The following is a 122,642-nucleotide window of genomic DNA, read 5'->3' as shown; positions in this document are numbered from 1 at the left end:
TGACCACTGTGCATGGCTCAGGACATCTTAGCTAATTTTTTGCTCTGGCACCAGGATCTGCACTTACTTAGAACAGTGACCCATACATGTTGAGTCCCTTTGTGCTCAACCTACAGAAGGATAATGGAGAGCTCACTGCCACTGCCCCAGGAAAGCCATACAATGGTCATTCTGTCCATGTGAAGGCTGCAAGCTTTGAAGGAAGGAGCTGGCAGAATACAGCCATCCTAGGATCCTATCTTGCTTCTTGTTATGATAAAGAAATAATGCACAACATGACAGGCCTTTGTCTGCTCCCCTTGCCCTGCCCCACATGTTTTTGCCAGGAATCATAAGATGTTTTGCTAAAGCCACCTGTCCTACAAATGTAACTGTTCAAGCAATGTGTTGCAGTCAGGGTTTTGCAAGGGAATAGATTTAATACAGGACACATAATTTATAGGGTTATTTTTTAATAGTTACCCAAAAGTCAAATGCAGAGGAGTGTAAGAGATTAGCTGCACACTAGGGACCCAAAGAATCCAGCAAAGGGCCTGGATCCCACAGCAATGTACCACACAAATCCAGCTGAAGGCCTAGAGTCCCAGGCAATAGCCTCTGAATCCAGCCAATGGCCTAGAGCCTATGGCAATAACTCAAGCTTGTCCATATCGAGGATCTGCACCAGGAAGACCCAAAGGCCAGTGGTGAAAGCCAGAAAACCTATGCCGGTGGGGTGAAGGATTTGCGCCACCAGGCTGAGGGATCTATACTGGAGCCAGGAACTGATGCTCACAGTGAAGATCAGAGCTCCTCTGATGAGAACAGCAGCCATTCCCAGGGACATTGAGAACCCGAGCTCCTCCAATGAGAGAATAGCCAAGTTCACATCAGGAAAACCACCTGCAGCAAGCTTCTCCTGGAAAATCAACAGCCCCAGATTTTCCCCTCCAGTTCTCTTTCCTATACTGTTGGAAACAATCCTCAAGTGGATCTTCCACAGCCAAACCACCCTGATTCATTTCAGCTGGGTGTTACAAGTTGACCATTAGTTAATCCACCACACAAAATAACTGTTCAAGCTTCCTAACTGCAAATGTAATTGTTCAAGCTGCAAGATATTCCTACCCAACGCTACAAGATGTTCTGTTAACTCCACCCTTCTGCTTCTGTAAACATGTTTACCCATCTGTGACCCCAAACTCTCTCTCCATAGATCTCTATACAAGGTTGCTTCCATTTTTACTCAGGGCTCACACTTTGGAGTGTGAATTCCTCTGGACCTGCCAGCCTAATGAAGCATGGTTCCCTCCATATCTCTAGGTGCAGTTTGGCTTCTTCACCTCCAGAGACTTTCCAATAGCTGTAACACTTTTCTGTAATGCTGAGCTGTCACACTTTGCTATAGCAGTTAAAGATGGAAAACAGATTTTAAAATCATGCCTTTTTTATTCTGTCCCAGAAATCTAGGTAATTTGTAGGTAGTCCAGAAAATATTTCATGGTATTTAAGTACTTACCACCATGTGTGTTTCCCATGGGCTTGGGTCCTGAATTTGCCACCCTTATGGAGCACCCGTCTAGGATCAGAGTCCCCCTTCCTAAACCTTCACATCAACCCCATGGATCACTTATATCTTTAGGAACCACCCCCTGCCCCCATCTCAGTACTTTATTGAATCTCTTGCAAAAACCAAATATCATTTGCCTCTTATGTTTCCATAGCTAAATCCATTCCATCCCAACTTGTCCAGTTGCATTCATAATATTGCCCTCGAGCCCAAATGCAGGGAAACATAATGGGGTTAGAAATTGTTTTAAATAAATCTTGGGTGTAGAAAAACTATCTTTACAGATTAGGCATCATTTACATTCACCAAAATAAGTAAAAGAATTTCTATTCCTGTTCTTGCCCAAGTAATCAGTAACAACATCTATAAATATGTCTCTTGACAACAAGTCTTATCAGACCAATTCACTGTAATCTTGAAAATTTTTATTTCACTAGCACTGATAAATTGTTGTCCATCTCACAAACCCATAGCCCTAATTTTTAAATTATGGGAAATTTTTCCTTTCAAAGAAATTTGAGAAAAATTATGTATCCTGGTTTGTGGATTATTTTTTGGTCTTTTCCATCATCCAAATAGCTAATCTGTTATCTCCTATTGTCCATTGTCATTCCTATGGTCACTCTTTTGCACCTTTGCCTATGCATTTTGATTCTTGGAATCCCTGTGTGCAGGGCCCTTCTCCCCACCATAAAAGGGGCGATCAAACACTACAGTGAAAGTTAAATTTAAAAAATTTACTACAGTAAAAAACACACTGCCATTAATGTGTTTCCAGAATGTGCTTCCAGACGCACTTCTGGGAGTCTTCTTTTGTGAGTGATTTTGTGAGGTGTGATAAAAAATACCATGAATGTTGCTGCTGAGTTCCATTCAGTGGAAAAGAAGGCTTGTAAAAATATTTGGAGTGTCCTCATCCATGTTTTTCACCAGATCTGCCACCATAACTTCTGACTCTTCCCCAAAGTCAAAATGACCATGAAAAGGAAATGTTTTGAATCAGTTCAGAACAGCAAAGCAGCCATTATAGCACAATAAAATACACAAAAGAAGACTTCCAGAACTGCTTTAGAAAGTGTCAAGAGTGGTGGGATTAGTGTGTTCTAAGTAAAGAAGAGTATTCTGAGGAGGATTCATGGCAATATATCAATTACATGTCATTTAATTTTTAAAAATTTATACACACACCATATTTTTCTATCAAACCTCAGAGTTCTATACCCATAGTTCACATTCTAGGCACCTTCTTCCCTTTCAAAAAAGTCTCCCAAGGTTAAAAGCTAGGACCTGACTGAATTAGACTTTAGGACTATTTCTTTTCTTTTTAAGTTCAGTTCTTTCACTCCATCATCCTGGATTTGTGGCAGTGGGTGATACATAAAACTGCTAGTCAGCCATTAAGCTTTTGCCACTTTGACCACCATTTGCCAGTTATAGATAAGCTGTTAACCTTAACCGCGTGTCAGTGAGGGAAGGATCTCTGAGGTGGGGTGAGTGATGGAGGATTTTGTACTTCCCTTTTGGTGAGTTGAATGTCTCCTAGCAAGTGTGAGAATCTCAGTGTGTCCAGGAGGACCCGCCCCCATGGAATAGGGGCTAAGAACCTAGGCTTATTGTAGTAAGCAAGGCACCATTTCCAGTGGAGACTGGCTAGTTTTCTTAGGGCTGCAGTAACAGATTAGCACAAACATGATGACTGAAAGGAACAGAAATTAATTTTCTCATGATTCTGGAGGTCTGAAGTCCAAAACTGAGGCATCCACAGGGCCACACTCCCTCCAGAGGCCCTTGTGAAGAATCTTTCTTTACCTCTTCCTGCTCCTGGCAGCCCCAGGTGTCCCCTGGCTGTGACCGCATCACACCTGTCTCCACCTCTGTCTTCACATTGCCATCCACTTCCTCTGTCTCTCAGACACTACTGCCATTGTCATTAGGGCCCAATTGGATAATTCAAGAGTATTCTATCTTGCAATCCTTCATTACATCAAAGACCCTCCTTTTTAAAACAAGGGCACATTTATGGTTCTAGGATGGGGAAATATCTTTTTTTGGGGGGGACCACTCAACCTATTAATGGGCTACAGATAAATGTTGAAGGGCTCAGAGGAAGTGCAGGGTTTTTTTCCTTCATTGGCAGGGAATCATGCACATTTGTAGAACAGTGCACCTTTATGATCATCACTTATATTTTCAGTTTCTATCTCAACAACCTGATGATGTCATGGGTGCAGTTTCCTCCGTCCATAAGAATCCGGTAGTCAGAGTGGTGGGTCCCATCATCACTACCACCAGGAGCCCAGCAGTCAATGCAGGTCATTCTTCCTGCCAGACTTAAGACACAAGTTCACGGTCTTAGCTCTTCACCTGAGAACCAAGTTCCCAAAAAAGGACAAAGGGTGCCAGTTCAGCTTTGCTCTGGTCTTTGCAGTGATATGTCACTCAATAGGCAGAAGTACTGAGAGGTCAAGTCCACAGCCAGCTTGGTTTAGCAATAACTGACCCTGACTGTGCAAGCATTTATATAGTGCACACCTATTATTTTAACCTGCCTGGCATCTTTCCCCATGGGGTGGGGGAGTGGGACCCTGCATTTATTTGGGGGAGCTTTCATATTTTACATAATCCTAGTGAGACGGTCAATCGCATTACCCCCTCCCCTAGGAAGTCACCATCTCAAGAGAGTCAAGAGAGAAACTCAGTCAACAGAGAACCTCAACTCTACTGTGCCAGTGCTGAGATTTGCCATGCTGTTCCAAGGGAGGATCCCAAGGAGACTCTGCCCAGATATTGTGTGCATCACCCCTACCCTGTACCAGTGATCGAACTCAGGACCTTGTGCTTGCCAGGCAGACGTGGCACCGCTGAGCAACATCCCCAGCCCCTAAAGAGTGTTTTCTTTTCTTGACTCAGCCAGTAGTTCTCATATAGATCTTTCCGCCAATGCTTGCTTGCATTCAAAGCCCTCATTGGTACACTCTGCATTTTGTTAACAGTTTTAGACACTTGACTCTAGCATAGGGCAGGCTTTTATCAAGAATTTTTCATTACTGATCGATCTAGGTAGATTATAAAAGGCATTAACTTCAGATTCTTAGATCTAAATTGCTTGAACCTTTGGAATGTTCAAATAGAGACAAAATATATTCCTGAATTCTTTCTAAAGCTGAGAGTTTTCATAAAAATGACAAGAAGAAGAAGTGTACCACAAATGCCTCCAGGTACAGAGATTTTTTATTCAATTGGCCCGAGATATTTTTGTTTTATAAGGGTTTCCCAGATGATTCTGATTCATGACCAAGGTTGAGGACCACCATTTTTCTAGGTCATTGTGGATTTGAGAATTTGAGGTATTCAATTCAACTATTACCTTTTTTTCCCTTCTAATTTGAAGGTTTCTTTTGAATGAAACCCTTGTGTGGGAGCAATACTAATAACCATATTACTATATACTTTTAATTAAAATTAATCTCAGGGAACCTGCTTCTCTCTCATTGATGTAGGCGGAGACAAATTCCTATTGTTCTACCATTCTGTTTTATTTTCCAAAAATCATACCTAAGTGTTGGGAGCAATGCTACATAATTCTAGGGATAAATCATTTGGTTAGCCTAGTTCTCTTGCCTACAGCCCAGCTACAGAATAACTCCAGTTTGGCCTCCGGTCACAACTGAGACTTCAGTGATCCAGTGATGCTGTGATTCTCCAGGACAAGAAACATCCTGGGAGAACAAACATCTGCTCAGTTCCTCATTGTTCTTGGACTGATTAACATCTTGTTTGCCGGAGATGTACTGAACTCTCTGCAAGCCTTCCGTTACACCTTGTTTATCCCAATGTGAACTATTGAACTCTCTGAAAGTCATTTGTTACATTTGTTTCTCCCGATGTACTGAATAAAAGGTGTGGTAAGCTGGGGGCTTTGTCTTTGCCGCCCAGAGCAGCACTGATCAAACCCAAAGCTCAGCTTCTTCTCAGTCTCATTTTTCTACCTTTCCTGTAATTCGCCGTGTGCTGCCGTGGCTCGCAGGAGACCAGGACTAACTGCAGAGGTTCTGGTAACGTCCCCTTCCCCTGTCCCCTACACCTAAGCTTTACCAACTGCCTTGTACCTGTTGAATTAAAACTATGTCTCTTAGGGCCAGGGATTTAGCAGTTCTGGCACCTGCCTTGCAAGCGCAAAGTTCCGAGTTCGATCCCTGGTACCAAAAAACCCCCAACAAACTACGTCTCCTTCATTGTCCTATGCCACCCCCCCTTTTAAAGTAAAGTCTATATATTGATTGAGAAGTATAGTGCAGGCTTCAAGAACTCCACATAGAACCTGAGGAAAAAAAGCAGAAGGTTTGGGAAAATCCTGAAGGAAGTTAGGAGAAATATAGTGGATGTCTTCCTAAATCAAAGCAGTTTAGAGCCAAAGCTGATGGTAAAGAATGTTGCAAAATTCATTAGATATCTGCTAATGAGAAATAATGGTAATTTCCAGGACTGTCTCAGGTAATACAAGGTAATGTGCAACTACTCGGGTCAGAGGCAAGGTCACAAGCATCCATAATTAACTTTCTCAAATGCAAACAGAGACTTGATTATTAATAAAACTAGTAATAAGCTAGGTGTGATGGTGCATGCCTGCGACCCAAGAACTCTGGGGGGCTGAGGCAGGAGGATCACAAGTTTAAGCCCAGCTTGAGCGAAATAGGGAGGTCTTGCCTCAAAAAATGACAGGGAGAGGTGTGCCTCAGTGTAAAGGTCCTACGTTCTATCTCCAGTACTGCAACCAATAATTAATTAATTAATTAGTAAAATAAAAGTAATAATGTATAAGTATTGTTTGGAAAACCAAACAGTCAATAAAGTTAAACCCGAGAGAAGCTCAGCCGGTCCCAGCACCCGGAAGGAAGCTCCCCGCCTCCATCCCAGGCTCCTAGGGCAGTGAAGCTCAGCCAGTCCCAGAACCCGGAAGGAAGCTCCCCTGCTGCCATCCCAAGCTCCTAGGGCAGAGAAGGTGAGCTTTGTGGGTGCCAGAAGCACCTCCCCCCCCCTCCCGCCGTGGAAATGAGAAGACACATAAATAAGCCTCAAAAACAGACTTCCAGATCACCTACAGCAACACCAAAGGAAAACGAGATGGAACAAGCTGATACTCAACCACCTGGACTCTCTGAACTGGCAACAAAAGAGGATCTGGGAAAAATGAAATCAGAAATAATTACTCAGATAACAGCAAAGATTTTGCTCATGGTGCAAGCATGATTAATAAATCTAGAGAGGACACAGATAAAAAAATAGAAGATCTGAGGAACATGATGGAATCCCAACATAGGAAACAAATGGAATCCATAAAACAGATACAAACAGATTTCCAAGAGATTAAAAACTCCATCGAGAGTCTGCGCAGCAGAATGAACCAATGTGAGGACAGAATTTCACATATAGAAGATAAGATTGCAATTAGTGACCAGGAAAAGAAAAATTGCTTTAAAATTGTAAGGGAACATGAGAAATCAATCCAGCAGCTGCTAGACGATGCAAAGAAGAATAACATAAGACTGGTTGGAGTCAATGAAGAAAGAGGAGAGAGTGCTGATGACATAAAAAAACTCTTCACAGAAGTGATGGCAGAAAACTTCCCAAGGAGGGGAAAAGAACTTGACATACAGATAAGTGAGGCATATAGGACTCCAGCTAGCCTTAATCAAAAAAAATCTACACATAGGCATATAATAGTTAGGATTCCAGAAATTCAACAAGAATAAAATTCTACAAGCAGTGAGAGAAAAGAAATCACATACAAAGGAAAGCCCATCAGAATCACAGCAGACTTCTCAATGCAAACCCTCAAGGCAAGAAGAGCTTGGAGTGATGTATTTCAAGCCCTAAAGGAAAACAGCCTCCAACCCAGACTGATGTACCCTGCAAAACTATCTTTCAAAATTGATGGAGAAATAAGATACTTTCATGATAAAGAGCACCTCAGGAACTTCATGAATACCAAACTGGCACTCCAAAAAATTTTAGACAATGCCCTAGGAAAAGACAATGAGGATCACAACCCAGGAACACTTAATCTTCTGGAAGATAAAATATATAATGCTCTTGAAGACACAGGGATAGGCAAGGACTTTCTGAACAGAATCCCAATTGCACAAGGGATAACACCAAGAGTCAACAAATGGGTTCATATCAAATTAAAAAGTTTCTGCATAGTAAAGGAAACAACACAGTGAAGAGACAACCTACAGAATGAGAAAAAAATTTTGCTAGCTATTCCTTGGATATAGGCTAATACATGGACTATATAAAGAGCCCAAGCAGGGCGTGGTGGCACAAGCCTGTAATTCCAGCACTCAGGAGGCTAGGCAGGAGGATTGCCATGACTTCAGGCTACAAAGTGAGCTCAGGCTACAAAGTGTAGCCAGCCTGGGCTACAAACTGAGCTCAAGGATAGCCTGAACTACAGAGCAAGACCCTGTTTCAAAAAAAATAACCAAAAAAATTAGATTCTCCAAAATTAAAGACCCAATCATTTATAAAAATGGGCAACTAAAGTAAATACACATTTCTTGAGAGAAGTACAAATGGCCAATAAATACATGAAAAATGTTCAACATCTTGGCCATTAGAGAAATGAAGAATAGCAACACTGGGATTCTATTTTACTCCAGAAAGAATGATATCAAGAAATCAGATAACAACGAGTGCTAGTGAGGCTGTGGGGAAAAACAAACACTTCTTCATTGTTGGTGGAAATGTAAATTAGTACAACCATATGGAAATCAATATGGAGATTTCTCAAAAAACTAAAACAAGAAATTTCATCCAACCCAGCTATTCTCCTCCTATGTATCTTCCAAAAAGAGTTAGAGTCATCACTTGACAGTGATACATGCATAGCCATGTACATAGCAGCACAATTCATAATAGCTAAATCTTGGAAATGGCCTATATGTCCATCAGTAGATGAATGGATAAAGAAAATGTGGAATTTGTACACATGGGAGTATTAGTCTGCCATAAAGAAGATAAATGAGTCATTTGTAGAAAAATGGATGTACAGGGCTGGGGATTTAGCTCAGTGGTTTCTCCGCCTGCTGCGCAAGCGCAAGGACACGAGTTCGATCCCCAGTACAAAAAAAAAAGAAAAAAAGAAAGAAAGAAAAATGGATGTACCTTGAGACCATGATGATTTTTTTTTGTTTTGATGCCGGGGATCAAACTCAGGTCTTTGTGCTTGCACAGGACGTGGCGAAGCCACTGAGCTAAATCCCTGGCCCCTTAAGACCATGATGTTAAGTGAAAAAAATCAGACACACAACCTCAAATCCCACATAGTTTCTCTTATATGAGAAACAATATAAATAATAGAAAAAAAAGAGATGCAAGAGGGAGGGGGAGTTGGGAAAAATGCAGCCAGGAGGAAAGGGAGAGAAAGAAGATGTAAAAAGAATTAAGATGTGTTATGTACATGTACCAACTCCTCAGGATGAATGTAACCATTATGTACTGCAAACATGTACTAATAAAAAATTTAAAAATAAAATAATTATCCAATATTTTATTTTATCTATCAATAATATCATGTGTATGTGCATCAGATTAAGATATTCAATTTTAGTAAACAAATACAAAATACTGTTATACTGTGTTAGTCATTATTCCATTACTATCAGAAAATACTTTAGATAATCAACTTACAAAGAAAAATGGTTTGTTTCGGTTTGCAGTTTTAAAGGATTCAGTACCAGGCTGGTTGGACCTTTTGGTTTGGGGCCTGTGTTAAGGCAGCACATTTGGGGTATTTTGGTACTGGGGATCGAACTTTGGACCTTGTGCTTGTGCAGCAGGCGGCGAAACCACTGAGCTAAATCCTCAGCCCTAGGAGGCACATTTTGGCAGGAGCACATGGCTGCAAAAACAGCTCACCTAATGGTAGCTGAGAAGCAAGGAGAGACAGAGAGGAACCCCCTTCATGAGCACGCACCTATTCACCCAGGACCAGCCACCAGGGCTCCACCTCTTAAATGTCCCAGCACCTCCCAGAAACACCAAGCTGAGGACTAGGCGTTTAATACGTGGGCCTTGGGAGACACTCCCAGATACAAACTGCAGCAGATACCTAAAAAGATCAACAATAACTCCTTAAAATCTAAACCAACTTTCCTTAAACATAAAACTAATACCTGGTCACTGTTCAGGTTTCTCTAATTGTCTCACAGAAGTCTTTAAATAGTTGATTTGCTTGAATCAGGACTCAAGCAACACCCATATGTTGCTTTTAGTATATATGTTTCATATGGCAATTTAAAATGTCTATAATAGTCTCCCATCCTTTTATTTGCTTGATGAAAAACTGAGTCATTTATTCTATAGAATTTCACACATTCTAGATTTGACTGTATCCCTGAGGAGATGTGTAATGTGCCCTCCTACCCCATCTCCTGTGATTCCTGTAAACTAGTAGTTATATCTGGAATTATATAGTTATAATTGGTAGTTATATGTAGAAGGTTGCTGGAATTCAGATGTAAGTTTTTGGCAAAACTGCTTCATAATTAGCACTGCAAACTTCTTCTTGTATAACTTTAGTTCACTAAAGGTATGATATTAAAAGCTACCATGGGCTGGGGATTTAGCTCAGTGGTTCTGCTGCCTGCCTTGCAAGCATAAGATCCCGAGTTCAATCCCAGTACCAAAAAAAAAAGTTACCAGGAGGAAAAAATAACTACTCACATGAAAAGCCTTTGACTCACAACAAACTACTTATTAACAACAACAGAGGGCAGAAGACAAATCATGTCTCCAAAGGTACAATGGAAACATTTAAAATGTTATATCCAGCTGAACTATCATCCAGAGCGAGGGTGGATTAAAGACATTCCAGATACACTCATCATAGAACATAACACCCATAGTCTCTAATTAAAAGAAAAAGAAAAGTGAGGAAATCAAGAAAAAAAGTGGTGAGTATAGAAATTGATAAAGTGCCGGTGAATTAAACAATTATTTACTGGAAACAGTCAAAATTTTATAGGGAGTCAGACAGGGCTAGGCCCTGGAGGGAGTCAGTGTAAAAGATGAGAATACATTACAACTGTGGCTAGAGGTGCATCTGTTGAAGGCCAGGCCTCAAGGTAAAGACAGAATGACCAGGCCTACATACCTCCCCAAAGGATAAGCAATATACTATAATTGGTATGACCTGGTCCAATAAAGTCAGATATGCATCAGTCACCCAAATGGGTCAGAACCTCCTGACTCATCTCTTCTGAAAAGGACCTTGTTCTTTTCATGTACCCTTGCTATGTGACCTGCTTCCTCATTGGATCAATATTACCTAAGTGGCTATAGTTGTAATCTTATTGGTTGATCATAGTTTTGTTCCACATTTTACCCACCTCATGATTTTGCTCTATAAAACTTGCTCTGTAAAGTGGGATCCATGGCAACCCACTCAGGTCCCCTCTGGCCTCTCAGGAACTCTCTCTCTCAATAAATATTTCCTACTCTGGGTGTGGGTGACACTAACCAATAGCCTGGGTGGAATAAAAAGGGAAACAAAAAGGAAGGCTCTGGACTGCTCTGCCAGGGACTGTTTCTTTTCTTTGATGCTCCTCTGCCATATCACTCTGCCTTGAAACCACTCAACTTTGGAGCAAAACTTCTCCAAACTGTGGGGTAAAATAAACCTTACCTCCTTTAATTTGTGGGTGTCAAGTATTTGTTCCAGCAATGAGAAAATAACTAAGACACATGGTTGGGATGAATTAGAATTTGTTTAAAGTGAGCGATGTATGCCAAAATATTGAGCTTTACATGGTGTAAATTAATTCAAGCTTAGAAACAAAAGTGAAAAGGGAAATTCATTTGATCTTGGGAATTGCAATTTGGGAAATACAGACTCAGAAGTTTCTGAATAAGTTCCCCCATCCCCCCAAATTCAGAATCTATGAGGATTTAAACTTTTAGAAGGAGAAGGAGAAGACAAAGGAAATTCACATGAAAAGGAAAGTGACTAGTGAAGCAAGGTTATGTTGACATCGGGCTGTACTTGACTGATTGCTAGGACCCTCTCTAGTTGCAGAGTTTATTTCTGGCAGTTACAGGCAAGTGAAAAGTTTGCTTGTGGCAGTTCCAACTGCATCATTCATCATCAGAAGTTTGTGGCCTCTGAAGATTTGGCCTAGTTCAAAAGGTCATATTCCCCTCTATGTTTCAAGCATTCATATTTCCAGTCTGCAGCTTAAGATGTGCACAGGGATTGAGCTCAGTGGTTCTGCCGCCTGCCACGCAAGGATCTGAGTTCGATCCCTGGTACAAAAAAAAAAAAAGATGTGCACAGGTTTTGAGCCTTTATTGGTCTCCTGATTCCATTTAGAAATGCTTCTTAAATGTTGCTTTCCATCATACTTTTCTTCTGGATTTCACAGTGGGGCCCGTGCTTCTAGAAAACAGTGGTGGTTAAGAAATCTCCTCATCCTTATGTGCTGCAGGAAATGACTTACTGAGAAAACCACTTTTCTGCATATGGCTTAGATAAAACTCTAAGACTGTTGGACCAACTTGTTGACCTGTGACAAAGCCAGACATAGACCCTCCAAATTCTCATATTTGTCTCTTAAATGATGAGTTGAACCATCTGTCCCCACTCACCAACCTTGACAAAATGCTAGCTAAAGTGGGCCAGGGATTTAGCTCAGTGGTTCCGGCGCCTGCCTTGCAAGTGCAAGGTCCCGAGTTCGATCTCCGGTACCAAAAACAAACAAAACAAACAAACAAAAAAGTGACTTGGACTTCTTATTTATTTACTGGTTTTTCGTTTTTGTTTTCATTTTTTGAGACAGGGTCATACCATGTAATTGATGCTGGCCTCTGACTTGTGGTAAGCTTCTGCCTCAGCCTCCCAACTGCTGGAATTGCAGGCCACTATGCCCATATTTTAGTCAGGCATCTCGCTTTCCCCCTAGCCTCTGAACATTGGTCTGCCCTTGAACTTAAGTGAGAACTGGGACCTTAACCAATGGACCATGTGGAATCTCTCCTTCCCCTTTATATCCCTTCCCAAGAATCTATGGGTTGAAACCTTTTCTGTTCAAGTGCTTGATCACCCCACTGTCCATGCCCAGTTATTTCCAGTTGTGCTGTGCTTCTCCCCATAAAAGAAAACCCTTTAGGCTTCATGTCAAGCCACTGGCAGACATGGAGATGGCAGTTGGTCTTTTTGAATAAATTCTCTCCTTACCTAAGGCCAGATTTGTTTTTTATTTGACAGACACATAGGATTTCATTTATTAATCCTTCTGTTTTTGTATATATTTGAAAATTTCCATAATGAAAAGTTTTAAAGTAATATATGGTGACATTTGAAGAAAGTTTCTGAAAGAACAGAAAAACAATCAAGTCGCTGGCAGACAAGCAGATTCCAACAGAAGGAGAAAAAGAAGCAAACAAAAAGAGTAATAAACATAAAAAAAGAAAAATAATGTGGTACAACTAAGCCCCAGTACACGTCAGTATCCCACCACAAACAGACACTCAGAGAACCCATTACATTGAACTAAAATAAGCCAATGGTAAATCAGACCCCAAGAACCTCACACAAATCTCCTTTATCATGCTCATATTCTTCCAACTCTGATATAATTTGTGTTTGGGATTTTTTTTTTAAGGTACTCTGGATTGAACCTGGACCTTCACAGTGAGTTACATTTTAAATTTCGAGACAAGGTCTTGCTAAGTCACTAACCAAAAGCCAAAAGTTGCTCAGGTTGGGCTTGAACTTGTGATCTTCCCAGAGTGGTGGGATTACAGGCATGTGTCATCACATCTGGCATGTGTTTGGGAATTTTTGAGGGTCTGAACTAAAGAGACTTTGGAGATCTGAGTAAATGTCATTTTAGTTGAGGAAACACATTCAGATAGGTAAAGCCACCTACTCAGAGCTATGTATTAAATGAATATTTGGAGAATTGGAAACCAGATCTTCTCCCAATCCAAAAAACTGTTTTTCCTAATCACCTGTGTCTCCCAATTTATCAGCAATGGGATGTAAGATTAGTCTAGAGATGTTCTCAATCATATGCGGAAGCTAAAAGAGTCAACCTCATAAAATTAGGGTAAAATACCATATCTAGACACTGGGAAAGGTAGAGTGGAGGGAGGTTAAAAGGAGGTCAGGTAACAGGTAGCAAAATACAGTTAGGAGAAGCAAGTCCTAAACATGACAGGATGAATATAGTTTATAAAAAGTAGATATTTTATGAAGAACTAGGAGACAGTCAGGTGTTTCCAGCAAAAGAGGGAAATGCCAAGTACTGTGATTTGATCATTGCTCATTGTATGCATGTATTGAATTTTTACACTGTACTCCATACATATGTATAATTATTATGTCAATTGAAATTATGAGACAGAATTTCATCAGATTTAAAAATGTGCCTCAGAGACAGTAAAAGACCTGTATGGGGGTGGGGCAATTATTTCATACTCTGCTGGTGGACAGCGGGAGGAGCCTTGGGAACAATTTTTCAAGACCTACAGACATGCGTGCATTGAAAAAGGCCTGGAGAGACATAGAGCAAACTATGAAGAGTGATCATCTCCTCCAGAGTGAGCTGAGAAAGAGGCTGTAAAAAGAGATTTTTTAAAATTTCGTAGCGCTTTGTTCATAATTTTCTACTGGGAATATGTTCACACTTGATTTTTTTTTTTTTTTTTTTTTGGTACGGGGGATTGAAAATTCAAGGTTCATCCAGGGGATATGGCTGTGGATCTCTGCAGGTACTTTTCGTGTGAGACTTCTTTGTCCTGCTGGCCTGATGCCTCAGTGTTGCTAGTTTAGATCTGGAATGCCCCTCAGAGGCCCAAGTGTAAAGGCTTGGTCACTAGCTGTGGAGCTATGGAGAGGTGGTGAGGCCTAGTGAAAGGAAATGAGGTACTGGAGTGTGCCCTTGAAGGAGATATATTGGGGCCCAGGCCTTTTCCTGTTTTTTTCTTGGCTTCCTGAACACCCTAAGGTGAGTAGCCTCCTCTGCCAATACTTCCAGCATGGTGTCTTGCCTGCCAATGCCCCAAAACAATGTGGTCAATAGACCATGGACTGAAACCTCCGGAACCAAAAGATAAGATAAACCTTTCCTCTTTTTAATGTTGGTTATCTAAGGTATTTTGTCATAGCAACTGAAAGCTCATGTGGTGTTCCTCTCACAGGAACCTTGTTTATGGTGGTAGGTTGCCTGGTGGCTCTAGTCTGACCTGATCCATTTCCTACCAGGAGAGCCCTTGCTGGAAGGAGGTTAGGTCCAGGGGAATCAGTCAGGTGAGACACAGAGAGGCAGCATAGTGAAGCATGTAAAATATAGAAGCATGTTATTACTCACAGGTCTGTGAGAGAAGAGGGGTGCCTAGTGGGGCTGTTGGGAAGTCCAAAGAAAGTAGAACCGAAGCCTTTATAGGGAGGATCCACATACTGAAGCAGTTTCCCTTGAGGAAGTCTATTTGTGAGTTTAGAGCTAGTGGACAATGAGTGAGTTCCATGGGGTCATTCTGTCATCAAGAGGTGGTCACTGCAGCACAGCTGTCCGGTCCACGTGGGGATGGAAGCCTATGGGATGAGCCAAGGGGGTTGCACATCTGTTCCATAGGGAGGTCACAGACAGTGGCTGTAGAGGACAGCTGTTTGGATGGACCACCCAGACACTCTGGTAGGAGGTGGAGAACTGGGACCTGAACTAAGGGTTAGGAAGCTCTGGTCTGGTCTGAGAAGGTCCAATTTACATTTCCATTGGATGCTGAGGCAACATAAAATTACAGAATTTACCATGTTCTTCCTTACAAAATGGCCCTGTAACAGGGCTCTGAGTCTCATTGGTAGAAGCAGTTAAAGGTAAGAGAGGGAGAAAGGGAGAAAAAAAAGGAGGGAGGGAAGGGGCAAACAGGCAGGCTGCTGCAAACCACAGGGAAGTACTGCCTTCACTTTGCACACAGAAATAAACGAGTTGGCAAGGCATATTTCAGTGATGGGACTGGTTTTCAGGGTGAGAAAGGGTACTTACAGGATAGCCTGACAATCTACTGCCCTACTCAACCCCCAGAGACAGGGTGCTCTTCCTGTGCCTCAGCAAGGGAGCCACTGAGACTATAGAACCAGGACTTCCTTGTGGGGTTAGATGTGGCCAGATGAGCTGAATGCCATGTACACTGCTCCCTGTGTGTCCTGTAGGGAGACTGGAGTCACAGCCACAAGGCAGCCAGGCAGCAGGAGGAAGGCTGGTGTGGGTGAGAGCAAGGACAAACCGGATTCACGTCCATGTCTCACACATGTAGATACCATCAGCATAGTAGGCTGTGTGTAGGCTGAGGGTGGCTCTGTAGGGTAGCAGCTTCAGGAGCCACAGGTCTGTGAGCAGTGATCAGGTGCTGCACTCTGATGCCCTGCCTTGGCCTTCAGAAGGTAAGGTAAGCATATACCTTTTCACTTCTTTCCCAACCAGGGAAAGAAATCCTGGAAAAGTGGCCCCAGCTTCGGTATAGGAACACAGTCCAGTACCACCATACTCACCTGGAGTCTCAGAGTGACTGAGTGCACCTCTCAGTGAAGACAAAATTGCCAGGTTTGTTTCCCTGGAGTTTCTGGGTTTCCCCATAGCAAGGCAGCAAGTGGATAAATTCTGTTGGGTCCATCCAGTCCCCCAGGCAGTAGAGCATGGTGGCTCCACTGTGAACCCAGGAACCAAAGAGCTGAGTTTGAATCCTGATTCAACTTATTCTTTGGATCTCTGTGCCCTTGGGTGAAGGCTTCTAAGCTCCCTGGGCCTGTTTCTCCATCTTTGAAATGGGCATAAAACATCTCATGTTATTACATCTTGTTAAAGTTTCATAAAACTGTCCCAGGCCTGAAACTTCATGGGGTTATTGCAGAGCACCCACCTACCCAGTCTATTTTCCAAGCCTGAATTTTAGTGATTCCATGAGCCACTGCCACTCATAGCCTCTTCTCAACATATTCAATGTTTGCTCATCAGTGAGTGTGGTCCTGTTGCTTAATGAATAAAGACTTTCCACCATATGGCAAATGCAGGTAGCGGAGTGATTTTCTGTTCTGACTGAGCAGGGGGTGAGCACTTGGCCTTAGGCTATTTTCTGGTGTCATTAGTACCTAGCACTTGAGAACCTTGTCTCCACCCCTTGAAAGGACTAATGCTGTGTGAGCCATCAACCCCTTGCACATGTCTGCTCTCAGCCTCCTCTCATTGCTTTGAGCCTTGCACACCTATCAGGTTGCCCTGTGGCCTGCTGGGGGGAGTATACTTTCCCTTTGGTGATGAGCATCAGAATCTTGCCATGGAGTCAAGTTGCTGGCTTTAGCTTCTTAGTAAGTGAAGGTCTAGCGTACATCACCCTGGGGTGAACATCTCGTCCAGAATGACTTTCTTGCTCTTTGCTCAGGGCACCGTTGCTGCTGAACTCAGAAAGAGGACCTCAGCAGAATTTGGTTCAGTCTGGCTCTTTCAGTCATGTTTGTTGTTTTTATTTTGGTACTGGGGATCGAACTCGGGTCCCTGCGCTTGCACAGCAGATGGCGAAACCACTGAGCTAAATCCCTGGCCTCAGTCATGCTTTGTAACGACATGGGAGGCTGGCAAAAATCAGCCTTATTCATGACTGAAGATGTGGAGGCATTCACAAAATGCTAGGAAAACCATTTACTGTTCCTTTTTAATTTTATTTTTTTGGTACCAGAGACGGAACTTGGGACCTTGGACTTGTGAGGCAGCTGTGGTGCCACTGAGCTAAACCCCTGGCCCCCCACTGTTCATTTTTTAAAGCTCACAACTTTCATTGTGTACCAGGAACACCCCTCTTGCAAACAATCTGCTTTTTCTATTTTCTTAACATTCCAGTTATTAGCCAGCCACGATGTCCATCTCCCATGGGCCCTGACCTACACCTCTCAAGCCAGTTCCCTGGGCTGCTGTCCTTTACCTCGGTGTTCCCCCAGGCAGAGGTCTGCAGGGCCAGTCTATCTGAGCCCTTTAGTGTTATGTTCTGAGTGCCTCATGGCAGCCGAGGGACTTGCAAAAGACAGCATTTTAGAGAATCAGCAAATTGAAGACTTAAACTTAAGGCAGACAACTATAACTTAAATAGCAGGTTGAACAGTGTTTTTACGAGATGGTGTTATGTTTTTGTGTACACAGCACACAATGTTTAACACATTTTATACATAAGCATACAACAGTCTTATGCAAAAACTTTAGACTTCTCCAAATGAATAACAAAATAAAATAGAATAAAATAATAAGATAAAGAGGGGCACAGATCCATAGCCCACCTAGAATTCTAACAGAATGGGAAGACATTAAGGGCCAATTTTTCTTAGAGCTACACTGACCACAAAAGCAGGTCATCAAAGCTGATTGTTGACAGAGGCAACAATGGCTGCTTTTATCCCAGACACCTTGGCGACATGGAGCCACAACAGTATGCTTGAGAACACACACACACACACACACACAGGAAGTCTATGCAAGTCAGAAATTCATGGAATTACAAGCTAATTACAATAAATGGAAGAGGGCTATCCCCATACAAGGGGCTCACAATTTGGCCCTGTAAAATGGCAAATAGTGTTACAGTAACATTGTAAACTAACAATTCAAATACGAAAAACACGTCAAACACAACAAATAATTACTGAACTTTTATATAAAGTTATCAGAAAACCCAGGAACTGATTTTATGTCACAAAATGGTCCATAACGCCCAAAAATGTCTTTTGACTGGACAGTAAAATAGTATCTGGTGGAAGCAAAAAACTCTGATAAAGTACAGGCCATCGGGAGTGGTAAAGCTTTAATTTCTCCAATTTTTTTCCAAATCGACTTATCATTAGTGTTCTTGTGGCATAGGAACAGGTGGTAGCTTTCCACAGGAGCACACCTGGGGTCGATCTTGGTGATGTTCCAGGTTAGGGCAATGGCCATGGGTCTTAGCACCCACTTCACTTTCAGCTCAGGCTTCTGGGGAGGGAGCGTGTCTCCAATTTTGTCCACCAGTTCAGGCGGTGGTGGCAATGGTACTGGGAGAGGTGGCAGGTGGTCAAATGAATCCAAATCCTAAAAACACATTTGTATAAAAAAGCTTAGGAAGCTGGTTTGATGGGCTTGATCATTTCAACGTAGTCAACTGCAGTTGTATAATTATATTTCCTATTCTTCCATCCTATTATCAAAATGATAAAAGGATATTTCAAGAATATGTGAAGTTGGATCCAGTTGTTTTAAGCATGAGGTCTTTTTGGCATTAACATTTCTACACTGGAATTTCACGATCTCAGAACAGGACAGCTCTCAAACATTCTGGATAAATATCCCATCTCACTTCCAAATTGTGTTCCCAAACAGTATACTCATTTATGCAAAAAGTGTAAGTGGGCAAGAGCAGCTGTTTCCCTGTACCCTCATCTACAATGGCAATAACTCTTAAAATTCTTGATTTGTTGGGTGAAAAAATGTGCTTGTTTTAATTTCTCTAGCTTCTGGAAAATTGAGGTGAATTATTTAAATTGTGTATATAAACAGATTAACAATAGTACATGTAAAAAAGCATTAAAGGTGACCCAAATGTTTCTTTAAGAGTAAAAGTTACTTCCCTCTCAATTTTGAATGAATGTCCTTACACAGCATTTTGTGTTAGTACCTCGGTTGCATTTTCTGCCACCAGAGTTATTTCTTTTGAGTTTAAAACAGGCTTCAGAGGTGACTCCAGGGTGAATACTGGACTTTCTGTGAACAACATAAGGTTTAAGAAGTAAAATTTAGGACTAGGGGTTTAGCTCAGTGGTTGAGCACTTGACTAGCATGTGTGAGGCCCTGAGTTTGATTCTCAGCACTGCAAAAACAATAAAATGAGAAACAAAGTTTATCTGCAACAATCAGTTTCATAGCCTTTTAGCAAATAGTTTAGATTTTGGTTGGTATATTAAATATGAATTAAAATTACAAAACTGAAATATGGTGATATACACATAAAAAATTTTCCTTTAAGGTAACAAAATTCCTTAAGGGAAACCCCTCAGTCATTATGCAACTGGGAACTAGGCATTATTCACTCAGGGGAGAGGGGTCCCTGCTCAGTGACACACATGGAGAGTCTTTCCTGTTAGACCAACAAAAATGCCTACGAGCACAGGGCCATACCTAATCACATGAATACATGGGACACACAAGGTCTGGGAACTCAAAATAAAAATAAAAATCCCACAGGCTAGGATTAGAGAAATCTCTACATTCACCAGAAGGGGAGGAGGTATAAATTGTGGGCTGGCAAAAGGGAGAGGGGAGTAAGGAGAAAGATTGTGGGAGAACAGGGCCAGGGATTTAGCTCAGTGGTTCCGTTGCCTGCCTCGCAAGCACAAGGTCCTGAGTTTGATCCCCGATACCAAAAAAAAAAAAAAATTGTGGGAGAACAGAAGAGAGGAAGAAGAGGAACAGGTGGGAGGGAGACAGCTGTGAGAATGGTTTAAAAGCAACTGGGCAGAGTGTATATGGGGATGGTTAAGAAAAGGGGACTCACGTTGGAAAGCATGAGGACTGGGTGGCTAGAAGTTCCAGAGGCTGAGTCCAGCCCTGCCGGTGGGTGGGTGGGTGGGGGCTTTTTAGAAGAGCTAATGACTTTAATTCTAAGAGTTTTTCAACACTTTTATATTGTTTAATTAATTAGAACTAGATTTGTAAAATTATGACCTGCAAATTAACATCCTATAAGACGTGATACAACTTCCTTTGAGTTTTAAAGTAAACAGATATAAAAGAACATTTTAGGAAATGTGATCTTCCTATAAATAACATTTTCTATTTCAAGGTAATTACTCAACAGGCTCTTGGAAAATTAAGACAAGACACACTCAATTTTGTGCTAATAAGAGAAAATCAGGACTTTCCCTTAGCCCAGTTGATGTTTTATTATTAGTGATGTCAGTTTTATACTTTCCAGCTCTTTTCTATACAAAAATGTGTAATGATGACTTCAGTGCTTTGTATTCTCAAACTGCAGCAGCCAGCACCCTATTATTTTAAGGTTCCTTATTAAATTGCTGGAGAAAAATTGTGCTTTCAACGTAACCCTATGGTGTTTGACCTTCAGATCCTAAGCTTGCATGTGCATGCACATGTGAACACACAATCCATCCATTGTTAATGTTAAGTTTGCATTTTTGAAAAGACCTATTCAGAGATATAATCTACATACAATAAAATGAACCCATTTTAAGTGGGTAATTCTTTAAGTTTTGACAAATGCATACATTTTTGAAACCATCACGAAAATCAAGACATGGAATATTATCACCCAAAAGTTCTTAAGAATCGCTTCTATCATTCCTTCTCACCTGTGTGTGAAGGTCCATAAGACCACACTGGTTTATTGTCACAAAAGATTATATTTAGGGCCAAGGGTATAGCTCAGTTGCAGACTGCTTGCCTAGCATGTACAAGGCCCTGGTTTGATTCCAACCTCCCAACTCCCAAACACAAAATTAAGTTTCTCTTTTCTAGGATTTCACATAAATTGAATCACATAAGGTACATGATTCTTTTGCCCAGCATAATATTTCTGAGATTTATACATTAGTTGTATATATCAATATTTTGTCCATTTTTTGGTTGAATGGTTAACTGCGGACATGCAATATAGACGGCAATATAGTAATCTATTCATTTGTTGTACACAGGCTGTTTCTGGGCTATTATGACTAGAGCTATGATCACTTGTATAAAGGTCTCTGTGTGGATGTAGGTTGTAATTTCTCTTGTGTAAATACATAAAAGAATGAATTAAGAGTCACATAAAAACAGTGTAATTTTTTGGGGGGATGTTATGGCTTGTGTTTAGATGTCCCCCTAAAGCCTCAAGGTGGGGATTTTTTAGAGGTGATGATCTAGAGTGTGTGATGCTAGAATTGATTCATTGTGCAATGCTAAGCCTGCGAGTACTAGGATTAAGGGTCTGAGTGCTACCTGCTCTAAGTAGTCTGAATAAGATAAAGAGGCAGAAAGACAGTGTTAAATTCCCTTGCTTGCTTGCTTTTGGCGTCTTCTACTGCCATGAACTGTTGCTTCTCTGCCATGTGCCACTCTGTCATGGAGCCAGCTGATTACAGACTGAAACCTCTACAAACTGTGAGCTAAATAAACCTTTTCCCCCTTAACTTGGGATATTGGATATTTTGTCTCAACAAGGAGAGAAAAGTAACTAAGACAAGGAGTATGGGAAGTGAACCCAGGGCCTTTACACTAATCTAGAAACCAGCTCATTTTTAAAAAACTTTTTTGATTCAAGGTGTTATGGCTTGTATCTAGATGCCCCCCACCCCCAAGGCCTCACACACTCATAAGTGGTGCTTTTACATGTGTGTGAATACTGGTTAGGGGTGCATGATGATTAAACTAGTCCACTAACTGGTTTAACATAGTTCTAGGTGTGGATAATGGGAAGCCCCGCCCTGATTGTGGGTTACACCCATCATTAGGCTACTGGCACCCACCAGTAGCCTGAATAGAGTAAAAAGGAAAGGGAAAGCTTGCTGTTGGCTGCTTTTTGCTTGCCCTGCCAGGGACTGTTTCTCCTTTGCCATCCTGCACTGCCTTGCAGCCAGCTGACTATGGACTGAAATCTCTACAAACTGTGAGCTAAAATAAACCTTTCCTCCTTTAACTTGTGGGTGTTGGGTATTCCCAGCAATGAAAAAGTAACTCTAAGACACAATGTCTTGCCCAGGATGGGCTTGAACTGCAATCTTCTTGCCAAGGATTCCAAAAGTGCTGGGATTACAGCACCATGTTTGGCTTAATGTTTTAACAAACTGTGAAACTATTTAACTGGTTTTACCATTTTACATTCTAACTTAAGAGTGTAAGAATCCGAAGTTGCCTCATATCTCTAGAAACACTTCATATTTTCAGTTGCTTTCATTTGGCTTTTTCTACTGGATATGTTACAGTATCTTATTGATTTTGTTATGACAATAATGTTGAGGATAATCTTGTGCTTACCTGCCATCCTCTCATCTACACTGAAATGTCCTCTGCTTGTTCTGGGTTTAATTTGTTCTTCTTTCAAAAAAATGTAAGACTATTCATTTTAGGCCTTCTATTTTTTCTAACATAAACACTTAACACTAATAATTTCCCCTTCTTCACTGTTCAGCTGAGTAAAATTTTAAAATAAAAAATTTTGAAATACGATGCTTTTATTCATGGATTATTAAAAGTGTGGATAGTTTCCAAATACTTAGGGATTTTCCAGCTATCTTCCTGTTATAGATTAGTTTTTTGGGTTCTTTTTGGTCAAAGAACATACAGTATTTTGATTGAGTATAATCTTTTACACATACAAAAACTTGCTTTATGGTCTACTAACCTAATCTCTTATTTCACTTCAAAGATCTGATTTGGGTTGAGTATTCCACAAATGTTAATTAAGGTTATGTACATGAATAGCTCAAACTGTGACAGTCTTACTGACTTTGTGTCTACATTTTTTTTCTCAAGTACTAGGGATTGGACCCAGGACCTTTGTACTGAGCTATATTCCCATCCCTTTTTTATTTTGAGATAGGGTCTTATTTGTTGCAAAGTTGTATTCACAGGGTTTGAACTCATGATCTTCCTGTTTTAGCCTCCTAGGGTGCTGGGATTACAAACCTGTGTCACCAAGCCCAACTCTGTCTACATATTAACTACTGAGAAGGGGTTTGGGTTATCTCCAATTATAACTGATTTACTATTTATCCTTTCAGGACTATCAAGTTTTGCATCAGGGATTTAAAGTGTTACTGCAAAGTGCATACACTGCTTTACTGTTATAAAAAAGCCCTATCCCTGGTAATATTCCTTATTCTCTGCTGTCCAATAATAACACAGCCACTCCTGCTTTCTCAGGACTACAGTTTGCATGCTTTTGCATGGTTAGCTTCTTCCATACTTTTAATTTTAACTTACCTGTATGTTTATATTTAAAATACATCTCCTACAGTTAACAGATAAGCCTTGTTTTGTTTTCTAGTTTAACAATGCTTTTCCAGAGTATACAGACCATTTACCTATATTATCAAAATGGTTGGATTTAATTAGTCTCATCTATTCTTTGTCTTTTTTGTAGCTTCTCTTAGATTGAATATATTTAAAATTTTATTTTATCTCCACTATTGGTTATTATTCATATTTCTACCCTAGGCATTATCATATGTATCTTTAACTTATTATATAGTCTATCTCCTAATGACACTATTCCACTCTCATAAAATGACCGTATACTTCCATTCCTCAGGCCATCTTTTGTACTATTGTTATCACACATTAAGATATATGTATTATAAACTACACAGTATGGTGTTATATCCTTTAGATCTATTATCCATCTCATATCACTTAAGTTTCATTGGACCACTTTATTTCTGATAGTGAAGACCTGCTGGCAATAAATTTTGCTCTTCTAAAAAAAGTATTAATTTTGTTTCTCTTTTTGAAAGATATATTTGTTTGGTTTTATTTTGGTGGTACTGGGGATTGAACTCAGGACCTTGCACTTTCAAAGCAGGCGGCCCTGAAAGATGTATTTGTTAGATACAGAATTCTAGGTTGAGAACCAGGGATTTAGCTCAGTGGTTCTGGTGCCTGCTTCGCAAGCACAAGGACCTGAGTTCGATCCCTGGTAACAAAACAAACAAACAAACAAACAAACAAAAAAAGAATTCTAGGTTGACATCTATTTTCCCACAAGCTCTTAATAAGTTTGGCTTAACATCTCTTGGCTTGCACAGTTCTTTGTTCTTCTACCCATATTGTACAGCATATCTTCATTTTTTTCTATCACTGATTTCAGGAATTTGATTATATGTGTTTGTTATGATTTTCTTGGTGTTTGTCCTGCTTGGAGTTTATTTAACTTCTTAAGTATCTGGGTGTATACTCATTAATTTTTTTTTTTTTTTTTTGGTACCAGGGACTGAACTCAGGTCCTTGCACTTGCAAGGCAGGCATGGTACCACTGAGCTAAATCCCTGGCCTGTATACTCATTAAATTTGAATGAGACCCTAGAATGGAGTTCTAGACCCAGATAATAGTACTATACCTCTTTTTGCTTAAATGGAGAGGGCACTGTTGTTACTCTTTCTCTATAGTTTCATATCATATACACAAAATAACATGTTCATACACTGGTGTTTCTGTTTTAGGATGCCTTCTTCCAGGTACTTCTGTTATGATTAAGGGAAAGAAAATAGTCCTATAGGGAAAAAGGAGATTCATGACAGCCCCAACCAAGATAGATGTCTTTCTAAAAATGAATGTATAAACAAATTGTGATACATTCATGTCATGAGCTATTAGTGAAAAAAAATACCAAAACTACTGATATACAATATATAGCAACAGGCTGGGTGGGGGTGACACATGCCTGTAATCCCAGAATTCTGGGAGACTGAGGCAGGAGAATTGAAAGTTTCAGTCTATCCTGGGTAACTTAGCAACTAAGTGAGACCCTGTCTCAAACTAAAAAAAAATTGAAAAGGGCTGGTTGTGTGGCTCAGTGTGATGGTGCTGGGTTCAATACCTACTACTACCAAAAACAAAGACACATAGAAGATCCTCAAGAGAATGACGCTAAGTAAAAGAAGCCAATCTCAGAAGGATGTATGTTGCATCATCACATTTATATAGCAGTTGTGAAGTAACACCATTTATTATAGTGATGAAGAGCAGATTAGTGGTTGCCTAAGATTAGAGGCTAAGGAGCAGGAGGTAGGTGTAGCTACAGTAGCTATATAGAGGTAGCAGTGACATGAATTGTGGCAGTTACATGAATCTAAATATATGATGAAACTACATTAAACTATAAACACATATACACTAATACAAACTTCCTAAGTGGGACCAGAACATCTGAGTTAGTATCCTTCTCGGTTTCTTTCTTTTTTTTTTTTTGGTACCAGGGATCAAACTCGGGTCCTTGCGCTTGCGCAGCAGGTGGTGAAACCACTGAGCTAAATCTCTGGCTCCTTCCCGGTTTCTTAACAAAGATTTAAAAAACCCTTTACCTGTGTTGCAGTTGGATAGGATTTCTTTTGTCAAATCAATAACAAAATCACTTTTCTTCTTCTCTAGAGCCTAAAAGGTTATTATTAAAAAAAGTATGCCTTTAGCAGTACAAAGTTTTTAAAAAATAAGACACATAATTTTAAACCATTTTAAGAAATTATTTCCTTCCTTCCTTCAAGTGTTCTACTACTGAGCAACACAAACCTACAGCCCTAATTAACATTTAGTTTAATTGAACTCTACTGTAAAAAGATAAGCTTATAAAAAGCTTGACGGTATCTGAGAATATGACCAAGGAAGTCTAAATGAAGTGGTAAAGAAGTATGATTACAAAATATCTTTATCATTAGTTTTCTGCTCATCAATGTGTAAATTGGTTATGCTAACAGCCAGTAATTTGACATACACACACAAACTGGGTCACAAACAGGAGAGGGTCCGCTGCTGATAATAATTACCACTTCCTGCCAACCTAATCAAAAAGTGAATGACAAAAGAAAACAACATGCAACAACATTAAAGTTTTTTTTTTTTGTACCGGGTATCGAACTAGGGACCTTGCACTTGTGAGGCAGGTGGCGGAACCACTGAGCTAAATCCCCGGCCCAACATTAAAGTTTTTAGCAGTAACATTTAAATAAACAATATTCAGAGACAATAATTATTACCTACCTTAACTTCAATTATATCATTAGGTAACTTGCTGGAATTTGTTGATTTAATTGTTCTAATATCTAAAAGAAAATTATTAAAACATGAATATATTTGATAAGTTTAAACTATTAAATATTTATGGACTTTGTAATGTAAAATGCTGAAACACAAGAATGAAGTGCTAATAAAGAGTTAATTATGTAATCATAAAGTAACTGAATAGAATACCTATTTTAAAAATTGATAATCTATTTAAATTAATTTGAGATTAAAAGACTTCTTTTTGTAACTTTACAACTATACTAGTAACTTTTTTGAAAATTTACCTGGAAATTATTTTAATAAAAATAAAAAATTGCAGAAAAATATAGTATTTTTTTACTCCCAGTATCTTTTTTTGGGGGGGGGGGTACTGGGGATTGAACTCGGCTCCTTGTGCTTGTGCAGCAGGCGGTGAAACCACTGAGCTAAATCCCTGGCTCCACTCCCAGTATCTTTAAAACAGACTGCTTGAGATGGCTGAGGTGACTCTTCCTAAGTTAGCAGAAACCCTTAAGTAAATGCTGTCTTTTGTAGCTTTTTGATTCAAAAACTGTGGAAACAATTAAGTACTTGTATACACAGAGGCAAAACTATCAGAAATTATGGGCCACACAAGATAGCTATTTTAAGGGACAAGAAATTTATCACTGGAAATCTAAAGTTAAAATTTTATTTAAAAGTATAAGACATAAATTCTAAAAGGCAATAAAAATATTTTTTAAAAGTCAAAAGAAAAAGAACAAAATTTAGATAAATTTTAAGTCAACACAGACTACAATTTGCCAAAAAAGACAAACAACAAAGCACCACTAACAACCAACAGAAGGCCACAGAAAATGATTCAAAATAATATACATGGAAGTAATTTTCTTAAGATTTACAAAGTCACTAGATAAATATCTGCAAACAGGTACAATAAAAAATTAAAATTAAAATAAAAGAAATAGGGCCAGGGATTTAGCTCAATGGTTCCACAGCCTGCCTCGCAAGCGCAAGGTTGCGAGTTTGATCCCCAGTACCAAAAAAACCCCCCAAAAACCAAAAACCAAATAAAAGGTCACAAATTGATGAAATACATGATCAAAAAGAAATGTGAATTACATGAAGGAACCATTTACTGAGGTATTATTAATCATACAAAAATCAGAAAATTTTTGAGAACAGACAAAATTTTAAAGTTTCTATCTTTCATTTAAAAAAACTTATTTAAGCACTGCAATTTGATAAATAATCTAATCAATTTAAGATACCTGTTGGATTTGATGTAATTGGAGTTGTCAAATTAGAACTTTCCACAGAAATCAATATAACATCATCGTTACTAAAATGATACAAAAAATTAAAAACAAAAATAAATTAATCATGCATAAGCAGGCTGGAACATGAAAGCAGTAGCTAGAATTGCTCTAAGTCAACATTTCATAACATGTTTTAAATGAACAGATGTGTATTGGGAGAGGGAGATGAATACTTAAGAAACCCATTCATTTACATGGTCAAAGTACATGGAAGACAAATGATAACAGACCTATAAAAAACTTAGTAGGGAGCCAGGTGTGGTGGCACATGCTCGTAATCCCAGCAATCAGGAGGCTGAGGGAGGATTGCCTCAAGTTTGAGGCCAGCCTGGAGTACACAGTGAGTTTAAGGATAGCCTGAAATACAGAACGAGACCCTGTCTCAAAACACCAAAAACAGCCAGACATGGTGGTGCACGCCCGTAATCCCAATGCTCGGGAGTCTGAAGTAGGACTGCCATGAGTTCGAGGCCACCCTGGGCTACACAGTGCGTTCAAGGCCAACCTGAATTAATAGTAAGACCCTGCCTCAAAAAACAAACAAAACAAACAAACGCCCAAACCTCAAAACCCAACCAAACTAAAAAACATTAGTAGAGATCAAGTCACAATGATTCCCAATGTATAAGTACTCTATATACATAAATGCACAATACATATAAGTATCACTCCAGAATACATACTTGCCTTCATAAAAATGAAAACAAAACTAAATGAAACTGATTAAGATCCATAGTCACTTTGACTCTTAAAGATACAAGATTATAATAAATAAAGCGATTTAAATAATAACTGCTACTACCTTATTATATATAACTATGGCAGCAATATTACCACACATTTTCTTTGCTGAAGGAAGTATGTATGGTCAATGATGCTCATTTCAGTTATGGAATATTGTGCGAGAGATCATCTTTGCTACCATTTAGATACTGACCCCACTTTTACGAGTTTGACATTTTAAATTAGAATTTTCTTATAAAAACTTTGAGACAATTTGCATTAAGCTCATTAAAATGTTAGAGTGTCCAGCATAATAATACCATTTTCTTGTAGATGTTTTATATTTTTAGCATTTATATTTAGTCTAGGATCCATTTTGAGTTAATTTTTGTATATGTGTAAAAAGCTGAGTTTCAATTTTTCCCCTCTAGTTGACATTTGCTGAAAAAGAAAATACTCAAGTTTTTATTAGTGTATATTAATTTTATAGAATATCAGGTTTCATTATGGTAGTTTTATACTTGTGTGGGTGGCACTGGGGATGGAACATATGGCCTTTGCACTGAGCTACATCCCTAGCCCTGTTTTTAAAATTTTGAGACAGGATCTCTCTAAGTTGCTAAATTACTCAGGTTGGCTCTGATTTGCAACTCTCCTATCTCAGTCTCGCAGAGTGCTGGGAGTATAGGCCCGGACCACTATGCCTGGCTTCATACATTATTATTATTATTATTTTTTGTAGTACGTGTTTGGAGTACATGTTTACATTCCTTGTATGGAGTTGGTACACGTACATAACGCATCTTAATTCCTTTTTTCATCCCCGTTCCCTCCCACCTCTCCCTCTCCTTCCATTTCTTAATCCCCTTCTCATTTGAGAAAGAGTAATCTTCCTACATCCCATTATTTTTTTTCCCCCAGTACTCTACATAATCTGAGAAACCTCTAGTAACAAGCTATAGAAATGATCCCTGAAAAGTATAGGCTTCATACATTCTTACATTGTGATCACTTTGGCACCTTTCCTTTAAACCAATGGACTACATATGTTCTCAAGTCTACCGACTGATTTATATGCTTATCTTCAGACCAGCACCACTGTCATAATTACGACAGCTTTACAGCAGGTCTTGAAATCAGGTGGTGTAAGTCTTCCAGCTCTGCTCCTTTTGTATATCATTGTTATTCATCATCCAGGTTTTGCATCATCAGGTAAATTTTCAATAAATTTGTTACTTTCTTTAAAAAAAGGCTGCCAAGACTTTTTTCATTCAGACTAAATTAAGTATATAAAACAATTTGAAGTGAAGTGACATAGTAACAATAATGAATTTTCTGATTCTTTAATGTGGCATATCCCATTTGTTGAGGGCCTTTTGTAATTTCTTCAGTAATACATAATAGTTTTAAGTTTTAGTAGGCAGTGAATCCATAAACTTTACACTAAGCTACATCCCCAGCCCTTTATTATTATTCTTATTAAGACAGGTCCTTGCTAGGTCACTTAGTTGCCAAGACTGAGCTCTAACTCAATCTTCCTGCCTCCCAGAGCAGCCCTGAGATTACACGGTTGTTCTTCTATGCCTGGCTAATGAATTGATTTTTTAAAATTTAAATTTCCATTGCTTATTATCTGTTCATTGAATACTATAGACAAACAGCATTTTTTATACATATTATAAACAAACACAAAAATACTTTCTATTTACTCACATATCTACTACTTCTGGAGGTCTATAATTACATTTCTACGTAGTACTATTTTCCTACTGCCTGAAAAACTTTCTTTAAATTTCTTGTAGTAAGTCTACTGCTAATGTAGTCTCCCACCTTTAGAGTAAAAATGCATTTTCCCTCTACACTTTTGAAAGATATTTTTGCTGCATGTACAATTCTAAATGGATAATTTTTATCTTTTGATACTTTAGAGATATCTATGATCTCAATATTTTAAACACTATATATGGTGTGATAAAAAATATGGTAAAAAAGGGCCAGGGATTTAGCTCACTGGCACTGCACCTGACTTGCAAGTACAAGGTCCTGAGTTTGACCCCTGGTACAAAAAAAGAAAAAAATTAAAAAATTTATTACAGTAAAAGGCACACTGGCATTTACATCCCTGAAAACACTCCTCTTAACTTCAAACATACTTATCCCCATCATTCTTGCCACTTTATAAGGCAGTTCTACAGGTCCTCTTTCATAAATGTCTTAGTTCACTGTTGTGGCTGCCTAGATATTCTGAATTGATTAAAAATGTTTATCTTGGGCTGGGAATTTAGCTCAGTGGTTCTGCTACCTGCCTCTCAAGTGCAAGGACTGGAGTTTGATCCCCGGTACCAAAAATAAAAAAGTTTATCTTTCATGGTCATTTTGACTTTGGGGAAGAGCCAGAAGTTGCACGATACCAAATCATCATGTTTCACAAGCCTGCTTTTCCTTTGCATGGTACTCAGCAGCATGTACCATAATTTTGCACTCATGAATGATGACTTTCAGCCTACTCTGCTTTTCACTTTACTTTTTATTTCTCCAAGTTTAGCTTGGATTTTTGTATCTTCCATTTCTCTTAACCTTCATTTTCCGCTGTACTGTTGAACGTGAAGAATAATACAGTAACTCTTATGGCATTATTTGCTAAGTCTATCAAATACAATACTTGTAGATCTATTACTTCATTCTTATCCTTGTTAATGCTTCATTTTTTCTTTTCTTCTTTCTTTCTTCTCCTTTTTGGCAGTGTGGGTGACTGAACCCAGGGCCTGTGCACACAAAGCTACAACCCTAGCCTCTTTTTTTCTTGAGATAGGGTCTTGATAAGTTGCCCAAGTTAAGCTCGAAACTGTGCTCTTTCTGCCTCAGCCTCCCAGAGTGCTGGGATTACAAATGGGTTAATTTTTTTGCAACTTTCCATGGCCAATAATTTTTTATTAGATATGAGGTAATGTAAAATTTGTGCTGCTTAGTGATAGATGTTTCATTCCCTCAGAACTGGAATGTCTTCTGAAATGTAATTAAATTATTGGATTACTTTTAATTCATTTGAGGCTTTCTTTTAGCTTTTTTTTTGTGTGTGTGTGTAGGTGCTTTGCAGTCTTTGGTCTTGGACTAATTTAGCTCCACTAAAGCTATACTCATCTATGGACTCTACTTATAGCTCCTTATTATGCAGTCTCTTCATTTTAGCCAGTAGAAAAAGCACTATGGCCGGGGATTTAGCTCAGTGGTTTTGCCACCTACTGCACAAGCACAAGGATCCGAGTTCGATCCCCAGTACAAAAGAAAAAAAAAGCACTATGTTCTCAGTCCTTTTAGTGAGTAGGAAAGCAAATATTTCACTTCCAAGAATTATTTGGGCTTCTTTCCAATGGTTCTTTTCCCTGCCTACTCTAATTTTATTCTTTGCATGGACAGATCCATATCCAGAAAACGATTTAAGAAGTTCCCTTGCAGATCTTCAGAGCTCAGTCTCTGTGCAATGTCTTCTCTTTACTGTTTGGATTCACAAATTCTAGCGAACTCAGACTCTGATCTCTGGTCTGAATTTAGGAAAACCACCAAGCTCTGTTTGGGATTTGCCCCATCCTTGCCTTTTGAGTTTGGAAATACTTATAGTCTGTAAGGTGAACTAATTCCAGGGCTTGGTGCATTTGTTTCCCTTCTCTCAGGAATAAGAATCACCAGCTCACTGTTGAATAAAGTCTTGCCATCATTCTTCTCTTTTTAAGCCTAATTTTCAAATTGTTTATAGTAAAAGATCAATTCCTGTAGTCATTAATACTTCATAGGAAGAATCAGAAATTTTCTGCATAGTATTTATTCTATAAAATCAATTCTTTTCCATATACATTTTAAAATAGAAATTTAATTTTATATCAAATTATTATTTTAAAATATTATCTCAAAACAAGAGATTTAAAAATTTGCCATTTTTTCTAAGGGGGAAAAAAATAAATGCTCAGATCTAAATCTTATTAAGAATATTTACACAAGAGCCAGGGATTTAGCTCAGTGGTTTCATCATCTGCTATGCAAACGCAAGGAGTCAAGTTCGATCCCTGGTACGGGGGGCGGGGGGGCGATATTTGCAGAAGCACAAGGTCCTGAGTTCAATCTCCAGTGCAAAAAAAAAGAATATTTGATTTGGGCGACCCATAGCCCACGGGAAAGAGAGGTCCGTGGAGGCTGGGAACCCTGCTCCATCCAACCCATGTCATGCCCACTGGCCACCAACCAGAAGGTGAGGACCCCCAGCCATTTGCCATGCCCACGGAGGCAACCCCCAGCAACCCCCACCCTCTGGCCACCTGGCTGTATGTCTAACTGGTTCCACACTACAAAGGCACAGGGGACACCAGAACACCATATTTGGTAAGTTGGAGGGATCATCAACTCCCATTGGAACCTGAACTATCTTCATGGGAAGGGTACCTGAAACCTGCAGTAGAACCTTGCAGAGTTCAACCTTGCAGGAGGACAGGGAGCTCAACTTTAGACTTGCAGCCAGAAATCTGCCTGAATCCCACAGGGCTGCAACTGGCTTGCTGAGACTCAATGACTTATATCTGCACACTGCTGCCCACGTTGTCTATTGTGACGGCAGAGACATACCCTGAAGGAGGCCCTTCATTTTCATTTTTATTTTTTGTTATTTTCAAAATTATTATTATTATTAGCTCTTATTTTTAATTTTTTTCCTACTCTTTTCACATTTTTATTTTTCTCTTTTTTTTCCTTTCTGTTCTCTTTCCTTTCTCTCTCTCTCACACTTGCTCTCTTGCTGTCCCACACATCTCCTTTTTTGTTCCAGTTCTGGCCCTAATTCGGATTTCTTCTTTTTCTTTTCTTCTCTTGCCTGTGTCCTCTGGTCTCATCGCTAACGTTCCCCTATCCTTCTACCTATCTATTCCTCCCTCCCCAACTCCTTCTAACTCCCCATCCTGAAGGGTAAAGTTGCTATATTGAAAAGTTTATTCACTATAAACATATGTTGGGTTGGTCCTCAATTTTTATTTAATTCACACAGTTAAAGGTGACATTAATAACTACCACAAATTGTCATTTTCTAAGATGTATTTGATACTATGGTGTTGCTGATTGTATCACTTGGGCTAAGGTGTTGTGACTGATCCAATCAGTTGTCCTTCCTGGTATAATGAAAATGAGATAGCCTCAGATTTACAGACCCAAAACCTAAAGACCAGCTATATCTGGAAGACATCTCTGAGAAGCAATCATTCCATAAGGGTTCTAAGTACAAGCAACAAAGATACTTACAATAAGCAATTCTGAAGTAATAAACCCAGGAATTAAACCAAGGACAGTTCCAAAAACAAAAGTGAGAAGACATTTAAGCAAGGCACAAACTCAGACTTCCACCCCACCAAGGGTAAATTCTGGAGGAAGTGAGGTGGAAAAGTCTGTTAATCAACCACCTGGACACCCTGAACTGATAGCACAGGAAGTAAGTAAAGAGATGAATGAGGCTCTAGAAAACTTCTAAACGGAAATATTTCTCAGATAACTATAGAGATGGTGAGCAGAGTGAAAGACATGATTAAAGACTCTAGAGGGAGGGCTCGGGAAGGGTGAAAAACAAGAACCAAGAGAGACTACGTAAAGGTGCAAATTTCCAATGATGAATGTCATTATATTGTATACCTAAAATGTACCAATGATTAGAATGAATAATCGATAATGTAAAATAGGATGAAAAGGTCCAAAGGGGTAGGGGTAGTGGGAAGCACAGGGGAAAGGAAAGAAGGGAAAGGAAAAAATGATGAGAAATGGAAAAAATGGAAATAAAGTCTTTGTAAATAGGGAAGGGTGGAGGGCGTGAAGGGAGGGCTAGGAATGGGGAAAAAATAAGAACCAAGATGCATTATATAAAGATACAATTCCCAATGAGAAATGTAATTGTGTTGTATACCTACAATGTACCAATAAAAGAATTTAATACAAAAAAAAAAAAAGACTCTAGAACAGAAACAGATGAAAAAATAGATGAGGTCAGAAACATGCTGGAAGCCATGAATGCCCAGCATAAGAAAGAAATGGAAACCATGATTGCCCAACATAAGAAATGGAATCCATGAAACAGATTCAAAAAGATATCCAGGAGATTAAAAACTCCATTGAAAGTATGCATAGCAGATTGAGGGAATGTGAAGATAGAATATCAGATATAAAGGACAGGATTGAGGTTAATGACCATGAAAACAGAGATTTCTTCAAAATAGTAAGGGACCACGAGAAATTGATCTAGCAGCTGGTAGATGATGCAAAGAAGAATAACAAAAGACTGATAGGAGTCCATGAAAAAGCAGAAGAAAGTACAATTGATATAAAAAAAACTGGTCACATAAGTAATAGTAGAAAAATTCCCAGACAGAGGTAGAGAATTGGACATACAGATAAGTGAGGCATACAGAACTCCAACTAGCCATGATAAAAAAAAATCTACACCTAGATATAAAATAGTCAAGATCCCAGAAACCCAACAGAAGAACAAAATCCTACAAGCAGTTAGAGAAAAGAAACAAATCACCTACAAAGGAAAGCCCATCAGAATCACAGCAGACTTCTCAACACAAACCATCAAGTCAAGGAGGGTCTGGAGTGAAGTATTTCAAGCCCTAAAAGAAAATAACTTCCAACCTAGACTGTTGTATCCTGCAAAATTATCTTTCAAAGTCGAAGGGGAAATTAGATACTTCCACAACAAAGAACACCTGAGAAATTTCATGAACACCCAACTAGCACTCCAAACAATTCTAAACAATATCCTAGAAAAAGACAACAAAGGTCACAACTAACTCCATGAGGCCCAACAGAAGGAAGCCACCAGGCAAGGCAAGAAAATAAAGGGAAAGGGGGAAAAATAAAAAATAAAAGAGCCAACAACAGTAAAACATCGTGACAAAGATGAGTCAACATCTATCAATTATAACTATCAATGTTAATGGCCTCAATTCACCAATCAAAAGAAATAGACTGACAGAATGGATTAAGAAGAAAAATGCAGTAATATGCTGTATACAAGAAACACACCTAACTCAAAAAGAAATTCAAAGACTGAAAGTAAAAGGATGGAAAACAGTTCTCCACATGACAGGAACCCAGAAAAAAGCAGGGGTAGCAATCTTATTTGCAGACAAAGTAGATTTCAAACATAAACTAATTAAGAGAGACAAAGATGGTCACTACATCCTTGTGAAGGGAACAATCCAAGAGGAAGAGATGACAATCATAAATATATATGCACCAAATGTGAATAACCCCAACCATACAAAACAAATATTAATGGACATGAAAAACCAAATAAGCACTAATACAATTGTAGTGGGGGACCTCAATACCCCACTATCACAAATAGACAGATCACCTAGACAAAAAATTAACAATGAATTTCTAGAACTGAACCAAGCTATTGAACAAATGGACTTAATAGATGTTTACAGAGTGTTCTACCCTACAAAATCAGAATACACATTCTTTTTGGCTGCACACGGGTCATTCTCCAAAATAGACCACCATGCTAGCTCATAGGACACGTCTAAGTAAATGTAAAAGAATTGAAGTTAGCATCTGTATATTATCAGACCATAGTGCAATAAAACTGAAGATCAATAACATAAGAAATTGCAAAAACCCAACAAACACATGGAAATTGAATAACATCCTCCTGAACAACCAATGGGTCACAGAGGAAATTAAAGAAGAAATTAGATAGTTTCTACAAGTAAATGATAATGCCGGTACAACATACAGGAATCTATGGGACACAAAGAAAGCAGTTATATGTGGGAAATTCATAGCAGTGAATGCCCATATTAGGAAAACAGAAAGAACTCAAATTAAAAACCTAATGCAGAACCTCAAGTTCCTAGAAAAAGAAGAGCATAATAAACCCAAAGCTCATAAAAGAGAGGGAATTATAATGATCAGAGCAGAAATCAATGCAATGGAGACTAAGAGAATGAGCCAAAAAAAAAAAAACCAAAATCAATGAATCAAAGAGTTGGTTTTTCAAAAGAATAAATAAAATCAATAGACCTTTAGCCAACTTTATCAAAATAAGGAAAGAAAGGCTCAAATTCATGCAATTAACGATACAAAAGATGAAGTCACAACAGACTCAACAGAAATCCAGAGGATCATCAATACCTACTTCAAGAACCTGTAGTCTAATAAAATGGAAAACACAGAAGAAATGGACAGATTCCTAGATACATACAAATCGCCAAAGTTAAATGAAGAAGATACAGAAATTCTAAACACCCCAATTACAATGAATGAAATTGAAAATGTAATAAAAAATTTACCAACAAAGAAAAGCCCAGGTCCTGATGGCTTCACTGCTCAATTCTACAAGACATTTAAAGAACTACTGCCATTACTCTTTAAACTCATCAAGGAAATTGAAAGGGAAGCAAGACTTCCAAATTCATTCCTGGAAGCAAGTGTTACTTTGATTCCAAAACCAGGGAAAGACCCAACCCAAAAAGAGAACTACAGGCCAATCTCCCTAATGAACATAGATGCAAAAGTCCTCAACAAGATACTGGCAAACAGAATACAGAGGGTCATCAAGAAGATCATACATCCTGACCAAGTTGGATTTATCCCAGCAATGCAAGGATGGTTCAACATACATAAATCAATACATGTAATACACTATATTAACAGAGCCAAGGACAAAAATCATATGGTCATCTCAATAGATGCAGAAGCATTCGACAAAATCCAACACCCATTCATGATAAAAACCCTACAGAGAATTGGAATAGAAGGTCTTTATCTCAAGTCGATTAAGGCTATCTATGAAAAACCAACAGCCAACATCATACAATATAGTCAAAAACTGAAAACTTTCACGCTAAAATCAGGAACAAGACAAGGATGCCCAGTATCACCACTCCTGTTCAATATAGTTTTGGAAACATTAGCCACAGCAATTACACAAGAGAAAGAAATAAAAGTAATAAAGATAGGAAAGGGAGAAGTGAAATTGTCATTATTTGCTGACAATATGATACTTTACATAGAAGACGCAAAAAACTCTGCCAAAAGACTTCTAGACTTAATTGACAGATTCAGTAGAGTAGCTGAATACAAGGTCAACACTCAAAAAGCCTTCTTATACACAAATAAGAGACTCACTGAGAGAGAAATTAGGGAAACAATTCCTTTTACAATAGTATCCAAAAAAATGAAATATCTAGCAATCAATCTAACAAAGGAAGCAAAAGACCTCTACACTGAAAACTATAGCACTCTGAAAAAAAGAGATTGAAGAGGATACAAGAAAATGGAAAGACATCCCTTGTTGCTGAGTAGGAAGAACCAATATAGTGAAAATGGCCATACTTCCAAAACTACTATATAGATTTAATGCAATGCCGATTGAAATTCCAACAATATATTTCACAGAACTAGAGAAAACAATCCAAAAATTCATTTGGAACTAGAACAGACCTAGAATAGCAAAAGCAATTCTAGGCAACAGAGACATGGCTGGGGGTATCACAATCCCCAACTTGAAAATATACTACAAAGCTACTGTGATAAAAACAGCATCATTCTGGAAAAGGAACAGGCCTGAGGATCAGTGGAATAGATTAGAAGATGCAGAAACAACTCCAGACATGCTCAGCCACCTCATATTTGACAAAGGAGCCAACCACCATCATTGGAGGAAAGATAGCCTATTTAATAAATGGTGTCGGAAAAACTGGATTTCAACCTGCCAAAGATTAAAGCTAGACCCATATCTATCACCATGCACTAAACTAAGATCAAAGTGGATTAAAGATCTAAATATCAAAACAGAAACACTAAACTTGCTGGAAGTAAGTTAGGTAGAACTCTTTGGGGACATTGGCATAGAAAAAGCCTTTATGAATAAAACCTCAGTAGCATGGGAACTAGCACAAAAAATCAACAACTGGGATCTCATCTTATTAAAAAGTTTCTGCACTGCAAGAGAAACCACCAACAGAGATAAGAAAAAACCTACAATGTGGGAAAAAATTTTTTAGCAGTTGTACCTCAGACAAAAGGACTACTATCTAGAATATATAAAGAAATGAAAAAAATCAGACCCCCCCCAATTCAAAGACCCAATTCAGAAATGGGCATCTGAAATGAACAGACATTTCTCAAAGAAGTAAAAGCAGCAAACAAATATATGAAAAAATGTTCAACATCACTGGTCATTCGAGAGATGTAGATGAAAACAGCACTGAGATTCCACCTCACCCCAGAAAGAATGGCTATCAAGAAATCAACAAATAACAAATGCTGGTGGGGGTGTGGGGAGAAAGGAACCCTTCTCCATTGTTGGTGGGAGTGCAGACTGGTGCAACCACTGTGGAAATCAGTATGGAGGTACCTCAAAGAACTAGGACTAGAGGTCCCATTTGGCCCAGCTATTCCCCTGTTGGGTATTTTCCCAAAAGAATTAAAAGAACAGGGGCCGGGGATTTAGCTCAGTGGTTTCACTGCCTGCTGTGCAGGCGGCAAGGACCCGAGTTCGATCCCCAATACCAAAAAAAAGAATTAAAAGAATCATACCACAGCAAATATGTTCACCCATGTTTATAGTGGCACAGTTCGTAATAGCTAAAGCTTGGAAAAAGCCCAAGTGCCCATCAACTGGAAACTGGATATAGATGTGGTTTTTGTATAAAATGGAGTACTACTCAGCCATAAAGAATGAGAAACTAGAAACATTTATAGCTAAATGGATGCATATTGAGGACATACTCTTAAGTGAAATAAATAGGACCCACATGTTTAAATACCGAATAGTTTCTGTAGTGTGAGAAACAAAGTGTAAGTTAGGATTAAAATGAGTAATTGATAATTTTAAATAGGAAAAGGTCCAAAGGGGTAGGAGAAGGGGAAAGGAAAGAAGAGAAAGGAAAAATTATGAGAAAAGGAAAAAATGGAAACAATGTCTGTATAAATAGGGAAGGGTGGAGGGGGGAAAGGGAGAACAGGGAATGGGGAAAAGCAAGAACCAAGATACATCATGTACAGGTACAAGTACCCAATGATAAATGTAAACATACTGTATATCTAAAATGTACCAATAAAAGACTTTAAGCAAAAAAAAAAAAAAAAAGAATATTTGATTTTCCACCTCCTTTTAGAATCTAACAAAACTTGCTAAACTAATTTAAGTATATGTATTTTTCTATCAATAGCCATCATATATTAGGAAAAACCGATAGCTGTATCTATGTATTTTGTTGCTAATCTGTAAGAAAATGTCAAGTAATTTTTTTCATATTTTTATTATACTACAGTAAAAGTCCCTTATATATCTCAAAACTCTTAATTTTTATTTTAGTTGCTCCTATAGAACTTCAAATATATCACAATTTAGGAGTATAAAAAACAAAGAAAGACTTCAAAGAGCAGAAGGGAATTTCTGACAGTTTCACTGTGCTTAGGAGGTAAAGATTAAGATTTGGGACCCACCAAAATGAGTGTTGGGGAAATCTCTGATGATTCAGACGGAATGGATGGAAGTCTAAGTCTTTAGGAGCTAGAGGGAACTATAAGTAGAAAGAGACTTACAAAAATTAAAACAAGCCTTAAATTCTACCATTCTCTAAGTAGATTAGGTGATTAGACTACATCATTCTATCTGCTAAGCAGAGGAAAACATGTACTATATCCATAGCAAAATGGTATCTCTCAGAGACTCAACAATTTTTCAGAAATTTATCAAGCATGCCAACAGACTGAATCAAATTGGAATGGCTAGGTGTGCTGTTATATACCTGTACTCCCAGCTACCGAGGGGACTGAGGCAGGAGGATCACTTGAGCCCATGAACTACAGACCAGCCTGGGCAACACAGCAAGATCCTCAGCTAACAAATAAATAAATAAGCAAGCAAATAAACAAACAAACTAGTTTTAAGAATATGGAAGAAACGATAGAGAAAATAGTTAAAATAGATGTAGCAGTCATTAAGAAAGTAGAATCTGGTCAGACGTGGTGGAACAGTCCTGTAATCCCAGCTGTCTTATTAGTTATTTTATTTTGTTGCTGAGACAAAATACCCAACATCCAAAGTTAAAAAGGGGAAAGGTTTATTTAGCTCAGTTTGTACAGGCTTTTAGTCCATAGTTGGCTGGCTCAAACGAAGGGTGGCATGGAAGAGGGACAACAGTTCATGGAGGATTGAAGGTAGCAAAGCAACAAGGGAAACTTAACAGCATCTTTCTGCCCCTTTTATCCAGACTATGGGGATTAGGGCAGTGCCAAATGAATCACTCACATGTAGTGGTTTAGTAATCACAGGCCCTTAATTCTAGCATCACACACTTTAGATTCAGCCACCTGTGAAAAAGCCCTGACCACATAAGGCATTGGAGGGACATCTTAGACACAAACCATAACATTCAGCCCCTTGCCCACCAAAGACTCATATACACTCACCCTCTGGGAGGTTGAGGCAGGAAGATCACAAGTTTGAGACCCTGTCTCAAAAAGTTAAAAAAAGGGCTGGGGATGTAACTTAGTACAATGGCCTTAGCTTTAATTCCCAATACTAAAAAACAAACAACACGTACAATTTAAGTAAGTGTTATGATTTAGATCTAGAATGTCCTCCAAGGGTGTATATGTTCCAAGGTGTGGCTCTGGAAGGTAAATGGATCATGGAGGGACTACACTCACCCATGGATTCACCTATGATCCAGTTCAGAGTTGAATATCCTATTAGAAGGTGGGGCCTGGTTGGGTGGGTCACTGGGGGCTGACCTGGAAGGATGTCACTCCTTGCTCCAGTCCTCCCTTTGTTCTCTGCTTTCTGGCTGCCATGATGTGAACCATTTTCCTTCCCCAGACCCTTCCATCAGGCCATTCTACCTTGGAGCCAGGCAACCATGGATTGAAAGTGTGGGCCAAAATAAACTTCTCCTTTAAGTTGTGGGTGTCAAGTATTTTATCCCAGCAACAATGTGACTAAGAGAGAAAGGAAAAATAAAACTATGGAATTAAAATCTTGAAAGACTAATGTCCCAGACAAGAAGGTACAGAGAGAAGAGTTAGACACTGTCACTGGTGCTCCCATGGGGCATTTGTCAGCTCTGCCATGCAGAAAATGGCTGAAACCACAGTGGACTGGTGTTAAGGAGATAAAAAGGTGAATAAAAGGCTAGCATAAAGGGGAAGCTACAGGATATACTATAAGTTTAGGTGGAACTCTTAGAGGGCTACACCACAAGGATGAAGGAAATCCAGAAAAGACCAGGTGTTATAAAGATCGCTGATTAGCCTCAATTTTTGACTGGATTAGTGTTGTATTATTCACCTATTGCCACATAACAATTTATTCAAAACCATAATGACCTGAAAAAGTAAACACCATCTTCTGTGGTTTCTGTGGCTACATAAGTAGGCAGTAATACAGTTGGGAAATTCTGGCTCAGGGCCACTCATGAGAATGTCAGCATGGGCTACAGTCATGGGAAAGTTTGACCAGGCTTGAGGATCTGCTTCCAAAATGGTTTACTCACATAACTGTTGGCAGGATCCCTACCATGTGTGATTCTGCTTGATACCTTCTTGACATGACAGTTAACTTACCTGACAGCAAGCAATCCATGAAAGAGAAAATACCCAACACTCACTACTTACAGGAGGAGAGCTTTAATACGGCTCACAGTTACAGAGGACTCAGTCCATGGTTGGCTGGCTCCAAGACAGAGATAACATGGGAGAAGGGCCACAGTGGAGGAAAGTTGTTCACCTCATGGCAGCTCGGAAGCAGAGACAGCAGGAAGGAGTTGGAGAGGGATATATACCCTCTGAAGTCTTGCCCTCAGTGACATACCTCTTCCATCCAGGTATCACCTCTTAATAGCAAAATTAGTGATGAATTCATCAATGAATTATCCACTGATAAGTACAGCACTCCCATGATTCAATCATCTCCCAAAAGCTCTACCTCTGAGCACCTCTGAAAAGTCTGAGACTTTTGAGGTCATTCTAGATCAAAACCACAATGTTTTTAATAATGTACTCAAAAATGTCACATGTTCTATTCATGCTCTATTCAGTGAGTTGCATCAAATATAAGTCCAAGACAGAAATTGGGTTCTACTCTTTAAAGAGAGGATCAAAAAACTTGGACATAAAGCCTATCACTAGTACCGTGGCTCACACCTGCTTTCCAGAGTATAGGATGAATCTACTCTGTTGGAAACATCATTATTTAGAGCCTTTATAATTTCAAATATACAATATTCAAGATTCTAATAAAAAATTAGTAGATGTACTAAGAAACAGGAACAAGATGAAAAATAGCTAACAGAAATACTGCTCAAAGTAACCTAGATTTGAGAATCATCAGAAATGGATCAGAACATAACAGTGACTAAAATTTTCATGTATGGACGGGAAGGAAAGAAGAATTTTCACTGTAGAATTTAAATCTATAAAAATACATCCAATGGAAATGGGAGAACTGAAAAATACACAAACTGAAATTAAAACTGAATACATGGATTTTGCTGGAAAATAGGTTAGAAGATATCCACACCAAAGTATTAAGAGCAAAAAAGACTGACATATATATATAAAAAAAAGATAATGAAAAGACATCAAGCCACAAATTCAAGAAGGTTTATGAGCCCCAATTAGTATAAATTAAGAAACAAAAACATGTACTACCCCCCATAAAAACACCTAGCATTTTATACTATACTTATGAAAACCAAAGGAAGTAGAATAGTTTAAAAGCAACTTTATCTTCAAAGACTGATGTTGAAAAGTTTCACAAGCAATTATAGAGGTTTGAATACAATGTAATGACATCTTGAAAAGCTGAAAAGTGTCAACCTAACAATATTATATCCAGACTAAAACATTCTTCAAAAATAAAGTCAAAATGCAAATTACTTCTAGATAAAAGCTGACAGAACTTATCCTGAACAGAATTTAAAACTGAAATAATAAATGGAGTTCTTTATGTGGAAGAAAAATCATTCCAGATAAAGGATGGAAATGCAGAAAAAAATGAAGAGCCACAGAAAGGCCAAAAATATGGTTAACTAGGAGCTGGGGTATAGATCAGGGGTAAAGCACTTACTGAGTATCTGTCAGGCCTCAAGTTTCATCTATAAGATGCCCCACCCCAAAAAATAAAAAAAAGTGGGTTATTTTAAATGAATAATGACTATATAAAACAGTGATAGTTCATTCTTGTGAGATATAAAATATAAAATTAAAATGCAGAAAAACAAGGACCATAAGAGAAATAGAAAATGAGTAGTAATAGAAAACAATTAAGATTATGAACCCAAATATCAGTATGATTATATTAAACATAAATAACAAATTTTCTGATAAAATGAGGCATATTTTCAAACTGAATTAAAAATACATGTCATGTTTAATTTATATCATGAACTTCTCCCATAAATAGCATCTGTACTACTAATTTTTTTTTTTACTCTTTAGGTTTTTTATCAAGCTTTAATCTTTAAATTATACATTTTGGTTTTGGCTATTTTTAATCTTCATTTAAATGAAATACTATTCTTTTGTTTGCTTTTTAATCATGCCATGACTTTCTGAACAGAATCCCAGTTACATAAGAGATAATACCAAGAATCAACAAAGGGAATCAAATGAAATTTAAGTTTCTGCACAGCAAAGAAAACAACCAAAGGAGTGAAGAGACAACCCACAGAATGGGAAAAACTCTGCCAGCTGTTCCTTGGACAGAGGAATAATATCTAGACTATATAAAGAACTCAAAAACATTAGACCTGAAGGGCCCAATCAAAAATTGGACAACTGAAATGAACAGACACTTCTCAGAAGAAGTACAAATGGCCAATAAGGTACATGAAAAAAGTTCAACATCTCTGGTCATTACAGAAATGCCAATTAAAACAACACTGATATTCTATCTTACTCCAGAAAGAATGGCTGTAATAAAAAAATCAAATAATACCAAATGCTAGCAAGGATGCAGGGAAAAAGTGTGGGAATGTACAACTACCAGGGAAATGAATATAGCGATTCCTCAAAACACTAAAACTAAAAATTCTACTTGATCCAGTTATTCCCCTTCTAGGTATCTTCCTGAAAGAGTAAAAGTCATTGTATTACAGTGATATATCCATACCTATGTTTATAGCAGCACAATTCATAATAGCTAAATCTTTTGAGGCCTATATGTCCATCAACAGATGAATGGATAAAGAAAATGTGGTATTTATACACAATGGAGTACTACTCTGCCATAAAGAAGGATAAATTTGAGTCATCTGGAGGAAAATGGATGCACATTGAGACCATAATGTTAAATGAAGTAAATCAGACACACAGCTTAAATATCACATGGTTTTCTTATATGAGAAGCCTAAGATATAAATAAAGAGCAAAACAGAAGATAACAGGAAGTAGGGAGACAGATCTTTTTCAAATAGGAAGGGGATCAAGAGCTGGGGAGTGAAAAGAGAATTAAGGTGTGTTATGCATGTGTACCAGCTCCCCATGAGCAATGTGATCGATCATTAGATACTAAACATGTATTAATAAATAATAAAAATTGAGAATAAAAGGAATTTCTAATTTTAATGTGGTAAAATAAATCAATTTTTCCTTTAGGGTAAGAGCTTCTGTGTCTTAAGAAATCTTTCCCTATCCAAATTCATGAAGATATTCTTTCTACATTTAGTATAAAATCTTTTAAATTTTCCTTTAGAATATTTAGTTCCTTAATCTACATAAGGTTGATATTTTTGGTACAGCTTGATGTAGGGGTCCAACTTCACATTTTCCCTAGCAAGAATAACAAATGAAGACATCACCATTTAATGAAAATCAGTTATTTCTCAAATGATCTGCCACATAACCTCTATCACAGATCTAGCGCCTGTGTGTGCATGCAAGGATTTCTAGGGTGTCTGTGATGCTGATTTATTTGTCTAGTACTTGCCAAAACCATTATGTAATCCCAATCACTATAGTTCTGTAATGTCCCAGATAATGACATCTGAAGGTAAATTCCTTCCATTTTCTTTTTCTACTTAAAGAGTATCTTGGTCTCTTAACCCTTTACATTTACATATTCATTTTACATCCAATCAGCTTAAATTTCATAACATTACACGCCAGGATATAGACTAAAAATTTCAGAAAACTAGTTTAAAAGCTGGGCACAGTATTACATAGCCGTAATCCCAACTTTTAGAGAGGGTGAGGCAGTAGGGATCACAAGTTTAAGGGTAGCCTGGTAATTTAGCAAGCCCCTATCTCAAAATAAAAGTTTAAAAGGCTGGGGATGTAAGCTCAGGGCTAAAGCACTTGCCTAGCATGCTCAATCCCTAGTAGCAACAAAAAAATAAAGAAATTTGAACTGAAGTGAAAATATTTTATACTTATTATATGCAAACTATAAATATAGTATATTTCTCCATTTAATTATTTTCAATGTTTGTTTTATAATTTTCTTCACTAAGTACAATATCTTGTTAAATGTATTCCTAGGTACTTGAGATATTTTAGTGCTGCTGTCAAGGCACTGTATATTTTTAAAAAATGTCTTTCCTGTTTATATCTGGTACATATGAAATCAACTGATTTCTTATAAGTTCAGCAATCTTGTATAACTAATGAACCCTAATAACCTATCTCCCTTTGGGTTTGTGACAAATTTACATACCTCAATCACCGAAAAATAATAATATTGTTCCTTTTTTATGAATCCTTTCCACTTTTTCTTTTATTCCTCTTAGCCATCTTAAATTAGCTAAGACATTCAATATGTTATATAAAGAAAGTGGTGACAGCAGGCATGTTTCTCCTGTTTCATTTGTTTCTCAAAGAAAATACTTCTAATGTTTCATCATCAGATTTGCTTTAGGGTTTTTGTAGATATTCTATCATATAAAGGAGGGTACCTTTTATTCAGAGTTTGCCAAGAATTTGTTTTAATCATGAAAGAAAACTTTTTCAATTCTTGCACCCATTGGGAACTGATAATGATTTTTCTCCTGGCAAACTATATTAAACAATTTATTGTTAAAACAACACTGCAGCCCTCCTGAGGCACACCCAACTTTTGATGGCTGACTTGATTTACTAGTATCTACAGCTATTCTGTGGGTTAAGGTAGGCTGTAAATTTCCATTTTTATAAAATTTTATAATTGACTTTAGCATCACTGTTATATTAGCTTCATAAAGTGAAGTGAAGAATGTGCCTTCTTTTTCCATCTTCAGAAAAAGTATGCTTCAAGCTTGTGCTATTTCTTGCTTAAATGTTTTATAACACTCACCACTGAAACCATCAGGGCCATAGTACATATTTGTTGCACTTATTCATACACTAACCACTGGGCTAAGTAAGAGCACTTGCTGCTTGGAATGGCTGTAAATTACAAGTTCTTCTTTTAGTATAGAACACAAAGTGAGTTTGTTCGTATCATAGATATAACTCACTACTAAATTGGACATATTTGTCTATAAAGTGCTACTTTAATGGTGATTTCAGTTTTTCACTTTTATCATTAGTGCTTTATTTTTCTTTCTCGTCCCTTCATGAGTTTCAGCACATTCCATCAACAAATGGTAACACTCACTGAAATGTGACTCTTGCCTTCAACAAATAAATCCTCCTTTGCAGCAGATTCCTGGTTCAAAACTAAACTGTGGACCTCAGTATCATGGAATTATTAGAATATGTCCTGAAGAGTCAAAACTTCATGTTAAATTGTCAAACATCAAAGAACTACCGTAAATAGCATACCTGTGTGTGAATAGTAATTATGGGGGGAAAGGTGGTGCTTGTAAAACAATGGGTATCATTTAATTCATTTAGTTTTGATTGTATATATTTTTGTCATTTAATTCTTTTTTTTTTTTTTTTTTGGTACCGGGGATCGAACTTGGGTCCTTGCGCTTGCACAGCAGGCAGCGAAACCACTGAGGTAAATCCCTGGCCCAATTCATTTATTTTTGATTATGTATATTCTTTCTAAAACTTGAGATATGACTTAACAGGTAAAAGCAAAACTACAGGACATTTTGAGGACTGAATGTTAAGAATATTTAGTACTAAATAATAGTACTAAATAATAATAGTACTAAATAAATAATATAATATTTAATACTAAATAATATAATAGGTAATGTGAAATAGGAAGAAAGGGGGCAAAGGGAAAAGAAGTGGGAGGGCTAGGGGAAAGGACAGAAGGGAATGGGATTAATATGAGAAAATGGAAAAATAGGAACAAATTCTTTGTAAATAGGAAGGAATGGAGGGGTTGAAGGGAGGGCTGGGCAAGGGTCAAAAATAAGAACCAAGAGAGACTATGTAAAGGTGCAAATTTCCAATGATGAATGTCATTATATTGTATACCTAAAATGTACCAATGATTAGAATGAATAATTGATAATGTAAAATAGGAAGAAAAGGTCCAAAGGGGTAGGGGTAGTGGGAGGGGTAGGGGAAAGGAAAGAAGGGAAAGGACAAATGATGAGAAATGGAAAAAATGGAAATAAAGTCTTTGTAAATAGGGAAGGGTGGAGGGCGTGAAGGGAGAGCTAGGAATGGGGAAAAAATAAGAACCAAGATGCATTATGTAAAGGTACAATTCCCAATAAGAAATGTAATTGTGTTGTATACCTAAAATGTACCAATAAAAGAATTTAATTTTTAAAAAAAACTATTAAAAAAAAAAAAAGAATATTTAGTACTGTAAAGCTCCAAAACTGTTGCCTATCATCAGTAATGAGAAAAGAATTCCTTATATGCCCCATCCCTTCCTTTGAACATCAATCCAGGGTAGGATTGAGACATCAAACATGTCTCTGTTGAATTAAACTCATTCTTTCATAGTACCCCAAATCTTTTAGACTAGGTATTAGATGTCTCGGCTACTCTGTCACTCCATTAGACATGTAAAATCTGTTCACCCTAATTAATTACCATATGACTTTTCAATATGAAGGGAAATAATTTCAGGCACTTCTTTCCTAGTCCTACCAGCTCTTCTGTGTAATTAAAAAAACAAAAACCATAAGAACACTGTTTCACAGGACCTTCATTTTTCCACATATATAACAAAGGCCTGTTCTCCTGACCAATTCAAAATTTTAGTATTGTTAAAAAAAATGGTAAAAAGCTTTAGAGAAACAATTATATTCTTTCATAAGAGAAAAAACTGTTCAAGTGAATATAAAGCTTTAAACTATTTCATGCTTGAGTATGTTTCTAGGAATATATTTAGATAACTATCCTATGTATTTTGTAGAAATGCCTACCTTTCAGAAACAAACTCAACACAATCCGATGGCAAATTAATTCTTTCACTTGCTTTTTCTGAAGGGTTGGAAGGTTCACAGTTCATAGAAGTCATTCTTTCATTCTGGCTGTTAACCAACTCTTGATTCTTATCCAAAATCATGGTCTCTGAATTTCCAATCTGTTACATGGGTGAGGAAAATGCACTTGAGGGGAGAAGAACTTTCACTTGAAAAATATTCTTGCATGTATATGACAAAATATATTAAATTATTCGTATTATAGTGACTGACGACCATAATTATGATTTCTCTACCAAAATGAAATTTTTAAAAACTTTAATAAAAATTATGGTACAAGTCAACCTCTTAGCTTAGGTTAAAAAGGAGGGAAAATAAATACCTAGATACTCAGATAACATTTCTTTTCTTTCTTTTTTTTGGTACTAGGGATTGAACTCGGGTCCTTCAGATAACATTTCTATTAGCTTAAGTTTTAAGAACTAATGAAACATTAGACATTAACAAGGAAGCTTTTAAATTTTATTTATTTCTAATAAAGATTAGAAAAAAAATCAGATTGCCAACTCACTTTTCCAATTGGTGATGTTTTTTAAAACTTGGAGCTGAAACATTGAGTCCATGCTCTGGTTCAGAACTGGCAGCATTTAAAATATATGTCCATAGGCCCAACTCACACTTTTCTAAGGGACAGCATGAACAAAACTACAGATACACTGAGGTAGAATTCTAAAATGTTATTAAATAAACATTTTATATGAAGAATAGGTTTTAAACAATATTGGAAAGCAACAGCAAAAGTATGTGGCAACCTTCAGTTCCAGTACAAGGTAGCATGGACTCAATTGTTCGTTTCTGCTCCTCCCCTCCAACTGTAATACTTACAACTCTGGAAATAATTTGCTGGATAATTATAAAACAACTCAAATAATGAGGTACCCTTCTCTCAGCCCAAACTGATAGCAATGGTGGCTACCTCCCCCCAGTACCTGCAGTGTCAGCTGAGTCCCCGCCTGATACCCGGGACAGTGGGAGTTTGACTTACTGCAACAGCAGCGGCAGCAGAGGCCAGCCAAGGGTCAGTTTCCAGAAACTTCACCCAAAGGAGAATCACTGGCCTAATCCACTTCTATATCAGTGAGGGCATCATTCCACATGTGGGACAGCAGCAGGGCCTAAAGCATCAGCAGCATGCTGGCCCCACACCTAAGGCAACAGCTGGCCCAAACTCATGCCTGGCAGTGACCACAGGCCAAAGTTTCTTGAACTTCCTACCCAATGGCACTAGGGATGGAGTGTCACTTGCAGAGAATGCACGGGAGACCCAGTGGAGCTCCACAAACGAAGCCAAGCAGAAGTGTAGATGAGAGCTCTGAAAAGTAAACTATTACTAGAACTACAGCTCACAAAAGGAAAGCAAGATCCACACAATGAGCCTAAATAGGACAATTGCCTGCTGAAAGAGATTCAGATGCCGAACCTCTCCAAAGATCTCTCGGTGTGGCTGAATATTGCGACCTTTTATCCTTTTTTTTTTTTTTTTTTTTGGTACCAGGAATCAAACTCTGGTCCTTGTGTTTGCAAGGCAAGTGGCAGAACCACTGAGCTAAATCCCCGGCCCTTTGTGACCTTTTATCCTTCCAAGGGATTAGTTACTTCCAGTTTTAGGTATTTGTTACAGCAGTACTCCATGTTCCCTAGTACCAAATTCTGTATTAGTTCCTATACTAGGATACCTTGACAAACTAATATAAAATGAAAGTTTAAAACAGAAATTTCTGGGCCGGGGATTTAGCTTAGTGATTTCGTTGCCTGCTGTGCAAGCACAAGGGTCCGAGTGCGATCCCCGGTACCAAAAAATAAAAAACAGAAATTTCTAGGCATGGTAGCACATGTCTATAATCCCAGTACTCTGGGAAGCTGAGGCAAGAGGATTGTTAAGACTAAGCCCAACCTGGGCAATTTAGCAAGGCTATCTCAAAATTTTAAAAAATAAAAATAAAAAAAGGCCTATAAATGTAGCTCAGTGTGAAGGCCCTGGTTTCAGTCCCTGGTACCACAAAAACAAACACACGCTCTGGAAATTCATTCTATAATTCCAGAGGTCAGAAGTTTGAAATCAAGAGTATTTCTTCTAAAGGCCTGCTTCCCTGGGCTTGAGCCCTCTTCCTATGTCTTCAATCCTCATCATTCCAACTTCTGCTTCCATTTCCCCATCTTTTCTGCCTTTGACCTTGCTTCTTTTTGTAAGCTTTCAGATTATACTGAACATACCCAGGTAATACAGGATGAGCACTTCATCTCAAAATACTTAATTTAATCAGATCTATAAATCCCATTTTACCATGTAACATATTCACAGTTCTGGGGATTTGGTCATGGACATCTTTGGGGGCCATTATTCAGTCTACCACAGCCACAGAAAATCTGAACAATATTATCACCCACCTTTGGACAATTAACACAAAACTACCATTTGTAGGATATTGAGGTCAACATCCTGTACATGGAACATTCACCAATCAAAATCACATGCTAATATATAGTGTCAATAATTCTTAAAAGTTAAATTTTACACATAATGTCCTCTGATCAAAGTGGAATTATATTAGGTATCAATAAAAATAAGATTCAAAGAAAGTCCCAAGTATTTGGAAGACAAACACAAGCACTGTTAAACAGTGCAGAGGTCGGGTATGGTAGCGCAGGCCTGTAATCCCTGCACTAAGGAGGCTGAGGCAGGATGATCATGAGTTTGTGGCCAGCTGGAGGTACCTAGTGCGTTCAAAGCTGGCTTGGACTACATAGTGAGAACCTGTCTCAAAAATAAATGTGTGACTTTTTACAAAATTTTCTTTATTTTTTTTAGTACCGGGGATCGAACTCTGGTCCTTGCGCTTGCGCAGCAGGTGGCGAAACCACTGAGCTAAATCCCCGGCCCCTAAAAATAAGTGGATAAATAAATATATAATAGGACAAAGGCCCAGTACCAGAAGAAAAAAACTTAATTTGTAAACCAAGCATGCTGGCACATATCTGTAATCTAGCACTCAGGAGGCTGTGGCAGGAGGATCATGAGTTTCTAGTCACCTACATAGTGAGAACCTATTAAAACAATTAAAAATAACAATCAAAAGAATACATTGTTAAGTAAAAAATCTCCCTACAGAATAAAGCTCTTTAATCAGTTTTCAGACTGATTCTACTAAACATTTAAGGAACAAAAATTTTACACAAATATTCAGAGAAGGGAATGCTTCTCCATTAGATGAGATTAACATAAATCTGAAGCCAAAGACAAGATAAACACATTACAAGAAAAAAATAAAAGTGAACATTATAAATCTTATATATAAAATATGAACAGGCCAGGTTGTGGTGGGACATGCCTGTAATCCCAGAACTCTGGGGGTTAAGGTAAGAAGGAGTGAAAGTTGAACCCCACTTGGTGATTTAGGAAATGAAGGACCCTAGTTAGCAAGACAGACTCCATATTGCTGCTTGACCCACCTGCCTGCCCTTTAGATGAACTCAGAAGGAGGAAGCTTAGAAACCTCCTCCCCTTAGAGAGCCTCTTAGAAACAACAATTAATCAACTATTGCTTTACAAATGTTCTAACAGCAGGATATTCTGCTTCTGTACCTTTTGCTTGCTTAACTAGTTCTATCCCATAGGGGGGCCTAGAAACTGTTGGCCTCAAAGGTGTATAAAACATGTTTGTCTCCCCCCAGTGGATGCTTGAGTCCGATGCTCAGCTCCGGTCCTGGCCGGTAATAAACTCCTGTGTGGATTTAATAACGGTCTCTGGTTGGTTCTTTCTCGCTGGGTGCAACAGTAAGATCCTGTTTCAAAATTAAAAGGGCTGGGAATGCCGCTCAATGTTAAGTCCCTCAGTTCAATCCCCACCACCACAAACACACAAACATCCATAAAAACAAACAAAATTCAAAAATATATTGGCAGTTTACACCAAATACAAGATGGTCAAGAGGGGATAAACAGATGAGAAAAGTAAGTATGGTAAGATCTAGGTGCTGAGTATACAAATCTGTTCTATAAAATTCAACTTTGCTTTTCATGTTAAAATTGTGGGCTGGGTAAACAATCTAGGCAATCACCAATACCCTTTCTACTCCCTTTACTGAAGAGATACAAGCCACTGACTACACTATCTACGAATATCTTCTTCAGAGACAGATACATGGAAACATTCTAAGTTTACTGTCGTTTAAAGATGTCTGTCCTAGTTTGAAAATATACTCATTTTTTATAAGCCAACTGCTTATACTATGAGTCAACTAGGTTATTAAAAACTCCTAAGTGTTTATACCAACCTTAAAGGCTTTATTACTGGAGAATGTATTTGCTTCCAAACATTTCCTCTGAAACTCTAAGACTGCTTTAATGTGTTTCTGAAATCTTGACACTTTTGCCTGGAAGACCGAAAAGTAAGTAATCACCAAACCAGAGTAATAAATAACATAGAGAGGCAGAGGAAAACTTATTTGCCAGAGTAGTCTTGTTAGATTTAGGCATCCATGCAAATTAACGAGAATTTCTTTTATCTTTTTCTCTCTCTCTTTTTTTCTTTTTACAGTCCCAGGGATTGAACCCACGGCCTTTGTGCTGAGCTACATCCTCAGTCCTTTAATTTTGAGACAGTTTCATGAAGTCGCCAAGTTGTCAAAGCTGGGCTTGAACTTGCAATCCTCTTGCCACCCATAGTGCTGGGATTATAGGTGTGCACCAACACAACCAGCATAAATTAAAAATTCTTATACATTCATCCCTTGGTATCCATGGGGGTTTGTTCCAAATCTTACAGATACCAAAATCTGTGGATGCTGCTGAGGTCCTTATATATAATGCCATATTACATATATCCTACACATATCCTCCTGTACAACTGAAATCTTTAGATTACTTGTAACACCTAATACAGTATGAATGCTATGTATACAGTTGTTATACCATATTTAGAGAATAATGACAAGAAAAAAAGACTGCATATGTTCAACAGACATTCTTTTTCTGATTATTTGCAATGCATATTTAGTTGAACACACAGAAGCAGAACCCAAGGATATGAAGGGGATGACTGTATAAGCAAAACATTTAAAGATTTTATGCTTGTATGATATTCAACATAATATAAAAACATAAAAATTTTAATTGGTCAACAATGAAACTATCAGGAAGTAACCTTAGAAGACTAAAATAAAAAAATATAAAGGAGCTTCAGAGAGGTAATACAAGCCCTAAAAAGGATATAGAATCAAAAGACTACTTATATATTAAACATGTCAATTGACATAGAATGTGTGAGAGTTCCAAGAGTATTTCTTAAGGGTTGATACTGCTGGCTTATAATAAATTCTGTATTGTCAACTATATGGTCTTAAATCACACTTGTGGCCTAGAATCAAATTTGGGTCTTGCTTTATTGTTTGCCTTTCATAATACATAAAATAACATCAAATTCTACTTTTTAAAAGGATTCAAATGAAATTAGACACTTACGAAGAGTTCACCAGCTATTGCTTCATGTTTATTCTTGCACTGTATCTTCCCAATGCGTTCACTCAATTCTTTCAGTTTTTTATCAAATAGTTTGAAATTTATACTACAAATCTCCTGTCGAATCAAATGTCTGACCTAGAATTTTAAAATAAAAACCAAAACACCCCAGGTTTCGCATTTTAAAGCAACTTTATCTTCTATTTTTTTTAAAAAATAGCTTTGTTCTTTTTCTAGATTTAATGTAATGGCAAAATATACATTTGTATTTTTATGTTTGTACTTACATTTCTACACCAGTAAGTTTTATTTGTTGGTTTTCTGAGACAGTCTTGCTATATAGTTCATGCTGACCGTGAACTCACTATGCAGCCCAGGATGGCCTCAAACTTGCAGCTCCTTCAAACTCCTGCCTCAGCCTCCCGAGTGCTGGCATTACAAGTGTGTGCCACAATACCCAGTTCTGCATCATTAAGTTTCTCTAAAACTTGAGTATTGAGCTCAGCATGACATGTCCAATATTTAAATATACAGACATGTTACAAATTAAATTTATTCTCAAAGTGCTAATTTTAGTTTCTTCTATTTCCAGTTGATTATTATTCCAAAATATATATTATAAAAAACATTACAAGAGTATACTCCACTTATTTTTTTTAATGACCCTGATGAAATGTTAGTATTTCATAAACAAAGAGCTCTACTTACATGAAAACCACAGCCTGATAAAAATGCTTGGTCTATAGTAGATATAAACAAATTATACGAGTTTGGGGCTTGATCCTGCCATTAGCAAGCGATATGGCCTTTGAAAAGTCATAAAGTCTCATCTTCTGTCCACAAATGTACAGATGATAGAGTAAATGTCCATTGAATGAGTGATACCTAAAGGATTTTCTTTTTGGTATTGGGAATCAAACTCAGACCTTGTACTTGTGAGGCAGGCACGGTGCCACTAGGCTAATCCCTGGCCTACCAAAAGGATTTTTTAAGAAAATAAGGTAATATTTAAAAGAATTCCATAAAATGGAAAATACTTAATTGATATGAGAGAAATAAATAAGCAAGACAATTACCATTATTTGCATAACTCTTTAGAGGTTAGGTTTGTGATGTTAAAATTAAAAGAAGCCATGGACAATTATGTTGTGATTAATGCAATCTGGCACAATGTATACTACTCTGAAAGACTGTAATAAGTCTTATATATATATTTTTAAAAAATCAATGTATTTCATTATCTTTTTTCTTTTTTTTTTTAAATAGACTGGCTCCTTTTCAGGAAGCATATAATCTCATTGCCCAATGATACGAACAGCTCTGTTGAGACTTACATTCAGAAACATTGTAGTTTTCTTTTTTATATACCCTCTTATTGGTACATTTTAGGTGTACAATATAACGACATTCATCATTAGAGATATGCAACTTTACATACTCTCTTGGTTCTTATTTTTTCCCTCTTCCCCTGCCCTCCTTTCAACCCCTCCATCCCTCCCTATTTACAAAGACTGTATCCATTTTTTCATTTTCTCATATTAATTCCATTCCCTTTCCTTTCCCCTACCCCTCCCACTTCCCCTTCCCCGTTGCCCCTTTTCTTCCTATTTCACATTATTATACCTTTTACTCCTTATTTACACTTTCAGAGAAACACTGTAGTTTTGTGCTTAAGTATTATTCTCCTATAAGCAACTTTCATAGCAAGAGTGGTCCTTTAATAATGACACCTGCAGTGATACACTTAAGGAGTCATTACATTTTGATGCCTGTTGTGTTGACTTCTAGTACATAAAATAATGTCTGTTGTATTCTGTACTTTTTTATTTTTTGGCTAACTGTATGGAAAGTTGTCAGAAAAGCCTTTGTCAGAGGATGGATTTCTTAAAAAAAAAAAAAAAAGGAAGAGTAATAATTACATCTTGACCAAAGTATATTGTTTCATGGTGCAGTTTCCATGTTAGAACTTTTTCACACTGATATCACTTGGATAATTAATTGTATAGTATTAGATAATTTTAATTATTCCCAAGGTTTCTCCTTCTTGTTGTCAATTATTTTCATTCTTCAGCATTGTCATCTACTTGATCTCTTCTGTAATGCTCAAAATATATTTATATATAATAGAGTGCTCAAAATATGTTAATTCATCAGGTAAACCAAAGTTTGGAAACATATACCATTTTTACTGACAAAAATTATTTTTTTTTTAAACCTATGTGTACTTTTTAGGCATCATTGCATGCTTGCCAGTTCACTGGCTGGAGTCAATATGTGAAGCTCATACTCAGGAAATCTTGCAGAAACACATCTAAATTCTTTGAACATGTTTCTCAAACTTCCCTGGAAAGAAAAATCACATGTGATACTTTGTTTAACACAAATTCCTAAGCCACATCCTAGATCCAAAGAATTTCCAGGAAAGGAAGCTGGAAAATTGTATAATTAATAGGCAATCCCAGTGATTCTTTAGATTTGACAAAACAATAACTTTTAAATATTAGTGAGCTCAAAAGAGTCACACTTCAAACAAGTACTCATAATGATTCAGACAGAAGTGATTTTTTAACTTGACAATCTTACAATAAGTGCCCAACAATGGTGATTCCTCTTAGAGTGGATGTTTGTTCTCATTTAATGGTAATGTTCTTTATACAAGGAAAACACAATGACTTCCATCGAATACCTCACAAATGTCTTTTAGAAACTGTCATGTGCCCAACATCATGGAAGTAGAAAGAAACCTGGCTTCAATTTGCAGATGGCAGCCAAGCTGAACTAAAGTTTGTAAAAAGTACAAACTTACATATCCTCAATCTAAATTGTAGGGAGATTGAATAAGTTGGACTTTGGAGAAAAAGCTCCTCTGGTTCAGTAATCTAATTGGAGTCAGCTAGGCCTAGACCCTTTTAAAACCTCAAAAGATCACAGACAACAGCTCTAGGGCTTTCAATCAATAGGGAAAAACAATGTCAGAACAGGGGCCTTATATTAATGAGACTCAAACAAAATAAACCTATAGATATGGTTTCCAGAGCTGGAGTTATCTAGCTCAATGGTAGAGTGCTTGGCTATCCCTAGGTTCTATCCCCAGCACTGCAAAACTAAAGTACCAGATACAGTTTAGAGAGACATTTGTATGGAATTACACCAAATGAGCAGAAAAGTATTAGCCAAATGAGCTATTTAGAGACAGGAAAAAGGAATTAGTCAATATCCAAATTGCCTCTTGTACAAGAAATGTGCAAAAATGTATAAGAAAAACTGCATTACTTAAGTTCACTGGGAAGTAATATTTTCTGTCAATCAACTTGGGTTGAGTGTTTTGTGTGGTATACAATAGTACTGAGAACCCTGATTTTTTTTTATGCCAGTGAAATTAAAATGTCCAAAAGCCCTACTAAATTTTGTGTTTTTATGTACCTATCATAACTTATTTCTGATGGTAGTCACTGATCACTGGAAACAGACAGATGGAATCCTCATCCGTTTTTCTTTTTCAGATAACATGGTCCTAGGGCTTGTTCCACGTGTCTACTATGCCTTCCCTGCCAGCAATAGGCCAATTACCTACTTTTTTTTTTTTAATTAATGTCGCCTTTGGTATTCCTGAAGAAAACAGGAAGTAGAAAGAGAAAAATTTACAACTTACCTTTTACACTGGTTCTGAATGAATCTTTTAAAGTTTTTCTTTATTAAGTAAATACATATTCATGGATTATAAACTATGCAACTGTAATGATCTGTTTTAGAAAACAGTAGTTATTTTTTCCCCTAAAATAGGATTGTTTGGATTGAAAAATTTTGGTCTATTACAGCTAAGAGATATTTATCTACAATATAATGTCTTTTAATGGTAGCATTCTAGTGGCTGTGATATAGTAACACCGATCCTCAAAACAGGGGCTGTTTACATCCATTCTACTAGAGTTGAAGCTCATTGTACTTCAACTCTGAGTTGATCAAACATGTGTGGATATTGTAGAATAATAAAATGATATGGGGCAAAGTGACAATGAGAAGTATATTCAGGGTGCTACAAAATAAAATGTCAGCTAATGCAATATAGCCTCCTTAGTCTGACTACCAGGGGAAGTAAACCTGTATGCAGCAGGATTTTACAATGGACTTCATGGATATCTGAGTCTATGAAATTATAACAATTATGATGAGATCTACAGCTGCAGATGAAGGAGCCTCATGACCAGAACACAGAGAGACTAGATTATTTAGCAAAGCTCAAGGTGATTTCTGACTTTCACAGAGATTTAAGCATAATATTGATTAAAAAGTGAACTCTCTTTCTACAACAGGACTCTTCCCACACATGATTCCCAGGTCACTCTGTCTGGAATCACTTTGGAAAAACTAGAGATATTGTGGTAACATAAATAATTACCTGTCTGTTATTTCAGTTTTCAAATACCAAGCTTTGGCTCAAGTTAAAGTCATCTGTACTATCTTATTATGGGGATCAGTTAATTAACTTTTAACACTTTTTTACTAATCACAAGTAAAATTCTTAGGCACATATTTATGCCTCAATATTTTACCTGTTCCAGCACTGCTGTTTGCCTTTCCAGAGATACACAAATATTTTCATTAATTTGCTCTGAAGTTTTCATGCGCTTAACATTTTCTTTGTTTTCTGAAAACATCTTCTTTTGATTGTAGCCTTGGGGAGATGGAAAGATTAGAGATAAAAAATATTCCTTATAAAGAAGGAAATGAGAATAAGGACACTTTAAACAAATATAAAAACTAAAATATGACGATAGCATTTTTTAGAAAATTTAATTGCACTAAAATATTCCCACAAACTGATGTTAAAAAAAAAAAAATCAAAAACCTGTCTTAGGTTCTCGTATCACATACCTTCCCCTTCAATGTTACTTGATATGTATACACCAACAAAAACTGAATTATATCATTTACTCTATTTGCAGTTTCTTAAGTAGTCCTACATTATTTTTACAAGTAGTTGGTTAGGCAGTCCTATGTATTTTCCATATGTGACCCAATATTATTTTTAAGCAATTTAAAATTCATCTTATTAAATGATTACTCTGTAGCCTAGACGAAACCCAAAAGTTCTCTGAAGTCAATACTCTCTTCTACTCAATATCAAACATAAATCCCCCCTTTAATGAAACTTAGTTTTGCTATTTTAATAACTTTATAACCCCACAACTTCACTTGATAATAATTTGGTATATGCTGCTCTCTTTACATACACAATGACACAAATTTATATGTACATATATATTGTTACCCAACGCCTTATGCTACCCATGTGGTTTACAAGTCAACAATATGGTAAGAAATGGCTTCAGTAGCTGGGTGTGGTGGCAACTGCCTGTAGTCTTAGCACTTGGGAGGCTGAGGTGGGAGGATTGCAAAAATCAAAGCCAGCCTGAGCTACAAAGCCTGTTCAATGCTGGGCTGAACCACATAGTGAGATCCTGTTTCAAAAAAAACAAAACCAAGACAAAGAAAAAGAAAAGAAATAGCTTCATCAATAATTATAAGAACAATACGCCAGGGATTTAGCTCAGTGGTGCTGCCACCTGCCTCGCAAGCACAAGTTCCTGAGTTCGATCCCCAGTACCAGGGGGAAAAAAAGAAACCTCCTCTTTCTCAAAAAAACCTTCCAAATAACAAATATATCTGAAATGAATCAAACTGCTGCTATAAATCACCTTTTGTGCATAGGAAGTGATTATTCCCTTCTTTGTTAGAATAAACCACTTCTTTTTTTTTTTTTTTTTGGTATCGGGGATCGAACTCGGATCCTTCCGCTTGCAAGGCAGGTGGCGGAACCACTGAGCTAAATCCCCGGCCCAAAATAAACCACTTCTGATAAGTCAGATCTTGTTAAATTGAAATCAGGTTTGTCCTAAAACTGCCTGTATACTTAAGTTTGGCTTAAACATTTATCTGTACATAGTGAATGCACTGTAATCTAATCTTATAAAATGTAGCTGTCTCAAATAAGACATGACAAAGTGATCAAAACACGTGCAAAGCATGACAGATGTGAACTGTAAGTAACCAGGGTGACACTACCTCATTTCCCTTCTCTGTATGTCACTTCCTTTTCTCTGACTACCAATATAACCTGTCCACATGGTGGGAAGCCTTCTTGAACCATTTTTGCTGCTCATGGTTTCCCTAGGTTTGTTGTAATTTTCTCCTTTAATAATACCTTTCTCCCTCCCCACCAAGAAGTTCATGACCAAGATACTTTGAAATAATTATTCATTTATCTTTTTCCTGCCTATATGTACTCTACTTACTTGCATATCATATGTTAAAATCCCCCAAAGGAAAGTGACTATTTTAATTTCTCCAGAAGATATCTAAGTATATACTTACTGTTATTACCATCAGTGTTGAGTAAGCCCTGCTGCTTTGAGTCTGTATTTTCACAATCTGAAATGCTGGAGTGTTGGGTTCTACTGGATTCTTTAGTTTTTAAAGTGTTAGCTACACAGTTGCTGGAACTGACTACATTCACCCAGTTAGGTGTTTTCGCAATAGGCACACAACAGGAGTCTGAACTTAAAATGTCATTTTGCCTTTCGTCATGTGACTCTGAATTGGAGTTTGCTTCTAAATTGGAAGCCATTTTGTTGATTTTGTTATCTTCCAAGGTATTTTGAACTACATCACTTAAAATGATGGGTGAATGACAACTAGATTTTAGATTACAATTCTGCTCATGTTGAAAAAAGGATGATGTTATATTTGTCTTATATTCAAAATGAGTTTCAGATGTATTCCATTTCTCTTTCACTTCTTGTATAAAGAATTGGCTGGGAGAATCTATTGTTTTTCTTGGCTTTTTGTAAGAACATACAACTTGTTCATCAATACACTCCAATTTTGTTTTTGAGTGAATAACTTTTTCTATAGGCTTCATTAAATTCTGAGGGAATCCTACACTTTTCAGTAAAAATGCTGAATTTTTCTCAGAGTTCAATGAAGAATCAACAATTTCAGGACGTCTACATTCTCCAGTTATGACTCCAGTACTTAAATTCTGATTAGCACTTAGAACATTATTCTCCATTGTTGTTTTCAGAACTTCAACAGTCTTTAACTTATTCAGTATCTCTGCTTGCTTCCGGCAGCTTGTAGGCATGGTTTTTTTGGCTTTTAATATCTTCCGTTTACTTCTATCTGGACTTGCCATCTTTTATATCCTAGAATTTAAAATATATTTAAATGCATTTCTCCAGTAAATTAAAGTTATTTATTTACAATACTAAAATGACCCTGAGACTCTCTAGTTTAATTACTTTTATTGGAAATTATTCATTTTCATCTGTCACCAAGTACAAATACAGAGATACTTTGTCAAACAGCTCCAAGCTCAAACTGTTCACTTTTCAAACAGCAATGTTCGAAAAAGAAATCTGCTCAATATTCATAACTTTGCTCAAAATCGAACCAAAAATCTGACTTGAAAAAAACCCAGTTATGGGACCCAGAGTGAGACGAGGTGTGTCTCCCTGCAGACATATATGGGTGACGTCTCAGTCTAAGCTCTGCTCTCAACCAGACAACATATAGTGCTCTTGTGTGTTAAAACATGTCATCGTGCTCTTTTTTTATGCTTTATTTGTGTAAAATATAAGAATGGCTCTAAAGACAAGTTAGTGATACAAGCAGTAAAGCTAAGAGGAAAACTGATACCCACAATAGAGTTAGAGAGAAATCACTATGAAATTTGTTAAAGTCCTGGAAAAATGAATTTATGAATTTAGGTGTAATTTTTGGGCCTCAGAACCAGTTATTTGGTTTTCCATTATTTATGAGAAAAATATGTTCAGTTTTTAAACTTTCTGGTATTTGAACTTGAATTCGGAACAAATTGAGTTCGACAACTTAGGTATCACTGTAATTTTAGTTTTTTCTTATAAATGTAATCCATATAAATTCAAATATTGTATAACTGATAAACCTGCACTGATATTAAACCTGACAATTTATCTGGTTATATCTTGTTATAGCACCTTAGTGCCATGACCACCAACTTTTGATTTAATCATGTTTAAGTAGGTCATAGTTTAAACAATCTAAAATTTAAGTTTTTTTATAAAATGATTTTTATAGGACACATTACATTTTTACAAATAATGGCTCAATTTAACCTTTTCTAATATTCAAGTTTCCATAATAGTGGTGTTATAGGAGTAATTCCCAAATCATCAGTATTTAAAAAAAGTACAAAGACACATGGTATAGTAACAGTTCAAATAAGCACACCAATTTAATTTTGGTTATATTCTACTTAATTCTTAAAATTCTTATTTATTTGTCTAATTTAAGCAAAATCTAGCCAGGGTGGTAGCACACACTTGTAATCCCAGGACTCAGGAGACTGAGACAGGAGATCTGCCATGAGTTCAAGGCTAGCCTGGGCTACTGTCAGTTCAAGGCCAGCCTGAACTACAATTCAAGACTCAGTCACAAAACCAAACCAAACCAAACCTACAGCAGTGAAAACAAAGCTGAGAAAAATATGTTACTGTTCATCCCTCAGTACCCACATCATCTTTGATCTAGACCATGGGTAGGTATATGGGTGAAAAGAAAAGAACACTGTCAGGTTACAACCAAAGGCACAATACAGGCAAATGAATGATAAAGGCAAATGAATTATTGCATACTAACAAATGATAGGTCAATTACCTAACAAAAGCAATCACTAAACTCAAAGACAGACTCTAAGAATTGTTAAGGTATGAATAACCTAGCTAAATCTTCCTGAGTAACTTCTTCATTTATCATTGTCTATTTTCTAACTTAGTTTTCTTTTACTATATTCTTTACTTCATACATCATTTAAAAGGTTAGGTGTTGTGAGACATGAGGTAAATAATTTAGAAAGAGAAAAGAAATGACAACAAATTATATTTTGAAGACATGATGTGTATCTATAAACAACACAAAATCCAGGAATACAGCATATTTTCATTACTAGGGGCCTGATACACCAATAGAATTCTATTTTTCCTATTAATACAGAAAATTAAACCTTTAAGCCTTAAAGGCCCCAGACTCTTACCTGCTTCAGCCCATTCAGAAACACACAGCCCCACAGCACCTCCCAGGAGGTTATGTTTCATACTTAAATATAACCACAATGTATGTAACCACAGAACATTACTAGCTGTATCTTGCTATTTTGTATTAGCTATATTCTGTTATTTTAGCCTCAAACTTACAACTTCATGTTTACTCAAAGGCCCCTAACCTTAGAAAATTACAACATCTGCTTATCTGCTAAAAACCTGTTTAAAATTCTGCTTCATTCACACCCCTAGTCTGCCCCAACTTAAACTACTGTATAAAACCTTAAACTACTGTACAAACACCTCTTCCTATACTTGGGGCCCAGGTTTTCTGAAGCGCAAACTTCACTGGGCTGACCACTCAATTAAGCCTTGGCTTTCTTCTACCTCTGAGTGACTTTAGGTCATTCCGCGGTTCAGATTTCCTACATTTGGTTCCCTGACCAGGAAACTGATTGTGTTGGCCCTCTGAGCCACCAGCTCAGAGTCAAAGGATGGCTGATGGAAGCCCTCTCCAAGGAATGAGACAGCAACGTCCCTGCCGAATTTGGCGGTATCTCTTTCATTGGGTGAGGGTAACTGACAGCTGCACTTACTTTTTCCCTACTGGACTCGGAGAAAGAGGGACTGAAGCCCTTCTAGGACTTCAGGAAAAGGTAAGGCCCAGGCGCCAGCTCCACTCTCAGTCATGCCTGTCCCAGTGGACAGAAGGAGAGACTGATCACCTCTCAAAATCTCAAGCCAGAGATGTCAGCCAGGGATCTCCCTAAGGGGAAAGGAATGCTTTAATCCTGAAAGACTAATGTATGTGTGAGTGAATGTAATTGGGTGTGGTCCCCCACTACTAGTCTGTTTGGCTCCATGGCTTTGGCTACAGAGTCTTATTGGGTCCTACCCTGCGGTTCCACTGCAATGGTGTACAGCTTAATGGTGACTCGCCTCACGCAACAGAAGTGCTGACCAGGCCCTGGTTCATATGGATGCATCTTAGCCAAATAACACTCAAGTTCCCATGAGGGATGTAGCCGAGTGGATGCCGGAGTGGTCTCCATTAGGAGATAGCAATCTTTGTGTGTTGTAACACTGTTCAAAGGCACCACATACACCATAGATCATGGGTAATCATCAGAGTAAGACAACTGTTTTAAACTGAATGTTACTACATTTTTAAAAAAGGCTTTAATGGAAATTATAAAAGTATGATGAAACCCTCCAAATTAAAGGCTTTCTATGAAATAGCCTGGCCCAAATTCAATGTTGAGTGGCCAGCAGAAGGGACCCTAGACGTTCCCACAGTCCAGGCAGTATGGAATGTTATGTCAGGCAAGCCTAGACACCCTGATCTGATTCCCCTATACCGATTCTTGGTTGGAGGTAGCTCAGACTCTATCCCGCCATGGGTCCGATTCTGCATGGGTAGGAAGGGACAGAATCAAGTTTTTGTGGCCTCGAACTGTAGCCACCTCTCCAAAACCTCAAAAAAGCTGATTTTTCAAGGCCCACAGGAGAAAGACTGCCTGGCACTGCCTTATGTCCTCGAGCCACTGTCTGTACCTTTACAAGCCCCTGTTCAGCTGGAGAGCCCACCACCCTCCAAACTGCTGCCACTGACTCCCTCAGGTACCCCACCCCATCTTCTGAATCATTACCTGCTTCACCAGCAGCACTGTCTCCAGTTACACCAACCCCCCCCACACACTCTGACAACTCCCTTCTCTACTCACCACTTCTGACTGAAGTCCCCAACTCCTCCACCATCCCACATGGCAATGAGATCATTTCCCCAGAGACACCTCTCATCAAGCACCTTAGATTTGCTCAGCCTCCTGCAGTCCAGTTGCCAATATGAGAAACCCGACTTCCACCCACCACCCTGGGAGATAGTTCTGCCCAGCTCAGATGGGTCACCCTCTACTACCAACCCTCCAATACAACTGATCTCCTCAACTGGAAACAGCATACTACACCGTATTCTGAAAAGCCCCAAGTGCTCATCAACCTTGTGGAGGCCATCTTCCAAACCCATCTGCCCACCTGGTACAACTGCTGTCAGCTGCTCTATACCTTCTTCAACACTGAGGAGACATAAAAATCATCACTGAGGCCAGGAAATATCTTCAGATTACGGCCCCCGCCAGCCAAGATGCAATGGAATGGGCCAAACTCATGGCTCCCGAAGTCAGGTCAGACAGAGTTCCACAATACTGGGGTACAAGAAGCCCTCACCAGATACTGTGGGGCCCTCCTTCACAGTCTTAGTGCAGCTGCCAAAAAGCCTGCAAACATGTCCAAGATTGCCTCTGTGCTACAAAAAGCAGACAAATTGCTCAGTGACTTCTATGAGTGACTCTGTGAAGCATTCCATATCTTCACCCTATTCAATCCAGAGGTTCCTAAAAAATCAATGCATGGTAAAGGCTGCATTTGTGGCCCATTCTGCTCCTGACATCTGATGTAAGCTGCAGAAACTGATATCCAACGCAAGCTCCAAAATCTCCTTGGAACACTTCCCTGCTGCCTGTCAAAAAGCCTGGAAAAGGGCCTGGGATTTAGCTCAGTGGTTCTGGCACCTGCCTCGCAAGCACAAGGTCCTGAGTTTGATCCCCAGTACAAAAAAAAAAAAAGCCTGGAAGAGGCCAGGGATTTAGCTCAGTGGTTCTGGTGCCTGCCTTGCAAGTGCAAGGTCCCAGGTTTGATCCCCGGTACCCGCCCCCCCAAAAAGTCTGGAAGCCTGGAGGAAGCTGACTGGTACAAGACCTCTGAGTTGTCAATGCTGCCATGGTGACCATCCACTGGCTCATGCCTAATCTGTATACTTTACTGACCCTGCTCTCACCTGGCCTGGTTTGCCTGCCTGAACCTCAAAGATGCTTTTTTCTGTCTATGACTGGCACCACCAGAGCCAATTGCTATTTGTCTTCAAGTGGGAAGATCCTGACACAGGACAAAAGACACAACTTGCCTGGATGAAACTCTTCCAAAGCTTCAAAAACTCTCCCACACTATTCCAGGAAGCTTTAGCTGCCCAATTGGCTCCCTTCCCAGGATAAAGACTAAACTGCATTCTGCTACAGTATGTGAAGGATCTCTTGTTAGGAAGCGAAACCAAAGAGGACTGTTGGCAAGGAACGACAGTCCTTCTCTGAGGTTGCTTCTGGAGACCAGCTACAAAGTATCCTGGAAAAAGGCCTAAATATGTCTGCCTTCTGTCCAGTACTGGGGATTCATCCTCAGCTCTAGGACTTGAAAAAAGAAACAGGTCATCTGTTCCCTTCTCAGGCCAGCCAACAAAAAAAAGCTACCTGAATTCTTGGGAGTGGCCAGATTCTGCAGAATTTGGATACCTGGATTTGCTGAGAAAGCCAAGCCCCTTTATGCCACTCTCACTGGACCAGAAAACAAGCCTCTAAAATGGGAAGAGGCACAAGAATCAGCTTTCAAAGAGATCAAGTGGCCATACATAAGGACCCCCACTTTAGGGTTGCCAGATGTAAGCCAAGAATTTAATATCTCTGTTCATAAAACAGCCCATGTGGCCCTGGGAGTTCTAACTTAGACTCCCGGGCCCTGGCAGAGGCCAGAAGCCTACCTGTCTAAACAATTGGATACTGTGGCAACGGAATGGCCCTGTGGCCTCCATACTCCAGTGGCAGCTGTCACTCTCATCGAGGAAGCAAACTGACTCTGGAACAAAGTCTCCAGGTAAAAGTTCCTCACTCAGTTGTGACTCTAATGAATACAAAGGAACATAAATGGCTTTCAAATGCCAGAATGGCCCCATATCAGGAAGTACTATGTGAAAATCCCAGAGTCACCCTAGAGAATATATGGAGTCTAAACCCTGCCACCTTTCTGTCCGCTAAAGAAGGCCAGCCAGACCACGACTATAAAGAGGTCATTGATGAACTGTTCTCAAGCCAACTTGATCTCACCAAGGAGCCACAGCCTCAACCAGATGACACCCTATTCACTGATGGCAGCAGCTTCATGCAGGATGGAGAGTGACTAACAGGATATGTGATCACTACTACAGATCAAGTCATTGAGTTAGGTCCCCTCCCGAAGGGCCAGTTGGCACAGAGGGCAGAGCTCTAGGCTCTTATCTGAGTCCTCCACTGGGCTCAAGAAAAGACTCAATTGTTATACTGACTCAAGATATGCATTTGCCACTGTCCCTGTCCACAGAATAATATACAAGGAAAAAAAATGTTTAACAACTGGGGGGGAAAAATTAAAAACAAAAAGGATACTCCAACTTTTAAGAAGCAATCTGGGAACCAAAAAGAGTGGCCATTATGCATTGTCAGGGACACCAAAAGGGAAATGACTCCATTGCCAGAAGAAACAGTTGAGAGATGTTACAGCCAAAGAGGCAGCCAGACAGCCTATGTCTTATGTTCTTGAATCCCAATAAATTTTCAGAGATGGCCACGTTAGAAGCCCAGAGACCCCACCAGCAGATGAGCAGCTAAATGTGACAAAGACTGCATAGAAGTCCACAAATTAATGCCAAAAAGATGTCTCCCTCCATTGTGGACCCACCTAGATACAGAGGACAACCCTGGCTGTTAATCCCCCGAGGAAAACCTATGGGCCTAAGAACAAGGAAGACTTTGAATGGGTTCAGACTTCTGTACATTACCAGACACCAGGGTCTTCATACCCTTCATACCCCACAGTGCTTACCCATTCGTACTAGAGGCCCTTAATAAGACACATCTGGGAAGAACAAAAGCAGAAGGCCTTCTTAAAAGATACTATAAAGCCAGGCTCCCATCTCTTTCTGCGCTACTAATCTGTCACTGATGTAAAGTTTATGCTAAAAACCACCTGAATCAAAGGCCACAACAATGCTCCGGAATTCCAGCACACTGGGACTGCACCATTTGAAGACTTACAGAGAGATTTTACAGAAATGACCCCACATTACAGAGATAAATAACTGGTGGTCATAGTCTGCACATACTCTGGATGGGTAGAAGGTAAACCAATCAAAATAGAAAAAGGTAGGGCTGGGGATTTAGCTCAGTGGTTTTGCCGCCTGCTGCACTAGCGCAAGGACCTGAGTTCCATCCCCGGTACCAAAAAAAAAACAAAAAAAAAATAGAAAAAGGTAGAATTTGTTCAACTACTGCTCCGAGAGATTGTTCCCTGGTATGGGTTACCACTGTCCATTGGAAGTGACAATAGACCTACATTTGTGCCTGAAATGGAACCTACATATTACCTACAGATCACAGAGCTCAGAGCTCAGAGCTCAGAGAAAGCAGAATGCATAATGGATCCTCAAGTCTATCCTGACCAAATACTGTCAGGAAACGGGAGCCAGTTAGCCACAGGTTGCCTCTAGCCTTGCTCAAAGTCAGATGTACACCCAGACCCTCAGGTTATTCTCCATATGAAATAGTTTGAAAGACCTCCCCCAATCATTAAATACTTCCAGGGAGATGTCAGACAGTTAGGTAATAATTATGTGGCCTTAGTTACATGTCTTGGGACCAATACTTTCATAAATTAATAAAACTGTCTTAGAAAAGGCCCCTATCCCTACGGGCAACCCTGCTCATCCATTTCAGCCCAGAGATCAAATTTAGTTTTAAGACTGAAAAAAGCATCCTCTCAAACCTTTCTGGCTGGGGCCTTATGATGTTGTTCTTGTCACCTCCACTGCTATTAAGGTCACAGGAATAGCTCCCTGGATCATACCAGGGTCAAAAAAGCATACCTGGCTGATAGTCCAACTGGACCTCCATCCGCTGAAGGTGTACCTGCCTGGATAGCCTATCCAGACCCCCAAAACCATCTCTGAACATGCCTCCATTGTGAGAGACCCCCACCTGATTTGAGAGATTACAAAATTGCTGCCCAGATTCCAGATGACTGCCCTGCTCTAGTCACACTCGATGGTCAATCGTCTACCCACAGCTGAAGCTTGAGGATATTGTTCACAAGGTAAAAGACTGTTCCATGTATTGCCATCCCTGGTTTCTGGGCCTCCTAGGTCTTCTAGCCCTAATCTTTGCCACTGGTCTTGCCACAACTGCATCTAGTGATTGGACTCTTGTCCAGAGAACCTTCCTAGTCACCCACTTTACAATTTATATCGGGTGCCTAACTTCTATCCAGCACCTCTTATAACTTACTCTATGCACCTAACTTTTACCCAACATCTCTGCCAGTGACCTATGACACAAGATATGATTGTTGTCAGTATCTTGACCTCATTCACCCTATTCTCCTTCTTGATTAAAAAGACTCAAGACATCCCTTGCCCAGAAGCCTGTAACAAGGGATACCGCATAGGTAGATGGGGATCTAGATCAATCCCCAGGTTCTTTGCTTATGTGTCCATGTCAGAGGGGTGTTTTTACTCAGCTCAACTCTGTTCCTACCCCAGAATACATTAGCTCTTCAGCCAGATGACAGGCCAAGAACAATGCACTACAAAACAGGACAATCTGCTGGCAGATGGTCATAAACAGCTATTCAATACGAGACTCAGACCATGTCTATAATGAAAATGTTAGAGGCCCAAAAATAAGTAGGTAAAATGATTAAAGACAGTCAAGCTAAACAACAGTACTGTTACATAGATTTAACTGGTTCCCATCACCTGACCAAACCTCAGAGGCCCTCACACGGCATCTTGAACAGCTGCTCAATGCTTCCTTTGGCCTTTACATTGAGCCTGTTCAAGCTGTCCATGCCTCCTGTTGGATGCGCCTTTCCCTCCATAAACAGACCTATGTGATAATCCCAGTTACAACAGGGTGGACCTCCCCACATCAAAACCTTGCTAACAATACAGAAATACTCCTTGGACTTTGCCACCTCCCATTAAAGCTAGGTGAACAAACCTTTAACATGTGGGCCACTGACAAACATTTAAGATATAAACTGTAACATGTTTTGAGCATTTTGTGATGTATTTCTTTGTGATTTGTATATCTTTGCGTATCAAATTATTTGCTCATTTAAAAACTGGGTTATTTGCCTCTTTATTGTTGACTTCTAACAGTTCTTTACATAATGAAGGACCCTAGTTAGCAAGACAGACTCCATATTGCTGCTTGACCCACCTGTCTGTCCTTTAGATGAACTCAGAAGGAGGAAGCTTAGAAACCTCCTCCCCTTAGAAAGTCCCTTTAGAAATAACAATTAATCAACTATTGTTTTACAAATGTTCTAAGAGCAGGACCTTCTGCTTCTGTACCTTTTGTTTGCTTTGCTAGTTCTACCCATAGGGGGGCCTAGAAACTGTTGGCCTCACAGGTGTATAAAACATGTTTGTCTCCCCCCCGTCGGGGCTCATGTCTGATGCTTGGCTCGGTCCCTGCTGATAATAAACTCCTGTGTGGATTTAATATTGGTCTCTGGTTGGTTCTTTCTCGCTGGGTCTAACATATAAGTCCCTTATCAGATATGATTTATAAACTTTTCCTCCCATTCTATGTGCTGTCTTTTCAATTCTTTGATCTTATAGTTTCACAAACTGAAGTCTTAATTTTTGTTGGAAGTACAATTTATTTTTTCATGTTGCCTATGTTTTGGTGTAGTACCTAAGAAATCAACTGCCCAATCAGGAATTTTCTTTACTCTGAAGGTTTTAATAATCTTAGGTCTTATGTGTAATTTTTATTTTGTTTTGTTGTTTGAGAGTCTTGCTGGGCTCAAACTCATGATCCTTCTGCTTTAGCCTCACTAGTACTGGGATTATAGATGTGTACCACCCTCCTGGCTTTATATGTAGGGTTGAGGATATAACTCTGTGTGAAGGCCCTGGCTTCAGTTCTCAGTAACAGAAGAAAAAAAAAAAAAGCCAATGACACACAGTAAGAGTCTTTGATAAGTGGTATTAGAAAAATTAATGTAAGAGGCAGTTTAGCTTGTTAGCTTATAAATAGGCAGCTAGCAAGGAACAGGGCCTAAGATAAAGTTGGGCTGGTTAACCTTACAAAGAAAACAGCATATACAAGGTTAAGTGTTAACTCAAGCCATAGATTGCTAAGCTCAGGCATGTAAAAGGAAACAGAAAAAACTATAGGAGTTAGGATAGTCAGGCAGTTAAGATTCTAACTCTGAGACAAATTCCTTAAGCAGAATGGAGTGTAAAAAGTAAACAATCCCTCCCTATATTTGGGCTGGATTTTGAGGAATTTAGAAACAGAGTAACTGGTTTTCTTTTGAACTCTGCATTAGAAAGCTTAAGCCCTAGGTGATTATTTTAAACCCATGGGGCTACCATGATAGGTGATCACTGGACACTGAGCAGATTCCCATACTCTGATCTGTAAAAGACTGTACACGAAGAGTCCATTTGGCACTCCAGGACCCCTCCAAACTGTCTGGGGCTTTCTTTCTTCTTAAGGTTCTAATAAGCACACTCCTTGAATGCCTCCTAGTTCATGATTTCATTCTTTGACTCTAGACACCAGACCGGTTTGGTTGGTAACATTAATATCCACAAACAAAGGACATAAGGCTCTCATCTAACACCATAAATCTAAATCAACTAAGATTGATTTAAAACTAACATAATGCCAGAAACTATAAAACCACTAGAAGAAAACAGGAAATACTTCATGGTAGTGGTCTGGGCAATTATTGTTTTGAGGATTGACCTCAAAGCACAGGCAAAAAAACCAAGAATAGACAGTGAATTGAATCAAACACAAAGTTAAAGAAGAAAAAAAGCAAATAAAAGCAAAGTTGTCAAGCTGGAGTTTCCTTTGACCATTTCCTTATTCTGAAAACTGTAATATACACACTATATACAATAGCAAAGGAAACGGTCAACAGAGTGAAAAGACAATCTATGGTGGCGAAGCCCGACGGACCTCCAATGCTGCTTGACAAAGTTCCAGCTGGGGGAAGAGGAGGGTGGAACACATCGTACCCTCGTGTTTTATTTTTTTCTTGCCCTAATGTTTACAATTGTTACTCTGGTCACAGGAATCATTGTATTTGTGACTAACAACATATTCTCCATGAGGCAAATTGGCAATGTTGTATTGAAATCTGATCTGGCTCAAAGGTCCCAAATTCCTGTTTCTCTCAGTTCTATTGTCACACCCACTTCTAAAGAAACCCCTCCTAAAACTCCCTCTGTTTTCCTGCTACTATAACTCCTTTCTTCTATTGATGACTTTCTTTTACTAAAGGGGTCTTATAAAGAGACTCAAAGGACAGATTTTAGATGTAAGACACAGTGGGAAATGGGAAATAGAAAGAAAGTTAAGACAAATAAATACACTAAGGAGGCAAGTTACTCAGTTTTTCTCAAAGTACTGTAAACATTTCTTGCTCATGGACCATGAACCCAAATAACATTTAAGCAAGATGAATAGAGGTATAGAAAAAATAGAGAGCTAATAGCAAACTATATTAACCATTGTGCAGTTTCTCAAGGGCCAGCTGACGACCACAAGTTTGACATTTAATTAACTAAATCTTGCTTGTATCCCCGCTGATATAGAGATTTTGATTAAGTTACTTTCTGTTCTGTTTAGGTGGGGGTAAATAAGGGGACAATTGTAATTTTTAAATGTATTCATGATGTTCAATGAAATGAATCAGCTTAGGAAAAATATACTTTGTTTAGTAAAAAATAACCTTTATTTCTATAGAAATTGCTAAGGCAACCTAAAATGTAAATATGTTCCGCCCAATGCCTCCTAGCCATTACTTAAAGATATAAAAATAAATCAGACCCTGAGACTTATCAGAGGGAACCTGCACATTGCTTGTGAAGGTTCTTTTCTCACTCGCCGGCCCAAGACCTCTCCCCTTCCTACCCTGCATCGACTGCAGCTGGTCTGTGGCACTATGGAATGAGAAAATACTTGCAAACTATATGCAGTAAAACTGTGGTTTGAGATAATTTGTTCTGCTCATAATCCAAAGCACTTGGGTATCAAAACAAGAGGGAGGGGGGGAGGGAGGGGAGGAGGGAGAAGAACCAGTTGTGATAATATGACATTCAGCATGATATACTATTTGTATTACAAGAAATCACTTGTTTATCAAGTTACAAGTTTTTAGAGATGTTTGCTTGTGAAACACTCCCAGATCAAGTTACTTGCAATCAAAGGTTTGACTATCCCTAAACAGAGGCAAATGTCCAAAATATGTGAGTATAACTCTCTAATACTAGTCCTGATTGAATCGTGGGATGACTTTCTATTTATTTAGATTTTAACTGATTTCTTTCAGTAATTGTTTTGTAATAATTTTTATAATGCAAATTTTGCTGTTTTGATATTCTTATAAGTCAAACCATTTTCTGAATGTCATTTTATACTGTTTGTTGAATGTAGACATGGTCCTAAATTTATAAAAGGGTGATAGCCTGATGAACATCTTACAGATATTCCCCATTTAAAAGAACCACTTGTATAACAACTGTTCGGATTTATGACTGAGGTGCACTGTTCACTTATGACCTGCTGCTCAGACTTATGACCCACATTTGGACTTATAACACAATAACATAAGCAGTAATGCAGCCTTATGGTGGCTTCTATAGTACAGTACTGTAGTTTTATGTTGTTATACATTATAGTACTGCATGTAAGAGTTGTGCAAATAAAAGCAAATTCATCAAGTTGGAGTTTCCACTGACCTTCTTTGTTCCGAATATTGTAATGAACATGCGATATACAATTCCTCATTTAGTGACCATTTAACAATCTAGTTGTGGAATGGAACTGTTGTTAAATGAGGAATGTCTATATAAGTAAAAAATGTATTTAATACCTATGCAGTGTGCCCCATGGCAGTCAGGGTACAGCTTCAATGTGACTGGCTTTGGCATCTGCCCCAGGGATTGGTGGAACAGACCAGATAGGTATGTCTGGGTGGATCACGGAGGCATGGCCTTGCGGTATATTTCTGGCCCCAATCCCTTCCCATTCTGGCACTGTGCTCCTGTTCTGCATCTCACCTGCCATGAAATAAGCACCTTTGCTTTACAACTCCTTTCTGCTATGAAATCTCTCAAGAGTCAATCACGGACTAAATCCCTCAAAACAGAGTGAAATCAAATCTCTTCTTAAAAGTTGTGGGTATTGGGTATTGTCTTCTCCCAATGGTGTGTTAATTACTTTCTTGTTGCTGGGACAAAATACCCAAAACCCACAAGTTAAAGGAGTAAAGGTTTATTGTAGCTCTTTGTAGAGATTTCAGTCTGTAGTTGGGTGGCTCCAAAGCAGGGCAGCAGTGGGAAAGAGTCCATGGTAGGGCTGGTAGAAAGCAGCCAGCCATAAACCTTCTATCTTAATTTTTCTTGTTGCTGAGAAAAAATGAGTGCCATGAGGGATGGAGGCAGATACATCTAGATGCCAGCCATAATGTTACATCTCTGGCCTTCAAAAGACTCATGCAAACCCCTTTATGAAAAATGCATTTAGTCCATCTCTAAGAGTTGTCAGAGTCTTAACAGTTTCAGCAATGTTGAAAAGTCCAAGTTCAAATTCTGAGATTTAAGGCAAACTCTTAGCTGAGAGCCCTAGTAAAGATGAAAAGAAGATTAAGCACTTCCAACACACAAAATGGAACATTTCCATTCCAAAAGGTACAAATAGGGGGATAGAAAGGAATGAGACCAAAGAAAAACTAAAATCCAGCAGGACAAACATTAAACCTATATCTCTATGTCTTGCACCAGGGCAATCTGCAAGAAGATGTGAATTACAAACGACTTTGGTGGCCCTGCCTCTATGGCACTGCTGGTGGTTGCAGCCTTCATTGGTTCTCTCTTGGGCCAACTTTGCTCAGATGATCCATGCTCCTGGCTTCTGCAACTTTCTGGGGTCTGATCTGTACTTTCACACTCTCACCTTCACACGCTGCCCTCTCAGGGGCATACTGCCTGGTCTCCCAGGTCTTCATTCATGAAATTATCTGTAGATTTTTCATAGATGTTTTTTAATAGGTTAAAGAAATTTTGAACTTTTTCTACTTTGATGAATATTTTTCAACATGAAGGGGTATTCAACCTTTATGTCAAAAAAAATGCTTTTTAGCCATCAGTTAGGATTTTGTGGCTTTGTTCTCTATTCTTATTGATACAATACAATGCAGTAGCAGATTCTTGAATGGGAAATCAACCTTGCATTCCTGCAATAAATCCACTTGATAGGATGGTGTATAATCTTTTCTCCATATCATTGGTATTGAATTGCTAATATTTTGAGTTTCCCATCTTTATTCATAAGAGACATTCTATAATTTTTTCTTCAGATATACTAGTCTCCTTTTGTTATCTGAATAATACAGAATGATAAGATGTGTTCCCAGAAAGATGAGATGTGTTCCTTCTATTACTTTTTCTTTCTTCTTTTGGTACTGGGGATCAAACTTGGGGCCTTGCGCTTGCAAGGCAGGTGGCAGAACCATTGAGCTAAATCCCTGGCCCCATATTGCTTCTTGAAAGAATTTGTGAAGAACTGATTATTTTAGCCAAGCATAGTGCCACATAACTGTAATACTGGTATTTGGGAGGCTGAGGCAGGAGGATTACTGTAAACTTAAGGCTAGCTTGAGCTACACAGTGAGCTCAAGGCCAGTCTGACTAGTGAGACCCTGTCTCAAAAAACTCTAATCTGGGCCAGGGATTTAGCTCAGTGGTTCCGCTGTCTGCCTCACAAGTGCAAGGAACCGAGTTCGATCCCTGGTACAAAAACACACACACACACAAAAACCTCAAATCTAATTTTTGTAAAAAAGATAAAAGAATTAGAAACTTTAAATATATGTGGAATTCACCAGGAAAGCAATGGGATTTCTGGATTTTGGGTCCTAAATGTCTTCACTTGTTACAGCCTTGTTTATATGTGTATCATTCATTCTAAATTATTTTTGGTAGTCTGTCTTCCTAGGAATTTGTGTACCTCATTCATTTAAAACCAGGGCATACAATTGGATTGCTGTGTAATATTCCCTTTAAATATTTATAATTTCTGCAAAGTCAACAGCAATAGCCCCTCAATTCACCATTTAGTTTAGTAATTTGAATCTTCTTTCCCTTTTTAGTTCTTTGTTAGGGTAGCTAAATGTCAATTTTCTCAAAAAACAACTTTTGGTTTAAGTGATTTTCTCTATTTTTGGCTTCCCTGGTATTCTCTATTTTTTCCTATTTTCAATTTTATTAATTTTTGTTGTAACTTTTGTTTTATACTTCATTGTGCTGAGTTTAGGTTCTGCTTTCTATTTTCTAGTTTCTTAGCATGAAATGATAGGTTATTGATCTGATCTCTTTCTTTGCTAATACAGACATTCATCATTATCAACTTCTTCCCAATGATTGTTTTAATTACATTCTCAAAAGTCTTGGTATAATGCATCTTCATTTTCATTCATCTCAAAGTATTTTCTTATTTCCTTCATGATTTTTTCTTTGACTAATTAGTTCTTTACCAGTGTTTTAATTTCTACACATTTGTGAATATCGCTTTTTGGTATCAATTTCTAAATTCATTCTATTGTGGTCAAATTATTATTTTTTAAACTTTTTGAAGACAGGATCTCCCTAGTCAAGGCCAGCTTTAAACTTGCTACATAGCCCAGGCTGGTCTTGAACTCATGTTGCTTGTGCCTTAGTCTCCCATGTTGTGGGATTATAGGTGTCTGCCAGAAGACTCAACACTTCATGTAACTTACTTTTTATGATTTCAATCTTTTAAAATTTGTTATTTTATGGCCTAGTACTTTTATAGTAGAAAAATTTCTATGAGAAAAAATATATATTCTGATACTGATGAGTGCAGTATCCAAAGAATGTCTCTTGCTGGTTGTGGTGGTGGGGCATAACTGAAATCCCAGCTACATGGGAGGCTGAGGCATGAGGACTGAAAGTTTAAAGTAAGCCTGGACAATTTAGCAAGACTGTTATCAAAAGAATTTTATTTTAATGGTATGGGGATGTAACTCAGTGGTAGAGTGGCCCTAAGTTCCACCTTGAGTACAAACTAATTCTCTCAAGTAGCTGGTTTACAATATTGTTCAAGTCTTTTTTCTTGCTGATCTGTCTAGTTATCTATTCATTATGAAAAGTGGTAGATTGGTGTTTCCAATTATTATCATTCAACTGTGTATTTCTTCAATTCTGTCAATAGTTCCTTTACATATTTTGGTGTGCTTTTTCTAGGTGCACATATTTTGTGACAACTTCCTAAAGAAACTTTTATTACAATATGTCCCTCTTTATATCTCTTACAATATATTTAATTTTGCTCTATTTTGTTTGATAACAGTATGGTAAATCTTCTAATGATTGCTATTTGCATGATAAATCTTTTTCTATCTTTTTACATTCAACTGTTGTCTTAGAATCTTATGTGTTGCCTTTAGACAGTATATAGTTGGATTTTCTCCCCCTCCAGTCTGACAATCTCTACTATTTAAGTGGATTGTTTAATCCACTCACATTTGACATTATTGATAGTTGTATTCATGTATTCCACTGTACTTTTAGTTTTACATGTGTTGGATCTTCTCTATCCCTTTAGTGACCTAAGTATCAGATTTTTAGGGTCATTTTGAAACTTAATTCTATTACACAGAAAGTCTGTGCTTTTTAAATTGATTGCATCAGTTAGTTCATTAAGTTCAATTATCAATCTAATAATTAGTTGGGGAGTTGGTACATGCCTATACTCACAGCACTCTGGAGGCAGGAAGATTGTAAGGCTGAGGGCAGCCTGATCTACACAGAGAGGTCAAGCCTAGCCTTGACTACAGAGCATGCCCTGTCTCCAAATGAACAAAAAAACCCAATCAAAATATATGTCAAGCCAAATCCAAAACTCCAATAATTATAGACTCTTTTCTGTCAGGGGTCCCAAATCCCCAGGCCACAGACTGATACCAGTCCATGGCTTTCTAGGAACCAGGTCATAAAAAAGTAGGTGAGCAGTGAGCAGAGCTTCATCTGTATTTGGTGGTCCCCATTGCTCATACTGCTGCCTGAGCTGCACCTCCTGTCAGATCAGCAGCAGCATTAGATTCTCACAGGAGCATGATCCCAATAGTGAACTGCACATATCAGGGATCTAGGCTATGTACTCATGAGAATCTAATGCTTCAGAATCTGAGGTGGAGCTGAGGCAGTGATGCTAGTACTGGGGAGTGACGGCCCATACATATTAACCTTAGCAGAGAGACCTGACTGCACAGACCGTAATAAGTAACTTCAAATTCATATCAAGACCCTATCAGTAACAAGTGATATTAAGTTACATATGGGGGCAGGGTTTACAGTAATGAGTGATGTACTTAAATTATACAGCTACATGTGGTGACAAATGTCAGAATTCAACATTTATTTGAGTCCATGCATGGCCCACTCATTTTATTTACCAGTTCTGTCTACACCTCTTTCCTGCACTAGACACATGCCTCAGTCCTAGTTTTGGTAAACCCACAAGGTAACCCAAGCCAAACTAAGTGAAAAATAATTATCACTAGTGAGCTTCTTGGAAAAGGGGGAAGACTCAATGACGAGACAGTAGACTCTAAGACTGCCCACAAAAAGAAAGCTGCATTTAACAGACAATATAGTCTTATGAGTTCATTGCAACAGGTGATTCATATTCTCTGAGCCTGCTTTGTACAGATATTCCTTGTATAATAACCTACCTGTTTAACAAGTGATTGGACTTATGACCCATATTTTTGCTATTTTTCATATAGTCCTCCACATCTGTACAAAGCCTCAATGTCTTTTTTGGGGGTAGAGTCGCCGTTGTTTATACAGTACTATAATTTCTGCTGACTGTACTGTATAGTACAATGCTGCAGTTTTATGTTGTTTCACATAACATTACTGCATGTAAGAGTTATGCAAATAAAAGCAAAGTTATCAAGTTGGGAGTTTCCTTTGACCATTTTTTCCTGAATATTGCAATTTACATACTGTATACACATTCCTCATTCCAATTCACTTAACAACCTAGCTGCAGGAACAGAACTCAGTTGTTAAACAAGGAATGTCTGTATAATATGTGGGGACCAGCCATCCAAACAAAGCTTTCAAAATTGCTTTGCCATGTGGAGACCACACTCTACATTAAGACAAGCCTTTAGATTTTATTGAAAAGAAAAATTTGTGAACATAGAACAGAAGCAATTATTGGAGTCCGCCACTTCATCAAATGTGTCTTTTACTGATAGCATCATTCTTTAGCAGCTAACTGCATTACTAAAGCTAAGAAGCTCTTAACTATGGGTAAAGAGTTAATCCTGCTTACTGTTAAGGACATTTGTCATGAACTTTTAGGAAAAACTGCAATTCAAAAGGCGGCACATGGTTCTTTGTTTGGTAGCACCATAACTAGATCGACTGATAAAATCACAGAGAACATTGAGGCACAACTGTTAGTGAGGATTAACTGAGTCACTGTGGTACATGATCCAGGTTGATGAATGAGTCCAGTGATGTTGACAAGGCAACAATGCTTGTTTTTGTGTGATATATTTTTCAGGAAGATGTACATGAGGTTATGTTATGTGCACTTTTCTTTTTTTGCCAGCCAACATCATAGTTACAGAACTAATCAAGTCTTTGATTACATACCAGGAAAACTAAAGTGGTCATTCTGTGTCCGTATATCCACCAGTGGAACAACTGACATGACTAGATAGCTTTTTGGTTTCACTACTCAAGTCCAAGAGGATGCTTAAGATGAGTCTACACACTGTTATCTGTGGAAAAATACTGGCTAGTTGAAAATGTCACAGGAACTCATTATTAACCATATTAAAGTACATGCCTTTAACTCATACTTATTCATGTAGCTCTGTAAGGTGATGAATGAAGAGCACAAATGTCTTCTCTTATACAGAAGTGAGATGGCTTTTTAAAGGTAGAACACTGGTCAGTTCTTTACTTGTAAGAGCTGTTATCAGAGATTTCTTTTAGAAAAATCCACCACTGGCAGCACACTTCAGTACAGAATGAGTTGTCAAACTTTCTAACTCATGTGACATACTCAACCTATGCCAAGGAACTTAGTCTGTCACTTCAGGGGAGAATGACAACTGTATTTAAGTTGGCAGATAAAAGTGTTGCATTTGAAGGCAAACTGGAATTATGGAAATGATTAATGAACTTTGGTATTTTTGAGGTGTTTCAATTTTAACAGTGATTTTGAAAGACAGAATTAGGGCCTTCTTTCTCCTAGCAGGTGCATGACCATCTACCTCAGTTTTCAAATGAGTTTCAGCATTACTCCTCTACTACAAAAGACCCCCAAACTGGGAAAGAATGGATCCATGACCTGTTTGTGAATAAGCCATGCAAATCAACCTTGTCTGTATTAGAAGATAAACTGCTTAACATCACAAATGCCTTAAAAATATGTTTGAGACAACTTCAAATTGTTGTGCATTCTGGATTAAAATCAAGGCAGACTATTCTGAGACAGCCACAATAGCACCAAAAAGCCTACTTGCACTTCTAACATCCTATTCTTCGTAAAGCAGGATTTTCTGACACAACTAAAATGAGATTACAGAGTAGTAGACTGGACTGTTTTTATTCCACTTTATGTGAAAACTTTTTCTCCTTTCTAATAACTTTATATTCAAAGCTACACATTTTCTTCTGAACTTTACTTTAGTTGAGCTCATAAATTTTGATAAATCTCATCTGCATTTTGCTCAAAATATTTTTTAATTTTCAGAATAATTTTTTCTGATTTGTGGATTACACTGATACTTTGGTTGTCAAATTCATTTTGTCCCAAATTCGTGTTGGAACACCAAAAAGTTTGAGAACTGAACTTATTTTTCCTATAAGAAATAACAGAAAACCATATAACTGGTTCCAAGGCCCAAAAGTTATACTTATAAATTCATTTTTCCAGGTCTTTAACAATTTTCACAATGATTTCTTTAACTCTATTGTGGTTCTCAGTTTTCTTGTTAGCTTGACAGCTCTTACAACTAACTTTCTCTGGAGCCATGGTTATAATATTTTACATGAATAAAGTGCAAAAGGGCCATGGATTTAGCTCAGTGGTTCCACTGCCTGCCTCGCAAGCCCAAGGTCCCGAGCTCGATCTCTGGTACCAAAAAAAAAAAAAAAAAAGCACAATGACCAATGTTTTAAGGCCCTAACATAAGCATTATACGTTGTTTGGGCCACAGCAGCACTTAGACTAAAATGTTACCCTTTTGTGTGTGAGGCAAGATGTGACACGTGACCCACTCTTGGCTGGTACAGGTTTTATCAAGTCGGATTTTCAATTTGACTACTGAGCAAAGATATGAACACTGAGGAGATTTTTTTAAACTTTGTGTTCAAATAGTGGAAAGTCTGAGCTTAGAGCCACTCAAAAACTGAGGTTTCACTGTACATAGAAAAATAAGGATTCATCACTGGGTATGATGGTGCACACCTATAATACCAACACTCTGGGAGGCTGAGGCAGGCGAATCATAGCAAGTTCAAGGCCAGCCTGGGCTACATAGTAAATTCAAGGCCAACCGGAACTACACCAAGAGCCAAAAGAAGAAGAGAAATGATTCATTTCCAAGCAATTGTGGAACTCTAAGTTACATTTTTGTTATTCCAATTTAGATTAGCCAAGGCATGATGGTTTATACCTGTAATCCTAGCACTTAGGAGGCTGATGTGGGAGGAAGGAGTTCCGGGCCAGCTTGAGCTACATAGCAAGACCCCATCTCAACAGGCCAGAATAGAAATAAAGTTAGCTTAATTCCATAGCAGTTGAGGCCAGCTTCATGGTCAATTTGTAATTCAAATTTCATACATATGTAACATAATGTGTCCATCTTCCCTTCCTTCTTCCTTGTCTTTAGATGGGGGTCTCACTATTTTGACCAGACTGGCCTCAAACTTGTGATCCTTCTCAGGCTCCCAAGTAGCTGGGATTACAGGTACGTGCCATCAGACCCAGCATACAGGATGTGTATTCCAGCACTGTTTGGTGATATATGCATATATCTCAACTAGATCAAATTTCTTAACTGTGCTTTTTATGAACTTCTAGCTATTAATACAAGAATGTTAAGAGTAGACACATACAACACTATGGTGGGCATAGTGGCTTACGCCTGTAATTCTCACTACTGGGGTGGTTGAAGCAGAAAGATATTAACTTTGAGGCCAGCATGGGGAACTCAGCAAAACCTTGTCTCAATAAATACATAAACCAGGCATAGTGGTGCAAGCTTGTAATCCTAGCACTCGGAAGCTGAGGCAGGAGAACTGCAATGAGTTTGAGGCCAGCCTGGGCTACACAATGAGTTCAAGAGCAGTCTAAACTAAATAGCAAAACTATCTCAAAGAAGAAACCTAATAATAAATATATGAATGAATGAATGAGCTGGTTAGCTAGCTTTGTGGTAAAGCGCATCAAGGCTTAATCCTCAGAACCACCAAAAGAGAGAGAAGAGAGGAGACAGAATACTATGATTCTGGATTTGTCTATTTCTCTTAATTTAGTAATTGCTTTTTTTCTCATATAGTTTGGAAGCTATAGGTACATATAATGATTGTGCCGTTTTTCTTCCCACACTATTCCTGTTAGATTGGTGGCCCCAAAAGAAACATCTCTATTTTTAATATGACTTTGTGTGTGTGTGTGTTTGTGTGTGTTGGTGCTAGTGGTGGGGATTGAACCCAGGGCCTTGTGCAAGCCCTTTACCAATGAACCATAACCCTAGCCCTCAGGAGAATCACAAGTTTGAATCTTCCTGGGTAACTCAGCCACTTATCAAGAACCCCATTAAAAATTTTAAAATGGTCTGGGGATGTAGCTCAGTGCTCTAGAAAGCCACATTGAGTTATATTCTCCTTCACAAAGAGCACCAGAATAGGTCTTACAACTTTTGCCATGGCTACCTTATATGCCTTTACTTCAACAGCACTATGCACAGCAGAGGCTTGGAGGTATACTAATAGAAATCACCCTATTTAATGCTTCTATGTAATTGCTAATTGTTCTATATAATGCTTCTATATAATTATTAATAAAATATCTTTTACAGAGTTCAAAAGTTCAAGTTATAGTACATCTGTTATCAATTCCCCTCCCTCTAAAATTTAGTTATTTCTCTCTAGACATTGTCTGAGTGGTCTGCTCTCCTCAGATTGGTAAACATGAAGATTAAAAAGTTATCTGAGTCAATTGTAATGTACTTTAATAGTATGTTTAAGCTTCAGCCAGCAGAATAAATAAGTAAATGATGTAAGAATATGTGACAATGAGATAGAATATGGTTCTTTGCATTTTGTATTCTTACTCAACCTATTAAGAATACTCATCCATATTAATGCTAGAAAAAAAATTTAAAAGCAAATATCCAATATGTTAAAATTGACTGCATTGAATGAAATAAATCTGGGTGGAATTTTTGGGGGGTGGCCTCATTATGTAGCCCCGGCTGGCCTAAAATTTGAGATCATCCTGCCTTACTTAGTTCCTAAGTGCTAGAATTGCAGGCATGTACCAGTGTATCTGTACACACTCATCAGAAGAAAACTATGGTATCTGCACAGGCAAAAACTGAGGGATCACCCAATAGTTCTACAATAAAAGTCAAAATATTAAGTAGCAAGGAAATATGGCAGAATTGAGAGGTGCAATGAAGTACAAGGTCAAAGGGTAAGCAGGGGAGAAAATTCAAGATATATCTAGATTAAACCCGTTATGTATTTATTTTTGGTTTTTTTAGGACAAGATCTCACTACCAAGCTCAGGCTGGCCTCAAACTCACAACCATCCTCTGGCCTCAGTCTCCCAAGTGCTGTGATTACAGGCGCGTGCCACTATGCTCAGCAAAGATCACACCAGTTCTTAGAAGCATATAAATCATTTCCAATTAAATCATTGCTCATGCATTTCTGTTGAGCCAAAGTTAATATTAGGATGTGATCTGTGCATCTCTGTAGATGAGATTTAAAAGTGGATGGGCTGGGGATTTAGCTCAGTGGTTCCACCACCTACCTCGCAAGCGCAAGGTCCCGATTTTAATCCCCAGTACCAAAATATTAAAAATAAAATAAAGTGGATTAAGGTCAGATTCCTCAGCACTTCTAAAAATAACCTGAATGATTAAAATGAAAGCATGTCAGGAAAGCTGAATTCAATGTGATTGTCCTTCATTTAGAAGCTCCATTTTTGTGTTTTCAAAAGCTTTTGTTATCTCAATTATCTTTGTTTTGAATATTCTTTCCTCATTTAAATTGCAAATATTTCTGTTGCTAGTCATTTATTGGCTATTAGCTAATGACAAAATCCCAATGAAAATAGTTCCAATGTATAGTAACTGCATTTAGGTGGATATAATTTTTCTAATGTGAATTACTCAATGTAACTGTCTTTCTAGATTGTGAATTTGTGACCATATACAAATCTTAAGAGCGTTAATACCTATCACCTCGTAAATTAACAAGCAACTTGTACTGGCTTACTACATTATAAAATTCATCTTTGGGCCCGGGATTTGGCTCAATGGTTCCACCGCCTGCCTCGAAAACGCAAGGACCTGAGTTCAATCCCCAGTACCAAACAAAAAAAAAAAAAAAGAAAAGAAAGTTCATCTTTAACATAGAAACATGCCAAGGCATAAGTCAGTTTTCTCAGTAGGGTTTTAAGCAGAGAGACAGAGTGGTTATTGTTTCTTTTGTTTAGATACAGCCTTGAAATTGTCTGCCAAAATTAGAAAAAGGTGAGAGACAGCAGATAAGAAAAATTGTTTCTTTTTCCTTTTCCAGGCATCCATAAAAGATAAATTTTTACTTTTAAAAAGACTCTCAGTGTAATGGCAGATGGGAAACACGGAAAGGTACTCAGGCCTCGGGAGGCAGAAAGCAAACTTTATTATGTGGGGGGGGGGCGGGGGCGGGCGGGCTGGTCGGGACAGTTCCTCAAAGAACCAAGCAGCTGTCTTTTGTCCTTCTACAGTTTACATAGGGTTTGCAAACAGGAACTAAGAAGCAGAGCAAGCAGTTGATTGGTTACATATGATATCATTATTACTGATTGTGATAGCAAATTCAAACTCCGGATTAGAAAACATTAGTTCAGGGTAAGGTTGGCTAGATAAAGGAGACACATATTTGGAATATGCATCTCTTCAGCGTAGGGTCTGCCAAAGAGGAATAGATAAGGGAGACTTGTACTTGGAGTGGGCATCACTCTAGGGCTGGGTCTGCTAAGGAGGAATAGATAAGGGAGACCTATATTTGGGGTGGGCATCAGTTCAGAGCAGGGTCTGCAAGGAGGAATTTGCTTGGGCTGAAAAAGTAAAACTGCTCTCGGCCAACATTACCCTGGGCTGCTGTCCCCCCTGTCAGCCATTTTGTTTTTGTCTCCTCAGGATTAAACCAGAATAAACCTGTATTGGTAAAGTTTGTATTCCAAGCGGCATGGTGGCGCACACCTGCACTCCCCGCACACTAGGAGGCTGAGGCAGAAGGACGACAAATTCGAGCCTAACCCTGGGACAACTACACGATTTAACAAGACCTTCCTCACAACAAATTTTAAAAGGGCTTGAGATGTAGCTCACTGCAGAGGTTCTGGGTTCAAAGGTCCTCCCAGGATCACGAAAAAAAGCCATATCCCAGCTTTATGTCCCTGTCATGCTAGGGTCTTCCTCAACTGTGCGCCCTCCCTCGGGTCTACCGCCTCCCAACACTTGACCGACCGGGTCCAGCTAACTTCAGGCACCTGGGGCCATGTCAGGTAGAGACCACCTGAACGGCTCCAGGCCCCTCGGAACAGGCGACCAGGTTGGGGGTCGCCTGTAGACGCCCTGGGCCGAGAGCAAGGCGCTCACTTACCGGCGGGAAGAACTCGGCAGCGGCCGCCTCCAAGTAGCTCCGACCCCGGGCCCGCCCCGAGCCCCGCGCCCCGCGGCCCGGCAGCCACACGCGTCCCAGCCCCGGCTCGCCGCAACCGCCCCACTCGCCACGCCGCGCGGGAGCCCCCGCAGCGCCCCACAGCCGCCGCCCCGCCAACCGCCGCTCGCGCGGGCCGCTCCTAGACAACTGCGTACCTTGCGCGAAACGGAGTCCGCCGCCTCGCTCCTCAACCTCCGAGTGCCACAAGCGAAGCGCGGAAAGACCGCCTCGCCAGGTCCGGCTGAGGTAAATCTGCCTCCGCCTACCCCGAGTCCTGGCCAATGGAAGCGTGAGCCTGCAGCAGCCCAGCCAATCAGGGAGAAGCGAGTAGAGTGGGCGGGTGGAAGGGCGGCAGAACGAAGCGGGTTCGCCTCTCTGGGCGCTTCCTCCGGACAGCCCCAGGGCTTCCCCGCAAAGCTGGACCTTCGTTCCTGGGGAGGCTTAGAGAGCATTTCGGGAATTTTGACAGCACACTTTGATTAGGAGAAAAGGCCCCGGCATAACAGTTTACAGATCCATATGTCTTAAATATCGCATTAAAATGTGTCTTTATCATAGTTTTCTGAGGACCCTTTCAAGTTTGCGATTCAAATAAGTGGTCCTCCCAAAAGCCCAGCACACTGGGAGGCTGAGGCAGGACAGTCGCAATTTGGAGCCCAGCCTGGGCAAATTAGCAATCTAGCGACTGTCTCAAAATAAAAAAATAAAAAGGGATGGGGATATAGTTCAGCGCAAATGTTCCAGGGTAACTCTCCAGTCACTGATACAGTGCTTGCCTAGAATGTTTGAGGCCCTGGGCTCCATCTTTAGGACCACAAAACAAGAATAACTATGATAGGGCTGACTTGTGGCGCGTAGGGGTGGGGAGGGACTTTGTGGCAGGCTCTATGTAATCCAGGCTGGCCTTGAACTCACTGTATTAGCCCCAACTGACCCTGAACTCAAGTGATTCTCCTGCCTCAGCCTCCTCAGTGGTTTGTGCCACCACCTCCAACATGGGGCTTTTTCTTTTTTGGTGGTATTCATTCCAGCCCTTTTTCTTGTGTACCCTAAACATCATGAGATTGAGTTCCAGCCTACCCCATAGTTGTCTTAAAAACTATATACTTTTGTCCTTTGTTTGCGTCAGCCTAGGGTTCTTATACTCCGGGGCGTTCCCTACTGTGCTTGAGCATAACAAAAAAAGCCTTGTTACTGTCCCAAGGTGCTTCTGATTCTTCTGATAGCACAAGAACCCAAGGAGTTGGTAACACTGGGCTATGCCTGGTTCTGAGGAGCCTGGATGATATTCCCTTGGTGGTCATCATAGGACTCCCTGGATAGGTGGTCATGAGGACCACCAGCTCTGTGGTGGCAGAACCATACCCATTAATCAGGTGATTAAACCCCTTTATCACAAGATGCCTGCCTTACGCGCCTCAGGACTGGGTACCAGAAAAATGAGTCAAGGCCAGACAAACTGGGTTAAATTAGTAACAAAACATACTTCAAGCAGGGCTTGATGGAGCACCCCTGTAATCTCAGCACTCTGGGAGCCCAAGGCAAGAGCAATTCTTGCTCAGCCTGGGCCACTTAGTGAGAACTTGTCTCAAAATTTAAAAATCTGGTGGGAAGGTAGTGGACACCTGTAATCAATCTCAGCCTTCTGGGAGGCTGAAGCAGCAGGAATGTAAATTTAAGCTTAGCCTGGGCAAGCAAGTCTGTTTCAAAAAATTAAAAGGGGGGGGTGGGCATATATATATATATATATATACACACACACACACACACACACACACACACACACACACACACACAGTCCTCGACTTAGAAACATTTGAGTTGCAAACTTCAAATATGAACAGACCTTGCATTATGTAGATGAGAACAAACTGGGAAATAGCTCACGTTTCTGCCCAATTGCGTCACAGTTATACTGCTGTGTGCTTACTATACAGTGTGATAGTGTAGTAGTACAGTGCTCAGTCAGAGCCCAGGATATCCAGAAGCAAGAGGAAAAGCAGTGGTGATGTGGAGGTTTGGTTTTTTATGCTTTACATTGTATATCTGTGTCAAAGGTGTGTAAGACTCACTCTCTTGGACTTACCAATAAATCTGACCTATGAACGTTCTCCAGCAATGGAACTCGTTTGTAAATCAGGGACTTACTACAGCTCAATGCAAAGGCTGGGGGAAAAACAGAGTTCAAGCAAGACACAAAAACATTAGTACAGAGTATAGGCAGGTCTGCTGTACAAGAGAAGTACAAATTGAAAAGACACCCAAATTAAGATTCAGGCCACATTTATGATAATTGGGTCAAGGAATATAATTTCCTCCTTTGAGGCCATATTTGTGCTACAAGGATAAATGGAGTTGTTTTGATAAAATTACAAGGGAACTGCCACCTGCTCTGCAAGCACAAGGACCAGAGTTCGATCCTCAGTACCAAAAAAAAGAAAAAGAAAAACAAATTACAAGGGAAAAAAGGCTCCTAACTACTCTCTCAGTGCAATGTTTAAATTTAGCTGTTTTGAGACATTGAAGCTTTTTCCAAGGTCTTGCTCAAGGTCTGGACTTCTTTAGGATCCTCCATCTCATCCACATGCTCAGAGATTACATTCTTTTTGGCCATAGCTTGAGATCATCAATTTGTTTGGATTTCATCTACAGCTAATGAAAGAAAATTAAGCAAGGAAAAAAATTCAAATATCTCTTTGCTTCTCCTGTAGCTCCACCTGGTCTCCAGCCACCTGTCTCCACACCTACTGATGCATAACTTCCTGCCCAACACTATCTGCTGTTTCTCCAGGGACCCTTGACTAATACAATTACAAATGGTTAAATATAAGAGGAACTATCCCTAGGTATTTGGAGGGTGCAGTTCAAAGTCACACTGGACAACTCAGTTAAATCCTGTCTCAAAAAGCAAACAAAACAATATTGGCAAGGTCTTACCTGTCCAGTAGGGTGCAGACCAGGGTAGACCACATGCTTATTCATGCATGTGTGTCTGGAGCTACTTTTGTGCAACACATTGGCAGCTGACACATTGAGATAGAAACCATACACATGTACAAAGCCTTTCGAGAAAAACTGGGTTTACCCATGTAGTAGTTCCTAGTGGGTCAATGTTTCCACTGATAACCAGGAAAAACCTAAATTACACAAATGACAAAAACACTAGAGAGGAGTGGAAGCATGGAAGACTAAACAATATTTACAGAATAAGGAAAACAATTTAGAAGTGTAAACTGATTGAGGAGCCATTTTAAATCACCTGTTATTTGGGGGAATAGATCAAGGATCGGATCAGAGAGCCATTACTGGGGAGAAAGAGAAGTTGATAAATTTTAGCACTAATGTAGAACTGTAGTGAAACAGGTGGAGAATTGAATGGCCTCAAATTGACAAATGGGTTTCTTTTTATATGTTAAGGGCCGGTGGTTTAGCTCAGTGATAGAACACTTGCTTAGTATTCTCAGGTACTGGGTTCAATCCCCAAGATGGCAAAACAAACAAAACCAACAGAACAACAACAAAATGTTAAATTCTAGCACATGGTCAAAAATTTTATTTTTCAAACAAAAGGTTCCACATATTTATTACTAATCGAACCTACTAGTACAAACCATTTCAACAAAACCAAAAAGCATATTCCTAATAAACATGTCTAACTGTCTAAACATTGAGACATTTTAAGTTTGACATAATAAAATGACAGTGATCTTAACACAGCTTCAATATGTGTGTGAACTCATGTGCGATTCCTTATAGACCCAGCTTGGTACGTCTCCAATGTCTCCTCTTGGAGTTGTACCTGATTTTATTACCGGTTTTCATCTGAATCCACTGAGGGATGGGACGATTCTGCTTTTGTTTTTTGGCCAGGAGTCTCTTCATTCTGAAAGTCTTGTGTGAAGACATGGCGAGGAATGGAGTCAAATGTATACACCACAATGTTGGAGAGCACAGCTTTCTGGTATTTAAAAAAAAAAAACTAAGATGATAAAGTAATTAAAGAAGTAATAAACAGAAAACTGCTAAATGAATGAAGCAGGGCAACAAATGAAACAGAAACCTGGATTAAAGATATTTAAATAACTTGATTTATATGTTGAAGGAAAGAGATGGAACATGCCAGTGGGATACATAAACTAGTAGAGAATATCACCAGAAAATGCAAATGTGTTAAAAAATCATCTACAGGGTTGAGACTATAGTTCAGTGTTAAGAGTGCCAGTTTAACGCGTACAAGGCCCTAGGTTCAATTCTCAGTAAAAGAAAGGGTTGGGGGGCCAGGGAGGCAGACAGACAGACCAGCTGGGAGCTGGCTGTGAAGTGTGCTGCATGTGCCTGTAGTCCTAGCTACTTGAGAGGGTAAAGGAGGATGATCATTTAACCCCAGAAGTTCAAAGCAGTCTGGGCAACATACTGATATCCTGCCGGAAAAACAGAAAACAAGATAAACACAAAGAACTTCACACTGACACATATTATAATCAAACTGTCAAAAATCAAAGACTGGGGAGACAAGAGGGCAGGAAGTGGATGGGGGAGTAAAAATGACCAAGCTGTGATATACACCAATTCTCCAATATAAATGTTAATTATTATGAATCACAAACCACACTAATTAAAAAAGAAGACTGGAGGTAATCAATTGTAATAAATGTCTCTACATACACCACTAGGAGGGGGATTATGAACATCAAGAGAATGTTGAAATCAGCAAATAGCGACTCATCATGTACAAGGTACCCTCTAAGAAATTAACAGCCAGTTTCTCAGCAAAAACTATGGAGATTAGAAAGCACTGAGGTTACATATTTAAAGTACTGAAAGAAAATAACAACAACATCCATCAACCAGGAAATTCTATATGTGGTGAGAGTAGCTTTCAAAAATGAAGAGCTAGCCAGGCATTTAGCTCAGTGGTTTTGTTGCCTGCTGCGCAAGCACAAGCACCCAAGTTCAATCCCCAGTACCAAAAAAAAAAAAAGGAAAAGCTGGGTCAGTGACACATGCCTCCAATCCCATCTACTTGAGAGGCTGAGGCAGAAGACTCATAAATTTGAGGCCAGTCTGGGTAACTCAGTGAGACCACATCTCAGTGGTAATAATACAGAAATTTTTAAACCCTTAAGCCTCAAAACACCCAGGCTTTTATTTGCTCCTACTTGTCCAGAAACAAGCAAATCCGCAACCCCTCCCCATAGGTGATACTTTATACTTATATAAAACCACAGGTAAGCCGCCACAAAATACATATATCCTGAGCCAGGGATTTAGCTCAGTGGCACCACGCTTGCGTTACAAGCACAAGGTCCTGAGTTCGATCCCCGGTACAAAAAAAAAAAAATTATATATGAATATCCTGTTAGCTTTATTGTTCACAATGTATAGCCTGTTATATTCTGATATATGTAGCCTAGTTTCACTAGTATGTTCTTTCTGTTAGCTGTAAAGTCCTATTACACATATCGTAGCTTCACAGCGTGCATCCTGTCACATTCTTTCTGGTAGCCCTAAATGCTCTGTTATGCTATGTGAACAACCTGTTCCTAAAGAAAGCGAGGGCCGAGGATTTTAACTCAGTGGTTCCGCTGCCTGCTTCACAAGTGCGAGGTCCCAAGTTTGATCCCCGATACCAAAAAAAAAAAAGCAAGTCCCTAACCACAGGTCAACTATGATACCTGGTTATCTGCTAAAAACTTTTGCCTCTGTCAATGTCAAGTTCTGTTTCATTTGCCACCAGCCCTCTCCCAACTTAAAACTATGGTATAAAAATTTCCACTTTTCAATTACTCAGGGCCCAGGCTTTTCTGATGTATGAACTTCTCAGCCTTCACTCTCCTGTCAAGATTCTCATGTACATTTAATAAAACTTTGATGCTTTTCTCTTGTTAATCAGCTCTTGTAATAATAGGTTTTCAAAATCTAGTCAAAGGGCAAAAAAGAGAACTTACGGGGAAACACAGGGGATGGGGGTTCCCTCTCTTCCCAACAACATATCAAACTAAAAGGCAAATTGAGGCACACTAAATGTGAGAACAAAAAGCTTATTAGTCTAACTAAACTGAGAATGGCCATCAAGGAAACATGCATTTTTACGGTGTAGAAGGTTCCAAAATGACATCCAAGAGGTCTAATTTTATAGATAGAAAAATGAACAAGAAGGGAGTTATAGGGCCGGGGATTTAGCTCAGTGGTTCCGCTGCCTGCCATGCAAGCACAAGGTGTTGAGTTTGATCCCTGGTACCAAAAAAAAAAAAAAAAGGGAGTTATAGCAAGATGGTTGTTAAAATTATATTGGCCAAAAAGAATACCAGAGGTTGTTGACTGGTCATTGCTTACTTATGTTTTATATTCCAGGGAAGGATTTCCTTTATTATTATTTTTTATTTTTTTGGTACCGAGGATCGAACTCGGTCCTTGCGCTTGTGCAGTAGGCGGCGAAACCACTGAGCTAAATCCCTGGCCCAGGATTTCCTTTAAATGGGAAATATTTATTATCTTTATAGGTCAGGGAGTTGGCAGAAACATGCTGTACTAGGTAAGAACGACCAAGGTGACTGTCTCATGCCCCAGGTTTTCCTGGACTAAGGAATTTCATAAACACATTATTTTCACATTATAAATCCTTTCTAAAACAGTATTAGTTTTCATGTAGATGTATACGTTTTGTTAAAAATTTTAATGCTTGCTGGGCACGGTGGTACACACCTGTAATCCCAGCAGTAGGGCAGCTGAAACAGGAGGACTGCCAGGAATTCAAGGCCAGCCTTCGTGCGCTACGGTAAGGCCAGCATGAAATGGATAGCATGACCTAGTCTCAGAAAACAAAAAAACAAAACAAAAAATTTAGCGAGATGGAATATATTCATTTTGGTTAGGCAGCAGCAGCTCAATTTGAATGATTCAGAAACAAATACTGCATTAGAATAAGAAAACATAATTCTTTCTCTTGTACCAATTAAAACAGAAGATTCATTATCAAAGAAAAAAATGACAATGATGTGTCCTTGGCAGCTCAACTTTTAAAAGATAATGGAAAAAAGAATGGGGAACGGTGTATTTATTTACATCACAAAGACATCTTCATCCAAATAACTCTTTTCCCATACACTGTGCACTCAAGAGCTATTTATCTTTTGAAAGCTAAGGAATACGTATTTCCCCCACCTCCTCCACTGCAAAAAATCAGGAAACAATGGTCAATTTAACGAAACTCCTCTAGTGTTCTAATTATTTTCTCTTACTTCAAGAAAACCAACACTTCCTGAAGAAATTTGATTCCAGGTTTGAGTAAACTGCAAACTATCTGAAACCTCTTATATTCAAGGAGAGAAATTTTCATTTTTTTTTTTTTTTTTTTAAAGCCCAGGCTGGCCTCAACTCTCAATCCTATTGCCTCAGTCTCTAGAGCAGCTGGGATTAGGGAAGCATCACCACAGGGGGCTTAACTCCCCTCCCCACCACCTTTTTTTTTAGTACTGAGATTAAACCTTTGCACTGGGCTGTATTCCCAGAATTTTTTATTTTTTTAAACTCTTACATTTTGAGATAGGGTCTTGAAGTTGCTAAATTGTCCACACTGGGCTCAAACTTGGTATCCTCTTGCCTGAGTCTCCCAGTGTTGGGAGACAGGCATGAACCACCACACTCTGCTGAATATTCATCTCTTAAATGGAGCAGTATCCTAGGGTTTCTAGATAGATTTTTGAAAGCATCATAAACTCCTCATTTCATTTAATCTTTTAAAAGTATCCAAGTAGGGCCGGGGATTTAGCTCAGTGGTTTGTCTGCCTGCCTCGCAAGCGCAAGAACCCAAGTTCGATCCCTGGTACCAAAAAACAATAAATAAATAAATAAATAAATAAAAGTATCCAAGGAAGCCTAAACAACATGGTAGCATTATATGGTAAAAATTCAAAGACCTCTTCATAATTAAACTTATCCATACTCTCCCCCACTCCAACCTTTCCAGCATGATTTGTTCATTTTTCTATCTATAAAATTAGACCTCTTGGATGTCATTTTGGAACCTTCTACACCGTAAAAATGCATGTTTCCTTGATGGCCATTCTCAGTTTAGTTAGACTAATAAGCTTTTTGTTCTCACATTTAGTGTGCCTCAATTTGCCTTTTAGTTTGATATGTTGTTGGGAAGAGAGGGAACCCCCATCCCCTGTGTTTCCCCGTAAGTTCTCTTTTTTGCCCTTTGACTAGATTTTGAAAACCTATTATTACAAGAGCTGATTAACAAGAGAAAAGCATCAAAGTTTTATTAAATGTACATGATCCCCGGTACCAAAAAACAAAACAAAACAAGAAATAGCTTCTGTCTAAGAGACAGAAGGGGACCTGGAAAGTGGGTTGCTTGTGGACCTCTGCTTCTCAAGGGAGTTTTATAGAGCAAAAATATAGGGGAAAAGTTGAGCATGAACAACTTTTCCCCTATATTCACGAACACACACAGTGAGAGAACATGTGAGTGTGCACACGGTATACATACACATATAACAAATTTGGAACTCTGACAAGGGAAGGGAGAAGATGCGATTTCAGGTGATCATAATGAGAGACATATTTGAAGCTAACCTGAGTATGGCTGATGCAATTACTATGGACAGCTAAATTAGTTAAAATATTATAGGCAGTCAAGGGCTGGAGATTTAGCTCAGTGGTTCTGGTGCCTGCTTTGCAAGCGCAAGGTCCTGAGTTCGATCCCCGGTACCAAAAAAAAATTATAGGCAGTCAGACAGGGCTGGGCTCTCAAGGAAGTCAAAGCAGAAGATAAAACACAGAACTGTGACTGGAGGGTTGAAGGCCAGGCTTCCAGACAAAGAGAACTGATTACACTTACATACTTTCCCTAGCAAAGAACAGCAGTGATTGATATTCTAAACAGCCATCAATCATCTTGGGTGGGGGACCAAAACGTCCTTAGCCCACTCCTTCCTGGAAAATCCTTGATTGTTCCATGTATGTTTCCTACATGGCTTGCTTCCCCAGTTGAATTAGGATTGAATTAGGATTCAATCAGTATTACCGAGGAACTATACTTAATCTTTCTGGTTGACCATAGTTTTGTCCCTCCTTATACCTTGTGATTTTCCACTGGATCAATACTACCTAAGCAGTCAACTATACTTGTAGTCTTGTTAGTTGACTATAGTTTTGCCTCACCTCGTGGCTTTGCTCTATAAAACTCCCTTGAGAAGCAGAGGTCCACAAGCAACCCACTTTCCAGGTCCCCTTCTGTCTCTTAGACAGAAGCTATTTCTTGTTTTGTTTTGTTTTTTGGTACCGGGGATCGAACTTGGGTCCTTGCGCTTGCAAGGCAGGCGGCAGAACCACTAAAGCTAAATCCCCGGCCCAGACAGAAGCTATTCTTCTCAATAAGTTCTTCCCTCTCTTAACCTCCATTGTTCCTAGAATTCATTCCTTGATTTTAGAGAATATGAACTTGGTGTGTCGGACATCTAGCAGGTCGGGAGTTATAATATTTCCTTTATATTATTTGAAGGTCCATATATCATATGCCCTATATCAAAATCATCAGGAATATTTGCCTGCCTTTGGCGTCCCTTAATGTATAGATCTTAACTGTAAACCATAGCGCTGGGAATCAAACCCAAGGCCTCACACACTAGGCAAGTATACTATCCCTGATCTATCATCCCAGTCCTAAATTTATCTTTTAAGTCTATACCATTTAATATTTTACTAAAATAAAAGTGTGATATGTCCAAAAAAAATTAGAACTTTGATTATATTATGAATAGTTTTATCTTATCATCCTCCTTATCAAAACATGATGCTATATCATCATGAAGTTCATTCTGTGGCAGCTTAGTTTTATTCTTTAAAAAAAAAAAAGTCATGTTCCATTACACTGATACATAGTAATTTAACCAATTCCCAACTGGAAAGCATAGACAAGGCACTGCCCCCATGTTATCAGTACAAATTTTGTTGCAGTGAAATCATTTAGTGTTGTCTTTATATCTATAAACACCGAGGAGTGAAAAAAGTGCTGAGTTAAGGAATATGTGCAGCAGAGCAGGGTAGCCCAAGTCTGTAGTCCCAGTACTCTAGGAGGCTGAAGCAAGAAGCTAACAATTTTGGGTCTAGTCCTAGCAATTTAGGAAGATCACAAGTTTGAGGCCAGCCTGGGCAATTTAGCAAGATCTTATCTAAAAATAAAAATTAGAAAGGAGCCAGGCATGGTGGCCCACACCTCTAATGTCAGCACTCTGGGAGGCAGAGCCAAGAGGATCCCAAATTAAGCCCAAGCCGGGCAACTCAGAAGACCCTGCCTCAGTAAAGTTCTTAACGATGTCTGAAGATCTAGCTTAGTGCAAAGGCCCTGGATTCAATCCTCAGTACCAAAACCAAAAAGTGGTGGGAGTTCAGTAATTAGTGATTGCGAAACAGTGTTTCTCTTACCTCTGCAGGGCAGTGACTAAGATCACTAGGATTCTGAGTAACGTGAATGCTTGCAACTCCAGTACGATTCTGTTACTGTTGCTGAGTTAAAAAAAAACAACAACAAAAAAAAACCGCGGTAAGAAGCCAGGCCTACACTGTGTACCAGCGGGGGATTTGAAGCCTGGGGATGGCTGTAGCCCACTGGATGACACAGGTCCTGAGGTAGAAAGGAACCCTCTGATATAGTCGAGACCCCACTGACCTGTCTGAGCTCCGCTGCGGCGAACCTGCTAGGCCAAAGAGGACAGCGCCATCAACTCTTCGGGGTGCAACGCAGCACGCAAGAATAATGGCGGCTCCCGGAAGTCGGGTCAGGCCTTGTAGCCGCAGCTACGCAGCTACGCAGGCGCAAAATGGCCGCCTCAACCTCAAAGCTGGGAGGCCTCGCTTTCCTTGCCTGAGGTGATAGACCTGTCCTGCAGGTGAGGGGAATCCACGGTGTCGCGAGCAGGTACCGCGGGCAAAGAGGACTCAAACTCGGATGGCAGTTCACACACTTATATTATTATAATTCACTTCTATGCAATTATCACACGATATTAAATAAGACAATATTAAGTCTGCCAATTACCACGTCCCTCTACCTGTACTGCACAAGTCCTTATGGGAGCGCGACGTTTTCTCCCGTGGGGTCAGAGGGTCCGATCGGTAGACGAAGGGCGTCGAGTCGGCGCTAGGCTGTCCGTCTCTCCGCTGGCCTCGTCCTCTGGTCTCCTCTGGTCGGTGGCGATGCTCCTTCCAGCAGGATCAGGTGCAGGTGTCCCGGTCCGTAGTCAGATCAACGGACTGACTAGTAGACTGGTCGATGGGACGGATCGTCGACTTGCTTGAGGTTTTCAGCTCCTTTTATACTATTCTAACTGGGCGTTTGTGGTATTGGTTCAGACTTATCACACTGTCCATTTTGGGCCACGCCCTGTCCAGTTCGGGGTACATCCTTATCAATTCCATACCGCTTAAGGTTCTATTTCTATATCTTATGGTTACATATCACTCACAGCACTCTTAAAGTCACAGCACACTTTAGGGTTACAGCACGTTTAGGGTTGTACAATTCCATCTTATTTCAAATTGTTCTCCACATTCCATCCCCTGAATCTGTAAGCATCTCCATCAGAGGCGGTTACAAGATTCACAGAAAAATCTGGTTAATGCCTCACCTCGTTTGGCTCTCATTATCCCTTTCCAATTATGCCATGCAGAATATTGGTATATCATTTCTAGCATTACATCTTTAGTAATAATTCTTACACATATATCTTGTAGTGGTACTGGTCGTGGTGGTAGTTGTAGTGGTACTGGTGGTGATTGTGCTTTGGTACATTGCAGTTGTACCATTTGTTGCATAAACTGTGGTCTATCTAGGGTATCATGTATCCATGTTGGTGAATATTTGTGATATAGTGACATGTATTGTGTTATTAAGAGACCAATTGTTGTCTGAGTTATCTCATAATCATACATGCGTAGTTTGTGGCATACCAATGGGTGGAATATGGCGTGAAATAAGAAGTATAGAAAATCCTGTGAGTTATCATCAGTACCTGTGAATAATAACGAGGGTGTTGTACAGAATTTACAATGATGTGCCATTAAATATTCAAATCCAAAACATCTAAATAGCAGATCTATTGGTGTGTGGGTTTCCATAAATGCCATCCTCACAAAATGTTCCATATGTTTTTCTGCACAAAATCTTCTTCCTGATTCATATGTTATAGGTCTCATGAACCATGGTCCTTCTTTTTTAAGTTTCCTGGTATGTGTATGTTGACTAAAGAAATCTGTGGGAAAGTATAATTGATTTTCCATCCTTGATACCATGAAGTTATATTGGTTTGAGTAAATGTTATATTATGTAAGGTTGTATTTACATCTAATGGTATTGGGAAGTTAATTGTATCATTATAATTCCATGGTGTCATATTGCATACTTGGAAGTTATGTCCAAATTTCATATTCCATGTCATTTCAAATAAGGGTTTTTGGTTGGTTATGTTAAACCACCAAGATGTTATTGAGAAGCTTTTTGTTAGTGTTCCTTTATGCATACGATTAAACCAAGCTAAATTCTGTGATATTTGTTTGCCATTTATGGTAAAGTTGAGAGTTTTTGCGTTTATGGGTTGTGTCTCTAGGTATGTGTTATGTTTAAATAATATTTTGTTGAGTGTATTTCTGTTTGTTATATAAACTGGTACCCTAAGAATTGTGCTGTCCCATGACCTCATTGAGAATCCTTCCTTTGTGTTATTGGTAATTACTGTTGACAGATGTGTTGATATATGAGGTCTTCTTACCATCTGTTTTTGTGGTATCTCAAATGTACTTGGGACATTTATATATGTAATCTTGGGATGTATCTGTATGTTCACTTCTGGTATTGTTGCATTGATGTCTTCATTTATATTTTTAAGCTCTGTTGGTGCTGATGGGTTGATTTTTAGTGATTCATAGCATATAACTCCTATTTGGTTTGTATGTTTTATGTGGGTCATATTAATGGTATTGACAATATTTTTGAATAAGTTGATTATATTGCATATCATTGTTTGATAAAGGCATCTATTACTATATTTACGTTGTGCTCTTCTAGGTGTTGAAAATTGTGGTAGTGGTTGTGGTATTAGTTCTGTCAATACAATAGGTGGTCTGTAGTGTTCTATTCCTAATCTTAAGATGGTTATCATTTGTGGTAATGGTGGTAAGCTGAAGTTTATAGATTACCCTGGTTTACTCAATATTTCTAATTTATTGTAATATGGTAGATTTGGAAATCCTGCTGCACATAATACTGTATCATTTGTGTATTCCTCTGTGATGCTTTTTGGACATATATTTCCATATGGCAGTGTTAATGAAGGTAATGATGTAAAATTTATCAGTGGAATTACATGTGGTTTACATTCTGTAGAGTTCAGTTGCATTTGTCCATTCCTGAAACATGTTTTTATAGGTTGTGGTGTGGTGGTATCTGTTTGTTCTTTTTCTTCTGATCCTTCTTCTTCTTCATTTTCATATTCTGATTCTTCATATTCATATTCATAATCTTGTGTTGTGTCTTCTCTTTGTTGTTCTATCCATGGTGCAAAGAATGCTGATAGAAATCTGGTTGTTATTCCCATATCGCATGTAAATGTTGTTTGTGGTTGTTCTACCATACAGTAGAACTGTTCTTCTGATCTGTATAGGGCTGTAGTTTGTTTGAGTTCTTCTTCATTGCACCATATATTGTATATGGCTCTATCTTGTGTTGCCTGTCTCCATAACAAGTTCCCTGAGCATCTGATTGGGTTGTTTTCATCTTGTAGCATGATGTCTTCTCCTTCTACTTGTTTATGTAGATGTGACATTGGTTGTAACTTGTAGTGTACTGCATTGTTCCATGGAGTGCACGAAGGGTTGTATCTATTGATTGTTTTTTTACAATATTGATATTTCTGGAAGAAGTCGTGAACTCCATAATGTGTATTTAATAGCGTATGATGGTCCCAATATCTTAATATTTTTCCTGTGATGTTGTGTGTTTCCTTTACTGGATAGTTGAACTTTACTGTTTTGATAGGATTTGTTGTAGTGCCTGTTGTGGCTGTGGTACTGATGTGGAGTTTGTACTTTAGTACTGTGCTATTAGCAGTAGATGTTCCAATTATTATTAATGTCATCATTATAGGTAATAATCTATGATACATATTGTGTGGTTTGCCAGATATCCAAAGAAATTTTTTGTTTTGGCTGTGTTGTTTGTGGGGTTTGTCCACTTCCATATTGTTTTGTAGTGGTCTTGTGTGTGTATTATGGCAGAGATTATGAATGTTAATGTGTATAGTATGATGATGGTGATGACCATGATCTTCAGAATCCTGATGGATCTTGTTATGAAGTTTGCCATCGTTATCCTTGTTTGGTTGCATTCCATCTGGAATCATGATGGAATCTAGTTACTATTTGTATCTTTTATGCTATGTTATCTAGTCTAACTTGGTTTAATTTACCTTTATCATTTGTGGTCCATACTGTGTTGTGTGTGCCTTGTGCTAATATCTCTGTTGGGTGTATGTTATTTTTATGATCTTTGTATATGGCTTTATTGCCGCAGACCAGCTGCAGTCGATGTAGGGTAGGAAGGGGAGAGGTCCTGGGCCAGTGATGAGAAAAGAACCTTCACAAGCAATGTTCAGGTTCCCTCTGATAAGTCTCAGGGTCTGATTTATTTTTATATCTTTAAGCAATAGCTAGGAGACATTGGGCGGAACATGTTTACATTTAGGTTGCCTTAGCAATTTCTATAGAAGTAAAGGTTATTTTTTGCTAAACAGAGTATATTTTTCCTAAGCTGATTCATTTCATTGAACATCATGAATACATTTTAAAAATTACCATTATCCCCTTATTTACCCACACCTAAGCAGAACAGAAGGTAACTTAATCAAAATCTCTATATCAGCGGGGGTACAAGCAAGATTTAGTTAATTAAATGTCAAACTTGTGGTCGTCAGCTGGCCCTTGAGAAACTGCACAATGGTTAATATAGTTTGCTATTAGCTCTCTATTTTTTCTATACCTCTATTCATCTTGCTTAAATGTTATTTGGGTTCATGGTCCATGAGCAAGAAATGTTTACAGTACTTTGAGAAAAACTGAGTAACTTGCCTCCTTAGTGTATTTATTTGTCTTAACTTTCTTTCTATTTCCCATTTCCCACTGTGTCTTACATCTAAAATCTGTCCTTTCAGTCTCTTTATAAGACCCCTTTAGTAAAAAGAAAGTCATCAATAGAAGAAAGGAGTTATAGTAGAGTAAAAACAGAGGGAGTTTTTAGGAGAGGTTTCTTTAGAAGTGGGTGTGGCAATAGAACTAAGAGAAACAGGAATTTGGGACTTTGAGCCAGACCAGATTTCAATGCATCATTGCCAATTTGCCTCATGGAGAATATATTGTTAGTCACAAATACAATGATTCCTGTGACCAGAGTAACAATTGTAAACATTAGGGCAAGAAAAAAATAAAACATGAGGGTACGATGTGTTCCACCCTCCTTTTCCCCCAGCTGGAACTTTGTCAAGCAGCATTGGAGGTTGGTCGGGCTTCGCCACTTTATAGTTCCTTGATATTTCCTTATCTGGTGTTGTCATTTGAATTATGTATGGTTTGTGTTTATTTTCAAATGCTTCCTCTATGGGTATACCTCTATATGGTCTTGGTCTGTTATTCAATATGTGGAGTGCTTCAGTGATTTGGTGTGATATAGTGCCTGTTGTACTATATAATGTAGTTTTTAATAGTGCATTAAATCTTTCTATGGATCCACTAGCTGTTGGATTGTATGGTAAATGGAAGTTCCAGAGTATGCCTTCGCTTTCAGTGAATTTTTGTACAATTTTTGTTGTGAAGTGTGTTCCTTGGTCAGATTCTATTATGTGTGGGTGACCATATTGTGCTATCCATGTTTGTATTGTAAGTATTGTTAGTCCAGAGGTGGGTGACTTTCCATGTCTTGCTAATCCTAGACCTGTTGTTGTGTCTACCATTGTGCACATATATAGATTTAATTTATCCTTTAGTGGTCCAGTGAAGTCTATTTGTGCTAACCTATTAAATCCTGGTCTATATATGGGTTCTCCAACTCTTCTTAGGTTAAATTTTAATTTATTAGAAGGACAATTTTTACATATTTTTATTGCATTCTTTACTGAGTGCCATGTTGATGGTAAATGTCTGTCCTGGATCCATTTAAATGTGGGATGGGTTCCCAAGTGTCCTAACATCTTATGGATTTGTAGGATATGTTCATTGGTTAATCTTGCTTGTTGTTTTGGTATGATTTCCCAGGTACCTTTTATTTTGGTTGTTAGTTGTTTATGTTGATTTCTTTTTGTGTTTCTATCATATTCTGTACGCTGTGCTTTCCATTGTCTTCTGAGCTTAAGAGGAGTAACTGTGATATTGTAAATATCTTACTGAATTTATCTACCTTGTCATTTAGTGTTGATGTAATGTCTTTCTAGTATGTGCTGAGACATGGGTTACATATATTTTCATTTGCCTGGAGGCTGATTCTATAGTTTCCCAGGCCTCTTTTGACCATATTGGTTTATCATTAATTTTCCAAGAATTTTCCTTCCATTTGGATGCCCAGATGGTTATACCATTGGCTACGACCCATGAGTCTGTGAATATATGTATTTTTTCTCGTTTTTCCAATTTTGATTGTTCACATGCCATTGCTACTGCTAATACTTCTGCATGTTGAGCAGATTTTGATGTACCTTCCTTGGTTTTTACCATACCATCCCCAGGTCTATAAGCCACCGTTTTCCAGTGTGTGGTTCCACCTTTTTGTGACACAGATCCATCCATGAACCATGCATTAGGCAAGGAGTTATCGTATATAGGTGGTCCCCATTGTCCAAGTGCATGCCTCTTTTGGGGTAGGGTGATCATATCTGGTGGGGAGATTATAGGTTTTCCCAGCTCCTCTGTTGCACTTATTGTGTCACAGGTTCTGGGTCCATCTCCTGGTGCATTAATGCACTTTGGGATAGAGAAGGCAGCGACCCCTTTGCTACCACCGTCCCTCTGCTCAGGGCTGACTCCAAGAACCATTTCCAGTGTACGACTTTCGCATCCAGCGGTCTCGTGGCTATTTCCCTTGGGTCTGATTGTATCCACTGGAGGATAGGTACCTCAGATCTAATGATATGGGTCTGTCAGTTAGTAAACTACTACATGTCCGAATTGCTTCATAAGTTGTCCATATTGTTTTTTCAAGTATTGAATATTTATTGTTTGACCATGGGAATTTTTTACAGAAAAAGCCTACAGGTTTTAATTCTGTATTATTTTTTATAAATAGATTCCAATTTCCATATTCTTGGTGGAATAAGATATCTAGAACTATTATATCTCCTTGTTTGGGGTAATTTAGTGATTTATATGTCTTGCATAATTCTTTAAGGCTGTTTAGTATCTGTTTTTCATTTTCTGTCCATCTAGAATCGGATGCTTTCTTAGTGATATTATGTAAGGGTTTCATAATATTTTGGATATATGGGATATGATTTCTCCAGAAATTGAAAAGACCTAATAGCTGTTGTAATTCCTTTTTATTTATAGGGTCCTTAATTATTTGTATTTTATCTAATACTGTTTGTGGGATTGTAGGTCCCTCAGTAGTCCATTGTATACCTAGAAATTTAACTGATGTGCTAGGCTGTTGTACTTTATCATCATTAACTGTCCATCCATCCTGTCTTAATATTTGTACTAATTTGTCTAAGGTGTTTTTGACTTTGTTTTCCTGCTTTCCTCCTACCAATATATCATCCACATATGATAATATAAGTATGTCTTTGTCCTTTGGCATTTTATTTAATGTGAATTGTAATGCATTATGTGCTATTATTGGGCTATTCTTGTATCCTTGTGGCAATCTTTTAAATCTATATTGTTTGTTATCCCATGTGAATGTTGTCATTTCCCTGGAATCTTCATGTAATGGTATACAGAAAAACATTTTTTTTAGGTCAATTGTTGCTAGAAATGATGGTGCAAATGTGTTAATTTTCTTTGTGATATCTTCTAGTTCTGGCAAACTTCCTGGCATGTTTGGAGTTAATTTATTGATGTTTCTGTAATCTATTGTTAGTCTCCATGTGCCTGATGGTTTCTTTACTGGCCATATGGGGCTGTTATAGTTAAAACTTGATGTATGTTCTATCATGTCTTCCTCTTGCAATAGTGTTATTGTGTTTGTAATGTCTTGTAATCCACCCTTGATTGGGTATTGGCTTGTGAAAGAGTTTGGTATTTGAGGTAATTGTATAGGATCTATTTTTACTTGTGTTAGGCATACATGTCCTGGTTTTATGCAATTTCTTATGTATTTCCAATGGTTCCATATCTTAGGTATTATATCCATGCCTAATATATTGTGTGATACATTTCCGTTATACATTTTGCATTCTATTGTTTTGTCGTATATCTCTAATCTTGTCCTTATTTTGTTTAGCCTAGTTATGTTCCCTGTAATTCCTTGTATTCTTATCATGTTTTTTGTGTTATGTATCTTTGGTAATATTATGTCTTTAAATATGCTAATTTCACTCCCTGTATCTACTAGCCATGTTGTTGGTATGGGTTTCTTGTGTAGTATTATCAGTATCCTAATCCACAGCCTTGGATCCTTGGTTGATAGAATCTGCGGGGTTGGTTGAAGTATTGATTCTGTCTGGGCCACTGTCTGCCCAGACTGCCTTTCCCTAAAAAAGTTGGGCCTCTGTTGTTGTTTCCTTGGTATCTGTTTGGGTAACGATATGTGGGTTGGTATCTTCCTTGTCTTGTCTCATTTTGAAACTGTTGGTTGTTCATATTTGGTTGTCTATTCTCGTTTCTCACTGGTTGTACATTGTTGAATCTATTGAATCTACTGAATGTTCCCTTTTTCTTCCTCGTGTTGTTTTCTGTCACACTGTCTGCGGCAAAGCTCATGACATTTGTTTTTTCTAATTCTCTGTTTTCCTTTAGAAAATTTATCATGTCTCCAATTGTTCTAGCTGACTGTACGTTTGGTCTTATTATTATTTTTAAATGGTTTGGTGCTCCCTTTAGGATAATTTTCTTGAAACCTGGTGTTAATATTGTTTCATGTGGTGTAAGTGCTCTCGAATATACCATTCCTATTACTCCTAATGTCCTGACTAAGTCTATTCCTTGATCCCATGTGTTCCATTTTGTCTCTGCTTCCCATTTTGTGAGGTCTATTGTAGGATATGTCATTTGTATCACATATGCATACCAGTCCATTAGAGAATATGTCTTACCTTGATTGTGTTCTATGAACTGTAGTAGATTTTCCTGTACATTAGGATTCTCTATTATATTTCTGATTCTAGTCATTTCTCCACTTGTTAACATTATAGTATCTCCTCCTTTATCCCACATTGCATGTAAGTATGAGGCGTCCCCCTTACCGTTCTGTGCAAATTCTTGTCTTATTTGAGTTAACTCTGTTCCCTTAAGAGGTCTAATTTCCTCTCTAATTTTGGAACCTTCTTCCACCAGTGGGTTTGTAAATCTACTTGGAGTATTAATGCTAGTCTTAGTGACCGGAAAAACCTCCCAATTATTTCTGGGTGGGTCTGGTGGGCCCTCACGTTCGACTAGCTGTTTAAATGGGTTAGTATCCTTGAACTTTCCTATTACCTTCTGAGCCATGGCTTTCCCTTTCATTCTATCATTGTCTGTATCCTCTATTGTTTTCAGCAGTATGCTTGGGACCTCAGGTTGTGAAGCTCTTTCTAATATAGGTTGTATCACATTAGGATCTATTAATGTAGCCTTTATATCTACTTCCTTATATCTACATTTTCCTTTAACAATCTTTTGTGCTCTTTGCCATTGGTCATTGTCATTGTCATCTGTACTCACGGTCTCTGGCTTTGGTTTGATTGTTAATTTCTTAAATTTAGCCAGCATTTTGTGATTTTGGGATTATTCAGAGCTGATTCCAATAATTTAGGATGCTATAGAATATGAGTATGAGAAAATATATAGACACATATATTAGTCTATATCCCTTTGCGGCTACTGTGCCAATTCCAATTCCAAATGAGATTATGGTTGCTGCTAGTAGTACTATAAAGGTTTTTCCTAGGGAGTCTAGAATGGTGCGCGGCTCTTCCTCCTTCTGTGCCGAAGCTCCAGAGTTGGCTTACACCATGCTGAGACTTTTTACCCCCTTTTCCTTTTTTTTTACTACTCTATTCTGAGCTAAGCTTAGAGTCCAGAATGGTGTGCAGCCCTTCCTCCTTCTCTGCTCTTGATCAGAGCTCCAGAGTTGGCTTACACCGTGCTGGCTCTTCTATTTGGGTGTCAGTTTGAGTTGGAAGTTTTGGTCCAGAGTTGTCCTTCCCAAATACTCCCTTCTCTTACTGATTCCCAAATGGTACTATCCTTAAGTTTAACCTCCGACCTGAGCTACAAAGTTTTGCGTGGGAAGCCCCAATGAATAATCCTGTTGAATCCTGTTATATTAAACAGAATCCTGCTGACTAAGCCAACTGTTGCGAGCAGGTACCGCGGGTAAAGAGGACTCAAACTCGGATGGCAGTTCACACACTTGTATTATTATAATTCACTTCTATGCAATTATCACACGATATTAAATAAGACAATATTAAGTCTGCCAATTACCACGTCCCTCTACCTGTACTGCACAAGTCCTTATGGGAGCGTGACGTTTCCTCCTGTCGGGTCAGAGGGTCCGATCCGTAGACGAAGGGCGTCGAGTCGGCGCTAGGCTGTCCGTTTCTCCGCTGGCCTCGTCCTCTGGTCTCCTCTGGTCGGTGGCGATGCTCCTTCCAGCAGGATCAGGTGCAGGTGTCCCGGTCCGTAGTCAGATCAACGGACTGACTAGTAGACTGGTCGATGGGACGGATCGTCGACTTGCTTGAGGTTTTCAGCTCCTTTTATACTATTCTAACTGGGCGTTTGTGGTATTGGTTCAGACAACACTGTCCATTTTGGGCCACGCCCTGTCCAGTTCGGGGTATATCCTTATCAATTCCATACCGCTTAAGGTTCTATTTCTATATCTTATGGTTACATATCACTCACAGCACTCTTAAAGTCACAGCACACTTTAGAGTTACAGCACGTTTAGGGTTATACAATTCCATCTTATTTCAAATTGTTCTCCACACATGGCAAACAGAAGCCTTCCTGGCTCTGAGATGAGCATACCCAGGACCACAGTTGAACCGCTGTCTTAGGATGGTTAGTTTTGACTTTGGAAAGCAGAAATGGTAGAATAATGTGCTGTTGAACCAAGAGGAAATCCCAGGAACCGTTGGGGAAGGTTCAGTGGGCCATTTTAGAACGTGTACAATGTAGACAAGCTGCTCTCCACCCTTCACCCACCCACGCACCTTTTAAAATAAAACTTTGGGCCGGGGATTTAGCTCAGTGGTTCTGCTGCCTGCCTTGCAAGCGCACGGACCCAAGTTTGATCCCCAGTACCAACAAAATAAAATAAAATAAAATAAAACTTTTACTGTATGTAGACTTTGTGGGTATAAAAAGTTGTAGATAAAGAAGAGTCAGAAAATCATTCATCTTATGAAAAACTTTTAAATTGTAAAAAGGCTGGGCTGAGGCTCAGTAATAGAAGGCTTGCCTGGCAAGGGAGAAGCTCTGGATTCTATCTCCAGCACCACAAAAAAAAAAAAAGTGAAAAATAAAAACTATAGAAAACAAATGTTTTTGGGAAGCAACTATTTTTTTTTTTTTAAGTACAATACTGGGGATCCAACCCAGGGACCTTCTACCACTGTGCTATACCCCCAGCCTTTTTTATTTGCATTTTTTATTTTGAGAAAAGGTCTTAAGTTGTCCAGATTGGCCTTGAATTTGCTATCCTCCTGCCTCAACCTCTTGAGTAGCTAGGATTACAGGCAACACCACCACAACTAGCCTGGAAGCGACTTTTAAAAAATAGAATTATTGGGCCGGGGATTTAGCTCAGTGGATTAACCGCCTGCTGCCTGCTGCTCAAGCGCAAGGACCGGAGTTCAATCCCCAGTACCAATAAAAACAAAAATAGAATCATTACCCAGTACCAAAAAAAAAAAAAAATAGAATTATTAGGCCACGTCTGGAAATGACATCAGGGAAGACACATCCCCATGTTTATGGTTTAGAAGACTTGGAGCAAGAGGTCTTGAGGAACAGAAGCAGGTGCAGTGCCAGCTGGCTTGAATTAGAAATGGTCTCAATAAAACCATTGTTCTCCTTGTGTATTTTATTCTTTGTTATTTATAGTTGTCAATATCTAGTCTTTTTTTTTTTTTTTTGGTACTGGAGATCGAACTAGAGACCTTGTGCTTTTTAGGCAGGCGGTGGAACCACTGAGCTACATCCCCAGCCCTCTAGTCTTTATAGTTAGAAATAACTAGTCCTTTCAGATGTTCTGAAGTGCCTGATGTATATTAAAAGTAAAGGTAGTAAAATACTTTTTAAAATTGTTTTGTTAAAATTCATGAGAAATATTTGCTTTGGAATGAGCAAACCACTCCTCTGTGCAGTACATGTGTTTACACACTGGTTCCAGGAGAGGAGATGCAAGCACAAAGAATTCTGTGCCAATATGTTTATCGTTGGGTATGTCAAAAACGTTGTCCCTTATATTCACACATAGTGTTTTACTTTACTGTGTATATAACAGTGCATGTGATAGAGTTGGTAGTTATTTAAATCTGAGCTGGAGCTGGAAGAATGGAAACAGAGCAGGGAAGGGAAACCGATGGAATGTGTTCAAACATCCTGACCTTGCAACTTCCTCGAGGGGATCATTGGGTCCACTACAGGTTCTCTGCATCAGGGGTTATTTGCATTGGGCAAACACAGGCACACCAAGAGGCCTCAAAACACAAGTAGATCCCAAAGCCTGATTAGCATATGTTTACATTGTGGTTTGACACTCCCTTTCCTTTGTGGAGAGGACTGCTCTTTTCTTTACAGCCAACAGGATACAAAACCAAAGTCTCTCTCCTGACAGGAGTAGGATCCCCCTGCAAATTGGAAAAGCCCCATTAGCCACACCCCTCAACTCTCCCCCAAGTTCTAGGTGCTGAGTATTTAACCCAGCACCTCATAAATGCTAGGCAAGAGCTGTACCACTAACCCACACCCCCAGTCCTGCCTATTACATGTCTAATGAAAAAGTGGAAGAAAGGAGTTTAAAGGCTCCCAATATAAAGAAATAATATCCTTGTGGGAATGTGGCATAGATCATGAGTTTGAGGCCAGTCTAGGCAATTTAATGAGGTCCCATTTCAAACTAAAATAAAAAAAAATGGGTTGGGGAGCTAGAAAGACAACATAGCATGCACAAGGTCCTTGGTTCAATCCCCATTACTGAAAACAACAATTAGAAACCCACCTAAAGGGCTGGGGATTTAGCTCAGTGGTTCTGCCACCTGCCTTGCAAGCACAAGGTCCCGAGTTCGATCCCCGGTACAAAAAAAAAACCCCACCTAAAAATAGGCCTGGAAATGTAGCTTGGTGGTAATGCACTTGCTTAAAAAATATGAGGCAGGGCTGGTGATTTAGCTCAGTGGTATTGCTGCCTGCCTTGCAAGCAAAAGGTCGCAAGTTCCATCCCCGGTACTAAAAAAACAAAAAAACAAAAAACATGAGGCACTTGGGACACTTAGGCTGAATCCCCAGAGAGTGGGGAAAAAAAAGATAAAGAGATGAAAATACTAATTACTCTGATTAGCTCTGTACACACTATATGCATATATTGAAATATTGTACCTTGTAAATGTACCACATAAATATGTACAATTATTACTAATTTAAAAGAAAATAAATATTTTTAAAAGTTAATTTAAAAAAGAAGTCTCAGCCTGGCATGGGAGAACACACCTGTGATCCCTTTCCAGTAAGCCCACTGGGCTATGTTGGATTCATCAGTAGACTAATCCAGTTAATGAAGTTAGAGCTCTCATAATCCATTTGGTTCCTTAAGCCCCATCAACTGGCAGCCAGGCCTTCAACTCAATGAAGGTTTTTAGTGGACATGTTAAATACCAACCATAACATGAACTAACCAGCAGCATATAAAATAAACAAAAACCAATAGAATTCCTTTACACCAACAATGAACTTTATGAGAAAGAACTTAGAAAAATAATACCAATCAACCATCCCAAGGAAGTGAGAGACATCTATAATAAAAACTATTATTGTGAAAAAGAGATCAAAGAGGATATCAGAAAATGGAGAGATATACTCTCTTCCTGGATAGGCAGAACCAAAATTGTCAAAATGACCATAAACTGATATATACATTTTTTTTTTTCTGGTATTAGGGATTGAACTCAGGACCTTGCGCTTGCCAGGCAGGCATAGGACTACTGAGCTACATCCCTGGCCCTATATATAGATTTAATATGCTTCAAATCAAAATATGAACAGCCTTCCTCACAGAACTAGGGGGAAAAAAATCCTAAAATTCATATGGAATCAGAAGAGGCCCAGAATAGCAAAGCAATCTGGATCAACATGAATAAAAAAGGAAGCAGCAAAATCCCAAATTTCAAGTTATATTACAAAGCTACAGTGATAAAAACAGCATGTTACTGGGACAAAAACAAACACACAGATCAATAGAATAGGGGGTGGAGAACAACCCCATGCAGTTGTCTTATTTGTGACAAAAAGGCCAAAAACACATGATGGAGAAAAGACCACCTCTTTAACAAATGGTGCTGGGAAAACTGGTTATTCACATGCAAAAGATTGAAAATAGACCCATATCACTGACTCTACTAAACTACAATCAAAAAGGATCAAAGACCTAAATATTAAAACGAACAATTTATCTACTCAAGGATAAAATAGATAAAACTCTTGAAGACATAGATGTAGGCAAGGACTTTCTGAATGGAACTCCAATTGCACAAGAAATAACATCAAGAATCAACAAACAAAATTCTATCAAAATAAAAAGCTATTTCACAGCAAAGCAAACAATGGAATGTGGTGACAAAATACAGAATGGGAAAAAAGTTTTTGCCAGATACTACTTTGAGAACTAATAGCTGGAATTTATAATGAACTCATGTGATGGGAGATCCTTGTAATCCCAACACTCTGGAGGCTGAGGCAGGATGATCACCACACATTCAAGGCCAGCCTGGGCTACATAGTGAGTTCAAAGCCAGCCTGAACTTCATATCATGACCCTGTCTCACTCTCCCTAAAAAAAAACCTCAAAAAAATTAGAAGCCTCCCAAATAAAATGGTATTAAAAATGGGAATTTGAAATGAGTGGACACTTCTCAGAAGATGTACAAATTTCCAATAAGTACATTTCTCTGTGTTAGAGAAATGCTGAACACTGAGATTCAGTCTTACTCCAGAAAGAATGGCTGTCATCAAGAACTCAAAAAACAAGACATGCTGATGAGATTTTTGGGGAAAAAGGAACTCTTCTACACTGTGGTGGGAATGTAAACCAGTACAACCACTACAGAAATCAGTATCGAGATTCCTCAAAAAATTAAAATTAATTAGGTATCTTCCCCCTAAAAGTTAATACCATATCACAGTGATACATGCATATGAATATTTATAGCAGCACAACTCACAGTAGTTAAATCTTGGAAGCAGCTTATACTTCCTTCAACAGATGAATGGATAAAGAAATATGGTACATATACAGAGTGGAGTACTATTCAGCCATAAAGAAGGAAAAATTTGAGTCATTTGTAAGAAATGGGTACATCTGGAGACCAGAGTGCTAGGTGAAATAAATCAGACACAGAAGGTTAAATATCTTATGGTTTCTCTTATGAGAAACCCAGAATATAAATAGAGACCAAAATAAAAGATAGATAACAGAAAACACAAAAGTAGACTCTGTGGATGGGAAAGGCATCTAGGGATGAAAGGAAAGGGAGGGGAGGAGAAGAGAAAATAAAAAGGACTAAAATGTGATATATATGTAAGAAAATACAAACTAACCAGTCTCTAATGTTTATAATAAAAAGCAGCTGGGCATAGTGGCATATGCCTGTAATCCCCACACTATGGGAGGCTGAGGCAGGAAGAACAAAAGTTTGATCCCAGCCTGGGCAACTTATGAATTAGAGAGACCCTATCTGAAAAATTTAAAATTTAAAAAGGGTTAGGGATTTTTCAATCTCCTATAGGCGTCCATCCCCCCCGCCCCCAAAGCATCATTGGTCTTGGATTTGTTAAACCACTTCTGAGTAATGACTATCAGAACTTGTACAGTGGGTTGGTGGTGGGAAGGATGTACGCAAATGAGTTCATATTTATATTCTGATAACCATTGGTGTAGTGCATATCTTTAGGTGTATAGTAGGAATATATTATTAATTTACTCCATAGAGTCTAGCCCATTTTCATGGCCAGATGGCTCATATCTTAAACTTTATTTTTTTTAATTAATTTATTTATTTAGGTCCTAGGGATCGAACTCGGGACCTTGCGCTTGGGAGGCAGGTGCCGGAACCACTGAGCTAAATCCCCAGCCCACATATCTTAAACTTAGAAAAAAAATTTTTTTTTGAAACTAAGTCTTACTATGTATTCCAGGCTAGTCTTAAACTCACTATGTAGCCCAGAGTGGCCTCAAACTTGTTGCAATCTTCCTACCTCAGCCTCCTGAATTCAGGAATTACAGGCATGGACCAAGATGCTGGCTTAGACCTGAAACAGATTTGGCTTCAAAAACAACCATTAACATTTTTCTGCAACAAGCATGACTGTTAGCCTATACCTCTGGCATAAGACCTTGTTGTAAGAATGGCATGGGCCAACAAACTTGAAAAGGCAAAGAACACATGGCCCTATCTTATCCTCCTTAACAGCTCTTTTTCATGCATACAAGCCTTATTTACAACCTTTTCCAAGCTCAAGACATTCTTGTACAGGCTTCTTGCTTTTCCCAGGAATCTCAATCATTTCTAGAATGCAATCCTTGTTCCCTCACTATGTGTTTAATACATCTTCTATTTCCTTCTTTTGGCCATGGTAAATTCTTTTATCACCCCCTCACTGGCCCTCCATATGCTGTTTTGGATGGCTGAAATAAACCTTCTTGGTATTTACCATATTTATTTATTTTGCAGTACTGGGATTGAACCCAGGGCACTTTGCACTAACCTATATCCCCAGCCCTTTAAAAAGTTTTTTAATTTGAAACAGGGTCTTGCTAAGTTGCCCAGGTTGGTCTCAAAGTTGTGATCCTCCTGCCTCAGCCTCCTGAATAGCTGGGATTATAAATATGTGCCATTATACTTGGCAATGTAGTATATTCTTGTTTATCATGATATTCATGGGCTGGGCCTGGTAGAGCAGGCCTGTAAATGAAGCACTCTTGGAAGCTGATGCAAGAGGGTCACAAGTTGGAACCCACTAAGTTGGGCAACTTAGTGATTTACTAAGATCCTATCTCAAAATTAAAAAATGGAAAATGGCTGGGGATGTAGCTCAGTGCAAAAGCCCTGAGTTGAATCCCCAGTACTGCAATAAAGAAACAACTAGAGACAGGACATTTTGGCCTCCATTCATCCCTTCATTAGAGTTATGTACTCTGCTTTCTAATGAGTGGTTCCAGAAACCTATAGCAAAGCATTTATTAACATTCCTTTCCATATTAAGTGTGATTGTTTCATTATCCCATATCCTTGTGTTGGTCTTTATCATATGGATGACAGACATCAGCTACCTTCAAGGAGACAAACAGCATATGCCCTGCCTTATTCTCACTAACATTCTTCCCCATTTCATGGGTCTTATCTGTAACTTCTTAGGTTCATAAACCCCTTATAAAGGCTCCCTGCTTTCCTTCAGGTGGTGATGTTATTGGGTAGCTCCTTCTAAAAGTGGCTCACCAAATAAACATTACTGGGTTCTGGGGTGTTCACCTCTCCCTCTGGAGTTAGATTCCAGGTTCTTCTCTTGAACAAAGCATTGAATAAAATGAGTAAAAGGGAGTGGCCAAGTTTATTCGAGAAAGTGAAGAGTGAGAGAGAAACTGGCTCTGCAGAGTGAGCTTGGGCCAAGTGAAAGGAGAAAAAGCCATAAAAGGACACCCTGGAGAAAGCAGGGCAGGTTAGCCCGAAGAAAGTCCCAATAACAAGTCCTTCTTAATGTCTGTGTCCTTTATACCGTACAAATCTCAAGGAAACCCACAAGAACTTCTACAGAAGGGTTCTGAGAGGCAGTGCCCAGATGCCATGTCTCAGGCTGATGTCAGGTCTAGCCATCCTATTGAAAACCTGATCAAATTCTTGTGAAAAGTCCATGTGCAAGGCTTTGGGAAGTGTTCTGCATACATGTTCCAGCATCTTTATAATTAATGGGTCACACCTATTTCCCCAGCCAGCTTTGCCATGCCCTAATCTCCTGTCTCAGTCTGATACTGTCTGGGAACTTGTCCTCTTTGCTCTTGCAGTGTATCTGATCAATCTTCTCTTTCTATGTTCTGTCCTTGGTAAATCCTTTCTTCACCTGAACTATTGGACTTCCGTATGCTTTTTCACATGGTAAAAGGTCGCTAAAGAAGGGGGCACACACGGATGTTCAAGCAAGCTCTGCTGGGCTGCCTCACAGAATGGAGACCAGCAACTGCGTGGGCTGAGCTGGAAGCTTATATAGGGATCTTGCAGGTGGGAGAGCACTAGTCCATTGGTGGGGGTGGGGGATTGGGGCTGGGGTATGTAGCAACAGGTTTGGGGGGGGGGGATGGAGTAACTGCTTTCGGGAAGCCCCTATCTCACTGGAATATCTGACTAAGAAACCAGTGGGGCAGAAAGACCTTAACTAGGCAGAAAGTCACTAACAAAGGGAGGTCATGCCTTAGCTATGCAGAAGTTCCCTCCCCTTAGTTTAGCTATGCAGAAGTTCCCTTCCTTGTGGCCGGAGTGGGGTAAAGGGAAAGGAGAGGAGGGGGCTTGCTCTGTGGGGTCTCTGAAATACCTAACAGTAAGTGAGGCAAAGAATAGTAATACTTGAACCTACCAAACTTTTATGGTTAGCACTAGCAGACAAAATGATTATAACATCTATTTCCTTAATTCAGATGGGTGCACTTGAAACAGTACTTTTTCTTAACTCTTATTTCCCTACTTTCTAGCTAAAAAACAAAATCAAAACCAAACCAACCACAAATAATCACCACAGCAGCAACTCAACAGAGGTTAGCTGTATAAGACTCTAACCTTTAGCATTTAACTTCTTTTGTGGGCTCTTGTATTGATAAGTGTAAATCTTTTTTTCTACTGTTAATCTACCTTTTGTTAGTAAGTAAGGCTGTCAACTGTGTCCATGCACATCTATTCTTACAATTCTGTTAGATGTATGGCATGCAGTCCACATGTATGAATCTTCAGTGAGCTACAAGTGAAGAAATGTTACTGTAGGTCATGCAGGAGGATCTGACACACATGAATCTTATCTATACCTCTGGGTAGTAAACCTTACAACAAAGGCTGGGGCTTGACCCTGGGGTATTGCCCAGCTACAGGTGAGTGGAGGGGAATGGTCCCATAACCCCAGTTGTACTATCTATATTAACATTGAGGCAGAAAGGGCTGCCAAACATAACTTGGAATGGGTAATTATTGTAAAATATTTGTTAATGAACTCTCTGCTAAAACCCTGTTTGAAACTTGTTTGAAATGTGTCTCTGTTTGAAAACTTTGAGTGGGCCTTCCTCCTCTTGTGGGGCAGCCTGTTCCGGGAAAGATTAGAAACCAGCCTTGAAATTCATTTATCTAAGCCCCCAACCCTGAAACCATGGAAAATCGCCTAAAGCTGCTTTACCTTGTCCTTGCTACATTCTGTGTAATCGCTACCCCGCAGGCGATGAGCAAGGTATAAAAAGGAGAAACTGTCTTAACTCGTGGTCAGCCTAGAAGGACTTGTTTCCTGAGGCTGTCCACTGCCTGGCAATAAAATTCTTTTTATTTTACCCAACTCTCTTGTCTCTTAAAGATCATTTTGACTCCCTTTGCCGCAACATGACAAACAGTTAGATCATCTAGTGATGTATGCATAGTTCTTGTGCAAAGCTTACAAGGTGGAAAGTTAATGTTGTACTATAGACTCATCATTCAGCTGCAGTGTAGCCTTTAAAGAAACAATGGTAAAATATCCATGATTCCCCACTCTTTTATAATGTATTTAAGAAACAAAGACAGAAGCAGTCAGAAGCATTACAAGGATTAATGTTTCTTCCCTATGACTCAATAAGTATTTTTGGGGGGGTACCAGGGATTGAACTCAGGGCCTTGCACTTGTGAGGCAGGCAGCAGAACCACTGAGCTAAATCCCTGGCCCCAATAAATATTATTTTTTTTGATGTGTGCTCTGACACTTGGAAGCCTTGAGGACTGGTTTTTCCCTGCCCACCTCCTACTGTCAAGATGCAAGGGAAGAAGGGAAAAGAAAAAATATGAGAAGAGGAAAAAAATGGAAACAAAGTCTTTGTAAATAGGGAAGGATGGAGGGGGTGAAGGGAGAGCAGGGGAATGAGGAAAAAATAAGAACCAAGAGAGTTTATGTAAAGGTACCAGATCCCAATGATGAATGTAACTATTGTATACTTAAAATGTACCAGTAAACTTAATGGAAAAAAATGAAAGCCACAGCCTGGCCATCCACCCTTCTGCATCTCTCCACCTCCAACCTGGTTGTCCACTCCATGTTCCATACTGTAACCAGAAATTGTCCCTGCTATCCTTAGGCTACACTTTATGCTCAGGGCTGCAAATTTAGCTCAGTGGTAGAGTGATTGCTTACCAGACATGAGGCCCTGCATTCAACTCCCAGCATTGTGGAAAAACCAAACCAACAAAAACAAAGAAAAAATTTTTTAAAGGTTGTAGCCTAGTAAATCAGACCATAAGACTCTTCTTTATGTTGTGGGACTGTGTGATTCAAAAGTTAATTACTCCCCTAGGTTCTGTTGTAAATTTGATGGTTGGAGTGTGTTTGCCTCGGGACAATGGACAATCAGTAATAGGGCGAGATTACTCAGCCATCTGTTTGCCCTAAAACCAAATGTCCCGGGGCCCAGTATGTATAGGACAATCTGTAAATGTGCTGACTATACACACAGGGTGGTCGTGACTATTAGTCAGGATGTCTGCTGACCATCAGCATGTGACAGTGAGCCACTAACCTTTGTTCTTTTTTTCTGTGAATCTACATGTTAAACCCCCCTCAACCCCCTATAAAACAGCCTCGGACTCTGAGCCAGTTGCCTCTAAGCTATTTTGCTTTGAGAGTACCGTCTGGCCAGACTAATAAAGGTCTGTTTCCCAACTTGGCTGGTGTGTTCCTTCCCGGGTGGTCTTCGCTGTAGCCAGCTCCTTGGAGCATTTGGTAAGGCTCTTGGTCTTACATTCTGAAGGCACCGCTGGGATTCCTGGGTGTGCTCCACTTCAGCTCCTTGGAGCATTTGGTAAGGCCCTTGGCCTTACATTCTGGAGGCACCACTGGGATCCCTGGGTGTGCTTCACTATAGTCAGCTCCTCGGAGCGTTTGGTAAGGCCCTCGGTCTTACAATGTATTCACCTTTCCTCCCTTCTCACTGCCCATAACTCCCACCTTTCCTTATTTCTTGGACAGGTCAACAAACAAGTCTATCATTCCTTAAGTGGACCTCCAAAGTCCAAATCCAAAATAATTCTAAAAACTTAAAATCTATCTATCTATCTATCATCTATCTATCTATCTATCTATCTATCTATCTATCTATCTATCTATCATCTGATATGACTCAGCACTCTGTCAACCATGTTGTCAGTCTGGCCCTGGAAGACCCAATAGAAGGTACCCCAGACCTGGCACAATATTTTAAATTCTGAAACCTGGTGCTATCAAGTGCTCATGCTAAGGCAGAACTTAAAATAAAACAAGGGTATTTTTTCCTCCCTAGACTCAAGCAATTCTCCCTCAGACTTCCCCTCCCTATAACCACTGACCCCTTCTCTGTTAAAAAATAGGATTAACAACTATGTTCTTGTAAGCAGAGTCCTGAGACATTCCGTTCTCCAGGATTCTGGTTTCTTTCAAGGGTGAGTTATAAAGCTGTCCCTGAGTGATTATCTGCCTTTGTTCTGCTCCTGTAAACTCACCCACCCACAAGTTTTGCTTTGTTAGGTAGGCCAAACCCCCTTTTGACCAAATGTATAAAAATAGAGCTTTTCATTTGTTTGGGACTCAGCCTCTGGACACAAGTTCGTTGAGCCAGTGTATACCTACATAAATCTTCCTGTTTCACCTGTAGTTTCTCTGGTCTCTTAAAATCCTGCAACATTTCCTGGCAACCATAAAGAGACTGGAGATGACACTCTTGCTGTCTCCTTTGCCTGCAGGCATGGGGCCCCTGAGCTAGGGGAAGCCTGAGATCCCTGGTGCCACTGGACAAGACTTAAGCTTGGAGAGGGAATTGGCCCTCCCACAGGCCAGAGTCCTCCTGTCAGTGCAACAGAACCTGAGGGGCTACAGAACAATTCTGGAACAGTGTGCTACAAGTCTGAGGTAAGGTTTTGAGGCCTGGGAACAGGAAGGACCCATTCCACAAGGACGGAAGGGGAGGCTGATCACCTGCCAGGGTGTACTGAGCCATCTGACTTGGATTTAGTCAGATGAAACCTATAGCTCCAAGCTGGGAAGGGGTAGTAGCCCACAGCAAGAGCTGCTCAAAACTGGGAATATGGGAGTGGCCCGAGGCAAGAGTGGCTCACAGAGGGTACAGAGGAGGTGTATGTATGATTGTATATGGATGAGCTGAGTGATGTGTGTGGAGCCATAGCTCTCAGCATAGATTGTACACTCCAGGCAAGTGGGGCAGACTGGGACTAAGAGCAATCCACATAAAGCTTATGGAGGTGCCTCACAAATGGTAGGTATATTGTGGGGTCTGAATTCAGGCTTATATGAGCCCGCCAATTGCTAAACAGGACCTAAAAACTTCTGTGAGGGGAGTGTTCTAATTGCTCTGAAATGAAAGTAATTGAGAGAGTGATTCGAATTGTAACAGGAGGAAATGAGAAGGAAAGCATTGAGACTTGTCTCATTAGAATGCATGGTGAACAACTTTTAGGAAAGGCCACATGGGGGACTATAAAGTAAGCTGACCCCTCAGAGGTTGAAAACTCTTTGTGAAATTGATCGGCCCTCCTTTAATGTGGGATGGCTGGCCAAAGGGATAGGAAAACAATTGGGTGTGTACATCGGGTGGTGACTGGGGATGGAGGATGGCCAGAGCACTCAGATCAATTTCCTTCCATCAACTCATGGCTAAATATAATCCGAGCCTGATCCATATGGTTACAACACTGTCTGATAATATACACAAAACACTTGTGGCCTGGGCTGAGCCTAAAACAAAAGGAAAAGAGGAATCAACCCAGCTGGTAACCTCAGAGGCAAAAAAGGGACAACAAAAAGACCAAGAGAAATCAACCCTGCAAGAGCCACCAGGAGAGGCAACACTGCCCCCATCCCAATTTACCTCCTTTTACTGAGGCCACCCTACAGGGAAACTGTATCAAATGACAGCAAGTCCCAGGCATCACCCCAGAGAGAAAAGTAGAAACCATTTCCCTGGGAGGAAAATAGGGAAGATCAGAGTGATCAAACAAACCATCTCTGATTGGGTTGCATGAGGGCCTTGCAGATGCTCCTTGTGGAAACTAGGGGGCCCATTTATTATGACATGGATCACCAAATCCAAGAAAAATGGAGCTTTAGCTATCAGCCCTTCTCAACTACTGACCTCCTTAACTGGAAATGCCACACTCCCTCCCCAGGCTCTTTTAGATTTGATGCAGTCCACCTTCCAGACTCATAATTCAAACTGGCCAGATTGCAAACAGCTTCTCCTGATGCTCTTTAACACTGAGGAGTGCTGAAGAGTGACTTAAGCAGCCCTCCACTGGTTGAAAAACAATACCCCAGCAGGCAAGATGAATATTCAAATTTATGCTCTGGACCAATTACCAGAGGTAAACCCCCTGTGGGACACAAATGATGCAGCTCAATTACAGCACCTGCAGAGGTACAGAAAGGCTCTCTTACAAGGCTAAAAGGAAGATGGGAAGAAAACAATAAATATGAGAAAGATCTCAAAAATACTCTAGGGAACTGATAAAAGCCCTAGCCAGTTTTACAAAAGGTTCCGTGAGGCATTCTGGCTCTATATTCCATTCAATCTGGAAGGCACTGCGCATCAGGGCATGGTAAACGCAGCCTTTGTGGGAGAGGCACAGGGAGACAGCAGGCAAAACCTACAGAAGCTAGAGGGCTTTGCCAGCATGAGTGTGACCCAGCTTTTAGAGGTGGCCACCAAGATGTACATAAACCATGACCAGGTGGCCAATTGGGAAGCTGACGGGAGGCTCAAAAAGAAGATAAATCTATTGGCAGTGGTGCTTACGGGAAAAACAACAGAAATCCCAAAAGGTTAGGGGCACAGACAGGGTCAGAGAAGGAGCTAGACAAGGCCAGGAGCTGAAGATTGGCCAAAAATAACATGGAATCAATGCACCCAGTGCAAGAAAAGAGGCCATTAGAAAAATGAATGCCCAGAAAATGATAAAGGAGAAAATGACAATTACAAATCCGAAAAACTGCCTGCTAAAGGCTACCACCGCCAAAAGGAGCCAGATGCTGATCTCATCGGACTGGGAAGAGCTGAAAGTTAGGAAGGCTAGGCAAGACCAGGCTCCATCTCCTTAGGCCTCTGGTCACAATGAAAGTAGAGGGCTAAATGATGGACTTCCTGGTAGATAGTGAGTCTAAACACTTGGTAGTAAAATAACCCATTGGGCCATTATTAAAAAAAAGTGACAATTGTTGGGACCACTGGGGTTTCAGAGAAAAGGTCATTTTGTAGGCCTAAAAAGTGTGTTATAGGGGGATGAGAGAGTCAACATGAATTCCTGTATCTTCCAAATTGCCTGGTTCCCTAGATAAGAAGAGACTTGGTCCGGAAACTATAGGCCCAAATTGCTTTTGGGCCACAGGGAAATAAGACTCTAAGTGTGACTCATCTGGGTCAATAGTGTTAACCCCTACTGTCCCTTAAGCTAAAGAATGGAGACTGTATTCAAATGAGTCGCAAAAGCTGGGGATAGATGAGGTACATGGGCTAGCACATGAGGTTCCCAGGGTATGGGCCGAGGATAACCCACCGAGGCTGGCTATAAATCAAACACCAGTGATAGTGGAACTAAAGCTGGGGACAACTCCAGTAAGAGTCCACCAATAACCCCTCCCCCAGGAAGCCATATGAGGCATTCAAGGACATTTAAAACTACTCTTAGAACAAGGAATCTTTGCTCAATGCCAGTCCTCTTGGAATACTCTGCTCTTGTCGGTATGCAAACCAGGAACTAATGAATATAGACTTGTACAGGACTTGTATGCTGTAAATCAGGGCACTGAGACCATTCACCCAACAGCACCAAATCCATACACATTGATAAGACTCATTCCAGCAAGTGCTGCTTGGTTTACTTGGTTAAACTTTTCTGTCTCCGCCTTACGCTAGTCAGCTCATCTTTGCTTTTCAAAGGGAGGATCCTGTCACTGGCATAAAGGAGGAGCTCACCTAGACTAGGCTTCCCCAGGGATTCAGAAACTCTCCAACAGTCTTTGGAGAGGCACTGGCCACTGACCTTAAAGCCTTCAGCACTCCAGGGGACAATTATGCCATACTGCAGTACGTAAATGACCTCCTGGCAGCCCCAACTCACAAGGACTGCTATCAAGAAACTAAAGACCTTCTTCATCTACTATGGAAGGAAGATAGATATAAGGTGTCCAAGAAAAAGGTACAGATCTGCCAACAAGAAGTCGGCAAGGACCGGAGTTCGATCCCCGGTACCAAAAAAAAAAAAAAAAAAAATGAAGTCAGCTATTTAGGTATCATAGTGACACAAAGAGAATGCCAATTGGGCATTGAATGGGAACAAGAAGTCTGTGCCCTTCTAAGTCCAACCTTTTGATGCCAAATAAGAGAGATTTTAGGGGCAGCAGGATTCTATCATATCTGGATCCCAAACTTTTCACTTATGGTTAAGCCCTTATATGAAGCTACCAAAGCGGGGATAAAAGAGCCCCTCCTTTCAGAAACTGATCAAAAAAGAGCAGTAAGCAAACAAAAAAAGCCCTGACTCAAGCCCTCACCTTGTAGCTGCCAGGTATAACCAAGACATTCTTCTTTTATGTCCACAAACAAAAGGGAATAGCCATAGGAGTCCTAACTTAGGTCATGGGATCCTGGCATCACCTGGTGGCATACTTGTCAAAACAATTAGATTCTGTGGCCCTGGAATGGCCTCCATGTTTTAGACCACTTGCTGGCACTGCCTTGCTGATGCAGGAGGCTGATAAGCTAATTTTGGGACAACAACTGACTAGTCAAGTTTCGCACTCAGTTCTTAACCAGAGAGGGCACCACTGGTTATCAAACCTGAGGA

General features: G+C 39.1%; 2 protein-coding genes and 1 pseudogene across 14 annotated transcripts; all 3 read right to left on the bottom strand.

Moving 5' to 3' along the window:
- Window positions 1-17,246: 17,246 nt before the first annotated feature.
- Atf7ip2 (activating transcription factor 7 interacting protein 2) lies at window positions 17,247-90,080 on the bottom strand. 13 transcript variants are annotated; one of them, XM_021244479.2, is made up of 11 exons: window positions 89,946-90,080; window positions 60,556-61,385; window positions 58,734-58,855; window positions 54,184-54,318; window positions 52,998-53,096; window positions 48,663-48,823; window positions 27,589-27,659; window positions 26,315-26,376; window positions 25,642-25,711; window positions 19,244-19,329; window positions 17,247-18,660 (listed from the first exon to the last, which is right to left on the bottom strand). In XM_021244479.2, exons 2-11 carry the CDS (start codon window positions 61,373-61,375, stop codon window positions 18,247-18,249), a joined length of 2,040 nt encoding a protein of 679 aa, XP_021100138.1. In that variant the 5' UTR covers window positions 61,376-61,385; window positions 89,946-90,080; the 3' UTR covers window positions 17,247-18,246. The 13 variants fall into 13 exon arrangements, with proteins under 13 accessions (XP_021100138.1, XP_012921071.1, XP_012921072.1 ...); XM_013065617.3 differs by lacking the exon at window positions 89,946-90,080 and adding an exon at window positions 86,289-86,397; XM_013065618.3 differs by lacking the exon at window positions 89,946-90,080 and adding an exon at window positions 86,074-86,199.
- LOC147820981 (small nucleolar RNA U3) lies at window positions 29,216-29,347 on the bottom strand (annotated as a pseudogene).
- On the bottom strand, window positions 89,665-90,039 carry LOC101717055 (large ribosomal subunit protein eL39-like). The gene has a single exon (XM_087202949.1). The coding sequence runs from the start codon at window positions 90,037-90,039 to the stop codon at window positions 89,884-89,886; it is 156 nt and encodes a 51-aa protein (XP_087059075.1). The 3' UTR covers window positions 89,665-89,883.
- Window positions 90,081-122,642: the final 32,562 nt, after the last annotated feature.

This window comes from Heterocephalus glaber, unplaced genomic scaffold (assembly GCF_053883595.1).
Source record: "Heterocephalus glaber isolate CG9 unplaced genomic scaffold, H.glaber_assembly_v1.0 deba00001781, whole genome shotgun sequence".
Classification (NCBI taxonomy): Eukaryota; Metazoa; Chordata; class Mammalia; order Rodentia; family Bathyergidae; genus Heterocephalus; species Heterocephalus glaber.
This window is presented reverse-complemented; position numbering and strand designations above follow the sequence as displayed.

Excerpts from the sequence above, each read along its gene's own strand:
- Atf7ip2 (XM_021244479.2), bottom strand. The coding sequence starts at position 61,375 with ATGGCAAGTCCAGATAGAAGTAAACGGAAGATATTAAAAGCCAAAAAA. Across the intron at positions 27,660-48,662 it reads GTTGAGTTTGTTTCTGAAAG|TAACGATGATGTTATATTGA; the intron begins GTAGGCATTTCT and ends GTATCATTTTAG. Across the intron at positions 26,377-27,588 it reads AATTACATCAAATCCAACAG|ATATTAGAACAATTAAATCA; the intron begins GTATCTTAAATT and ends ATTTTCTTTTAG.
- LOC101717055 (XM_087202949.1), bottom strand. The coding sequence starts at position 90,039 with ATGTCTTCACACAAGACTTTCAGAATGAAGAGACTCCTGGCCAAAAAA.